The 144,179-nt window shown below is 37.3% G+C and overlaps 1 protein-coding gene and 1 pseudogene across 9 annotated transcripts; both read left to right on the top strand.

Annotated features, from left to right (window-relative positions):
• The first annotated feature begins 33,725 nt into the window (after positions 1–33,725).
• On the top strand, positions 33,726–44,670 carry LOC101281997 (ATP synthase F(0) complex subunit C3, mitochondrial-like; annotated as a pseudogene).
• Positions 44,671–59,658: 14,988 nt separating this feature from the next.
• ZNF638 (zinc finger protein 638) lies at positions 59,659–143,803 on the top strand. 9 transcript variants are annotated; one of them, XM_033400453.2, is made up of 28 exons: positions 59,659–59,784; positions 70,883–72,395; positions 77,046–77,107; positions 83,204–83,242; positions 83,988–84,280; positions 85,415–85,689; positions 87,070–87,216; positions 88,139–88,261; positions 104,029–104,087; positions 104,315–104,367; positions 112,346–112,396; positions 114,276–114,347; positions 115,375–115,461; positions 115,738–115,806; positions 116,220–116,260; positions 118,012–118,143; positions 120,030–120,158; positions 122,060–122,101; positions 122,606–122,740; positions 123,889–124,014; positions 128,336–128,373; positions 133,049–134,273; positions 134,864–134,929; positions 136,793–137,747; positions 138,561–138,665; positions 141,019–141,120; positions 141,862–141,980; positions 143,485–143,803. In XM_033400453.2, the coding sequence occupies exons 2-28, from the start codon at positions 71,085–71,087 to the stop codon at positions 143,548–143,550; spliced, it is 5,922 nt and encodes a 1,973-aa protein (XP_033256344.1). In that variant the 5' UTR covers positions 59,659–59,784; positions 70,883–71,084; the 3' UTR covers positions 143,551–143,803. The 9 variants fall into 9 exon arrangements, with proteins under 9 accessions (XP_033256344.1, XP_033256345.1, XP_033256343.1 ...); XM_033400454.2 differs by having other exon boundaries at positions 59,666–59,794; positions 116,223–116,260; XM_033400452.2 differs by having other exon boundaries at positions 59,666–59,794.
• The last annotated feature ends 376 nt before the right edge of the window (positions 143,804–144,179 follow it).

Raw genomic sequence — 144,179 nt, 5'->3', positions numbered from 1 at the left:
GATCTGAGTCCTGTCCCTCTTTTTCTTGATGAGTCTGGTTAATGGTTTATCAATTTTGTTTATCTTCTCAAAGAACCAGCTTTTAGTTTTATTGATCTTTGCTCTTGTTTTCTTTGTTTCTATTTCATTTTATTTCTGCTCTGATCTTTATGATTTCTTTCCTTCTGCTAACTTTGGGTTTTGTTTGTTCTTCTTTCTTTAGTTCCTTTAGGTGTAAGTTTAGATTGTTTATTTGAGATTTTTGTTGTTTCTTGAGGTAGGCTTGTATAGCTATAAACTTCCCTCTTAGAACTGCATTTGCTGCATCCCATAGGTTTTGGATCATCATGTTTTCATTGTCATTTGTCTCTAGGTATTTTTTGATTTCCCCTTTGATTTCTTCAGTGATCTCTTGGTTATTTAGTAATGTATTGTTTAGCCTCTATGTGTTTGTGTTTTTTACGTTTTTTTCCCTGTAATTGATTGCTAATCTCATAGCGTTGTGGTCAGAAAAGATGCTTGATATAATTTCAATTTTCTTAAATTTACTGAGGCTTGATTTGTGACCCCAAGATGTGACCTATCCTGAGAGTGTTCTGTGCGCACTTGAGAAGAAAGTGTAATGTACTGTTTTTGGATGGAATGTCCTATAAATATCAATTAAATCTGTCTAGTCTTTTGTGTCATTTAAAGCTTGTGTTTCCTTATTTATTTTCATTTTGGGTGCTCTGTCTATTGGTGTAAGTGAGGTGTTAAAGTCCCCCACTATTATTGTATTATTGTCGATTTCCTCTTTTATAGCTGTTAGCAGTTGCCTTATGTATTGAGGTGCCCCTATGTTAGGTGCATATATATTTATAATTGTTATATCTTCTTCTTGGATTGATCCCTTGATCATTATGTAGTGTCCTTCCTTGTCTCTTGTAACATTCTTTCTTTTAAAGTCTCTTTTATCTGTTATGAGTATTGCTGCTCCAGCTTTCTTTTGATTTCCATTTGCACGGAATATCTTCTTCCATCCCCTCACTTTCAGTCTGTATGTGTCCCTAGGTCTGAAGTGGGTCTCTTGTAGACAGCATATATATGGGTCTTGTTTTTGTATCCATTCAGCAAGCCTGTGTCTTTTGGTTGGAGCATTTAATCCATTCACGTTTAAGGTAGTTAGCAATATGTATGTTCCTATGACCATTTTCTTAATTGTTTTGGATGTGTTTTTGTAGGTCCTTTTCTTCTCTTGTTTCTCCCACTTAGAGAAGATCCTTTAGCATTTGTTGTAGAGCTGGTTTGGTGGTGCTGAATTCTCTTAGCTTTTGCTTGTCTGTAAAGCTTTTGATTTCTCTGTTGAATCTGAATGAGATCCTTGCTGGGTAAAGTAATCTTGGTTGTAGGTTCTTCCTTTTCATCACTTTAAGTATATCATGCCACTGCCTTCTGGCTTGTAGAGTTTCTGCTGAGAAATCAGCTCTTATCCTTATGGGAGTTCCCTTGTATGTTATTTGTCATTTTTCCCTTGCTGCTTTCAATAATTTTTCTTTGTGTTTGATTTTTGCCAATTTGATCACTATGTGTCTTGGCATGTTTCTCCTTGGGTTTATCCTGTATGGGACTTGCTGCACTTCCTGGACTTGGGTGGCTACTTCCTTTCCCATGTTAGGGAAGTTTTCGACTATAATCTCTTCAAATATTTTCTCAGGTCCTTTCTCTCTCTCTTCTCCTTCTGGGACCCCTATAATGCGAATGTTGTTGTGTGTAATGTTGTCCCAGAGGGCTCTTAACCTATCTTCATTTCTTTTCATTCTTTTTTCTTTATTCTGTTCCACAGCAGCGAATTCCATCATTCTGTCTTCCAGGTCACTGATCCATTTTTCTGCCTCAGTTATTCTGCTATTGATTCCTTCTAGTGTAGTTTTCATTTCAGTTATTGTATTGTTCATCTCTGTTTGTTTGTTCTTTAATTCTTGGTTTTTTGTTAAACATTTCTTGCATCTTCTCGATCTTTGCCTCCATTCTTTTTCCGAGGTCCTGGATCATCTTCACTATCATCCTGAATTCTTTTTCTGGAAGGTTGCCTGTCTCTACTTCATTTAGTTGTTTTTCTGGGGTTTTGTCTTGTTCCTTCATCTGGTACATAGCCCTCTGCCTTTTCATCTTGTCTATCTTTCTGTGAATGTGGTTTTGGTTCCACAGGCTGCAGGATTGTAGTTCTTCTTGCTTCTGCTGTCTGCCCTCTGGTGGATGAGGCTATCTAAGAGGCTTGTGCAAGTTTCCTGATGGGAGGGACGGGTGGTGGGTAGAGCTTACTGTTGCTCTGGTGGGCAGAGCTCAGTAAAACTTTAATCTGCTTGACTGCTGATGGGTGGGGCTGCGTTCCCTCCCTGTTGGTTGTTTGGCCTGAGGCAACCCAACACTGGAGCCTACCTGGGCTCTTTGGTGGGGCTAATGGTGGACTCTGGGAGGTCTAACGCCAAGGAGCACTTCCCACAACCTCTGCTACCAGTGTCCTTGTCCTCACGGTGAGCCACAGCCACCCCCCGCCTCAGCAGGAGACCCTCCAACACTAGCAGGTAGGTCTGATTCAGTCTCCCCCGGGGGCACTGCTCCTTCCCCTGGGTCCCGATGCGCACATTACTTTGTGTGTGCCCTCCAAGAGTGGAGTCTCTGTTTCCCCCAGTCCTGTCGAAGTCCTGCAATCAAATCGCGCTAGCCTTCAAAGTCTTGATTCTCTAGGAATTCCTCCTCCTGTTGCCGGACCCCCAGGTTCGGAAGCCTGACGTGGGGCTCAGATCCTTCACTCCAGTGGGTGGACTTCTGTGGTATGAGTGTTCTCCAGTCTGTGAATCACCCACCCAGCAGTTATGGGATTTGATTTTACCGTGATTGCGCCCCTCCTACCGTCTCATTGTGGCTTCTCCTTTGTCTTGGATGTGGGGTATCATTTTTGGTGAGTTCCAGTGTCTTCCTGTCGATGATTGTCCGGCAGCTAGTTGTGATTCTGGTGTTCTCGCAAGAGGGAGTGAGAGCACATCCTTCTACTCCGCCATCTTGGTTCAGGACTCTAAAAGTGTTTTTCTAAAAAATGATCAGAACAGAAAGGGAGAATAAAGACAGAAAATGGACCTTGATCAAAACTTCTTTTTGTTTTGTGTTTTTTGGTTAACAATGTTCATTTATTTAATTAATTTATTTATTTAGGCTGCTCCGGGTCTTAGTTGCGGCATGCGGGATCTTCGTTGCAGCACGCAGGCTCATAATTGCTGCATGCAGCCTACTTAGTTGAGGCGTGTGGACTTCTTAGTTGTGACATGCAGACTCCTTAGCTGTGGCACACATGTGGGATCTAGTTCCCCAACGAGGAATCAAACCTGGGCCCCCTGCATTGAGAGCATGGAGTCTTACCAACTGGACCACCAGGGAAGTCCCACCTCGATCAAAAAATTGAAAAAACAGTTAAAAGAAGAGTTTTCTTCATGGTTGTTGGGGTATTGAGTACAAGACTCCCTTGCTTAGTGAAGAGGAAATCGCTCTGAGTACTGATGTAAGGAATTGTAAAACCTTCCAGTTTAGTTAGCCAATAAATTATTTTTTAAATGTTACTTCAACATTGAAGTAATAATATACATCATTGAAAAAATAAATCGATTCTTAAAATTTTACTACAGAAATGTGGGACACATTCCTCTTGAGTGCTTGTTTATTTCCTGGGAGGCAACTACTTTCAACTCTTGCAAGTTTTCCTAGTAGTATTTACCTCGCTGTCTTTCTAAAAAGTATACTTTGTAACTACTTCTTGATTTAAATGATTTAATGGCTTTTTTGATAAATTGAGAACTAATAAATGAAGATGAGGATTTAGCTCCTTTTCTCTGTATTCTATTTTGACTTCTTCCATCCTCTCAATTGAGATTTTTATCTCAATATTTAGTTAAATCAGTAGTGAGGTTTTATATTATTATGACTAAGATAAACTAAGATTGTTTCTTTCACTTACTTAATTTTTTATTAATGTATGGTTGATTTTTTCCAGTTACTCAGATAAGTTAAACAAATGCAGAAATCTGTCAATTTCATTTTTTCCTTAAGACTTCCTTTCTCTAGACCTCATTCTTTTTTTCCTGTTTTTTATTTATTTAGCAGATTACATTCCATTATAGCTTATTACAAACTGTTGGGTATAATTCCTATGCTATGCAGTAAATCCTTGTTTTTATATATTTTATGTATAGTAGTTTGTATCTGTTAATCCCATACGCATAAATTTGTTTTCTATGTCTGTGAGTCTGTTTCTGTTTTGTATATAGATTCATTTGTATTACTTCCACATATAAGTGATAACATATAGTATTTGTGTTTCTCTGTCTGACTTATTTCCCTAAGCATAATATTCTCTAGGTCCATCCATATTGCTGCAAATGGCAAAATTTCATTCTGTTTTATGGCTGAATAATACTCATATATATATATCTCACATCTTCTTAAGCCAATAGGCTGTTGATGGGCACTTAGGTTGCTTCCATATCTTGGCTACTGTGAACATTGGGTGCATGTATCTTTTTGAGTTAGAGTGTTCACTTTTTTTTTTTCCAGATACATACCCAGGAGTGAAACTGCTGGATCTTATGGTAGTTCTATTTTTAGGTTTTAAAGGACCTCCGTACCGTTTTCCATAGTGGCTACACTAATTTACATTCCCATGAACAGTATGCAAGTGTTCCCTTTTCTCCACATTCTCTTTGGCATTTTTTTGTAGACTTTTTGATGGTAGTCATTTTGACCCATGTGAGGTGATACCTCATTGTGGTTTTGATTTTCATTTCTCTAATAATTAGCAATGTTGAGCATCTTTTCATGTGCCTGTCAGCCATCTGTATATCTTTTTTGGAAAAATGTCTATTTAGGTCTTCTGCCCATTTTTTTATTGGATTGTTTGGGTTTTTTTGATATTGAGCTATATGAGGTGTTTATGTATTTTGGATATTAACCCCTTGTTAGGTGCATCATTTGCAAATATTTTCTCCCATTCCGTAGTTTATCTTTTCATTTTGTTAATGGTTTCTTTTGCTGTGCAAAAGCTTTTAAGTTTGATTAGGTCCAATTTTTTTTATTTTTTATTTTATTTCTTTTGCCTTGGGAGACTATATAGATACATTTCATATAATCTATGAAAATACTGCTGTGATTTATGTCAAAGAATGTTTCACCTATGTTCTCTTCTAGGAGTTTAATGGTGTCATGTCTTACATTTAGGTCTTTAAATCATTCTGAGTTTATTTTTGTATATGAGAATATGTTCTAATTTCATTGTTTTACATATAGCTGTACAGCTTTCCCAGCACCACTTGTTAAAGAGACTCTCTTTTCTCCATTGTATATTCTTGCCTTAGTTGTCATGGATTAATTGAGGATGGGCTTATTTCTTGGCTCTCTATTCTGTTCCATTGATTTATGTTTCTGTTTTTGTACCAGTACCATACTGTTTTGATTACTGTAGCTTTGTTGTGTGTAGTCTGAGGTCTGGAAGGGTTATGCCTCCAACTTTTTTCTTTTTTCTCAGGTTTGCTTTGGCAATTCTCGGTATTTTGTTATTCCATATAAATTTTTAAATATAAATTTATTTATTTATGGCTGCATTGGATCTCTGTTGTGGCACACGGGCTTTCTCTAGTTGCGACGAGTGGGGGGCTACTTTTCATTGAGGTGCATGGGCTTCTCATTGCAGTGGCTTCTCTTGTTGAGAAGCATGGCTCTAAGTGTACGGGCTTCAGTAGTTGTGGGCTCACAGTAGCATGCGGGCTCAGTAGTTGTGGCTTATGGGCTTAGTTGCTCCACGGCATGTGGGATCTTCCTGGACCAGGGCTCAAAACTGTGTCCCCTGCATTGGCAGGCAGATTCTAAACCACTGTGCCACCAGGGAAGTCCCCATATAAATTTTAGGATTATTTATTCTAGTTCTGTGGAAAATGTCATGGGTATTTTGATAGGGATTGCATTAAATTTGTAGATTTCTTTGGATTATATGGCCATTTTAACAATATTAATTCTTTCAATTCAAAAGCATGAGATATTTTTCCATTTCTTTGAATCATCTTCAAATTCTTTTATCAGTGTTTTGTAGTTTTCAGTGTATAGGTCTTTTACCTCCTTGGTTAAGTTTATTCCTAGGGGTTTTTTTTTTTGATGTGATTTTAATTAATTAATTAATTAATTATTTTAACATCTTTATTGGAGTATAATTGCTTTACAATGGTGTGTTAATTTCTTCTTTATAACAAAGTGAATCAGCTATACATATACATATATCCCTGTATCTCTTCCCTTGATGTGATTTTAAGTGGGATTGTTTTTTACTTTCTCCTGATATTTTATCACTGGTGTATAGAAATGCAACAGATTTCTGTATATTAATCTTGTATCCTGTTACCTTGCTGAAATCATTTATTAGTTCTAGTAGTTTTTGTGTGGAGACTTTAGAGTTCTCTACAGAGTATCATGTCATCTGAAGATAGTGAGTTTTACCTCTTCTCTTACAATTTGGATACGTTTTATTTCTTTTTTTTTTTTCTGTCTGATGGCCATAGCTGGGACTTCCAATACTTTGTTAAATAAAAGCGGTGAGAGTGGGCATCTTTATTTTGTTCTTGAATTCAGCAGGGAGACTTTCAGCTCTTCAGCATTGAGTATTTTGCTGGCTGTGAGTTTGTCATAAATGACCTTTATGATGTTGAGATATGTTCCCTCTATACCCACTTTGATGAGAGTTTTTATCATGAATGGATGTTGAATTTTGTCAAACGTGTTTTCTGTGTCTATTGAGATGATCATGTGGTTTTTGCCTTTACTTTTGTTAGATCTCATTCTTCATACTCTGATCTGGTCTGGTTCTAGGTTTGCACCAACCTAAAGAGTAGGATCTTTAAAGAGATAAGAAAGGAGATTGCACCCATGAAATAAGAATTGGATACTATGGAAAGGAACAATCAGAGAAGGGGAAAGTGCTCTATAAAATTAAAAATATGATAGCCAAGATGGAATTTTGAACTGAAGGGAGAAGATAAAGTTCTCTCAATTTGGTGCATAGCTGGGACTTTCCTTCACGTCTCTCCTAGTTTGGATCCTTTATTTGGATCCTGGTTTGGTTTACTCAGTCACTTTGGTGAAGCACTTAGTCCAGTTACTTTCTAAGAAAGGATAAATTTTCTAAGTCCTTGTGTGTCTCAGAAATGTCTTTATTCTACCCTTACACTTGATTTCTCTGGCATGCTTTTTCTGGTACACTCCTCTCTGGTATTCTGAAATTTTATGGTTATGTGACCTTACTGTGGTTCTTTTTTTCCATTTATTGTGTTTTGGCTCTTTCAACCTGAGGCCTGTTTTTTCCTAGTCTGGTGAAATTTATTTCAATAAGTTTTTTCCTTTCCATTTAAAATGTTCTCTCTCTCTCTCTCTTTTTAAAAATAAATTTATTTATTTTATTTTTGGCTCCATTGGGTCTTTGTTGCTGCGTGCGGGCTTTCTCTAGTTGCAGTGAGTGGGGGCTACTCTTCGTTTTGGTGCATGGACTTCTCATTGCAGTGGCTTCTTCTGTTGTGGAGCACAAACTCTAGGTGCACAGGCTTCAGTAGTTGTGGCTCGCGGGTTCTAGAGCGCAGGCTCAGTAGTTGTGGCATACAGGCTTAGTTGCTCTGCGGCATGTGGGATCTTCCCGGACCAGGGCTCAAACCCGTGTCCCCTGCATTGACAGGCGGATTCTTAACCACTGCACCACCAGGGAAGCCCTCTCTCTTTTTTTTCCTGTTCTTTTTGTTTGTTTGTTTGTTTTTGTTTTTGTTTTGCCACACCACGTGGCTTGCGTGATCTGGAAAAGGGATTGAATTGGGGCCATAGCAGTGAAAGCCCAGAAATAACCACTAGGCCACCAGAGAACTCCCGTTCTTTTTCTTTAGTTAAGTATTTTAGACCTCCTGGATTGATCCTTTAGTTTTCTTCTCTCTTCTGTTTTTTATCCTTCTCCTTTTTTTTTTTAAACTTCTCAAGGCAATTTTTTTTCAACTCTATCTTCTAGCACTTCCACTTCTATTCAGTATTTATTTTTGATTATCATATTTAAAATTTTAACCTTTCTTGTTCTCTGATTGCTTCTTTGCATTTTATAGATGCAATATATTTTCTTATCTTTTTTTTTTTTTTTTTTTTGCCTGCGCCGTGTGGCATGTGGGATGTGGGATCTTAGTTCCCTGACCAGGGATCAAACCCATGTCCCGTGCACTGGGAGCGCGGAGTCTTATCCGCTGGACCACCAGGGAAGTCCCTCTTATCTTTTTAAAGATATAAATTGTAGTTTTATTTTTGGAGTTTTGCTTTTTTCATTGTTTCTGCCCTTTGTGGTCCTTTTTCCTGTTTGTTTGGCTTTTCAGTTTCTTCAGGGAGAAGCCTCCCGTCCTCTGTATTGTGGGATATAACCCTAGGTGTTGACATTCTGGGAGCAGGGCCAATGAAGTGGAATATGTCGAGATTACCTAAGACTACCCCCAAGTTCAGTGATTCACTAAGAGGACCCACAGGACTTGGCATGTAGTCATACTCACAGCTATGATTTAATACAGTGAAAGGATACAACACAAAATTAGCAAAGGAAAAATGTAGGTGGGGCAAAGTCCAGAGGAAAGCAGGCACCAGCTTCCAGAGTCCTCTCCCACTGGAGTCACACAGGCTGTGCTGAATTTTATGCACCAAAATCCTAGACTCCCAGAAGGAAAGCAGGTGTTCGGCACAAACCACATTGTTTGTGTTTAGGCACATTAAACCGCTTCTGTCAGTTAGGGAATGGTGGGAACCTTCTTGAAATCAGAGTCTCCAGGTACCAGCCAAAGGCTAGCCTTGCAAACAGGCCTTTCAAAGAATAGCAGTCTTAGGCCTGCTATGTGAATTCTTTCCTGAATAGGAACTGAGGGCCCCACAGTTTAATATACAGTTGACACTTGAACAATACGGGTTTGAACTGCGCAGGTCCACTTGTACACGTGTTTTTTTCAATAAATATATTGGAAAAATTTTTGGAGATTTATGACAATTTGAAAAACTTGCAGACAAACTCTGTAGACTAGAAACATGGAAAAAGTTAAGAAAAATGTATGTTATGTATGCATAAAATATATGTAGCTACTAGGCATAAGGTGATTGATATTTAATATAAAATTAATAATGTGTTAGTTTTCTTACTGTTTTATAACTTTGATTTCAAAGAATTACATTACCATACAGTATGCCTCTCTTTCTTCCTCTCTCCTAATTGGAGAAATTGTGTATCAGCCTATCATCACAGGTAAGTGGTTTCTTTAAAAAGGTAACAATGTTTCCAGTACTGTATTATGAATATGACTGTATTACTGTATGCCATAAAAATTTTATAGTGACTTATTTATTAGTGTATAGACTAGGCTTACCATGAAATAATCACATTGATTACACTAGGCTACCATAAAACAATCATGTTGCTGCTTCATTATCAATGCATGAATCGTTATACCTGTAAATAAATATAAATTTCTTTTTCACATTATCTTTTCATTTTTGATGTCTGGTGTTAGTAACACATATAATATCTACAGTGTTTTGTATCTTATAAGACAATATGATGTAGATACTTATAAACAGTTGTAAACTTACAGTATCAGTAAATACAGTCCAGTACTGTAAATGTATTTTCCCTCCCTTATAATTTTCTTAATAACGTTTTCTTTTCTCTAGGTACTTTATTGTAAAAATACAGTATATAATACATATAACATACAAAATATGTGTTAATTGACTGTGTTATTGGTAAGGCTTCTAGTCAACAGTAGGCTAGTAGTATTGATTGTTAAGTTTTGGGGGAGTCAAAAGTTATAGGTTGATTTTCTGCTGCATCAGGGAGGTTGGTGCCCCTAACCCCACATTGTTCAAGGGTCAACTGTATAGGCTCTCTCTTAACCTCCTTATCTTTGCCTGGTGCCCTATCCTTGCCCTCTACTGGTAACCTGGTGGCCAGAGCCTTTCACCTGCTGTAGGTGACAAAGTCACCTGTTTGCAGCAGGGTAAGAGAGTGGCCCTGGGTGAGTGAATATCCAACATTTTGCTGTTTACTTGTCCTATAACTATGTGACTGGTTCTCAAAGTGTGGTCTCGGGGGGCTCTTGAGACCCTTTTCATAATAATACTTACATGATGTTTGCTTTTTTCTTATAAGCATACAATGGAGTTTTCTAGAGGCTATAGAGTGTTACAGTAGACTGAATGCAGAATTATAAGCAATGCCACTCTTCTAACTAATTTATTTTTTGTTTTGGAAAATATGGGTTTTTTTCATAAAAATCATTAGCTTATTATTTTTAAATGGAGTAAAAATTTAAAATAATTTGAATTTCTCAGTTTTTCTTAAGATAATAAATCTAGATAGATATAACCCACATAAACAAAAGTTCTTTGGAGTCTCAATGCTTTTTAAATACGTAGATCCTTGGACCCAAAAGCTTGAGAAACCTACATTTCCCATTCTTCTGAGTCTAGCAATTTGTCCTTTTACTCGTTGTCTATCTGTACCTGTGTGTCCAGTATGGTAGCCATTAGCCACATGTAGCTATTTAAATATAAGTTAATTAAAATGAAATAAAATAAAAAATTCAGTTTCTCAGTCATACTAACCAAATTTCAAGTGTTCAGTAACCACATGTGGGTAGTGGCTACTGTATTGGGCAGCACCAATCTAGACCATTTTCATCATTGCAAAAAGTTCTGTTGGACAGTGCTGATCAAAGCTATTAACATTTAGAAGCTGTTCTTATCTCTTCCCCTTATTCTTTTCTACCCTCATGCTCTGCTTACATTATGATAGCTGAGCCCATATACATATATTATTGGTTCATAAAACATTTCATCACCACCAAGGCAAAGCGACAGGACAGTCTTTCCTAGTGCACACACCCATGCATACTTGTGAAGTGGAGGTGGTGTTGCCATATATGCAGTGCAGACCTGTGCAAAGCACTATGCAGTGAAGCACATTCACAAAAACTGCAATGTGAATGGCTCCCACTGGAGGTACGCAGTGCAGGGGCCCTGAGTGCCTCAAAGAGCCAGGATTTGAATCCAGGTTTGTGTAATTCTACAGTCTGTGTTTTTTAAAAACTTTGGTTAAGATCACGCAATCAATCCCTCTTGTCCTAAATATATGTGGTCTTGGAGGGAAACTTTCAAAAATGGGTAAAATCGGGCTTCCCTGGTGGCGCAGTGGTTGGGAGTCCGCCTGCCGATGCAGGGGACGCGGGTTCGTGCCCCGGTCTGGGAAGATCCCACATGCCGCGGAGCGCCTGGGCCCGTGAGCCATGGCCACTGAGCCTGCGCGTCCGGAGCCTGTGCTCCGCAACGGGAGAGGCCACAACAGTGAAAGGCCCGCGTACCGGAAAAAAAAAAAAAAAAAAAAGGGTAAAATCATGGTTTTTATACAGATATAAAAGAACAAGTGTTAAACATTTTATTTAACTCACTGATTAAATGAGGGAACCAGTAAGATGTTACAGCCAGTTCAAAGGGAGAGTTCAAAGGGAGAGTCCAAAGAACGGACACGTTTATAGATCAGGACTATTGAAATGAATGTGCCGAGAAGGCAGAACTGGCCTCTTCCATTGTAGAGGGAAGTCAGTTGAACCTCCACCAGACAGAATTCACACGCCTAAAGGCAAGAATTATTTTGCATCGCTATCAGTTTTCTTCCGTAGAAACTAATAAAGTAAAATAGCTCAACAGCAATCAGAGGCTAGAATCAGATAACCTGGGAGGGCGTGATCTAAATGCAGCATAGTTTTCCACTGAAGCACACATCTGTTACAAAACTCATCCAGCAAATTTTGGTTTTTAATTTGCCTGCCCTTGTAAAATTATCTAAATGAGAATTCTGGTTAACAGAGAAGTTACATCTGGCGTTGAATTGAATAAATTTGTGTTCTGGGTTCCTTTTGTTTGCTAGGTTACTTGCTCGTTTTAAGCAAGTTGTTTAGGTTTCTAAGGCAAATCAGTGATGAGCTGAATAGATAATTTAGAAGGTTTCTCGCTTTGGTCCCAGATAGGTTTCCTTACTGATACAGTACTGAGAGTGACTAGCAGGTTTTTTTTAAGTTCAACACTGCCTGGAGCTTGGGGGGGCATCAAACTTAGTAAGTCTCAGTCCTATAGTTTCATTGGAGAGACGGCCATATACATAGCAAACCATTGTACAGTGTGGTAGGTACTGCACCAGAAGTGGGAATAGTGTGATAGAATTACGAACAAGGAAGCAATGAAATCTGGCTAGGGAGTCAACATTTTGTCAGGGCCTCGGAGGACAACTAGAATTTAACCAGAATGATTTTTCCACTCATACATATATGAGAACTTCCAATTGTACTTCCAAATAAAAAGCCCATCTCCTAGATGATCCCCAGACCTGGCCTCGGGGTAGTCGCAGCCTGTGTGGACTCCTTCAGCATTGTATCAGGATTGCTTTGTATACTTACATACATAGTGGTGGAAGTGGCAGCGTATGGATTCCAAGACTTGGTCATAAAATCCATTGCTGCTTCCATCATGGTCTCTTTTTTTTACATCTTTATTAGCGTATCTCTTGGCTTTCTTGCTCTGAGCGTAACCAACTGTCACGTTGTGGGAACACTTAAGCAGTCCTATGAAGAGGCTCCTATGGGTAGAAACCAAGTTTACCCTCGGCCAACAGCTACCCAGCCAAAGAGTATTTCCTAGCTTCCCTGGAATCTAGTTTTATCTTTGTGACTAAGTTCTTGGGAGCAGAAGAGAGGTGTGCAACTTCTGTTACTTGCCTTTAAAACATAGTTTTGCAATGTTTTTCATTATCACTTCCATAAGGAGCCGCCTTAGACTTTTTTCCCCTAATGGCCCCCATGAAATTTTAATACCACAGATGTGTATCTATTTATGCACTGTATGTAAATATCTGTGCGTTAGCCATAAAAAGACTAAAGATTTTTTGCCCTTCCACTGCCGTGAACCAGATTTTGCCCCTTGGGGGCAATATGTCCTTTCTGAGAATGCATGCTTTAATGGGCTGGGTTTGTTCTCCCCTTCTTCTCTTTCTTCCTTCTCATGGGCAGAATTGTGCAGTGAGCTAACTTCAACTAGGCAGACAAAAAGAGAATGCAAGCAACAAGATAGAAGGAACCTGGATGCTTAGACATCGTCACAGAACAAAGCTGCTAGCCTATGTCTAGACAGTTAACTGAGAAAGAAACCTACCCTGATCTCATTTGACCCATTTTATTTGGGGGCCTTTATTACAGCAACTTAGTCTGTATACTAACAAAAATGCCCCCCATTTTTTCAAAATTGTTTTAGAAATTTAAAAAATGTCTCTTCTATTAGTCCATGTCACCCAGATCTGCTTACCCATGATACAGAAACATTATTAACCCTTCTGCCATTTGCAAGCACCTTATGATTACCAGTGCTGCAAATTATATACATATTAACATTATTTTATTCAAAATTTGGGCCCCTCTAAGTGATATCTCATAATCATTAAACCAAGGTGTTACCATGCTTTATCTCATAGCATATATTACTAATTTGCTGTAGTTTTGTTTTGCTCGTGTTTTTTTTTGTTTTGTTTTGTGGTACGCGGGCCTCTCACTGTTGTGGGCTCTCCTGTTGCAGAGCACAGGCACAGGCTCCAGACGCACAGGCTCAGTGGCCATGGCTCACGGCCCCAGCCGCTCCGCGGCATGTGGGATCTTCCCGGACCGGGGCACGAACCCATGTCCCCTGCATCGGCAGGCGGACTCTCAACCACTGCGCCACCAGGGAAGCCCTGCTGGGTTTTTTTAACCATTAGTTTTGAAGCAGTAGAGTGTACTTGGAGCATGTTACAGGATCTTCATGAACATTTTAAGGTACATTTCAGAAACTTGAAAAGATAGTATTTGAGAATTTAATTCCCCAAACTTCAATAAAACGATAATAGAAGGGAATAAAAAAGGCAAAAGAGAGGGGAACATGAGACCACAGTAATTTCAAGCATCTTTTAGGGCAGTGATCCCCAAAGTGTGGCCCCTGGGGCAGCAACATCAGTATCATCTGGGAACTTACTGGAAATGCAAATCCTGGGGCCTCATCTCAGACTTACTAAATCAGAAACCCTAAGGATGGGGCCCAATAATCTGTTTTAACAAGCTCTCTAAGTGATTCTGATGTGTGTTCAAGTTTGAGCAGTACTTCCTTCAGAGAATGGAGATTCCCTTGAAAAGTAAGCCAGTTGACCACTGTCCTTCCCTCACCCTCCATGCTCAGTATTTGTTGGCACCAGGGGCCACAGAAGATGGGAATGAGATGTGTAAGCAAGGGTATCCTTTCATCTTGAGGCGGCCACCATTAACATTCTGGTTATCATCCTTTCATGCATCTCTGTATGTATATACATGTGCATATGTTTAATTTTACACATATGAAATCATATTGATATTTTTTAATAGTCACTTTTTGGTTAATCTTTCCCTTCTTACGTTCCACATCTTAGCAATGTAATCTTATATTAGCAAAATAATATGTATATTTCAGCAATGTATATATTTTGTATATAGCTACACTTTTCTTTATGCTCGTATATATATCATACATAGACACAAGTTTTTCTCTTTTTTTTTTTTTTTTTTTGTGGTACGCGGGCCTCTCACTGTTGTGGCCTCTCCCGTTGCGGAGCACAGGCTCCGGACGCGCAGGCTCAGCGGCCATGGCTCACGGGCCCAGCCGCTCCGCGGCATGTGGGATCTTCCCGGACCGGGGCACGAACCCGTGTCCCCTGCATCGGCAGGCGGACTCTCAACCACTGCGCCACCAGGGAAGCCCAGCAGGTGGATTCTTAACCACTGTGCCACCAGGGAAGCCCAGTAAAAAAGATTTTTTAAACTCATAAATATTTGAAAATTAACAAACATACTAGTAAATAATGTTTCGATCAAAGAAATCAGAAGTGAAATTTCAAACCATTTTGAAGATGATGAAAAGGAGAAAAATTTAGACCCATGAGATACCACTCTAGGAACTAAAACAGTCCTCAGAGGAAATTTTAGAGCCTTAAATGCCTTCATCATTAAATAAGGTTTTTAAAAAATGTAAGGAAATTATTATGCAAAGTAAGGAAAGAGGATAAAAAGCAGAATACAGTAGGAAGAAAGAATTGATACAGATAAAGCTAAGAGTAAATTTTAAAAAATAGCAAGGATATATAAATCCAAAAGCTTGTTCTTTGGAAGAAAGAAAACCAAAAACCTGATTTCAGTAAATAGTGGGGAAGAGGGGGAGGGCTGAACGAAAATGCATAGGACCAGAAAGAAGACGTAAAAGAGCTTAAAATAAACAGCAAGAAAATATCATGTGCAACTCCATGACGACAAATCTGAAAACCAAAAGAAAACAAATGACTTCTCAGCAAAATATAAATTATAAAAATTGACTCATGAAATAATAGAAAATTTGATTAGATGAATTACTTCAAAAGAGAAAAACTGGGCTTCCCTGGTGGCGCAGTGGGAGAGGCCACAACAGTGAGAGGCCCGCATACCGCAAAAAAAAAAAAAAAAAAGTATCCGCCTGCTAATGCAGGGGACACAAGTTCGAGCCCTGGTCCGGGAAGATCCCACATGCCACGGAGCAACTAAGCCCATGCGCCACAACTACTGAGCCTGTGCTCTAGAGCCGGCAAGCCACAACTACTGATCCTGCGTGCCACAACTACTGAAGCCTGTGTGCCTAGAGCCTCTGCTCCGCAACAAGAGAAGCCACCACAATGAGAAGTCCACGCTCCGCAACGAAGAGTAGCGCCCACTCACCCTAACTAGAGAAAGCCTGCATGCAGCAATGAAGACCCAAAACAGCCAAAAATAAAATAAAATAAATAAATTTATAAAAAAGAAAAAAAACCCACACATTAAAAAGGAAATTTAATGTAAATGGGTAAAAATATATTAACTTGATTACAGGTAGTGCTCCTGGAATAGTGAATAGTTGGGGTTAATACTGGACCATGTTGGAAAGAGGAGTCATAGATTTAATAATTTGTTTATTGCAGATTTTACTAGGAATAATTTTAGACCAAAAGCTTAAAAATGCAACCAATATAGTAATTATCACCATAAATTGGATATTGATTCCTGAACTTAAGATATTTCAAGACTTTGCAGGATTTATGGTATGCACAGCTCTAGTTTCCAATATGTAGTTTAGAACTCATAGTGCTTTTTTAACTGTTATAAGAAATCAATCTGGGGACTTCCCAGTGGTCCAGTGATTAACACTCTGCGCTCTCAACGCAGGGGGCACCAGTTCGATCCCTGGCCAGGGAGATAAGATCCCACATCCCGCATGCAGCACAGTGCAGCCAAATAATAATAAAAAATAAAATAAAATGCAAGGATGAAAAAGGATAAAAAACAAAGAAATCAATCTGTACTTGTCATTCAAGGGAAAATCTTTGCCCTCAGTTTACCAGTGATGAATGGCTCAATGATTTGGCTCGTTTGGTTGACGTTACAGCTCATCTAACTACCGCAAATACAGGGGCATTCACAAGGAGTGCAGCATTTATATGGTTCAGTTCTCCCCTATGTAGTACATATATATGCCTTTTTGGCAACCTTTTTTTTTTTTTGGCTGCTCTGCGCAGCACGTGGGATCTTAGTTCCCCCACCAGGGGTCGAACCCGCACCTCCTGCAGTGGTTGTGCGGAGTCTTATCTACTGGGCCACCAGGGAAGTCCCTGGCAAACAGTTTTTTAAGGAACAATCTGGATCACTTTCATATGCTGAAGTTGGTTTCCAGAAATGAAAATTATGGCCTTAACTTCATTCCCCAAATTATGGAATTTAAGACTGAATTCCAAGCAGGCTTTTTGATTTTACACTTTATGAAAACGAACGTTTTTCAATTAATAGCAATAAGGTGAATGGATAGCTACAAATGAAAGTATTAACAACTAAATATGATAACATCGGAGCACAGAACTCTGCAAATAGCTTTGAATTATCCTAAATTTAAAGAACTATGCAAGAACTTCATCTTTGTTTGAAAGTACCTGTGTTTAAGAAGAGTTTTTTTCTCTTATGAAACTCAGTTTTAAAAAACATACTGCTCTTAGTTCAAGGATTCAGGGCTGAATTCTATATTATACATTGCATGCTAACTACATTGACATCTTGCTACAGTTTTATATCAAAAATATATGAGCTACAAGAAAAATTTAATAATTAAGTTCCTATTTTTTAACTTGTATTTTTTGAGTTTCAAATTTATGATCTCTTATATCATAAATGCTTGCATTATGTTACATGCCTAAATCATAGTTCATTAAAAATAATGTTTGATTCTATTTCTGGCATTGAATTTTCTGTTATCTTGATCACTTCAATTATTTATGTTACTAGCTTGTCCCCTGTAGGTATTTGAGTTTGTGACCTTTGTCATAGTTGAAAGGTAAAATCTTAGCTGTGTCCTTGGGGAAGATGCCTGTGAAAATATGGTGATCACATCATTCTAATTAATTTTACACTGTTACCACTTTTCCTTAACTTAGGCATTAAATGTATTTTCATGGTGGTTTGTTTCATGGTGTCAGTTTTAGGAACTGAAAATTGAGCATTTATGCTTATTTATTTCAACATTGTAAGTACATATTAGACAACTCAGTATCATGGGACAAGAGCTTTTCCCTTCACCCTTCTCTCACCCCCTGTAGAATCTTCAGGGAAAATTCCCTGTGAAAACTTCTGGGCAAAGCATTGAAAAATAACACCCGTAAGCTGTGATAGGATCAGAGACTCCACCCAGACTGTTTAGATGGGTAATTCTGTTCAGGTGAGGAACCAGAGGCTGTGCTACGTTTTGTAATAACTCCCGAGTTTCTGTCGTTGCCTGATTGAAATTCTTTGGTTTGGGATCAGTCGTATGCCGTCTGTGAGAAGCTGCCTGGTACTCCTCTCTCCCTGGCAGCACTATCCTTGCCTTGGCTCCAATGCAGCTATGGCTCTGCCTTCTCAATTGCTTGCTGTGTGTTGCCTTTTCATAGAATTATAGACTTTAAAGAGTGTAGTAAAACTTTTGACCACAGAAGAAAAAGGTTTTGTCTAGTTTCTAAACTGGTCCAATGAAAACAGAAAAAGAGGACGATGGAAAAAGTTTTTCTAAATCTTATGTAATTTGTAGGTACTGAATTGTCACTATTCATATTTCCTTTGTTCTTCCCTAAAGTTCAGTGTCTATTTGGGTGTTTAAATTTTAACTTTGCTGACTGATTAGAAAAAATACGTTTATTTAAAGAAATGACAATATCAAGGGGTAAAATGACAGCTCTCCGCTCTTCACATTTCTCCTCGCTCCCTTTTGATCTTCTTTGGGGTCAGATAGGTATAACAGGAGTTATGTTTCTGAATCTGTTCTTCAGTGGTTCTCAAGTGTGGTCCCTGTGCGAATACTAACTGAAAATGCAAAATCTTGGGGGCCATCCCAAACCTACTGAATGAAAAACTGTTGGGGTGTATGTGGGCAGCAATGTGTGGTGATTGTGGCTTACACTAAAGTTTGAGAAGCACCGTGCTATATGACTTGAATTATACCTCTCTTAGCTTTGTACATGGAAACCTAGAAAAGTTTTCAAACTTCTTTAGTGTCTTTGTGCTTTCCTCTCATTGCTTTGGGAGTCTGAGATAAAGTATATATATTGTGGTAAGCCGGGGACCTTTATCCTAGCTGGCTGGGACTTTGTGGTCCCTGCATTCAGTGAACTGCCTTGAATGATAAAACTGATTGGTGAGGTAGTGGATGAGACAGAGATGCCATGGGTACTTCCAGAAGTCAGTTAGGTCTGGCATCCCAGGAACTATTGATCAGAAGGGAACCTAGTTTTGAGACATGGCCAAGACCAATTATTCTCATCTTGATTAGTTAGTGTATGTAATTCACTAGAGAAAAAAGAAAGTCTGAGTATATGACTTTGCATTCAAAATCGTGTGTTTAAATTCTTTTTTTTTTTTTTGCAGTACGCGAGCGTCTCACTGCTGTGCCTCTCCCGTTGCGGAGCACAGGCTCTGGACGCGCAGGCTCAGCGGCCGTGGCTCACGGGCCCAGCCGCTCAGCGGCATGTGGGATCCTCCCGGACCAGGGCACGAACCCGTGTCCCCTGCATCAGCAGGCGGACTCTCAACCACTGTGCCACCAGGGAAGCCTAATTTCTTTTTATTGTGGTAAAATATACATAACATGAAATTTACCATTTTAATCATTTTTAAGTGTGCAGTTCAGTGGCATTAAGCACATTCACATTGTTGTGCACCTATCGTCACTATCTATCTCCAGGACTTTTCCATCATCCCAAACCGAAATTCAGTACCTATTAAGCAATAACTACACATTCCTCCCTCCCTGGAGCCCCAGGTAACCACTATTCTACTTTCTTTCCTATGAATTTCACTATTCTAAGTTCCTTATATAAGGGGAATCGTACAATTTTTGTACTTTTGTGTCGGGCTTATTTCACTTAGCATAATGTCTCCAAGGTTCTTTCATGTACAGTAGCATGTCTGAATTTCATACTTTTTAAAGACTGAATTCCATTGTGTGTATATACCACATTGTGTTTATCCATTCACCTGTGGGTAAACATTTGGGTTGTTTCTACCTTTTGGCTCTTGTGAATAATGCTGCTATGAAAATTGGTGTACAAATACCTGTTCAAGCCCCTGCTTTCGGTTCTTTTGAGTATTTACCTAGAAGTGGAACTGTTAGATAATATGGTAATTCTATGTTTAGTTTTTGAGGGACTCACATTGTTCTCCATAGTGACTGCACTATTTTACATTCCCACCAGCAAGGCACAAAGGTTCCAGTTTTTCCAAATCTTTTCTTTTTTCTTTTTTTTATAATGGCCCCCCTAATGTGTGTGAAGTGGTACCTTATTGTGGTTTGGATTGTATTTCCCTAATGATTAGTAATATTGATTTCGTGTGCTTATTGGTCATCTGGATATCTTCTATGGAGAAATGTTTCTTCAAGTCTTTTGCCCATTATTTTAATTAGGTTATTTTTTTGTTCATTTGTTTTTGAGTCGTAGGAGTTCTTTATGTATTCTGGATATTAATACTTTATCAGATATACATTTTGCAAATATTTTCTTCCATCCTGTCGGTTGCCTTTTTACTTTTTATACTGTCCTTTGATGCACAAAAGTTTTAATTTTGATGAAGTCCAGTTTATATGTTTTTATCTTTTATTACCTGTGCATCGAATGTGTAGATTCCTTTGGATATTATTGAGATTTTAACAATTTTAATTCTTCCAATACATTTATTTGTTGAGTATTTTTATCGTGAAAGGATGCTGAATTTTGTCAAGTGCTTTTTCTGTGTCAATTGAGATGATCATGTGGTTTTTCCCCCTCGAATTCATTTTATGAAGCTAGTATTACCCTGGTATCAAAACTAGACAAAGAATTTTTTAAAAAGTACAGACCAACATCCCTCGTGATATTGAAGATGCAAAATTCTTAGCAAAATATTAGCATTAGAATTCAACAAGATATAAAAAGAATTATACACCATGATCAAGTAGAGTTTATTCTAGGGATGCAAGGATGGTTTAACACCTGAAAATTAATCAATGTAATCAATCATATTAACAAGTTAAGAAGAAAAATCACATGATCATATTAATCGATGTAGAAAAAGCATTTGACAAAATGTAAAATACATTCATGATAAACACTCTCAAAAAATAGGAAGAGAGGAGAACTTTCTCAACTTCGTAAAGAGAATCTACAAAAAGCCTACAGCAAAAATCATATCAATACTTAATGGCGAAAGACTGAATGCTTCCTCTTTAAGATTGGGAACAAGAGTGGTCTGGGAGTTATAGCAGAGAATAAAAGACATACAGATCAGAGAGGAAGAAATAAAACTGTCTCTATTTGCAGATGACATAATTGTCTTCATAGAAAACCCCAAGGAATCAAAAGAAAAACTAGAACAATATCTGAGTTCAGCAAGGTTGCAGGATACAAGAAAAACATACAAAACTCGATTGTATTTCTAAATGCCAGCAGTGAACACGTGGACACCAAAATTAAAAATATAGTGCCATTTACAATTGCTCCAAAAATCTGAAATACTTAGGTGTAAATCTACCCAAAAATGTACAGGACTTGTTTGCCAAAAACTATACAACACTGATGAAAGAAATCAAAAGTGATCTAAATACTTCTTTGGAAAGAAATACTGTGGATTGGAAGACTCTACGTAGTGAAGATGTTGATTCTCCCCAAATTGATATACAGGTTTAATGCAATTCCTATAAAAATATCAGCAGCTTTTTTTTTTTGAAAATCTAGATAAGTTTATTCTAAAGTTTATATGGAAAGGCAAAGAACCTAGAATAACTACAATTTTGAAGAATAAGAATAAAATGGGAGAAGTCAGGCTACCTGACTTCAAGACTTACTATCTTTAGCTACAGTAAGCAAGACTGTTGGTATTGATGGTAGGAGAAACACATAGATTAATGGCACAGAATAGAGAACCCAGTTATAGACCTACACAAATATGTCTAACTGATTTTTGACAAGATGCAAAAGCAATTTAATGGGGGAGATAGCTTTTTCAGCAAATAGTGCTACTGCAAGTAGATATCCACAGGCAAAAATATGGACTTTGACCCAAATTTCACATCTTATGCAAAAATTAACTCAAAATGGATTACTGACTTAAATGTAAAACTCTGAAACTTTTAGGAAAAGAAAAACAGAGTAGAAAATGTCAAGATCCAGGGCTAGACAAAAAGTTCTTAGAATTAATACCAAAAGCACAGTCTAGAAAAGGAAACATTGATAAATTGGAATCCATCAAAATTAAAAACTTCTGCTCGACAGAGGACCTTGTTAGGGGATGAAAACGAGCTACAGAGTGGGAGAAAACATTTGCAAACCACATGTCTGACAAAGGACTAGTATTTAGAATATATAAAGAACTCTCAAAACTCAATAGTTAAACAAAAATCAGTCAAATTAGAAAATGGGTAAAGGACATGAGGAGACATTTCAACAAAGAGGATATGCAGATGGCAAGTAAGAACATGAAAAAGATGTTCAACATCATTAGCCATTAGGGAAGTGCAAATTAAAACCACAGAGAGATATCACTATACAATTATTAGAATGGCTGAAATAAAAAATAGTGAAAACACCAAATTCTAGCAAGGATGCCAAGAAACTGGATCACTCATGCTTTGCTGGTGAGAATATAAAATGGTACACTCATTCTGGAAAACAATTTGCCAATTTCTTATAAAACCAACCATGAAATTACCATACAACCCAGCAGTAGCACTTGGGCATTTACTTATCCTAGAGAACTGAAAACTTTTGTTTACACACAATCCTGTACACCAATGTTCCTAGCAGCTGTATTCATAATAAACAAAGATTGGAATCGACCTAGATGTTCTTTGAAGGGTAAATATTTAAATTATGGTACATCCATACTATGGAAAACTATTGGGCAATAAAAAGGACTGAATTAGTGATATGTGCAACAATAGATCTCCAGGCAATGATGCTAAATGGAAAAATCCAATCCCAAAAAGTTACACACCATATGACTGCATTTATATAACATTCTTTTTTTAATTTTTATTTATTTTTTAATTAATTAATTAATTTATTTTTGCCTGCATGGGTCTTCGTTGCTGCGCGCGGGCTTTCTCTAGTTGCGGTGAGCGGGGGCTACTCCTCGCTGCGGTGCGCAGGCCTCTCATTGCAGTGGATTCTCTTGTTGCAGAGCACGGGCTCTAGGCGCACAGGCTTCAGTAGTTGTGGCACACAGGCTCAGTAGTTGTGGCTCGCAGGCTCTAGAGCGCAGGCTCAGCAGTTGTGGCGCATGGGCTCAGCTGCTCTGCAGCATGTGGGATCCTCCTGGGCCAGGGCTCGAACCCGTGTCCCCTGCACTGGCAGGCGGACTCCCAACCACTGCGCCACCAGGGAGGCCCCTATATCACATTCTTGAATACAAGAATGGTGAACAAATTAGTGATTGTCCCTTACATGGAAGAAGGTGATTGTGAGAGGGAAGTAGATGTGGGTATAAAAGGGCAATAAGAGGGATCCTCGTGATGGACGTGCTCTGTATCTAGGCTCTATCAATGTCAGTATCCTGGCTGTGATATTGTACTATAGTTCTACAAGGTGTTACCTTAGGGAAAATGAAATAAAGGATACAAAGCACCTCTCAGTATTATTTCTTACAACTGCATATGCATCTACAATTATGAAAAGTTTAATTTAAAAATTGTATGTAGACAAATTCAGCAAAGTACCAGGTTCCAAAGTCAACACACAAAAATCAGTTGCATTTCTACACGCAAACAATAAACAATCTGAAAAGGAAATTTCAAAAACAATTCCATTTACAAAAGCATCAAAAAGAATAAAATACTTAGGAGTTAACTTAACCAAGGAGGCAAAAGACTTGTACAATGAAAACTATAAAACATTACTGAAAGAAATTAAAGAAGATATAAATAAATGAGTACATATTCCATGTTCATGGGTTGGAAGACTTACTATTTTAAAAATGTCAATGCTACCCAAAATGATCTACACATTCAATGCAATTCATATCAAAATGCCAATGACTTTTTTTTTTTTTGCAGAAATAGATAAACCCATTCTAAAATTCATATAGACTCTCAAGGGAACCCCAAATAGCCAAAATAATTTTGAAAAAGAAGAACAAAACTGGAGGATTCAGACTTCCTGATTTCAAAATTTAGTACAAAGCTACAGTAATCAAAAGTGTGATATTGGCATAAAGCCAAACATATAGACCAATGGAATAGAATAGAGAACTCAGAAATAAACCCTTGCATATATGATCAAATGATTTTTGCTAAGGGTGCCACGACCATTCAATGGAGAAAGGATAGTTTTTTCAACAAATGGTGTCAGGAAAACTAGATATCCACATTGCAAAAGAATGAAGTTGGACCTTTACCAAACATCATATAAAAAAATAACTCAAGTCCGCCTGCCGATGCAGGGGACACGGGTTTGTGCCCCGGTCTGGGAAGATCCCACATACCGCGGAGCTGCTGGTCCCATGAGCCATGGCCGCTGAGCCTGTGCGTCCGGAGCCTGTGCTCTGCAACGGGAGAGGCCACAACAGTAAGAGGCCCACATACAGCAAAAAAAAAAAAAAAAGAAAAAAAAAACTCAAAATGGATAAAGGATCTAAATGTAAGACCTAAAGCAATAAAACTCTTAGAAGAAAGCATATGGCAAAATCTTCACGACATTGAATTTGGCGATGATTTCTTGAATATGACACCAAAAGCATAGGTAACAAAAGAAAAAAATAGACAAATGGACTTGATGAAAATTTAAGAATTCTGTGCATCAAAAGACACTATCAGCAGAGTAAAAATGTAACCCACAGAATGTAAGAAAATATTTACAGATTATATATTTGATAAGGTATTAATATCCAGAAACTATACAGAACTAAACTCAACAACAAAAATGGCCCAATTCAAAACTGGGCAAAGGACTTCCCTGGCGGTGCAGTGGTTAAGAATCTGCCTGCCAATGCAGGGGACATGGGTTTGAGCCTTGGTCCAGGAAGATCCCACATGCAGCGGAGCAACTAAGCCGGTGCGCCACAACTACTGAGCCTGCACTCTAGAGCCCGTGAGCCACAACTACTGAGCCCCTGCGCCACAACTGCTGAAGCCTGCGTGCCCTAGAGCCTGTGCTCTGCAACAAGAAAAGCCACCACAATGAGCGTAGCCCCCGCTCGCTGCAACTAGAGAAAGCCTGCGTGCAGCAACAAAGACCCCACGCAGCCAAAAGTAAAATAAATAAATTTTAAAAAGCAGGGTCTCAAAGATATATTTGTAAACACGTGTTCATAGCAGAATTATGCACAATAGCTAAAATGTGGAAGCAACCCTATTGTTCATCAACGGATGAAGGGATAAACAAAATGTGATATGTACATACAGTGAAATATTATTTAGCCTTAAAAAGGAAGGAAATGCTGCAATATGCTACTCAAAGATATGAGTCTCAAAGAAGTGACCAGAGCAAGAGGAAGCTTTTATACATTTAGACAAAGAAACAGTACATTTGTGAAGAATTGACAAGGCAGAGGTTTGGGCTAGGGACAGTAAATGGTGAAGAAGTAAGGTTTCTGCAGCCTTCTGGTCCCTATATTCCTTGACTCTGGTTGACAGGGATTTCTCCCTTCCTCCTGGTACAGGGAGGATACCTTTCACATAAAAAGATTTATCTCTTGCTTTCAGGGAAGAAGGGCAGGGGTGGGGGCTGAGGGGGTGGTCAGAGTGATCTTGCTTCTGCCATCTTCTCAAACTCCTTCAGCTTAAGATCCACATTTTGGGGTGGCATGTCCTGAACCCCATCATGTGTAAATTGGTAGAAAGTACTTTGGAAAAACTATTTGGCATTATCTACTAAAGTAGACCAAGAATTTTTACTCCCTTGGTTTATATTAGGGTAATCAACCATCCCAGTTTGCCTGGGATGAAAGGAAATGTTCCCTGGACATAAGACTTTCAGTGCTAAAACTGTGAGAGTTCTAGGCCCCCCAGGACATTTGGTCTCCTAGTGTATAATCAAGAGATATGCATACACATGTGCACCAGGAAGCATTCAAAGGATGTTCATAGTATCATTATTTAGAATAGTTCCAAACTGCAAACAAACTGTTCAAAAACAAAATTCAAATGAGTAAATTTTAAAAACCTTATTGATTTTATTCGATGATTCATGAATCGGGCAGCATCCCATCCAGCAGATAGAAATGAGCTCCGAGAAGCTGTACAAAATGAAAGATTTTTATAGGCAGAAGAGAGCAGGACAAGGAACTTCTAGCAAAAAGTGGATTGACTGTGTCAAGGTTGCTTTCCTTTAGGGGATGGTGGGGGTCTCTGTGACAGATTACCTCACTAGCCTTGACCAGGTAATTCCAGATTGACCGGTTTAAGATTCTGTTTCCGGAAAAACTGAAAGTATAATCAAGCATTGGTTTGGTGATGTGGGGCTTAGCGTAAGTAACTCCATTTTGAGCCTGTTGTCTTGTTTTTAACAAACCCAAATGCCCTCCAACAGTGGAACAGTTAAGTTATAATATGTTCAAATAATGAGATATTATGCAGCAATAAAAATGAACAATGAAAATGTAACCATATAGGTGAAATTCACAAACATAACATTGAGTGAAAGAAGCTATATACAAGAGAATACATGCTGCATGATTGTAATTATATAAAGTTTAAAAATAAAGAAATGAAATTAAAATGTTTAGGAATGCAAGATTAGGTGGCAAAACTATAATGAAAAGCAAGGAAGTGATTATCATAATTGCCAGGCCCATAACAGTGGGCCTCTGAAGGGGAGGGAAGGGATATTATTGAGAAGGGGCAAGGACCATCTTTGCAATGTTTAATTTCTTGACCTTGGTAACAGTTATATGGGTATTTACTTTGTCATGAATTATTAAGTTATACATTTCTGTTTTGTCTTTTGTTCGTGTATATATGTCACATTTCTCAAAGAGCCCCCCTCCCTCCTTTCCTCCCTCCCTCCCTCCCTCCCTCCCTCCCTTCCTCCCTTCCTCCCTTCCTCCCTCCCTTCCTTCCTTCCTTCCTTCCTTCCAAGGTTTAGCCTTGCTGGGGAAATATTAGAGAGCAAAAATAAAAAGAAATCATTGCTCACCAGGAATATGATGGTAGTATCCTCTCACAGGTATTGTCACATAAACTATTGCAAACCTTCAAACCATTCTCCACACTGAATGATATCTGGCATTTATCAGTCAGAATAATGACCGTTTCAAAATAGACATCTGATTATGCTCTTTGGCTTAAAATCCTTCCACAAAGACTGGTTAAGTATATTCTAGGATACCTCCATAAAATGAAATACTCTGCAGTCATTAAAAAGGATGAGGTAGAGCCCTTTGTATTAATATAGAATAATTTCAAAGAATTAAGTCAGGGGCTTCCCTGGTGGCGCAGTGGTTGAGAGTCTGCCTGCCGATGCAGGGGACGTGGGTTCGTGCCCCGGTCTGGGAGGATCCCACGTGCTGCAGAGCGGCTGGGCCCATGGGCCATGGCTGCTGAGCCTGTGCATCCGGAGCCTGTGCTCCGCAATGGGAGAGGCCACAACAGTGAGAGGCCCGCGTACCGCCAAAAAAAAAAAAAAAAAAAAAAAAGAATTAAGTCAAAAAGAAGGTGCAGAACAGTGTTTAAAAATGGGTTGATACAGTGGAATTTCATCAAAATTCATTTAAGTTACTCAAAATCAACCAATTCATGGAGGTGAAAGAAAAATAATATATTATTAGAGAGGGCCAAGGGGACTGCCGTTGCCTTTTTCCCACTTTTTGAATATATAGTCCACTCTATAACAGTCTCTGGAAATAGTGTGTGAATAATTTTAAGGGTTTTACTAACCATTTATAAAGAAGAGTTATGCATGATTTGAGAGGCCAGACAAATGAACGGTAGTGGTTTCCTTAACTATCGTGCCGGATTATTAATTTTAAGAGAGTGTCTCGCCCGTTGCAGGATTTTTATTTATTTTTTTAAATTGAAGTATAGTTGATTTACAATGTTGTGTTAATTTCTGCTGTTCAGCAAAGTGATTCAGTTATACATATATATATATACATTCTTTCATTGCAGGATTTTTAGTACATCTGACCCTCAACCATTAAGTGCCAGTAGTTCCTGAGTTATTGGGTCAAAGAACCACCCTTACAGATCTTCAAACATTAGTGGGTAGGGCAGGGGTTAGGAGCATACTGTCTCAGGTTGAGAACACTAGAAGAACAAAAGAAGAAAGAATATAAGGTCATAGAGAAAGAAAGCTGAGTGAAGAAGAATTAGAGGAACTGACCACCTGGTCTTTAGCATTGGTTGCACAAAACTGTGAATGCTGTATTTGAATAAGCAATTTTCAAAGATTATTTCGACCATAAGCAAGGCAGAAAAGCAGGTAAGGTGGGTTCATTCAAGTTCTCTCTGGGGCTTAAGTTGGGCTCTCAGTTGCCAACACCAGGGAGCTGCCAGGAAATGGACTTGTGCCTAAGGGACTCATCAGTCTTCCCTCCTGACCCTCACTCAGAAGTGTTCCCCTGAGACCTGCACTTGCCTTGTCTCCCCAGTGCCAGCCGGTCCCTCCTCCCTCCCAGAGGAAGGGAAGGGGAAATACCCTTGAGGGGGAGACTAATTTAAGATTTCTAATTTGATACAATGTGTTACTCGTGTTAACTAAGGAAACCCCGAATGAATTCTGCATAAAGAACTGTCTTGAGACTCTTAAAACTGTGAAAAGTCACACAGACTTCCCCTCAGAAGGGGCTTGGTGGGACTTCCCTTTATGGTTTTGGGCATGGCAATCCTTCATCTAGCACTTCAGTGATAGACTGAATTATGCCCAGTTTTGGTTTCTACACTTTTAAAATGATGTAGATAAATTCAGGAGCTGGTGGAAAGGTGATCAGAGCCCAGCCCAAAGGTTTAAAGTTTTCAGTAGTGATACTATAAAAGACCACAAGATGGCAACAAAAGAACTCTAACATGCCACTTTTTTTTTTTTTAAAGCTAGATTTGGGAGAGGCGATTATCAGATCAGATGTTCCTTGATGAAAACAAGAAAAAGAGTTTAAGAATGTCTATATTTTAGGTGGTATACACTGATGTGTATAAAACTGATGACGAATAAGAACCTGCTGTATAAAAAACTAAATAAAATTAAATTTAAAAAAAAAGAATGTCTATATTTTAAAACTTATGAAATGATCAAAATACTTGCTGTGGTAAATTTTTGCAATGCTTGCTTATTGTTTAGGCGAAGGATTTCATACATGTTAAAGAACAATATTGTGGTATCACTTATATATGAATCTAAAAAAACACCTCAAACTCATAGAAACAGAGAGTAGAAAAGTAGTTTCCAGGGACTGGGGGGTGAGGGAAATAGGGAGAGGCTGGTAAAAGGGTACAAACTTTTAGCTATAAGAGGAATAAGTTCTAAGGATTTAATATAAAACATAACTATAGTTGATAACACTGTATTGTATAATTGAAATTTACCAAGAGTGAAACAAATATTCTCATAATATATATGTGTGTGAATCTAGTATATATATCATTTATATAGATATATACAATATATAGAGTTAATTAATATATCCATCACTATATAGAGTATAATATATATAATATATATAAGAATATATATACATAAGGATCTTAGTAAAAAATATATATGTAAAGCCACATGTTGAGATGGCAGTGTCACAAGAAGATGGAACCATTTCTTGGTTCCATGGACATGGACACTGTGCGACTACTTGGAACAGAACCCTCTACCAAACCGCATTGGACAGGTAGCACAAGCAAAAAATAAACTTTGTTGTGTTAATTTAAATAGATCAATATATATGTATATATACACACACATATATGATGATGGATGTTATATGGTGATGGACACTGTTAATTAACTAGGTGGGAGGAAGCCTCACAATTATATCTATGTCAGATCATCATGATGTACACTTTAAAAGTCTTACACAATTTTATTCGTCAAGTTACCTCAACAAAGCTGAGAAAAAAAAAGCAATATTGTTAAATGAGTTAGAGATTTGTTTCTCAGACTTTAACAGGTGTCAGTATTGCCTCCTTAGCTTTCTGCCCTCTTTTTCTCTCTTTTCTGACCTCTGACCCTTTCTCTGCTTCCACCAAGACGTTACCAGAGGAAAACAATATAACAAAGTGGTGAAGGGCATGGGTTATGGAGCCCTACTGCTTGAGTTCAATTAGAGACCACCAGTTACTAACTGTGTGACATTCAGCAAATTGCTTAACTCTGTGCCTTGGTTCCTTTGTCTGTAAAATAGGGATAATAATAGTGCCCACTTCATTGGCTTATTCTCAGGATTAAATGAATTGATATGTGTAAAAGCACTTAAAACAATGCCTGGCATAGAAAAATGTTAAATCTTTATGGAATTAAGGTTTCAAATTTTTCTACTCATTTATAGAGTTACATTGTTTTAATTTATTAAGCAGGTGAGTTAACTGTTTGAGGATTCTCTCATTAAAAACAAAAAACAAAAAAACTTTTAGGGAATTCCCTGGTGGTCCAGTGGTTAGCACTCTACACTTCCACTTCAGGAGGCATCGGTTGGATCCCTGATCGGGGAACTAACATCCTGCAAGCCACGTGGTGCAGCAAAAACAAAAACACACCAAAAACCAAACTTTTAAATCAAATAGTTGCTTTTGGTGTAGGTGGCATTTAATATTTATATGGGAGGCTTTTATTAAAGGGTTTAGGGTTGTTATATTCCAGAAAGTGAAACAAGAAAATAAAAAGACAGATTAAAGCAGAATAGATTTTTATTTTATAGATATTTGCTATTTGTATAGAGGAAAGACATTTTCAATAATCCAGAAGGTTTTTTTTTTTTAACGGATACTATGCTTACTTATTTAACTTATTTACTTTTTCAGGGTTTTTAAAAATTGAAATACATAGTGATTTAAAATTTTTATAGATTATACTCCACTTATAGTTGTTATAAAATATTGGCTATATTCCCTATGCTGTACAATATATCCTTGTAGCTTATTTATTTTATTTTACTTTTTTTAAAACTTATTTTTGGCTGCGTTGGGTCTTTGTTACTGTGTGCGGGCTTTCTCTGGTTGCAGTGAGCGGAGGCTACTCTTCGTTGCAGTAAGCAGGCTTCTCATCGCGGTGGCTTCTCTTGTTGCAGAGCACGGGCTCTAGGCGCGCGGGCTTCAGTAGTTGTGGCACGCGGGCTCACTAGTTGTGGCTCACGGGCTCTAGAGCGCAGGCTCAGTAGTTGTGGCACACGGGCTTAGTTGCTCCGTGTTATGTGGGATCTTCCCGGACCAGGGCTCAAACATAGATTCTTAACCACTGTGCCACCAGGGAAGTCCCCTTATTTTATACAGAGTAGTTTGTACCTCTTAATCCCATACCCCTATCTTGCCCCTTCCCCTTCCCTCTCCCCTCTGGTAACCACTAGTTTGTTTTCTATATCTGTGAATCTGTTTCTTTTTTGTTAAATTCATTTGTTTGTTTTCTTCTTTAGATTCCACATATAAGTGAAAACATCCAGTATTTGTCTTTCTCTGACTCATTTTACTAAACATACCTTCCAGGTCCATCCATGTTGTTGCAAATGGCAAAATTTCATTCTTTTTTATGGCTGTGTAGCATACCATTGCGTACATATATATCTTCTTTATCCATTCATCTATTGATGGACACTTAGGTTGCTTCCTTGTCTTGACTATTGCTAATAATGCGCTGTGGGACAGGAATAAAGACGCAGATGTAGAGAATGGACTTGAGGACACAGGGAGTGAGAAGTGTAAGCTGGGACGAAGTGAGAGAGTGGCGTGGACATATATACACTACCAAATGTAAAATAGATAGCTAGTGAGAAGCAGTCGCATAGCACAGGCAGATCAGCTCGGTGCTTTGTGACCACCTAGAGGGGTGGGATAGGGAGGGTGGGAGGAAGACACAAGAGGGAGGAGATATGGGGATATATGTATATGTATAGCTGAGTCACTTTGTTATACAGCAGAAACTAACACAGCATTGTAAAGCAATTATACTCCAATACAGATGTTAAAAAAAATAATGCTGCTGTGAACATTGGGGTACATGTATCTTTTCAAATTAATGTCTTTGTTTTCTTCAGATACATACCTTGGAGTGGAATTGCTGGATCATATGGTAGTTCTATTTTTAGTTTTTTGAAGAACCTCCATACTGTTTCCCACAGTTGCTGCACCAATTTACATTCCCACCAACAGTATACAGTGGTTCCCTTTTCTCCAAATCCTCACCAACATTTGTTATTGTGATCTTTTTGATGATAGCCTTTCTGACAGGTATGAGGTGCTATCTCATTGTGGATTTGCATTTTCTGATGATTAGTGATGTTGAGCATCTTTTCATGCGCGTGTTGGTCGTCTGTTTGTGTTCTTTGGAAAAATGTCTATTCAGTTCTTCTGTCCTTTTTTTTTTTTTTTTTTTGCTGTACGCGGGCCTGTCATTGTTGTGGCCTCTCCCGTTGCGGAGCACAGGCTCCGGATGCGCAGGCTCAGCGGCCATGGCTCAAGGGCCCAGCCGCTCCGCGGCATGTGGGATCTTCCCGGACCGGGGCATGAACCCACGTCCGCTGCATCGGCAGGTGGACTCCCAACCACTGCGCCACCAGGGAAGCCCTCTTCTGCCCATTTTTAAATCAAGTTGTTTGGTTGTTTTTTTTTTTTTTTTTTTAATATTGAGTTGTATGAGCTGTTTATATATTTTGGATATTAACCCTTTATCAGTCATATCATCTGCAAATATCTTCTCCCATTCAATAGGTTGTCTTTTCATTTTGTCAATGGTTCTTTTGCTGTGCAAAAGCTTTTAAGTTTAAATAGGTCCCATTTGTTTATTTTTGTTTTCTTTGCCTCAGGAGAGAGATCCAAAAAAAAAAAAATTGCTACGATTTATACTGTTTTTTTTTTTCTTGTCTTACCTCATTAGCTAGGACCTGCAATGTAATGCTAAAAAAAAGCAGGGAAAATGGGTATAGTGATTGAACGGCATTCCTCAAAATTCGTGTCTGCCTGGAAGCTTAGAATGTGAATTCATTTGGAGATTGAGTCTTTGAGGCTGTAACCAAGGATCCAGATGAGATAATTGGGATTAGAGTGGGCCCAAATTCCAATGAAAGCATTCTGATAAGGGCAGAAAGGACACACACAGCCACAAAGAAAAGAAGGTGATGTGAAGATGAAGACAGAGGTTGTAGTGATGTATTTACAAGTCAAGGATTGCCAGCGACCACAGGAAGTTAGGAAAGAGGGTCATGTCCCTGTTTCTCCCTCAGAGCTTTCAGGAGTAACCAACCCTGCCAATACCTTGCTTTTCGATTTCTGGTCTCCTGAAGTGTGAGAATACATTTCTGTGTTTTAAGCCACCCATTTTGTGATTTATTATTACAGCCCAGGAAACTAGTGCAATGGGCATCTTTATCTTTTTTCTGGCATTACTACTGTATTTATTTATTTAATTTCTGTGTGTGTGTGTGTGTGTGTGTGTGTGTGTTAGCTTTAAATCTGAGAGAACTTTTAAAAATTACATTCTTTTAAAAAATTATTTTGAATAGGCAATGTATTTAAAAGTTTCAAATTTAAAAGGTATAAAAGGCTATACTCCAGCCACCCACTGCACACACTGTTCTGCCTCTTATTTTTTGCTTGTCACTAAATATAGCTCAGTGATTATTCTTGATTATTCTACAGATTCCTTGGTCATTTCTACAATTTCACAGTATTTTTATTTGTTGAATGTACCGTAGTTTTTAAACTAATTCCTTACTGGTGGATATTTAGGATGTTCTCGGTTTTTTTGCAATTACAACTATTGCTCAGTGAATAATCTTATATGTTTGTACAATTATGAGTACATCTCCAGGATAAATTCCTAGTAGTAGAATTCCTAGTAATTCCTAGGAATTGTTGTTTCAAAGAGCATGTGCTTTTGTAATTTTGATAGATATCGCCAAATTGTCCTCCATAGAGATCACAACAGTTTACACTCCAAATAGAAATATATGGGGGTGCTGTTCTCGGCCTTAGCGCCATCTTCTGATAAACCTCCGCACCATAGGACCGGAGTGGAGGAAGATGCGAATGCGCATGCCGAAGCGCAAAAGAAAGATGAAGCGGATGTCAGAGTAAACTCTTACACCCATGGAAGCCACAGGAGCAGAAACAAGGGAAGCCAGAGGCCAGGGACGCTGGTACAAATTGTTGGACTGCATGCCTACTGTCTAGAACTTGTCTCAATGGATCTGAAACATCTATGGCCATTCTGATGGCCTTGACCACCTTTGAGAGTCCCACCTTGCTCTTATCAAAACAGCCTCTTTTGGTCCTCTGCCCTGGACCTGGGACATTCTGGACTAGTTCTGTTCTCAGTTGTGACTGAATGTAACATGTGTACAATAAATTCTCTGTCTTGCTATCTTAGCTGAAGAAAAAATATATATATATGGGGGTGCTGATCACCCACATTCTAACCAACGTAAGTCATCCTTTTTGATCTATGCTAATCTGATAACAATAGCAATGAGTTATTTTTTCCTTTTTGATTTATAGGTGCTGTGTTGGGAAACTAGTCCTTTGTTCGAAATATGCTTTACAAATATTTTCCTTGATAATTTACTCTTTAATAACGTTTTCCACACTTTCTGATTTTGTGAATTTTTTTGTAAATTGTTTTTTTTCCCTTGGTGCTAGTATGTAGTTGTGATAGGTGTCAAGCCAGAAAAAAATAGAAATTTAGCCTGCCTGAGAGATTGTATTTTCAAAGAATCCTTATGTGACTTCGGCAATCTTTAGTTAAAACTTGAGGGCTCTTATTCTGTGTTTCAGGTAAAATTTTAAATCTGAGAACTGTATCTTGATGGACACATAAGTTTTGCAGTGTTTGCTTTGGCACGAGGGAAAAACTGTTGTCATTGTTAAAAAAAAAAAAGTAGAAATAAAAATAAGCAGGAAAAAAACTCTCTCAATCTCTTCCACTGTTAACACCAGGCTTTTTATGACATATACTTTTGGATATATAATTGCATATATATTTTGTTGTTTAAAAATGGGAACATACTATAGATACTTTAAACTTTTTCAGCTAATCGTACAAATCTAAGAAATGTAATAGGTTAATAATATTCTATTATATGAATATAAAACAGTTATGCGGTCTGTCCTCAATTATTGCTGCATGCTCATCCTTTTCTTCATAGTTATTCATTATTGCCTGTTCTCAACACTTGGCCTTGGCCATCTGCTCTTCTCACTCAATATTATCTCCCCAGGTAATCTCATCCATGGTTTTCAGCTTCAATTATTAGATACATGCCAGTGACTTCCAAATTTACATCTCCTAAGCCTCTTCTGAGCCCCAGCCTAGATATCTAACTGCCTATTTAGCACTTCTAATTGTGTCAAAGACACCTCAAACTCTGCGTATCCAAGCTAGACAGAACTAATGAATCCCCTCTCCCCCAAACCTGGCAGTCTTCCAGTGTTCCCTGTCTAAGTGAATAGCAAGATCATCTGTCCCACTGAATAAGGCATAAACTTAGGAATCACCATTGCTGCATATTTCACCTCTCCCCTCTATCTGCTTTATTACCAAACCATACCAATTTTTCCTCTTAAATATCTCAAGTCTTTCTTGTCTTACTGTTTTCAATGCCAGCGTCTCAGTCTCTGCTATGATCTTTGGCCAGACCAGCTGGTTTCCTGGACCCAATCAGGTATTTTTTGTAAGATACAATAAAAATAAGTTACTGGAGAAAATGAAATAATTAACAAAGATATACAAAGTACAAGCCTCACATTTTATTAGATTTAACAGACATAAAACTGCTCTGTCAAATTGGTATAAAAGTTTCTGAACACTCTTGATGTTTGCACGTAACTTGATGTGTTGCATCCCCAGTGCTTAGCACAATGCCTGGCATATAGAAGACATATAGAATAAGTAAATTAATAAGTATTTGTGAAACTAAAGATATAACTTCGGCAATTTGGGGACATTTGAGTTGTTTCCAGTGATTGGCCATTTTGAATACTATGAGAATGTTCTCATAGTATAGTTAAGTCTTCATTTCTTTTTAATTGAAGTATAGTTGATTTACAATGTTGTGTTAGTTTCTGGTGTACAGCAAAGTGATTCAGTTATACATATATATATATATATATATATACATATATATATTCTTTTTCATATTCTTTTCCATTATGGTTTATTACAGGATACTGAATGTATTTCCCATTCTATCTATAGTAGTTTGCATCTGCTAGTCCCAAACTCCCAATCCAACCCTCCCCCGACTCCCTTCCCCCTTGGCAACCACAGGTCTGTTCTATATCTGTGAATCTGTTTCTGTTTCGTAGATAAGTTCATTTGTGTCATATTTTAGATTCCACATATAAGTGATATCATATGGTATTTGTCTTTCTCTTTCTGACTTACTTGGTAAATTGGGAGCTTGGGACTGACATATATTGTACACATTACTGTATATAAAATAGGTAACTTATAAGGACCTACTGTAGAGCATAGGGAACTCTACTCAATTCTCTGTAATGACCTATATGGAAAAAGAATCTAAAAAAGAGTGGATATACGTATATGTATAATTGATTCACTTTGCTGTACCCCTGAAACTAACACAACATTGTAAATCAACTATACTCCAATAAAAATAAAATAAAATAAAAAATACGGGTGTTCCCTGGCTGTCCAGTGGTTAGGACTCTATGTTTCCACTGCAGGGGGCCTGGGTTCAATCCCTGGTGGGGAATTAAGATCCCTCAGGCCACACGGCACAGCCAAAATAAATAAATAAATAAACTTAAAAAAATAATAATAATAACCCTGGCAACCATAAGTTTGTTTTCTCCATCTGTGACTCTATTTCTGTTTTGTAAATAAGTTCATTTGTACCATATTTTAGATTCCACATATAAGCGATATCATATATTTGTCTTTCTGTGTCTTACTTACTTCACTCAGTATGACAATCTGTAGGTCCATCCATGTTGCTGCAAATGGCATTATTTCACTCTCTTTTATGACTGAGTAATATTGCATTGTACATATGTACCACATCTTCTTTATCCATTCATCTGTCGATGGACACTTAGGTTGCTTCCATGTCTTGGCTATTGTAAATAGTGCTGCAATGAATATTGGGGTGCATGTATCTTTTCGAATTATGGTTTTCTCTGGATATATGCACAGGATTAGAATTGCTGGATCATATGGGAGCTCTATTTTCAGGGTTGTTGTTGTTTTTTTTTTTTGCAGTACACAGGCCTCTCACTGTTGTGGCCTCTCCCGTTGCGGAACACAGGCTCCGGACGCGCAGGCTCAGCGGCCATGGCTCACGGGCCCAGCCGCTCCGCGGCATGTGGGATCCTCCCGGACCGGGGCACGAACCCGTGTCCCCTGCATCGGCAGGCAGACTCCCAACCACTGCGCCACCAGGAAATCCCCTATTTTCAGTTTTTTAAGGAACCTCCATACTGTTCTCCATAGTGGCTACACCAATGTACATTCCCACCAACAGGGTAGGAGGGTTCCCTTTTCTCCACACCCTCTCCAGCATTTGTTATTTATAAGTCTTCATTTCTTTAGGATCAATTCCTATATATAAAATTGCTATATCCAGGGTGGATACATTTTTAAAAAAATTTTATTGGGGTATAATTGCTTTGCAATGGTGTGTTAGTTTCTGCTTTATAACAAAGTGAATCAGTTATACATATACATATATCCCCATATCTCCTCTCTCTTGCGTCTCCCTCCCACCCTCCCTATCCCACCCCTCTAGGTGGTCACAAATCACCGAGCTGATCTCCCTGTGCTATGCAGCTGCTTCCCACTAGCTATCTGTTTTACATTTGGTAGTGTATATATGTCCATGCTACTCTCTCACTTCGTCCCAGCCTACCCTTCCCCCTCCCCGTGTCCTCAAGTCCATTCTCTACGTCTGCGTCTTTATTCCTGTCCTGCTCCTAGGTTCTTCAGAACCTTTTTTTTTTTTTTTAGATTCCATATATATGTGTTACCATATGGTATTTGTTTTTCTCTTTCTGACTTACTTCACTCTGTATCATAGACTCTAGGTCCAAGGGGTGGATACATTTTTTAAAAAGGTTTTTTTTTTTGGAAATTCCCTGGTGGTCCAGTGGTTAGAACTCAGTGCTTTTACTTTGGGGGCCCGGGTTCCATTCCTGGTTGGGGAACTAAAATCCCTCAAGACACGAGGCGTGGCCACAATATTTATTTATTTATTTATTTTTTTGCGGTACGCGGGCCTCTCACTGTTGCGGCCTCTCCCGTTGCGGAGCACAGGCTCCGGACGCGCAGGCTCAGCGGCCATGGCTCACGGGCCCAGCCGCTCCGCGGCATGTGGGATCTTCCCGGACTGGGGCACGAACCCGTGTCCCCTGCATCGGCAAGCGGGCTCTCAAACACTGTGCCACCAGGGAAGCGCCACAATATTTTTTTAAAAAAGGTTTTTGTTAAGCTAAATTGCCTTCTAAAAAGACTGCATCCCCATCGAGATTGAATGGGAAAGCTCATTTCTGTTCCTTAGGAATAGGCCTCTTTCTCTGTTAGGCTCTTTCAATCAATTTGACTGTTTCGGTCTTGGCCTCTGTCTTCAGGCAGCTTTGACGTGGGGAGGCACAGCTTATCTTCCACTTGTCCCCAGTCTGCATCCCAGAGACTGGCTCACCTATGTGGTATTTACCTTCGTCCCACCTAGAGCCCTTTGGGGTGGGCTGGAGGAGGCAGGAAGGGCCTTGGCCCTTCAGCTGTCCTGGCTCTTTGGCTCTTCCTGGATCCTGGTCAGATCTCCCACTCTGTCTCCTTCTTTACTTTGGCATGCAGTAGAAGTTTTCGCTTTTGCACCCTAGCAGGGTTATTATATCTGACTCACACCATTTTGGGATATCTGTCTAGGCAATTAAGGTACCTCTTTGCAGGGCTATCTATCGTATTTCCTATTTTCTTTCAGATGGACCAGTTTGACTGAAGCTTGTTCTTTCCTGCAAGAATTATATGCCAGAAGTTGCCAATTATATGACTTAGAATAGTTTTTGACTTTGAGATACAGAAAAGAACAATTCAAACAAATTTATTGTCTTATGTAACCGAAAGTTCTCAGCAGTAGGGTGGGCTTCAAACTGCTAAACGTCAGCAATGGCTCATTTATGTCATTATAGACCCAGGTTTATTCCTCTCTTCATCTGCTATTATCAGTCGAGGCTTCATCCTACAGTAGAGGCTTCATCCTAAGACTGGCTTCTTGTGGTGGCAGGGAAGCTGCCAGTAACTGTGGAGAGCACCAGAGACTTCCTTGGTGATTTCTTGGAATAGAGGCAGGGAGGGTCTTTCAACTAAAATGAAAGAAATCTTTTCCCTTAGTCTGATTGGAACAACCTAAGTCACGTGTTCACATCTAAAATTTTCTAAAATCCTCTAAAGCTTTAGGTGTGATAGGCACAAAGTCAGTGTTCCAAGTTACAGCAGTTTTAACGAGCTCCTTTGTAACCACAGAATAAGACTTGTTACTTCCCAGCCAGGAATACAAGAATCTTCATGGCATTCCATACTGTAAGGCCTATCATTGCCACCCCTCCCCTTTTCCATATCAATTTATATATTAGTTAGGACTCTGGTTTGCAAGTGACAAATACCCAACTCAAACTGGCTTAAAGAAAATGGGAATTTATTTACACATGGAACTGACAGGGCTGTGGAATAGACTGGATTTGGGCATGCCTGGATATAAGGGCTCAAGTGATGTCATCTACGTCCTCCTTTTCTCTCTAATAGGTTTTCTCCATTTGGTAGTCATGAGAGCCACCAGAAGCTCAAGACTCACATGTTATCAGCTTAGCAACCTTGGCAGAAAGAGAGCATCTTCTCTGATAAGTCTGGCAGAAAAATCCCAGAGAAGATTCTGATTGGCTATGTCCTCATTCCTGAATCAACTACTGTGACCATGGGAATGGAATATTCTGACTGGTCATGTGTCTACTATGGTCAGGGAGGCAGATCAGCCACACCTAAACTATTTAGAAGTGGTTCCCTTCTGGAAAAAGGTTTGGTTACTGGAAGAAGGCAGGATGAATGCTGGGAAGGCAAAAATAACAGCTTCTCACTATAATGGTATTTTAGCAATTCGAAGGAGGTCAATTTGGCTAGAGCATTGGCTCTCAAATTGTGATCCCCAGACTTACTGAATCAGAAACTCAGCAATCTGTGTTTAATAAACCCACCAGTTGATTCTGATACAGGATAAAGTTTGAGATCCAGTGATAAAGAGGTTTTCCTCAGGGGCTATGGAAGTGCAATGGAGCTACCAATTAATTCTGGGTATGGGGGGATTTCTTAGGGGAGGTGGAATCTATTTGGGTCCTAAAGTAGGAGGTGGACCTCATGTGTGAGGAAATTTCCATTTCGTACTCTCTAACTTCCTACTTTTCTTTTTCACTGAAGCCTGGCTGATGCCAATTTACCATATTTATCCTGCCTCTTTGAGCCACTGTGACTCATCTTTTCTTTCTCCTAGAATATCCTTCTTTTTCTCTTCACTGATTCAAACCCTAGCCATCCTTGAAGGTTCAGCTCAAACTTTCATCTTTTCCAGGAAATCTTACCTGATAATCTCTATTTTCACATGCTTAATGCTTCCTTATATACCAGGTACTGGTATATAAGGTGTACTCTTTTTTTTTTTTTTTTTTGCATTTTAACACATGTAGATTTATGTAACTACCACCATAATCAGAATAAAGAATGGTTTCCTTATATACCAGGTAAGTACCATGGTAAGTACTGGAATTGCTTAAATGAATTATACTCCCTGGTTTAAAGGCTATATGCATATTTTTAAAAATTATTTATTTATTTATTTATTTATTTATTTTTGGCTGTGTGGGTCTTCGTTTCTATGCGAGGGCTTTCTCTACTTGCAGCAAGCGGGGGCCACTCTTCGTCGCGGTGCGCGGGCCTCTCACTGTCGCGGCCTCTCTTGTTGCGGAGCACAGGCTCCAGACGCGCAGGCTCAGTAGTTGTGGCTCACGGGCCCAGTTGCTCCGTGGCATGTGGGATCTTCCCAGACCAGGGCTCGAACCTGTGTCCCTGCATTGGCAGGCAGATTCTCAACCACTGCGCCACCAGGGAAACCCGCATATTTTTAAAGATGCCATCAGAATGCCCTCTAAAAACGGCTCTACCAGTTTACATATTCACCAGCATGTGAGGCTGCTTAGTTCCCCACATGCTCATCACCACTATAGACACTATCAATCTTTCTCATTTTTGCCAGTCTGAAAAATGTACAATACCTTGCTGCTGTTTTAATTTGCATTCCTTTGACTTTTAATACACCTGAACATCTTTTCTTTGTTGGCTATTTGCATTTCTTCTATATCTTGCTTGTTAATACCCGTCTTAGTTTGGGCTTTGGCAGAATATCATAGAATGAGTGGCTTATAAACAGCAAAAATTTATTTCTCACAGTTCTGGAGTCTGGAAGTCCAAGATCAGGGTGCCAGCGTAGTCGGGTCTAGTGGGAACCATCTTCTAGGTTGTATCTTCCTGTTGTATCTTCACACGGCAGAAAAAGAGCTATAGAGCTCTCTGGGGTCTCTTTTCTATGGGCACTAATCCCATTCATGAGGGCTCCACGCTCATGACCTAATTACCTCTCAAAAGCCCCACCTTCTGATACCATCACATTTGGGATTAGGATTTAAATTTATGAAATTTTGGTGGGAGGAAAGCGTAAACATTCAGTCCATAACAATATTCTAAGCCCATTAGTTTTTAGTTTTTTTAATTTACTATATAGAAAAATTGATTTTTTTCTTTTGGTGTACTCTTTTTTTTTTTTTTTTGCATTTTAACATGTGTAGATTTATGTAACTACCACCATAATCAGAATAAAGAACGGTTTCATCATTCCAAAAATCTCCCTTGTGCTAACCCTTTGTAGTCATACTTTCCCTCGACCCATAACTTCTGACAACTACTGATCTACTCTCCGTAACTATAGTTTTGTAATTTTGAGGATGTCAAATAAATGAAATTGCATAGTGTGTAACCTCGTAAGGCTGGACTCTTTCACCCAGCGTAATGTTTTGAGATTCTTTCAAGTTGTTGCATGTATCAGTAATTTGTTCCTTTTTATTGCTGAGTAGTGTTAACTGTATAGATGTACCACAATTTCTTTATCCATTCACCCTTTGAAGGACATTTGGGTTGTTTTCAGTTTGGGACCATTATAAATAAATCTGCTATGGACATTTGTGTACAATTTTTGTGTGAACATAAGATTTTATTCCTCTAGGGTAGATACTCAGGAGTGGGATTACTGGGTTATAGAGTAAATGCATTTAGCATTACAAGAAAAGAGTAAACCATTTCCTAGAGTGGCTGTATCATTTTGCATTCCCACCAGCAATGTATCATATTACCTACTGCCCTAGCCACAGCTAATTAAATCAGGGGTAATTGCCTTAGCTAAAAGGTATATTACATTAGCCAGACCAGTGACTTATGAGTGGACTAGCATGAGAACTCTGCAGAAAAGGGGACAAGAATATCCGAAAAAATTGAATCTGAGACTCTCAAAAAGAAGAGAGGCGGGCTTCCCTGGTGGCACAGTGGTTGAGAGTCCGCCTACCGATGCAGGGGACACGGGTTCGTGCCCCGGTCCGGGAAGATCCCACATGCTGCGGAGCGGCTGGGCCCGTGAGCCATGGCCGCTGAGCCTGCGCGTCCGAAGCCTGTGCTCCGCAACGGGAGAGGCCACAACAGTGAGGCCCGCGTACCGAAAAAAAAAAAAAAAAAAAAGGAAGAGAGGCAAAAGCCAAGATTAGAAGTGAAGGAGAAATCTAGAAATACTGAGTCACCTGTGTGGTAGACTTATTAAAGTAAGGGACAACAGTTGCCTGTTTCAGAGGGAATGAAAAGAGAAGTCAGCAGAGCTGCTGTCGGATGATGAATGATGAAAAGCTCATAGCCCATTGTTCCTTGAAAACTGGCCTTCCAGTAGCTGAGCTGAAAACTTATACTTTTTTTTCTTTTCTGTGTAGCCTTAAGATAAACTCTCATTAGTTATGAAAGGAACCTTTAATATAAAAGCTTTATTGAGGTATAATTAATATACCATAAAATTCATCCATTGAAAGTATTCATTGTTTTTCAGTATATTTATAGAGCTATACAGCCATAACCACAATCAATATTAGAAACATTTTCATCACTCCAAAAAGAAACTCCATGCCCATAGCCAAACAACCTTTCTTATTATAGGGACCAGGCACAGTTCCTGCTTATCCCTGAGTAACAGATTTCCTTTCATTGCCAGTCTGTGAAAGTATTCAAACAAGACAATCACAACTTACTGCAGGAACCAGGTATCAACCCACCTTCTTGAAATTGCAAAGCCTACCTCCCACATGGGAGTCCTTGAGTACAACTCCCATGGGGTCCTCTGTGGTGTGTGATGTCCTTCTCCCCCAGGCTGTAAGTATATGTGTAACGAACTGCTCTCAATCTCATTTGTCCTGTTTTGGTTGTCATGTGTTCAGGCATGCCGTTAATCCTAGAATGGGTGTCCCACCCTCACTAATGGGTGATTAAGGAGGAAATTAAAACAAAGTGCCCAATAGCTAATTTGATCAACACACTTTAAAATAGTTAATTGAGATTTTCCAGTCTGAGGGGCAGGAAAGAAAAAATAAAAATTTTTAAAAAGAACAAAGCCTAAGAAGTGTGTGGGACATCATCACATGTACCAATGTATTATAGGATTCCTAGAGAGAGAGGAGAGAGAAAATAGGGCAGAAAGACGTTTCGAAGAAATAATATACAAAGACTTCCCAGATCTGGTGAAAGACATGAAATTACATATCCAAAAAGTTTAATGACCTCCAAACAGGATAAATTCAAAGAGATACACATGAAGACACAATATAGCCAAATTGTTAGAAAAGACAAAGGGAGAATCTTGAAAGCAGAACGAGAGAAGGGACCTATCTTGTACAAGGAAGCCTCGGCAACACTGGCAACCAGTTTCTCTTCAGAAACCATGTTGGCTAGCAGGCAATGGGATGACTTAAACTGCTAAAAGAAAAAATTGTCAACCAAGAATTCTATATCTGGTAAAACTATCCTTGAAAAATGAAAGAGAGCCTCACTCCTTCAACTGCCACTGCTGCCACCCCCAGGAAGAGGGAAAGTGGGAGAGGAGCCCATGTCACCTGTCACCCAAGTCCTCCAACTATGTCACCCCAAAGATATAGTTCACCTATGCCAAGCTTGTCTGCACCCCAACTCTGATCCAAGCTGGATCCAGGATTGCATCCAGAGGAATTTCTGCATCATCGATATTCTCTTTGACTGGAGAGAGCTCTACAGTATTTAATGGGATCCAGAATGGTGTCTCAACTAATCCAGTGGGAGTTTCCGACCGGTGCAATCAGCAGAGACATTGATACTGCAGCCAAATTTATTGATGCAGGTGCTGCAACAGTAGGAATACTGGTCTGGTGCTGGTATTGGAACAGTCCTTGGTGACCTTATCATTGGTTATGTCAGAAACCCTTCATGAAACAATAACTGTTCTCATATGCTATTCTTGGATATGCCTTCTCTGAAGCATTGGTTCTCTTTTGTTTGGTGGTTGCTTTCTTGATTTTGTTTGCCTTATAACAAAAACTACTGCTTAAAATGTTGTCATTTGTGGGCTTCCCTGGTGGTGCAGTGGTTGAAAGTCCGCCTGCCAATGCAGGGGACAAAGGTTCGTGCCCCGGTCCGGGAACATCCCACATGCTGCGGAGCATCTAGGCCCGTGAGCCATGGCCGCTGAGCCTGCGCGTCCGGAGCCTGTGCTCCGCAACAGGAGAGGCCACAACAGTGAGAGGCCTGTGTACCGCAAAAAAAAAAAAAAAAAAAAAAATGTTGTCATTTGTATTAATTACAGATGGAATTCTGTGTATCTTACTGTGACTCTGAAAACTATAGTGTTGGTGTCATGGAAATGTATGTTATTTCCAAAGTTATTTTATTGAAGGTTAAAAAAAAAAAAACAAATGAAGGAGAAATGAAGATATTCCCAGATAAACAAAAACCGAGGGAATTAGTTATTAGTAGACCTGCCCCATAAGAAATACTAATGGAAGTCCTTCAGGGTGAAATGAAAGAGCACTAGACAGTAACTTAACGCTATATGAAGAAATAAAGAAAAATAGTAGAAGTATCTACATAGGTGAATGTAAAAGTCAACATTATTGCAAGTTTGGTTTGTAACCTTTCTTCCTATATAATTTAAAAATCAAATATATGGTGTAAAGCAATAACAATAAATCTGTATTAATGGGCACACATTGTATATAGTTGGTGACAGCAGCAACATAAAGAGGGTGGAGCTGTAAACAAGCAGAGTTTTTTAATATAATCAACACTGAATTGGTAGAAAGTCTATTTTATCTAATATTAATATAGCCACCTCATGGGCTTCCCTGGTGGCACAGTGGTTGAGAGTCCACCTGCCGATGCAGGGGACACGGGTTCGTGCCCCGGTCCGGGAGGATCCCACATGCCGCGGAGCGGCTGGGCCCGTGAGCCATGGCTGCTGAGCCTGCGCGTCCGGAGCCTGTGCTCCACAACAGGAGAGGCCACAACAGTGAGAGGCCCACGTACCACAAAAAAAAACCTAAATAAATAAATAAATAAATAAATAAATATATATATATATATATAGCCACTTCAGCTTTTTATTATTGTTATTTGCTTGATATATGTTTTTCCATCCTTTTACTTTCAACCTATTTGTATCTTTGAGTCTAAAGTGTGTGTCCCATAGACAAAATATATTAGGAGATATATTTTTATCTATTTTAATGATCTCTGCCTTTTGATTGGATTCTTTAATCCATTCACATACAATGTTATTATTTATGTGATTGGATTTATGTCTGCTGTTTTACTTTTAATTTTCTGTTAGTCTCATAACTATTTCCCTCCTTTATTGCTTTCTTTTGTATTATGTGGATGTTTTCCTACTGTAATATCTTAATTCTTTTAATAATTTTTTCATTATATAGATATTTTTGAATTATTTTCTTTGTTGTTGCTCTAGGGTTTACCATGTACATTTTAACTTTTCAGAATCCATTCAGATTTATACTGACTTATTTGTAGTGTTATTTAAAAGCATTACTCTTGTGTAGCTCTAGTGCCTCTTCCCCTTTTTGGTGCTTTTAAAATAACATTACTTTATATATGTTACAAACTCCAAAATATATTGTTATAAGTATTATTTTATATAATTTTATGTCTTTTAGGGAAGCTGAGAGAAGAAAGGACAGCAAGCGTATATTTATAGAGTTTGTCATAGTAATCTCCTTATATACCATTTTTGGTTCTCCTCATTTGTTTCTGTGTTTTCAAGTTACCACCTGGTGTCATTACCTTACTGAAATACAAATTTGCTTCCATTCACTTCCTTCTATTATTGTCAAATAGATTACATTTCTATGTGTTGTGGGCCAACAAAACAATTATATACCTGTTGTTTTAAAAGTTGATTTTTAAACCACTTAAGAGAAGAAAGAAGAATAAATAGGCATTTATATTGTCTTTCATAATTACCTTTACTGGTATCTTTGCTTTTTCATAAGGATTTGAATTACTGTCTGCAGTCTCTTGTTTTCCACATTTCGCATTTCTTGTCTCTTGTTTTCCATCATTTCGCATTTCTTGTAAGATAGGTCTTCTTGCAACAAATTCTCAGTTTTTGTTTGTTTGGAATGTCTTTATTTCACTTTCATTTTTGAAAGATTTGCTGGATAGAAGATTCTTGGTTGACAAATTTTTTCCTTTAATACTTTGAATATGTCATTCCAGTGCCTTTTGGCCCCCATTGTTTCTGATGAGAAATCAGTATGAGATGAATTGTTTTTGTACTGCTGCTTTCAAAATTCTTTTTGTCTTTGTCTTTCAACATTTTTACTATGATATGTTTGTGTGTGGATATATTTGTGTTTACATGACTTGGTCGAGCTTCATGTACGTGTAGAATAATGTTTTTCATCAAATTTGGAAAGCACTTGGACATTATGTCTTCAATTTTTTTTTTTTTCCTGCTCTTTTCTCTGTCTCATCTTTCCTCCTCTTCTGGTACTTACATTATGCATATGTTGGTGCAGTTACTGGTATCCAGCATTTCTCTGAAGCTCTGTTAACTTTTCTTCATTCTTTTTTTCCCTCTGTTCTTTGGGTTGCATAATTACCATTGGTCTATCTTCAAGAGAGCTGATTCTTTCTTTTGTTAGTTCAAACCTATTGTTAAGCCCCTCTAGTGAACTTGTCATTTTAGTTATTGTACTTTTTTACCTCCACAATGTTCATGTAGTTCTTTTTAAAAATTACTTCTCTCTCTTTATTGACATTCTCTATTTGTTGCAATGTTGTCATACCTTTGTCTACTTCTAGCATGGTTTTCTTTAGCTCTTTCAATATGTTTATAATGGTTATTATTAAATCTTTGTCTGTTAAATCCAATATCTGGACCCTCTCACAGCCAGTTTCTGTTGCCTATCTATTTTCCTATGTATGAGTCAGTCACACATCCTGTTTCTTTGTATGTCTTGTAATTTTTTGTTGTTGAAAACTGGACACTTAAGGTAATATATTGTAGCAAATCTGATACTGATTATCAGAGGTCCCCTGGGACTTGTTTGTTGTTGTTTATTTATTTGTTTAGTGACTTAACTATTTTAGTGAAGTCTGTTGCCCCTGCAGTGTGCAGACTCTGTACTTGCTCCTTAGAGATTATAGCCTTCAATGTGCACAAGTTGCTCTGGGATGACAGTGTTTTAGCAGTGCTCTCTTTGACTGTCTCTTTCCCTGATCTCTCTGTTAAACTGTCTGCCTCTGTTGGTATCACATCCAGCTTTTAGGCTGATTTCTGTATTGTTTCAGACATAAATTTCTTTATAATCTGGTCCAATTCAATTTGGGCTCCTTGGCTGGTGTACTTTTTGAGACTAGTCTCTGACATGTTTTCTGTCCCCAGGAGGCTATTTTAACTTTTTCTTTCCCTGGTTCTCTCTGTTAAACTCGCTGATCTGCCATTTTAGCTTGCTGATACTATGAAGCTATCAGCCTTCCTCCTAATTTCTTACCCAATTTCTCCATTATTTCTGAGATTGCCAGTGTAGGTTTGAAGTTCCCTACACTGTATTAAATAAAGTCATTTCCTCTGAGGAGAGCTTAAGAGCTCTCTGTTGTTATGACTGCCTTCCTCCCTAGGCAAAATCTCTGAGCCACTGCTCCAGAGCAGGTGTTGGGGACAGTGGCCCACTTCTTTTGGAATGACAACTCTGCTTATGAACAGGACTTTGGGTGGGGACAGTAGCCTCTGGTCTTCTTGGCTTGCCTCTCCTGGAGTAAAATCTCTGTCCTACCAACAGACTGGGACAAGGGCAATTAGGGCCACCGTATTTTTGGCCTGCTTCATCTGGGATTGAGCCTCCAATTTATGAGTGTGTTCTGGGCTTAAGAAGGGAGCCCTAAACCTCTGTGCTGCGCTTGCCTGAAATTTAGCCTCTATAACACAGAGCTGGGAAGGAACAGAAATGTTGGTGGCCCATCCTTCTTGATGGGGGGGATGCCATATCCCTTGGGAGTTAGGGGAAGAGGGAGCCCCATCCTCTTATCAGTAGCAACTGGAGTAGAGCTTCCATCACACTGAGATTGGTGGGAGTGGCAAGTGAGTGGGCCATGGGTAAACTGCCACAAACGCTCACTTCTTATCAAAATTTAGTAGATTTTCTTAAATAAATATTTCTTCATTTGGCGTCTAAACTTAGGACAATTTACAGACACTTTAAATGATTGTTTTTTAAAAATAATTTTCACCAGTATGTTTGGTTCACTGGGGAGTATGTCTATAGAACCCTTCATGCTTCCACTCTTGAAGTGGATCTTTTTCTGGAATTGCTTTTGTAGCTGGTATGTAGACTCTACACAGAATGTATAGGGGTAAGGAATTCATAAGATGAGAATCCTGAAGGGAAAGGATTATTCTTATTTTATGCTTGTGGAAACTATTATTATCACTTAAATTAGAGTTCAAGTCAAAATTCTATTGTTTCTAAATCCCAGGTCTTTGTTCACTGATTGATATATCATGCTTTTGATTTGTATTTTTAATGAATTGAGACCCTAATCTTCAGATAACAAATGCATTAGTTATGTACAGCTACATAAAAAATTACCCTAAAACCTAATGGCGCAAAACAAAAATATACTTTTTAAAAACTATTTTATTTATTTATTTATTTATTTTTGGCTGCCTGGGTCTTCGTTGCAGCACGCAGGATCTTAGTTGCAGCATGCAGGCTTCTTAGTTGTGGCATGTGTTGCGACATGTGGACTTCTTAGTTGCGGCATGCGAACTCTTAGTTGCGGCATACATATGGGATCTAGTTCTCTGACCAGGGATCAACCCGGGGATCCCTGCATAGGGAGCTTTTAGTCTTACCTGCTGGACCATCAGGGAAGTCCCCAAACTATACTTTTTTATCCTTACCATTTCCATGGATAAGGAATTCATAACTGGATAGTTCCTCCTTAGAGTCCGTCATGAGATTGCTTTCAGGATGTTGATTTAAGCTGCAGTCATTTATGCTTCACTGAGGCTGGAGGTTCTGTCTCCCAAGTGGCTCAATGAAATGGCTGCCAATTTCATGGTAGTTGTTGGCTGGAGGCTTTAATTTCTCTCCTTATGGGCTTCTCAAAGGCTGTTTGGATGTCCTCATGACATAGCAGCTGGCGTTCCCTGGTGTGAGTAATCCAAGGGAGAGAAGGGAGGGTCAGTCAGACGCTACCCTTTTCATGACCTAGCCTTGGAAGTCACATAGCATCACTTGCACCACATTGTATTCGTTAGAAACAATCTGCTAAGTCTGACCTACATTCAGAGGAAGTGGAATTAGGCTCCACCTTGTGAAGTGAAATGTATCAAAGAATTTGTGGACAGGTTTAGAAACCACCTTAACAAGAAGAGGCAAACAGATTTCTGGTCACCATTGCACTAGCTTTGACAAAAACTCAGAAAAATAACTGCTTGTTTATTTTTTAATATTTATTTATTTGGTTGCACCAGGTCTTAGTTGTGGCAGGAGGGCTCCTTAGTTGCGGCTCGCCAGCTCCTTTGTTGCAGCATGCATGTGGGATCTAGTTCCCTGACCAGGGATTTGAACCCAGGCCCCCTGCATTGGGAGCACGGAGTCTTATCCAATGTGCCATCAGGGAAGTCTCAACTGCTTGTTTTCTTGAGTTAGTTTCTAAAATTCTATATATGTTACACCTGGGTACACACCTTATAGTCTGGCATGAATGCTGCAAAATTCAAGTATCAGAACTAAGTGTTCTCGATGTTTATGTTCTATTGCAGGACATGAAATGTTGTGGGATTTCTCAAACTTTCATCATGGCCCTGTGTCTATCCAGTCATTAGATTTGGATTCTAAAGACAGAAGGAAGGCAATGGTTGCCCCCAAATCCTGTTTATTAGGACAGTTGCAATTGAGATGAAATGGTGATGAGATTCTTTATGTCATTGAAACAAAGCCCCATTTATGTTAACAAATCACAGGAAACAGTTTGTGATGACTATTCTTTTTCTAATACGTTCAGGCATTGAGCTGTGGCTATGCTGAACAGGCAGAAGCTGAGCTTTGGATAGAGCTGCTCAGGACTTGTCTGGCCAATCAGAAAACAGAGTGGGTAAAAGTAGAGGATGGGGAATTGTAAAATAGAGTAATGGTGAGAAGATGTGGAGTAGGATACATTTTTTTCTGTTAAGAATATTGACATTTTTAGATGGGAATGAGAAATTCTGTAAGTGGTCCAAAGAGACTAGATGACATAAAAGCTTGGCATAAAAGCATGAATACAGTAGACTCTAAGGGTAAAAATATATTTTGCTTTGGAATGCCATGAATATTGGTGAGCATCTTTCAGTTTACAGATTTCCAGGCTCACATCTTATAGGCAAGCTAATCTAGTCCCCTCCCTTATAAGAAGTTGAAATCCAGTGAGATTAGTATCAGAGCAGGGACTAGAAAGGTAACTCTTTTGATTCCTAATCTAGGGTTTTATTCAGTGTTCTATATTGCCGTAAGGGGTTTATAAGCCTTTGCATTATCGGGTTCCTTGCTAGCTCAACTTGTCCTTTCTTTACACCACTTCACCTCAGCTGAGCTGGCATTCATGTTATTCCTCAAACACACCCACCATGCTCTGGTCCCAGGGCTTTGCACTTGATGTGTCCTCTATTGGAAAGCTCTTCTTCCAGATCTCTGTGTGACTTTCCTCCTCCCTTCCTTTATATCTCTGCTTAGCTGTCACCTCACCAGGGAGGACTTCTCTGATTACCTTATTGAAAGCATTACCCAGCCCCTGCTTCATCATTTTCCCTTACTTCCTTTATTTTCCTTTAAAGAAGTGATTACAGTTAAATGAGATCATATGGGTGGGCCCTAATCCAATATGACTGGTGTCCTTATAAGAAGAGGGAGAGACACCTGGGATGTGTAGGCATACAGAAAAGCCCACATGAGGTCGCGGCAAGAAGGTGGCCAGCTGCCAAGGAGAGAAGGCTGAGGAGAAACCAAACCTGTCCACACCTTGATTTGGACTTTCAGCCCCCAAAACTGTAAGAAAATAAGTTCCTGTGGTTTAAGCCACCCAGCCAGTGGTATTTTGTTATGGCAGCTCAAGCTGACTAATACAACCTGTAAGTATTCCCTGTTCCCCTCCACTTACCTCCTCTGTCTCCTCTTACTCATGCTGTTGCAGCCTTACTGGCTTTCTTGCTGTTTCTCAAATATGCCAAGCTGGCGTTCACCTCAGTGCTTTTGTGTTTTACATTTACTCTGCCTGTAATACCCTTCCTCCTGGATATCTCTACTGCTTATTCCCACACTTCATTCAGATTTCTGCTCACATGCTGCCTTCTTAGTGATGCCTTTCTTGACCATCCTATTTATTTATTTACTGGTTTTTATTTATTTTTTTAACATCTTTATTGGAGTATAATTGCTTTACAATGGTGTGTTAGTTTCTGCTTTACAACAAAATGAATCAGTTATATATATACATATGTTCCCATATCTCTTCCCTCTTGCGTCTCCCTCCCTCCCACCCTCCCTATCCCACCCCTCCAGGCGGTCACAAAGCACCGAGCTGATCTCCCTGTTCTATGCGGCTGCTTCCCACTAGCTATCTACCTTACGTTTGGTAGTGTATATATGTCCATTCCTCTCTCGCGCTTTGTCACAGCTTACCCTTCCCCCTCCCCATATCCTCAAGTCCATTCTCTAGTAGGTCTGTGTCTTTACTCCTGTTTTACCCCTAGGTTCTTCATGACATTTTTTTTTCTTAAATTCCATATATATGTGTTAGCATACAGTATTTGTCTCTCTCTTTCTGACTTACTTCACTCTGACAGACTCTAGGTCTATCCACCTCATTACAAATAGCTCAGTTTCGTTTCTTTTTATGGCTGAGTAATATTCCATTGTATATATGTGCCACATCTTCTTTATCCATTCATCCAATGATGGACACTTAGGTTGTTTCCATCTCCGGGCTATTGTAAATAGAGCTACAATGAACATTTTGGTACGTGACTCTTTTTGAATTATGGTTTTCTCAGGGTATATGCCCAGTAGTGGGATTGCTGGGTTATATGGTAGTTCTATTTTTAGTTTTTTAAGGAACCTCCATACTGTTCTCCAGAGTGGCTGTATCAATTTACATTCCCACCAACAGTGCAAGAGGGTTCCCTTTTCTCCACACCCTCTCCAGCATTTATTGTTTCTGAATTTTTTGATGATGGCCATTCTGACTGGTGTGAGATGATATCTCATTGTAGTTTTGACTTGTATTTCTCTAATGATTAGTGATGTTGAGCATTCTTTCATGTGTTTGTTGGCAGTCTGTATACCTTCTTTGGAGAAATGTCTATTTAGGTCTTCTGCCCATTTTTGGATTGGGTTGTTTGTGTTTTTGTTATTAAGATGCATGAGCTGCTTATAAATTTTGGAGATTAATCCTTTGTCAGTTGCTTCATTTACAAATATTTTCTCCCATTCTGAGGGTTGTCTTTTGGTCTTGTTTATGGTTTCCTTTGCTGTGCAAAAGCTTTGAAGTTTCATTAGGTCCCATTTGTTTATTTATGTTTTTATTTCCATTTCTCTAAGAGGTGGGTCAAAAAGGATCTTGCTGTGATTTATGTCATAGAGTGTCCTGCCTATGTTTTCCTCTAAGAGTTTGATAGTTTCTGGCCTTACATTTAGGTCTTTAATCCATTTTAAGCTTATTTTTGTGTATGGTGTTAGGGAGTGATCTAATCTCATACTTTTATGTGTACCTGTCCAGTTTTCCCAGCACCACTTATTGAAGAGGCTGTCCTTTCTCCACTGTACATTCCTGCCTCTTTTATCAAAGATAAGGTGACCATATGTGCGTGGGTTTATCTCTGGGCTTTCTATCCTGTTCCATTGATCTACCTTTCTGTTTTTGTGCCAGTACCATACTGTCTTGATTACTGTAGCTTTGTAGTATAGTCTGAAGTCAGGGAGCCTGATTCCTCCGGCTCCATTTTTCGTTCTCAAGATTGCTTTGGCTATTCAGGGTCTTTTGTGTTTCCATACAAATGGTGAAATTTTTTGTTCTAGTTCTGTGAAAACTGCCAATGGTAGTTTGATAGGGATTGCATTGAATCTGTAGATTGCTTTGGGTAGTAGAGTCATTTTCACAATGTTGATTCTTCCAATCCAAGAACATGGTATATCTCTCCATCTATTTGTATCATCTTTAATTTCTTTCATCAGTGTCTTATAATTTTCTGCATACAGGTCTTTTGTCTCCTTAGGTAGGTTTATTCCTAGATATTTTATTCTTTTTATTGCAGTGGTAAATGGGAGTGTTTTCTTGATTTCACTTTCAGATTTTTCATCATTAGTGTATAGGAATGCCAGAGATTTCTGTGCATTAATTTTGTATCCTGCTGCTTTACCAAATTCATTGATTAGCCCTAGTAGTTTTCTGGTAGCATCTTTAGGATTCTCCATGTATAGTATCATGTCATCTGCAAACAGTGACAGCTTTACTTCTTCTTTTCTGATTTGGATTCCTTTTATTTCCTTTTCTTCTCTGATTGCTGTGGCTAAAACTTCCAAAACTATGTTGAATAAGAGTGGTGAGAGTGGGCAACCTTGTCTTGTTCCTGATCTTAGTGGAAATGCTTTCAGTTTTTCACCATTGAGGACGATGTTGGCTGTGGGTTTGTCATATATGGCCTTTATTATGTTGAGGAAAGTTCCCTCTATGCCTACTTTCTGCAGCGTTTTTATCATAAATGGGTGTTGAAATTTGTCGAAAGCTTTCTCTGCATCTATTGAGATGATCATATGCTTTTTCTCCTTCAATTTGTTAATATGGTATATCACGTTGATTGATTTGCGTATATTGAAGAATCCTTGCATTCTTGGAATAAACCCCACTTGATCATGGTGTATGATCCGTTTAATGTGCTGTTGGATTCTGTTTGCTGGTATTTTGTTGAGGATTTTTGCATCTATGTTCATCAGTGATATTGGCCTGTAGTTTTCTTTCTTTGTGACATCCTTGTCTGGTTTTGGTATCAGGGTACTGGTGGCCTCGTAGAATGAGTTTGGGAGTGTTCCTCCGTCTGCTATATTTTGGAAGAGTTTGAGAAGAATAGGTGTTAGCTCTTCTCTAAATGTTTGATAGAATTCGCCTGTGAAGCCATCTGGTCCTGGGCTTTTGTTTGTTGGAAGATTTTTAATCACAGTTTCAATTTCAGTGTTTGTGATTGGTGTGTTCATATTTTCTTTTTTTTTTTTTTGCAGTACGCAGGCCTCTCACTGTTGTGTTCTCCCGTTGCGGAGCACAGGCTCCGGATGCGCAGGCTCAGCGGCCATGGCTCACAGGCCCAGCCGCTCCGCAGCATGTGGGATCTTGCCGGACCGGGGCACGAACCTGTGTCCCCTGCATTGGCAGGCGGACTCTCAACCACTGCGCCACCAGGGAAGCCCTGTTCATATTTTCTATTTCTTCCTGATTCAGTCTTGGCAGGTTGTGCCTTTCTAAGAATTTGTCCATTTCTTCCAGGTTGTCCATTTATTGGACAACTTTATTGGCATAAAGTTGCTTATAGTAATCTCTCATGATCTTTTGTATTTCTGCAGTGTTAGATGTTACTTCTCCTTTTTCATTTCTAATTCTATTGATTTGAGTCTTCTCCCTTTTTTTTTGATGCGTCTGGCTAATGGTTTATCAATTTTGTTTATCTTCTCAAAGAACCAGCTTTTAGTTTTATTGATCTTTGCTATCATTTCCTTCATTTCTTTTTCATTTATTTCTGATCTGATTTTTATGATTTCTTTCTTTCTGCTAACTTTGGGGGTTTTTTGTTCTTCTTTCTCTAATTGCTTTAGGTGCAAGGTTAGGCTGTAAAGTAAAATAAAGTGGGATAAAATATAATAAAGTTATTAAAATAAAAAAATTATTATTAAGAGAAAAGAAATGGACGGATAGAACCCTCGGACAAATGGTGGAAGCAAAGCTATACAGACAAAATCTCACACAGAAGCATACACATACACACAAAAAGAGGAAAAGGGGAAAAAAATCATAAATCTTGCTCTCAAAGTCCACCTCCTTAATTTGGGATGATTGGTTGTCTATTCATGTATTCCACAGATGCAGGGTACATCAAGTTGATTGTGGAGCTTTAATCCACTGCTCCTGAGGCTGCTGGGAGAGATTTCCCTTTTTCTTCTTTGTTCTCACAGCTCCCGGGGGCTCAGCTTTGGATTTGGCCCCGCCACTGCGTGTAGGTCGCAGGAGGGCGTCTGTTCTTCGCTCAGACAGGACGGGGTTAAAGGAGCCGCTGATTCGGGGGCTCTGGCTCACTCAGGCCAGGGGCAGGGAGGGGCACGGAGTGCGGGGCGGGCCTGCGGCGGCAGAAGCCGGCATGACGTTGCACCACTCTGAGGCGCCCCGTGCGTTCTCCAGGGGGAGTTGTCCCTGGGTCCCGGGACCCAGGCAGTGGCGGGCTGCACAAGCTCCCCGGAAGGGGGGTGTGGATAGTGACCTGTGCTCGCACACAGGCTTCTTGGTGGCGGCAGCAGCAGCCTTAGCGTCTCATGCCGCCATGTTAGCCGCGGCTCGCGCCCTTCTCTGGAGCTCCTTTAAGCAGCGCTCTTAATCCCCTCTCCTCGCGCACCAGGAAACAAAGAGGGAAGAAGTCTCTTGCCTCTTCAGCAGGTCCGGACTCCCTCCCGGCCAGCCGTGGCGCACTAACCCACTGCAGGCTGTGTTTACGCCGCCAACCGCAGCCCTCTCCCTGCGCTCCGACCGAAGCCCAAGCCTCAGCTCCCAGCCCCGCCCGCACCGGCGGGGGAGCAGACAAGCCTCTCGGGCTGGTTAGTGCCGGTTGGCAGCGATCCTCTGCGGGAATCTCCGCGCTTTGTCCTCCGCACCGCTGTTGCTGTGCTCTCCTCTGCGGCGCCGAAGCTTTCCCCCTCCGCCACCCGCAGTCTCCGCCCGCGAAGGGGCTTCCTAGTGTGTGGAAACCTTTCCTTCTTCACAGCTCCCTCCCACTGGTGCAGGTCCCGTCCCTATCCTTTTGTCTCTGTTTATTCTTTTTTCTTTTCCCCTACCCAGGTACGTGGGGGGTTTCTTGCCTTTTGGGAGGTCTGAGGTCTTCTGCCAGTGTTCAGTAGGTGTTCTGTAGGAGTTGTTCCACGTGTAGGTGTATTTCTGGTGTACCTGTGGGGGGGAAGGTGATCTCCGCGTCTTACTCTTCTGCCATCTTCCCGGAAGTCCTCCTTGAACATCCTATTTAAATTATAGCTTCTGTCGCCTCCTGGTTCCCTATGTCCTGATCCCTATGCTTGTTTTTATCCATAGCACTTAACACCATCTGACATACTACATACTTACTTGTTTATTGTCTGTCACCCCAATCAAGGCTGTAGGTGTCATGAGGGCAGGAGTTAGCGTTGCTGTCTGGTTTGCCACTGACCGTTTGGTACCCAGAAGGGTTTCTGGCATAGAGTAGGCCCTCGAGTTATATTTGTTGGATCAGTTAATGAATGAACAAATGGTACTGGCCCATAGGTAGACAAATATATTGGTAGGATAGACTAGAGAGTCCATAAATCCATTTTTTTAAATTCATTTTTATATACAGGAATTTAATAATTTGTGGTTGTTTTTTAAGGGCAAGGAGCATTTCAGTGAAGGGGGAAAATGGTGGTTTGTTTATTTAATATCTGGAAGCTTCATGATGGATCTAATACATTTGGAAGAAAACAAAGTTAGGTTGCTACTTCATGTCACAAAAAGAATACATCTTAAATTAATTGAATATCTAACTGTAAAAAATAAAGTTATAAAATTGTAAGCAAAAATATACAAATTGTAGAAGAATTTTTGTATAATTTCCAGGTGTATATGCTTCTGGAGGGGGTGAGATGAGCCTTCTTAGACCAGAAACAAACAAAACAAAAACCCACACCATTTAGAAGTCATAAAGGAATAGATGACAAGTTTGATTGCATTTAAATTTTATAATGGCAAAAGACACTCAGAAACAAAATATCAATGTGGAGAAACCAATTGCAACATATTTGACAAAGGGTTATATTCCTTATATACAAGCACCATCTCCTGATAAAAAAAGAGACAATCAGCTCATTAGAAATACCAGCAAAGAATATTAAAGGTTTTTTTTTTTTACCCATCAGGGTCATTCACCCTTTCATCAAATATACACTGATTTTCTACTGTGTGCCAGGTATCGTTCTAGGTATTAGAGATAAAGCAGTGAAGAAAACAGACAAATACCCCTAACATAGAGCTCATGTTCTAGTGGAGGGAGCTAGATAAGAAATAATAAGAGATAAACTATATGGTATGTTAGAAGGTGATATGTGCTATAGAAATAAAGCCATGTAAGGGGGAAGCATAAAGGAAATGAATTAGTTTGCCCAACTCTAGGGAAATGAATTAGAAAACCTAGGTGAAATGGATGCTTTTCTGGGGGAATGTAAATTATAGGAATGATTGTGGAGGAGAGAGAAAAATTGTAATCAAATTATATATCATAAAATATCTAGAGAGGGCTTCCCTGGTGGCGCAGTGGTTGAGAGTCCTCCTGCCGATGCAGGGGACACGGGTTCGTGCCCCGGTCCGGGAAGATCCAACATGCCGCGGAGCGGCTGGGCCCGTGAGCCATGGCCGCTGAGCCTGCGCGTCCGGAGCCTGTGCTCCGCAACGGTAGAGGCCACAACAGTGAGAGGCCCACGTACCGCAAAAAAAAAAAAAAAAAAAAATCTAGAGAAAGTTGTTCAAGAACAGCCCCTAGAGAAAGCACCAGAAGAGATATTTCAAAGATGAATTCTACCAAACTTAGAAAGCAGACAGGTCATTGATTTTTAAACTACGTCAGTTTAGAAAAAGAAGTAAGGTTGTGGAGAAATGGTCATTCTTTTACATATTTAGTGACAGTGGGAATTTGTATAAGCTTTTTGGAAAGTATTCTGTCAATATCTAGTAAAATTAAATATCTGTCTATCCATGTCCTTTAATCTAGCTGTCTCACTTGCCTTTGGAAATAAAAATATTAGTTGGTAAGGCTGTTTGTATAAAACAATGTTTGTAAGTATCAAAAAGACTGAAAACAACTTTAGTGTTCAGCAGGTTGAATAATTGATGATAGAGTCATACTGTGAGTCTTATGCAACTATTAAAAAAAGAGGATTTATATGATTTACTTGGAGAAATGTCAGTAATCAGGAAAGTAAATAGCAGGCCAATGTGTAAATCTTTGGGAAAAAAAGAATGAAGAACATTTCCCATTACATCCAATTAACACGTTTGGGTATGTTTGTATGAATATAAAGAAATATATGGAAGGAAATAATCACACTTTAACATTGGTTATTTGGAGTTTGGGGAGAGCTTCTTGGCTTTTTCTTTGTTGTTTTTGGCTTGTTGCCTCTATCAGGACTTTAAGTTTGAAAAGAAAATCCGGTAAGATTATTTTATAAAAGACTTTTCTTTCAGCCTTTTCTATGCTTAATGTGAATAAAAGAAATGTATCTACTTGTGTTGCATCACAACTAGCAGTTGCTCGCAGGTGATGTGAATTGCATGGTATCCAAGGGGCAGGACTTGTGAATTCTACCAGATTTTGCCCAATGATTGAATTTTTTTGTTGGTGTAGTAGAGGTACTTTGAGAAGTTACTCAAAGTCTCTTAACTCGAGGTTTTTAATCGGTAAAATAAAGGTAAAACATATCTACCTCATTAGGTAGGTATTTTTATTATGAAACGACTCAAAGGATTTTCCAGGTGTTAAGCTTTTAGCTCAATTAGCTTTAATTGAATTCAAATTTCTTGACGTTTTCAGTGGCTATGATATACCTCGCATCATTGTAAATTTATATCTATTGATTTGATATTGAAATATTAAGTATTTCTATATCTATGTTTAAAGGATAAAGGCAGGTGAAATCTTAATCATACAAAGCATTACGATATCCAATGCCAGATGAATACCATGTATTTTAATGTATTATTGAAGGCAAAAATGATCAGGGAAGACTTCATGGAGGTGAGACAATGCAGGTCTCACATATGCGCATGATTTGAACAGGACAATAGAGGACAGGCACATAACAGGCGGAGGCACCGATATTGGTGCCTGAGTTTTGCCGGGGAGGCCTGGAACGCCACACGAGAGAGCGCCCCCTTCCGGAACCGAGTTCCTCCTGCCCCTTTCTCGTGCCTCCGGGCGAGCGCGGTGCCGGCGGTACGCAGGCGCCGCGAGCAGCTGAGGGCTCGCAAAGGCTCGACCGGCGCGCATGCGTGCGGCTCTTTGGAGGCGGTAGCTTCTTCGGCGTCGAGACTGGAGGCTGAGTCTAAACTGTGTGGGGCACAAATGGGATCCGGCTGTTAGTCGGGTAGGCATAGGTAGGACGGCTGCCTTGTGGGGAGCAGGGGGCTGGAAGGCGGGAGTCCGTAGCGTGGGGGTCCTGAGCCTTTCCTTTGCAATCCGGGCCGACTATTGTATCTGTGTCGCAGCGGCTGCGCACAAAATGGCGGCGGGCTGACGGCGGGGGCGGGAGGAGGTTGGGGGACCCCCGGGATGGGAAGGGAGCTCGGCTGCCTCTCCACCGCGTCGTTTCACCGCACTGCCCCCGGAGGGCCGGGTCGGGGCCCGTGCTAGGACCCTACTTCAGGAAGAGCCGCCTGACGCCGTTTGCACTGGGCGGAGGAACGAAAACAGCCCTTTGGCAAGGCCGTGGCGGCCCCTTCCCCATCCGCGGAGGGCCTGCCGAGAGCGCACCAGGCCTGACAGCCGGAGGAAGCGGTGGTGAGGGAGCGTCGCGGAGGGAGTAACCATTCCCGTCGGGCCTGGAAGAGAGGCGGTGGAGCTCGAGCTGAGCCCTTTGGCGAGCAATATTGTGCAAGAAGCGTGGAGAGAAGAGCGTGTTTGTGTTTGGGGCTGGGGAAGGGGAGTTGGGGTGAAGAGAGAACCTACGATCCAGCGGCTTTTGCTGGTCGGGGTTTTCTCTCCCTGCCTTGTGCGGGCCTGAAAGCAAAGAGAGTGTCACCTCTGTGCGGGATACCGAGGGCTCGTGAACTGCTCTGATACTTAATTCCAAATTACTCAGAGGAATCCAGAATGCGGATCGTTAGTGATTTAGGTTTGCGTGATTCCTAGCTTGGGCCCCGTTCTGTTCAAGGTGGGGGGAGAATGTGTACCACACACAAGAATCCTGGAGGACATCTGAAACAGATCTTTTGTTGTTTGGGATAACTGTGAATAAGGGAGACATATTATTACAAGATCTTTAGTTGAAGTAGACAACGAAGGCTTCCTCAAGCTGTTTTCTCTTAATTTTAAAATTTGCTCTGAGGCAAAATTTGGGGGGAAAGTAATATTTTAATCTGGAGGAGTTCTGAAGAAAAATTTGTTAGCAGGATCCGGCGACTTCTGTTGATTCAGATTCTTTTTCTAACCAGCTTTGGAATTGTGCACAAAATTTTTTTTTTCTTTATTTGTTATAAAGGGTTAACTCATTTTTCAAGGATGTTTCCTGGCTCAGATTTGCAATTAAAATTGGTACTGAAAAACAATTTACAAAAAAAGTGAGTTTAATGAAGTTTATACAGAATAATGAACACATAATTTACATTATTTCAACATAGCTTTAAATATTGTTGATGATTAGGTATTCTAGACTTAGTGGGCTTATGTTGCATTCTTTTTCCATTTGACAGCATTTCATATACACTATATTCTCATACTCGGTAATATACACTTAAATAATCATGTGAAATTAACATGTTAATACACAGAAATAATGCTGGGCCTTCTTGATTGTGTTGAAACCAAGTGAGGGTAAAGATAAAACAGTTGGAAGAAACCACAGAATCTCGTTCGTTTTTATTAACTAGTTTTCATGTCACACATATTTATTACCTTGAGTAGTGGTTGTATTTTAGTTTTGTAATCTCTTGTATTTTGTTATGGAGGGCGTATACAGCATATACTCAGGTTTAAAAAATACTTCTTACAATCAGGGATCACTTTGTACTTCATGGCTGTCTTAAAATTTTTCTCTTGGGTGCTCTTAGGAAGGTGATCTCTGGAAATTTTTTTTATGTAGTGAAAGAAAATGAGAGACAAATAGTTTAGTGGAAAGAGAATATAGGCTTTGGAATCAGAAGATCTGGCTTCGAATCCCTGTTTTCCTCTTAACTGTATGAGTGAGATTTGGGGTAAGTTATTTTAGTCTTTCTGAACTTTTGTTTCCGTATCTGTAAAATGGTGGTACCACTACTTCCTGCTTGGGATTATTGTGAGGATTAAGTTAGAAAAGGTATAAAAAGCCCCTATCCTTTGGCACATAGTAGGTACTTAATAAATGTTAGCTGTTACTATTGTTGCAAATTTTTCAGTGCTTAGGCAGCATCTTTTAATAGAAAATTGCAACCTGTGGATACTACCTCTTAATTAAAAAGAAGAGGCTTAAAGGAATTTAGGTTAAATTGATAGAATTTTGGAGCTGAAAGATCATATAATCTTTCATTAAAATATTTTGTTCATCTATTGATATAAACTTATCAAAATAATATTGTATCCATTTATTTATATGATTATTATGTTGATCTTTGTATCTGTCCCAGTGCCTGGTATGTATTAGATGCTCCTACGTTGAGTGAATGAACTCAGGTGGTGGTTGCCAGAGTCTGGATAAGAACACAGGCCCTTGGGAGTGCAAATCGTGCTCTTTCTACTGTGACTTAATGTATACTGGTCAAGGTTTGGAAAATATCTGTCCAAATAATTAATAAAATGCGTTATATACTGAGAAACAGTGCTTCCAGTATGGGTACCCAGTAATATATTTTGGGCTGTTGTGCAAGGAAACAAGCTACTGAATGTTGAAATGTGGTTTTAGAGATCCTCCAAACTGAAAGTAATTATACTTGTGGCTAAAGCCAATAAGCCTTCTTTGTATCCAACTTTACTTACTCTTTCATTGCTTCAACTTTATTTACTGTAGTCTGAAATTTGTGATTGAAATGAAAATGGAAGGAAGATAGGTATATGGAAAATAAGAGAATAATGGAAAGGAAGAAATAATGGTAGGGAAAAGGTGAGGTACAGAAATAAAACACAGCTCTTATGATCAGTGAGGATCAAGAGTAACGGGCTTTGTATTGAAAAGAGAAATGTTCAGGGAGTATAGGAGAAGGGGTTTTAAGGTGCATATATTTTGATGTTTTCTTAGTGCTTACCTTGGGGTACGTACATTTTGGATTATTTTTCTACTCTTTTGAGCCCCTTAAATAACAAAGTATATTTATTGTTACAGTCATTCTTAAGTTTTCATACTTTTTTCTTGCCTTACTTCCACAGTCTTCATTTTATTAACCTTGCAACTGATTTCCCTGTTGTTCTTGCTAATGAGTGAATGTTGCCAACTTTCTATTCTTTTGAATTTCTTCACTTGTTTCAAAAAAATTTTTTTTTATTAGGGAAAATTTTAAAGATACGCAAAAGCAGAGAGTATTTTATAATGATTCACCTATCACCCAGCTTCAACAATTATAAGCTAATGGTCAGTCTTGTCTCTACCCTCCATCCTGTTATTTTTAAGCAAATCCCATAACATATCATTCATCAATTTATAGTTTAGAATTTTTCTCCAAAATATTTAGAAAAGAACATGCATATCACACCTAAAGTAATAATAGTTCCTTAATATCAGAGATTCAGTCAGTATTCAAATCTCCCTGATTGTTTCTTATACACCACACACGTGTCTGTGTATACATGTATTAATTTAATTTCTATTTCTACTACCATATTGAAATTTTCAGAAATTACCCATGTCTTAATAAAAGGAACAAACAACTACCTGCTTCTTAGGTAAAGCATTTTGTTTACTGTCTTAACATTTTTTGAGCATCTGTTGCATGTCATGGGGTATAATTTTAATCATTCTTCACATCAGCATTCTGTGCTGTTATACTGAGTCTTGGGTTAATCAGCTTGCTGAGGCTCACATTTTTAGCAAGCAACAGGATCAGAATTAAAGCACTGAGTCCAGGGTCTAAGTTCTTAAAAAACGCTATGCTATGTTAGTGTTAAATTTTACTTATGGGAGTTACCCAATTTTGCATGAAGTCACTTGCTGGCACTCCTTGTAGCAGGGTGGATATCTTCAGATAAGTGGAAATTTCCCCAAAAATGAGATAATTATGGATTGCATAATGGGCTAACAGTCAATAGTTAGGGAGTGAACATGTTGCAGAAGAATAGCCAAATCCAAAAATGTGCTTAGGACTGATGCTCTTTATCATTGCCAGCTTTCTGCCTGTTGCCATACTTCTTTATAGTCCCCTTTTGACCTAGTACTAAGGTGTTAGATAGCCTGGTATTGGGTCATTTACTATTTGAATGAATTAGACTGCTGGCTTACAGGGGAATTCCGTATGTCCCTTCCCTTTATCTATCGTTTTGCGTGCTTGCATGCACCCTTATTTTTTTCCTAAACTATCTTGAGAGTAAGTTTCATGTATTGTGTTCCTTTACCCTTTATTAGTTTATTAATTAGCATAATAGTTTATTTCCTAAGAATAGGATGTTTTTTTTTGTAGTCATAGTGCCGTTATCAATCTCAGTAAATTTAATATTGATAATATTTTTTACCATATTCTGATTTTGTCAGTTGGCCTAATAATGTTTCTTATAGCAGTTTTTTCTCCCCTCCAGTACAGGATCAGTCTAGGATTAGGTAATTGCATTTAGTTGTCGTGTTTCTTTAGTCTTCCTTGCTTTGGAATATTTCTGTAGTCTTTTAATCTTTTTGTGAAATTGCCATTTTCGAAGAATACTATTTGCTTTCTTTTTTTTTGCTAGAACATTTTTCATTTTGGATTTTTTTGGTGTTTCCTCTTGAATAGATTCAGGTTATGCATCCCTGGAGAGAAAAATCAAATTGCTTTGTTCCCCCATGGTATCAGATCTGGAGGTGCAGGAAGTCCATCTGCCCCTCATGGATAATATGATGTTTGATCACATGTTTGGTCAAAATGTTTGAGGTTTTTTCTCCCTTGAACTAATTGATCTGTGGAGAGATATTTTAAGACCATGGAAATGCCCTGTTCCTCATCAGAATTTCACTCAGGATTTAACATGCACGGATGATTCTTGCCTGAACCAATCTTTACATTACTGTGATGGTTATAAAATGATTTTCCAACTTAGCATTTTCTCCACATTTACAGTGATTGATTGGTATGGTGTTACGGACTCCTGGCTTTCTCAGTGGTTACTGCCCAGTCCTTTCTTGCTTTATCTTATTCCATGTATATATCTTGTTTTCCACAGTGAGAACCCTGGTCCCCAGCACTATCAAAACATTTACTTATATGCTCAGTCCCATGATATAGCTAAAGTAATTTAAGAATTGTTTCATCCATACCACTGCAAAAAAAAAAAAGCAAAAGACAAAACAAACTAGTAAAAAGAGTAAGGATTTGTTTGTAGTTCTCAGTTTTCTCCTAGCTCCACCAAAACAGAGCGTATAAATCAAATAGTGGGTTCATAAATTACTTGTTTTTAGTTTAGTTTTCTTTTTCCCCTTCAGTGAGTTATGGTATTCATTTGAAAAATGGATTAGTTTGCTTTCAGTTTTAGCTTTTTTCCTTCTTCCCATCCTTGATTTAATTTTTTTAAAACTTTAGTTTGTTGACATGCTTCTGAAAGTCAAAATTATATAGTAAGACATACTCCATGAAATATGGTTCCCATTTATTTCTTTTCAGTCCTGTTTTCTGTGTTATCCTACCTATATTTCTTTTTGTAACCATAAGCAGATACATGTGTTTTCTCATTTCCATTTTTTATATAAAGTAACATTATATATGCTCTTTTGTACTTTGTAAAGACTTTAAGGCATTTGGCATTTTAAGTCATTTGGCCAGATAATTTTGGTACACTTAATTGAAGATTTTGGAAAACCATTTTAGGCAGATGGGAACATTTTCTGGCTCATGCACTTCATGAAAGAAGTGAACAACCAAATGGCAGGAAGGGTAGGAATGCAGTCTGACTTCAAGAACAGTTGGAACTGGTAGTCTTCAGTACTATATTTACCTCTTGGTCCTGCTTACCTATTTTACTGGCTTTCCTTTTTTCAGTTTTCGTGCTTTCTCACTAAGGCAGTGAGTATGCCGTCAACAGCATTTTGACAACAGAGTTTTATCAGTATTCACCATTTTTCTCATTTCTAGTTTAAAAAAAAATCTCAGAAAAGATTTCTTTATTCCAAGTTGGATCTAGTGGTTTCTCTTGGACTAATGTGTTCTGTTTGTTGAGGGTGGCAAAGTAATAAGCAGGACCACCAGTGAACATCTCAGGGGGGCATCATTTACTGTGGGAATACAGTGTTGTCTGTAGAGACCCATTTATGTATGCAGTATACATATTCCTGAAAAAGAAAAAAGCATCTGATTATACTCACATATCCTGTTTATCAAAAAAGTTGTCTTCCTGGAAATAATAACTATTAAATCATTGCTGTATAAGGTTGTTAATGGTGATCTGTTCCTGGTATTGTGCATTATTAGCAAGTTGATCTTCCGTTTTCTTTCAGATCTGAAATCATGATGGTTACCAATCCTTCCAGGTAGCAGTGAAGTTTGATGATGCCCTTCATGATAAAAACAATGTTGCTAGTTTTCTGCTTATTTTTTTCTTTCTGTTTCTTTGACGGTTTCATTGAGGTGTACCACGTTTTGGCATTTTTAACATCCAGCATGGTACTCGTGGCACCTTCAGAATTATGACTTGTGTACCTTTTGTGAGACATGACGGGACAAAACTAAAGGTAGAAAAGAGTTGGCTGAGTGGATCTACCTATATACTAGAGGAGATTAGAAGATTGAGTACCAGTCAAACTGAGAAAAGCACGGAATGACATGTACTCTTGTATTAACTGGCCAGTGTAATACTTGCATTCTTAGGTGTGAAAGTAAATTTTATATATTTTGAGACAAACAGTTGCTCTAACACAGGGTATCAAACGAAGTATGTGGGTATATACCTAGAAAATAATGTTAATTGTAGTTTTCCCTTCATGGTAAGATTATAGAAGACTTTTAATTCTTTTCTGCTTGTCAAGGGGATGATCTTTCTTTTGAGGGAGGGTGTTAATGAACATGTATTGCCTTTTTTAATAATTAGAAAAAACAAAGCTATAAAATTTAAATTTTATATATCTAGAATACAGCATGGAAAGAACACCGAGAGGAGTCACAGGTTCTGTTTGTGACCTTGCCACTTAGTTCTAAGGCTTTACTTAACCTGTAAACTTGGATTCACTTGCTCACTGGGTTGTTGTAAGGCTCAGATGAGATAACGGATATCAAATTGCTTTTTAAACAGTGAAGTGCTATAAAGTTCAAGTATGGGGTTTGATAAGTCTTTTCATTATGAATCTAATGGAGCCATTATGATCTGGCTGACTAATTTTCGATGATGCTTTTATATTTTTAGATTTCAGATTTCTTTATGAATATCTGTAAAGAAAATTAAGGATCCCCTTCCATCTGAAAGACTGTATCAAAATAGGTAGTGGACATCACAGAAATATCTCATGGGATATCAGGGTGATTTTTAAAAAATCTGTTAAGCCATTTCTTCATGTCTGCCTCAAGAACTCAGTTTCTACTAGATGCTTCTAAAAGAATTTGTATGGTTGACATTTTGTTGAATATTTCATTTCTTTTCAGAGTGGCATATTTTAGTTCTTGATAGGACATAGAAAAGAGTTTTTAACTGCTACTTATCAAAATAATAATCCTTCAGGAGTTGAGAATGTTTTGTGACCATTAAATATCCTGTTTTTGAAAACCATTAAATTTAGGAAAATAAAATGTTGATTGAAAATAGCCAATAGTGTAGTTCATACGATAAAGTTTGGTGTACCCTCTTCCCCTTCCCATCCATGTATGTATGCACATACACAAAACTAGAAGAAATTACATCAGAATATTAGTTCAGTGTTGGTAATGGTTTTACTGGTAAGCATTTCATTTACTACTTTTCATTGTTTAACAAACATCTGTTATATCATCAGGAATAAAAATTTATTTTAAAGGGTAAGTATTATTTAATTGCAGTTGTGTTCAGTGGAGTTAATAATCAAGAACTCAGATCTCAACTCAGATTTTTCCAAGTTAGTTTTATGATTTGATGTGTTGGCTCTCTGTAAATTCCATTAGGTGAATGAACCTCTTTATGGCCGGAACTCCTAGAGTTAAGTGAAGAAGGCTTTATAATTGTTGTCTTTATTTGTTCAGTTGTTTTCCAGGTGTTAATGCCAAATTTACCCTTGTCTTCCTGGTTCTTGTTTCTTATCACATTGTTTTTAGGTTATATCAGTTTCATTCTCAAAAGACTGAGGGTTTATTTTCTTTGGTGTGGCATAACCTAATTCTTAATCAGGGGTTTCATATCAGTAGTCCTTTGCTTGTTTTGCTTAATTTTACTTTTTTCATCTCACAAATAGTTTTTTTTCCACACAGAGAAAGAGTGAAATATGAAACTGTTTAATAACTAATAAGTCAGTTGAGTCAGGTGGGAAGGAATGATGTAGGAGAGAATGAACTAAAATGAGATTTTAGACTTAAATCTGCATGTTATTTATACATTGCCTGTTAATCATAGCAAATCAGCTGATTTTGGCTTTTGTTAGACTTTGGTGTGATAATATTAGATTAGATTGAGAAGTATGAAATTACGTTGGTTTTATACTCTCCCACCCTCCTTTTTTGTTTTGTTAAAAATGTCATACTTAATATTTAGCACTTTAATTTTTTATTTTGGTAATGTTCAAACATGTAAAAAAGTAGAGAGGAAAGGTGATAAATCCTTTTGGACCCGTCACTCAGCTTCCACAACAGATATTTTTGCCAGTTGTGCTTCATCTAACTTCTCACTCACCAAACCCCACCCCTCACTCCCGCCGACATGCACCCTTTGTTTCCTAGATTATTTTAATGAAAATCCCAAATTCATCATTTCACTTGCTAGATACTTGAGTCAACATTTGATTCTTTAAATGCCAGTGCCTCAACAAATCTATGTGGATAACTGTAGATTTTCAGTTTATAACAGCCAAGGAAAAAGTGTTAACTTTAGACTGGAGCATACTATTGTGTAGCTGGGAAGCTTGCCTTTTTCTGATCTTTTTGCATTTTGAGTTTTTTTTTTTTTTTAAGACATTGACATTAGCAGGAATTAATTGCTTCAAAATACTTTTATAAAGCACAGCTGACTTTTTGGATTGCTTTTACTTTTGGGCTTACAGAGCATCTATTATATTGTAGTTCTTCCAGGATAGGTTTTGTGTTCAAGAGATTTAACTCTAATTCTTCTGAATCTGTTAAGATAGAAAGAGGTTGTATGTGAATAGAGATAGAAATTATTTTTATGATTTCTGCTTTTACTCATCTCTTACCCTTTTTGCCCCCCTAAATTTAGCTACCCTCTGCTTTGCAGAGGCAGAGATTAAAAGATATTGATGCTTAGGAGTGAGATTTGTCTGCCTGAAAGACCCCTGCTCAGTGGAATGAGGGGAGGGAGAGTGAAACTGACAGTTAGTGGGCAGCTCATTTGTTAGACACTGTACATATTTGTATTTCATCTTAGTCCTTAACAATAATCTGTAGAGGAAGATACTTTCCTTTTTTACAGATGAGGAAACTGATGCTCTGGAGATTAAGTAGCTTGCCCAAAATCTTAATAGTAAATGGTGAATCTGGTAGAATTCAAACCCTTCTCATCTGACATACAGAGATACATTACTAGCTTAGAAATGAATTTGAACATGGCATGTATTACTGCATTTATTAGATTAACAGCTTAATGTGTGCCATAGGAGATGATCAAAGAGATTCTTGTGGGGTGGGACTTGGAAACAATCTTGAAGATTGAGTTTGATTCAGAGACCTAGGAGTATTCTAGGTAGTGAGGTATGAATAAAGTATGGAATGTGTTGAAAGTGGTCAGGAGATTGCAAATAGACCAATTTGGCTGTAGCAAAAATTTTTCATTAAGTATAGGCTAGGAAAGTGTGAAAGGTAGATTGGGATTAGGTTATATACTAAATGCCAGGTTGACAAGTTTGGACACTATCTTACGAGAAGCAGTAAAAGTGGTGAAGATTTTTATGTAGAGGAGTGATAATAAAAAGTGTTTTAGGGATATTAATCAGTAACGACAGAATGAATTGGGGTGGAGGCCAGCTGTGGTATAGAGTGATGAGAGCTTGCAGTAGGGTAATGGTGGTGGTGAAAGGAAAAAGGAAAGTATATGTTAGAGACATTGACAGGAATACGTAGAATTTTATGTTTAGTTAGAAATGGAGAATAAAATGTTTTTGAGCCTCATTGACTAAAGGAATTGGTGTAGAGAACAGAGGGTTGAAAATGGATAGTTTTGGGAGAAAGTTCCAAAGTTAGTAAAAACAGTAGCTAAAAGTTGGCATAAGGGAGAGAGGTTCTTGGCAATTTTTATTTTTTCTGTCTTCATAGATAATTTTATTAAATAGTCCTGGGGTTAATGAAGAATCACGTGTCTTAACTGAAACTATATTTTGTCTTGGTCCAGAATTTTATAGCTTTGTCAGAAACACGCAGTTAATAAGTTTAATTAGTTTAAAAATTTTAAATCATCCCAGCAAGCTGTTTCATCTTATTACAGTGTTTTGTTCAGAAGCTTTAACCTAGGCTATTCTACATTTTAAAAAATTTGATAAACACATGTTCAGTAAGACCTTGTTACCTGAAATCTCTCTTATCCCAGTTCCCTCAAAACTCTAGAAGATACTCATAAAACTCAACTCAAGCATTCATGACCTCTTCCAGAAATAAATCCTTTTATGATGCTTTTTAGCATTGTTGTAATAATGAAAAACTCTATTTTGTTTTTCTTGTTAGATTGCTTGCACTTTGGCAGGAATCATGTTTTATTTGGCTTGAAAACTCCATAATGACTGTCACATTAGACAAAAAATGTTTAATAAATTGAATGATTCTGTACTCATTCCTTTCCACTAAAATCAAAAAGAAGGGGGAAAAAGATCTATGATGATAAAGAAACAACTTCTGAGAACTTACTGACCACAGCAACTGAATGTATATTCTCACCCCATCCCCCAATGGCATGCAGGATTTGGACACTTCTAAGAAGTTTTAAAAGGAGTTGTAATTACCGCTCAGCACCTAGGACAGCACCCAGTGCAACACAGTGTACATGAACTCTGGCTTGAGGTTTGGGGTTTGTGTTCTGGATTCGGGAAAGAAAAGAAGAGAAAGTTTTGGGGAAAGTTTAATATCCTCGTAAACACCCTAAAAGTGTATGAAATGCAGAATGGTTTCATGGCTTTGTTTCAAAATGTTTTACACTGGCTGTAGAACCCACTTCATGAAGTAGTTTGAGTTAAAATGATCTAATATTTGTGTTTTAACTTTCAGCTTTGTGTTATTCTTGGAAAATTTCGCACCACTTGTGAATTCCTTGAACCTGGGCATTGCAAACCCACTTCTGTTGGGCCCATCTCCTTTGCACTTTGCTCAGATTAAGACTCAGTTGGCGCTTCAGCAGCTGAATGCCGTTGCCTCACATAGTTCAACACCACCTTATACTTTATTAAATCAGGCTTTCTTGAAAATAGCCATGTCGAGACCCAGGTTTAATCCTCGAGGAAACTTTCCACTTCAGAGGCCACGAGCACCTAACCCTTCTGGGATGAGGCCTCCAGGACCATTTATGAGGCCTGGATCTATGGGTCTTCCAAGATTTTACCCAGCAGGGAGAGCCCGTGGGATACCACACAGATTTGCTGGCCATGAATCTTACCAGAACATGGGACCACAGAGAATGAATGTTCAGGTAACTCAGCACCGAACTGATCCAAGATTGACCAAAGAAAAATTGGATTTTCATGAAGCACAACAAAAGAAGGGGAAGCCTCATGGTAGCCGGTGGGATGATGAGCCTCATATGTCTGCATCAGTGGGAGTGAAACAGAGTTCTGTAACGCAGGTTACAGAGCAGAGTCCTAAAGTACAGAGCCGCTATACGAAAGAGAGTGCCTCAAGTATCTTAGCAAGTTTTGGATTATCTAATGAAGACTTAGAAGAGCTCAGTCGCTATCCTGATGAACAACTAACTCCTGAAAATATGCCATTAATTTTGAGGGATATAAGAATGCGAAAAATGGGGCGCCGATTACCTAATTTACCTTCTCAGAGCAGAAATAAAGAAACACTTGGTAGTGAGGCAGTTTCGAGTAATGTGATTGATTATGGGCATGCAAGCAAATATGGCTACACAGAAGATCCACTTGAAGTACGTATTTACGATCCTGAAATTCCAACTGATGAGGTCAAGAACGAATTTCGGTCACAGCCAAGCATTTCTGCATCTGTTCCCGCTCCAAATGTGATATGTAATTCTATGTTTCCTGTTGAAGATGTGTTTCGACAGATGGACTTCCCCAGTGAGTCCTCCAATAATCAGTCCTTTTTCCCAGTTGAGAGTGGAAGCAAGATGTCAGGCTTACACATTTCAGGAGGACAGTCAGTCCTTGAACCTGTAAAATCTGTCAGCCAATCCATTAGCCAGCCAGTTAACCAGACAATGAGTCAGTCTCTGATTCCTCCTATGAACCAGCAACCGTTTTCATCGGAATTAATTTCAGCTGTAAGCCAACAAGATCGGATCCCGCGTGAACCTGTCATTAATTCATCTAATGTACATGGATCGGGAGGAAGTAAAAAGAATTACCAGTCAGAGGCGGACATCCCCATTCAGTCTCCCTTTGGGATTGTGAAAGCATCATGGCTACCAAAGTTTTCACATGCTGATGCCCAGAAGATGAAGAGACTTCCAACTCCTTCTATGATGAATGATTATTATGCAGCGTCTCCAAGAATATTTCCACATTTGTGTTCTCTGTGTAACGTAGAATGTAGTCATTTGAAGGTGAGTGTTTTTAAAGATCACTGTATCATGATACTCAGCGCCCAAGTTTCCTCTAAATTCTCATGTATGCTGGTGTTAACTAGTCATTAAGGAAAAGGCAGAAATTTTGATTGCAACATCAACACTTAGTTGTAATCTTAAGTAGCCTGGCCTGAGTACTGAATTGGGTGTTAGGCTTTCTGTATTCCTGTGACTGGGCACACCACATGGGTCTGTCCATTTATTTTGAGCTTCTGAGAAGTTATCCCAGAAAATGCAACATAAAATTGATATGACGTGAACCGTACTTAGAAGACAATGTCACATGAGTTACCTTTATCTAAATAAGAGAATCTGTTAGTATAAAAATAAAAACTTGGAATAAAACATTTGTACTGCACACTTTTAAGAGACAGTCTATTGTAGCCTTGCATGTATCTATCGGTCTTGAGCTAAAGACAATGTTGATTTAAATATTTTCTGATTCTGTCTGAAATAGGATTTTTAGCATTTCATGAGAAGGAGCTTCCTAAAATAACTTAATCCATAGCAAAGTTCAGTCAGGATGAATTATTCGGACCAGCTGTGGGCTCAGAGCATAGATTATAGAATGATAGAACTTTAGAGAGAAGAGTCTTTAAAAAACAAAGAAGCCTTAGGTGTCTTCATGGTTAGTATAGTTAGAATGAAGTGTTTTACAGAGGTGCCGAAGAGGAATGTAGACTATACTGTTTGATAGTAGTCATTGGTGGATTTGAGTAGGAATTTCCAAGTATGTTTTATTTACTTACATATGTTTGGAAACCACTGTTTCTTCTATTTACTAATGTGATTTGAAGATGTATATTATTCAATACAAGTGGTCAGGAAGGAATGTACTTCCCATGGGAAAAAGGCCCATGATTGGCCTTTGATTCAAGGCCATAGCATTGGTTGTATACTTTGAATAGGCCTAAAAGTCTTTTGGTGTTAATTCTCTTGTTTTTTCTCCTTTTTCTCCTTCTCCTTTCTTTTTCTCCTGCCCTTTTATTGTCTTTCTATTACCCACTCACCAGGTTTCAGCCAACAAGAATCTGATACCTAAAACTGATGCTTTTGTCATAAAGGTTAATGCCAGCAAACGAAATCAGCATTCTACCTCATTTTAGCCATATTTGCTGAGTTCTGATAAAATAATAATTGCCTTGCCCTATCACAGGGGATAGCAATAGCAAAGTCTTGAAAAATCTCAGAATAATTCATAACACTTAGTTAAAATCTGTAAGTAGTCCTGGGCTAAGTAGTGAATTGAGTGTTAGGTCCCCTGTATTCCATTTATTTTGAACTTTCAGTTAGTCATGATAAACCCAAGAAAAATATCTTAAATGTTTTAATTTTTTACCTGGTGAATAGAAAAGGTATACATTTATTCAGTAACTATTTACTGATTACTGATTTTGTACATGGCTATATTAGGTGCTGGGATGGAAATAAAGAACTATATAAAGTTTACATGTTGTTCCTAAGCAGTTTTTACAGTCTCACTGAGGAGAAAAATTATACACCTAAAGAATTTTTTAAAAATTGGAGGGTAACAAATGGTTCATAATTAACTTGTTTAGATATGCTGTAGGGGGAGAGATGTTTAATATTTCTATCTTGATTGCAGACTTATATCAGTTCAGGCTAGCATTATCAATTTACTGACACTTGTGTATTTAGCAGTATGTAATTAGAAAGTATAATATACTTTCTGACATCAGAAGACTTCTGTATTCTAGTTAAAGAAGACTAATTGAGTGACTACTGCGCTAAGTCTGTCTGGATTAGAGTGGTCTGGGAGGGAAAACTTCATGGAGTAGGTTGAAGATGGGTCTTGAAGGATGAGTAGGCTTAGATATACCCAGGGGAGGAGGGGTGACATTTCAGATAGGAGCAACAACAGTAAGTTTGAGGGGCCTTGAAAAGCTAGCCTAAGGAGTTTAGACTTGAGGTTGAGAGGCATTAGGAAGCTAATTAAGGTTCTTGATATGTGAAGTAACACATTAAAAATGTATTTCAGGGAGATAAGTCTGACTGACGTGTACAAGATGAATAGAAATGAGAAGAGATAGGGTAGGGCACCTAATTCGAGGTTCCCTAGTTATTCAAGTATAAGTTGGTGAAAGTATGGATTACTATGATAAAAGTAAAAGTTAGAGAGGAAAAATCATTTAATGATTATTAGAATTCACAGAGATTGATTGCCATTTTAAATGAACAGATACCTTTTAATAGTCAGAACAACACAATGGACCTAACTAATGAATTCTTCACTACTGGATGACAAATCATAGGGATTTGTGAACATGGACTTAGGTAGTACAAACTACCTCTCTTGTTTCTGTGATGTATCTTGCTGCCTTGTAAGTGTGCATGTATTTGACATTATAAATATGTAACCAATAAATATAAATTACCAACTGCAAATTTTTTCTTGCTAAGTAATATCTGACAGTATGTTCCCCATCTCTGAGTCTTTAAAACTATAGCCTGAAAAAGACCACAAGAAAATGTGAAATTATGTTTTTTCTAAATTGGGTTTCAGACAGAGGAGGAGCCGACCTTAGTTTAGAAGTTACGTCTTTTTGACTGTCACAGTGGGTTTAGAAACCATGTCTTTTTGTTTTGTTTTGTTTTTTTGTGGTACGTGGGCCTCTCACTGATGTGGCTTCTCCCGTTGCGGAGCACGGGCTCCGGACGCGCAGGCTCAGCGGCCATGGCTCACGGGCTCAGCCGCTCCGCAGCATGTGGGATCTTCCTGGACCGGGGCACGAACCCGTGTCCCCTGCATCAGCAGGCGGACTCTCAACCGCTGTGCCACCAGGGAAACCTCAGCCATGTCTTTTTGACTGAAATAATTCAGTTTGAGAAAATACTGACAAAAGATTTTTGGAATAGTTGGTGGATAGTGAGCTCTGATAGGGGTAGGTATTTTCACAGTTTGATTCTGGGCCCACTCAAGTCTACAGTCCTTGTAGCATCTCCTGCTTAGTAGATAATTATCACTTTTTCTCTGGAGAGGAGTACTGCTCTTGGACCCTTGTCTTACTGGAGAGTCTAGAAATTGGGGTGGTGTACATATATTTACTAAGCTTAAAAACGAGTGATGTCAGTGAGTAAAGCGGGCCTGTTAAAAGGGTGTGTGTGTGTGTGTGTATGTGTGTGTGTGTGTGTGTGTGTAGAACTGGAGAGAGTATACGTTAAGTAAGTTAGCTGTCAGCATCACCTGATGGTTGCTATATCAAATACATGTCTAGTATTAATTACATCTTCATATTTTTTCAAGAAAAGCTGGAAATCTCTGGATTTTTAAATATCGGCAACTTATTCAAATAAAACACTTTATGGTCCAAATAAATCATGCCCAACTTGATACCTGCCAGTGTGTCTGATGTAAACAATATCCAGTTAATGTCAAAGACATGGGTTTAACAGTACTAAAGACTCTTAACTGCCAATCTCTTCTAGCTTTCTAAATATTTGTATCACTGAGCAGGATATACAGACATTTCTTTTTTGCAATCCATAATGAGTTTCATGGCTTAATGAAATAATTTAGGGTTTGTCATAACCTGCTGCTGAGCATTGCAAATAGCATGCACTTATTTTCAAATAGTTCTCGACAAGGCAGATTCCAAAATTAGTGTCAACTGTTGTTTTTAACTCTGGATATTTCTAGTTCGTCTTTGGCAATGACAAACTAAAATGTTTTTGAAATGGAAATGAATAACATTTTCCTCAAGGAAAGCGTTAAAATATGGAACTGTTCAGTAAGTTTTCTGCCTTTCCAAATGTTGGAGAAACAATAAAACATTGAGTAATATGCACATTGCTTTTAAATAACTGTTTCATTTGGGGGACTGTATCTTTGAAAACTGTATTGCCTTTAAAAAAAAAAAATCAGATGTATCTTCCAGGAGCTTTTTATGGATACGGAATGTAATTTTAGGGCAGCTTTGTGACACATGAAGTTATGTATAAGAAAGCATTTTGTTCATTGTAAAGCTCTATATGTAAGGGATATTATGTCTTTGAAATGATGTTACTTTCCATTATATCCTGAAAATAAATTAGATTTGATCAGCAGCATTTTTTCTTATTTTTACTAATCTTATCCTTTGCCAATACATAGTGAGTACCTTGTTTGGAATAGTATTGGCCTAAGAGGTAGGATTTTTTGTTGTTAATGTTGTTAGCTTGAATTTTAGAGTTGTAAGGCATTGAGACTGTAGTTTAGAGACTGTATTTTAGACTATATTTTATAGAATGATACCATTCTATTTATAGAGTTTTTGGTGTTCTCTGTAGTAGTGTTGTATATTTGAGATGAGTTATTTCTGATCCATGCTTTTATTTTCTCCAAGTTTACATGTATATTTGACTTCAAAACGAGTATCCATGGGTATGATTTTTAAAATGTTTTCTATACTAAAATGTTTTAAAATGGTATCAGTGAGTTGGTATTAAGTGCTTTTATTTGGAGGGCTTTTATTTTTGTTTGTGAAAATTTTGTTGTAGCCAAATGGTATTTATAACTAGATTTGGTTAATTTTTGATAAAACAAAGTATGCTGTGTCATGTTAAAAAGCCTAATTTCATTAGTCAAATAAGGAATGTTCTAATTTGTGCACTTTTCTCCTTTTACAATAGGATTGGATTCAGCATCAAAATACATCTACTCATATTGAGAGCTGCCGACAGTTACGTCAACAGTAAGAACAATTTTTTCCTTTTTTATAAGTAGCAAATTTACAAAATAATGTTTCAGGTATGACTGCTTAATACCTTTAGTGTGGTACTTTGGAGAAAAATATTTTTTTAGAAAGCTATTGTCTATTTGAAATATTTATATACAAATATATTTAATCTTTTTCCCAAAGGAGAGAATTAAATATGATCCTTTCTTCTGACTCCTTCCTAATTTAATCCCAGTAGGTAACTTTAGTATCATTGGTTCATTCCTGCTGGCTTAACCTTCCCTTGGGATGCTTTATCTTTTTCAGAGCACATAGTCTACCCTTCTCCTATACTTCTTCCCCCTCATCCCCACCCCTTTCCCAAAGGATAAAAAACTAAAAACCACCCAAACCAAACAGTAGTCTTTAATTTCAGATCTAAACCTCTCCAGGTTTAGAACCTATATTCAGAAAAAACCTTAAGTGGGAGATGAACAAGCTAGATATGGTGCTTCCTCAACATTGGTTCTTCAATTCTCTGACCTTTTCCTTCTTCAAGACAGGGCACCTATGAAGGTGAAAAGTGTGATATTAACAGTATTCTCTAATATCACCTGGAGTTACATAAAATTTAATTGTGTTCCTTTTAACATCATTAAATATGCTGATATAGTTGTGTGTCAAATTCCCGGTCACTATACTGATGATAATAACATGTTCTTGAGCAAATGGATTTGTGGCAGATGTTTTGGTTTTTTCTTGTTGTTCTTTATGAAAATACCAACAAAATTTTTTTGAGAATATTCAGAACTCTTCTAGTCATATGTGATAAACCTAACTCAGACCAATTTTTTAAAGTAAGGAAATTTATTAGCTCATTTAACTGGGAAGCTTAAGGAGTGTGAACAGCTGAATTAGATGCTCAAACAAAAATCAGAGTGTCAGAAATATTTTCGTTTCTTGGCTGTTCTCTTCTGCTTTAGCCTCATGAGAAAGGCACACCTTTCTCCACAAAGCAGCGACCCCCTTAGTTCCAGAGTTAAGTGATATGTATAGCTAGCAATTCCAGGAGTTAAAAAATAAATAAAAACACTTCTTTCCTCATAAATTCTGCAGAAGTCCTTGGTTTGACTCTTTTGGTTCACTGTGGGTTAGTTGTCCATCTCTAAACCAGTTATAATGGTTGCAGGAATAGGATACTGTACCTCGGTTGGTGTCATGTGTTGAGTGTGATATAAGTCCTACCTTAATTGTATAGACTAATAATAGAGTTGCTTACCTGTATAGATGTGTGCACACAAACATTGGTTATCATGCGGAGATAATTTGTTACTTGAATTGGATAGGCCTTACTGCCACTGTAAGTGGAAAATCTCTCCTAAGCCACAAATTTTCCCACAGATACCCAGTGGGATGTCTCATTTTTATGAAGGTAAGGGATTTAGGTGGGAGTTAGTTAGTTGCTGTAGGTAGGCATTAATGCTAGTAAGAGGATTCTAGCTACATGCACTGCCATTAATTTACTACATCACATGGCATTTATGCCTATTTAAAGACTTTTGTGTAGATAAGCCTTTTTTTTTTAATGCACACAGGACCCTGATTTTTTAATATACATATATTTATTTTTATTTTTGGCTGCATTGGGTCTTTGTTGCGTGTGGGCTTTCTCTAGTTGTGGCGAGCAGGGGCTGCTCTTCGTGGCGGTGCATGGGCTTCTCATTGTGCTGGCTTCTTTTGCTGCGGAGCACGGGGTCTATGCATGTGGGCTTCAGTAGTTGTGGCTCATGGGCTCTAGAGCGCAGGCTCAGTAGTTGTGGCCCATGGGCTCTAGAGCACAGGCTCAGTAGTTGTGGCACACGAGCTTAGTTGCTCCGCGGCATGTGGGATCTTCCTGGACCATGACTCGAACCCGTGTCTCCTGCATTAGCAGGCGGATTCTTAACCACTGCCAGGGAAGTCTCCAGGACGCTGATTTTAAAGCATGTGCTTTCCATGCCTGCTACTTCATTGCTTGTTTTACATTTTTATCTTTTTCAGGTTATATGCTCTTGAATAGTTTCTTTATGGCTTTCTCTCTATTGCAAAAAAAAATTTAACAAATATGTTAGATTTGATTAGGTGCTTTGGATCTTTCCATGGCAAAATATATGCTACTTCATTTTTTTTTTTTTTTAAGCTGCGTTGTGTTTCTAAACCTTAATCTGTTTAGTCATTCCTCTGCTGATGTATATTTAGGTTCTTACTCCTTTTCGTAAGGCTGATTATCTCTTCTCTCTCTTTGTCTTGGATCTTTCTGAATTATGACATAAGAGTAGTTGGTTAACTTGAGAAAAGATACAGTGCATTAAAGTTTTAGTATTAAAAATAATAAATAATAAGAGCTGTATGCTTATTGTGTGCTGGGCGTTCTTCTAAGTGCTTTACACAGTGTCTTTAATCTTCAAAGCAACCCTATGAGATATATGTATAATGATTATTTGTGATTTTACCAGTGGGGAAACCGAGAGGCAACTTCCCTACTATAACACAGCCAATAATTGGCACAACTAATCTAACTCATGGATCTTTGCTCTTTTTTTTCTCTCAGCATTTTATTTTGAAAAGTTTCTAAGCCGCAAAAAAGTTGAATGGATAATAAACATTCATAGAGTCTTTGTCTTTATTAACCAATTATTAACATTTGACATATCTATTATATCTTTATATGCACATTTTTAATATTATAGTTTTTGAAAACTACTTGAAAATAAATTAGACATTATGACACTTTACTCCTTAATTCAACATCTGTCTCTTAAGAATAAGGAAATTTTTCTACAGTGGTTATCTGTTATAACCACAGTATAACACAGTGATTAACAATGATTTCATAATGCCTTCCAATACATAGGCCAAGTTCAAATTTTCCCATTTGTTTCCAAAATGCCTTTATAACTATCTTTGCCTACCCCGCCCCTACACTTTTTTTTTAGCATTAATTTTTTTTTATTGGAGTATAGTTGCTTTACAATATTGTGTTAGTTTCTACTGTACAGCAAAGTGAATCAGCTGTATGTATACACATATCCCCTCTTTTTTGGATTTCCTTCTCATTTAGGTGACCACAGAGCATTGAGTAGAGTTCCCTGTGCTATACAGTAGGTTCTCACTAGTTATCTGTTTTATACATTGTATCAATAGTGTATGTATGTCAATCCCAGTATCATTTTGAGGAGGATATTTTCACAATGGTTGACTTCTGAAATGTCCACAAAAGTTGTCTTGTAGAATATTCCACATTCTGCACCTTTCTGGTTTTTGTCCTCTTCATTAAATTCAGGTTGAACATTTTTGTCACAAAAACTTTATAGGTGATGTGTATACTTACTGCATCACTTTGGGATACAGATAATGTCGTTTACTTAGGTCCTTGTTCATAGCCATTATGTTTATATTGCTTATGTATCATGCTTCTGAAACACATTTAAAAAAACTCGTTAGTACCAAACGTAAAATAGATAGCTAGTGGGAAGCAGCCGCATAGCACAGGGAGATCAGCTCGGTGCTTTGTGACCACCTAGAGGGGTGGGATAGGGAGGGTAGGAGGGAGCGAGACGCAGGAGGGAAGAAATATGAGGATATATATATATATATATATATATAAAACTGATGGACTTAGTTATAAAGCAGAAACTAACACACTGTTGTAAAGCAATTACACTCCAATAAAGATGTTTAAAAAACCCACAAAAACTAGTTAGGCAATATACAGGCAGTCCAAACTCTATTTGCAGAATAGTATGTATGCTTTATCTTTCTGCTCTGGGCAGCAGAGACAAGAATATGTATTCTAGCAGTTAACCTAGATCTGAAACATCATTTCACATCTGAAACATTGTTACCCACTCTTGAACTGGAAAGATCTGGAAATTTAATAACTTCTGTGTGTCGACAACCAGCTGTATTTCCAGCATTGTACATAAGAGAAAGCTAAGCCTTACTCATAGTAAGTAACTGGCTTTCAGATACATGGTCATTAAGTGGCAGTACCTACACTTATACACCCAGCTGTGTTTGATTCCAAAGGTCTTGCTTTAGTTTTTTTTTTTTTCTCTTTTGGCCGCACCACTTGGCTTGTGGGATCTCAGTTCCCCGACCAGGGATTGAACCCAGGCCCCAGCAGTGAAAGTGCCAAATCTTAACCAGGAGACCACCAGGGAACTCTCAAAGGTCTTGCTTTTAAACACAGTAACGTAAGACCGGAAATGTATCTTCTTACATGGTACAGAGTAACAAAAGTTTTAAAAAATGTAGTAGTAGATGAAACAAAATTGTTCATGTTTTAACAATTGTTGATGCTGGGTGATAGATACATTGGATTGAAAGTTAAGTTTTTTTGCCTTCATAGTTTGTCACATTGTAGTTATAAGATGCATCATGTCTGCTCTTAAAGCAGGAAGAAGTGGGCAGAAGCTTTCTCAGAAGTCTGCCAGTGGTTTTGTACCTGTGTCTGTCTCATTGGTTTGAATCTATCACTGGCTATCTTCTAAGGAGGCTGAGAAAGCAAATATTTAGCTTTTTTAAGCCTTTGTTGTGGAGGCAGGCATGGGAAAAGAGAGTTGAGAATTGCTTTTGAGTTAACCTGCTAATGATGTCTGAGACAAATATCAACAAATAAAAACCACTTTACTTTTAGTAAGGTTTTGACCTCACTTTATTTTCCTGCCAGGTGACTTGTTGAGTCTGCTGCCTTCATTTCCTTACCTGGCTCTCCTCTTGGTTACTGAAATTGTATTTTTGAACATCAGTGATTCAATAATTTAATTTAATCACCATTTCCAGTTAACTTTTAAGAGTCCAGAAAATCTAGAAAAGATGAGGATAAAGATGTCTTTTTTTTAGGCTTCTATGATGTTACTGTTCCTCCTACTTTTTCTTTCTGTAATTAACCCTTAATCTCTTTCATTGGTGTATCTTTGTTTGCTTTACTGTTAAGTGTTAGTGTGCATAAGATTCTGTCCTCAGCCCTCTTTTTTCCCCACAAACTCTATTCTCTGTTTATCTCACTCATTCTTAGTAGTATAGCTGATGCCTGATTTCTAAATATCCCAGCCCTCATCTTTTTCTCTAATCCAGATATTTATTTCCAGTTGTTCTGAAAACATTCCTATGTTCCCTTCATTTCAGAAATGTTTATTGTTCCCTGTTGCCTTTTAATTATGTGCAGCCTCCTTAACCTGATTTCAAGGACGTTCATAGTTTGTCTCTGAGCTGCCTTTCCAGGTTTTCCCCCTCATAATTGCTTTTCATCACTTCCATGCTGCAGCCATACCGGTTCCTGGAATAGAACACATGTTTTGCCTCCAGTGCTTCTTTTATGTATCACCACTGTATGAAACCTAACCTGATCCATGCCTATTAACAGACCTTTCGCCACATGGCTTGTGGGATCTTAGTTCCCCTGAAAAGCAACCTTTTTCTTTGAATTCTCCCCTGAATCCTCCCACTAGATCCTCTCTTGAGGAGCACTTGGTACAGTGTAAGGGGCACTATTCATGTCTTATTCTGTAGAGTGGTGTCCCCTGGAGTTCTGCAAAGTGGGAGAACTGTCTTTAACCCCAACCTAAGCTTGTGTTTTATACCTCTTCTATACATCTCAACACTTCTATATGTACTGCTTGTTTTACCTAAATAAACGTTGAGGCCTTTGAAGTATAGGGAATGTGTTTCTTTTCCCTGAATTGCCTAATACCTTATTTATTGAATTAGACACTCAAAATATTTTACTTTGAAGAAAATATTCATATTTTAATATACTAATAAATCACTGTGTTAACTTTGTTTTTTATCCTTTTTTAATCTTTTTAAAAATACTTTTTAAATTTTTAAAAATTTTTTAAAATTTTTTTGTTTTTTAAATTTTTAAAATTTTTATTTATTTGTTGCGCCACATGGCTTGTGGGATCTTAGTTCCCCAGTGAGGGACTGAACCCGTGCCCTTAGCAGTGAAGCACGGAGTCCTAACCACTGGTCCATCAGGGAATTCCCTTAACTTTGGTTTTGAACAGTCCTCTTGATATATTGCAGGGAAAGATTGAGCCTTATAATCTTATTTTAACTGTTCATTAATATTGTTTATTCTCAAAATAGGTATCCCGATTGGAATCCTGAGATCCTCCCATCAAGAAGGTAGTTATTTTTTTAATAGTGGTATTATTGAAATTTGATTTTCTTTTAAAAGTAAACAAGTACTTTTTTTTTTTTTTAAAGGTACTGTTTTGAATAGAGTCCTGTTTTGACCATTTTTACTTTTAAACAATAGGCAAATGGAACCAGCTCAATGAATCTTTCTTTAGTTACCCCAGTTTAAGTGTGATAGCTCCCATCTGTGAACTTTTTTTTTTTTTAAGTCTGTTCTGAAAATACTTTGTACTTTTATTATTATTTTATGCTTGTGGGATCTTAGATTTGAAGGCTGGGAATGGGGTTCCCGGTTCAATGTGTAGGTACACAAGTACAACAGTCAAAGAAATATTTGTGGATGGCATAATGTTTCAGGAAAAATTGTTGAAAAACATTTGTTTATGTAAGTCATTTCCTAAATTCTTCATGTAATATAATACTTTCAAAACATAATTGGATATAATAGTGGTATAGGAAAAATGCAAGAAATGGATGATAATATTCTTTTGTAAATTAACAAAACAGAGGAATCTAAGCAATGAGAGAGGTGATCATCTGCTCTGATTGTTTCTTACTCATCTACAAGGCTGAATTGCATCATGTCAAACAGGTTTTTGCTTTATGTAAATACATGGTATCAGAATTTGGCATTGTTAATAGTCTGTTTTTAAGAAGATCAATCTGTCATTTAGTATAGATTTAAATTTTTGTTAAATTGATGAATCTTGTGGTTTTTTCCTGCACTTTGTAGAAATGAAGGCAATAGAAAAGAAAACGAAACTCCAAGAAGACGATCTCATTCTCCCAGTCCTAGACATTCTAGGAGATCAAGCTCAAGTCACAGATTCCGTCGATCCCGAAGCCCAATACGTTATATGTACAGACCAAGAAGTCGAAGTCCAAGAATTTGCCATCGTTTCATTCCTAGATACAGATCCAGATCGCGTTCACCGTATCGAATGAGAAATCCATTTAGAGCTAGTCCAAAATGCTATCGATCAGTTAGCCCCGAAAGGACATCAAGGAGATCAGTGAGATCATCAGGTACACTTATGGTTGTGAATAATAAGTACTTATTTTGACTAAATTTTTTTAGCTTTTTTGTTTGTTTGAATTTTTTATTTCTATTAAGCTTGAAATGGTGACTTATATATTACTGTCAAGATATTTTTAAATGTTGACATTTTGAGGTATTTGGCTCAGCTCTTTTTAAAACTTTCAAGGTTTTTAAGAAATGGAATGTTCTACTTTATTAAATTTTAGAATTTCTATATGAAATCCAACCCACATCCCAACCTATTTCATTCTTCTTCCCTTTATTATGTATCAGAAGAAGTGTGGGAGACTGTATCTATCCACCCAACATCAAACTTAAAAACCAAGGATATACAAACATCTTAGTTTGCTTTAGTAATTGATTATAGACTTGTCTTCGGTGAATTAATTTAAAACATTAAAAAATTATTCGTATTTTCAACCTGTGTCTTTGTATTGGTTTAGTGACCTTTCTGGAAATAGCTCTTATGTAATTCTTTTCTGAGATCTTTGCAGAGGTCTGTGAGGTCTTTCCTTTTCCAACTACATGTCTTTGTGAAGCTGGATTTTTCTTTAAATGTTTCAGCTGAAATAATGTATCCAGCAGATTGGATGCAGAAGCAGATACGAGAATTCAGACTTTTTTTAAGCCCAACATTAAAGCGTTTGGAAAATATACAGTGGTGCTACTCATCTAATTTTTGTTTTGAAATTAAAGTTTTTTATAAAAATATATTATTTATATTAACATAGGAGTTTATTATTAAATGAATTAATATTTTAAAAATTCTATTTTAGTTTCTTATATGGTAAACATTGATAAATTGAACAAAAGCTCTTTGGAGTCCTCAATTTTTAATAGTGTAAAGGGATACTGAAACCAAAGTTTGAGTACCACTGGTAGAAGAGAAGCTCACTGAATAAGGGATCTTCATGTTTTTACATCTTCACTTTTGAGTGAAGAATTAAAGAATAATAATTTTGTGTGTGTGTGTGTTTGCCACCTGTTTGGCCGAACAGTAGCTCAATGTGGTAAATATTTGGACAGTTGAGAGATGATTCTTTTTTTTTTTATAATGTGATGAGATGTTTCCTACCTTAAGTTCTTTTCAGTTGAAGTAGTATTTATGTCCTTTTTACTAGACAGAAAAAAAGCATTAGAAGATGTAGTACAACGGTCTGGGCATGGATCAGAATTCAGTAAACAGAAACATCTTGAAGCAGTTGATAAAGGACACTCACCAGCACAAAAACTTAAAACTGTCAGTGGAGCAAGGCCATCAGTTAAATCTACGAGCTCTACAAAGAGTGATTCAAATATAGGACATTGTACTCGTTACAAGTCAAAGAATCTTGAAGATGACACCTCACCAGAAAGTAAACAGGTGTCTGATAAAGCTGTTTCTCTACAACGTAAGGTCAGTATTTCTTTGTTACTGGAAGTGTGTGCATACATTTGTTAATATGACAAAGAGAAAACAAAGTTTTCAGAATTTTTAATTTTCATATTTCCAAAAGTTTGAAATCGTGACTTGTTATGTTGATATGGAATATTCATTGGTTTCTCTTCTGAATATAATAAAAGTCCAATAATTAAAGTCCTGTAGATTACAAATCCTAGAAGTTTGGCATTTGATATATCAAAAGTGAGAACATTTTGACAGTTTGGTGTTTTTGGCTAACCATACAAACAGATCCTTGTGATAAGTTTTGCTCCCTTATTGGGGAAATGGATGTAATCAGCAGCATTAATGAGGTTTTATAATCTTTGTTAGTAAGTTATTAGTGAGTCTCTGCTGAGAATTGGTCATTTTTAATCTGTTTTATACTTTTTGCAGTACAGTTCATAAGTTAAATCATTATCCAGTGTAGAATACTAGTCTCTTTTCTGGGTACTAACTTATTGGTGTATTTTGATGGTATTGCTTTATTGTATATGTTAATGAAATTACTATTATAGCAGATAATACATAAAGAGACTATCAGAGTAACTCCTGATAGGCCAGATTTTCAAATGTTTATTATATTGTAATAATAACAAGTCTTCAAGTATTTAGGTATACATTTCTCTTAACATTGTCTTAACTTTCAACAACTACAGTTCCCTGCCCCAGAGAGCTTATATTTAGAAGGATAAACTTAAAATAATCAACCTGCAATTACAGGATTTTGAAGAGCATTAATTAGGAAGAAATGTTGAGTACAGGGAATTAATCTCAAAGAGGCTTAATTATTCTGTAACGTTCTTTCATTTTGTTTCTAGACTTCTAGATGGTGGCAGTGGAACTTTTTAAAAAGTTTTTTTTTTTTTTTTGAGTCAATTTTTAACATAGGTGGCAAATTTGATAAAATATATTCAAATTGTATGTAGTATAAATCTTTAAAAATATTATGCCTATCTAGATAACATTTTTAATTATTAGAACACAGAGTAAATAAAGCTATAATTTCAGCTTCACTAGTGATGTGCCATGCAGATTCATATAGAAAAATACTGTTTTATAGTTTTGGACCATTTCATTTCATAGGTCTTGTTTGTTACAAAATGCTTCTAAACAGAAAAGAGCATCTGTGATTGGTTACCCATAAACTGACCACTGTTGGGTTTGAGTGGTAAAATGTAAAACATATTTCTTACTACTTTTCTTTGGCCTTTAAAATTTTTTTAAATATGCTAAAATATGTTGAAAAGACTGCTTAAAGGACTAAGATTAATGGTAGAAGAAATTATATTGGGAATTATTATTACTGTACTTTGTCACTTAATTTGGTTTAATTTTCTTTCATCCCAAAAAAAGCTTCGGAAAGATCAGTCTTCACATTATGGTCCCGTTCTTCTTATATCTGAATTACCAGAGGATGGCTGTACTGAAGAAGATATTAGAAAAATATTTCAGCCATTTGGAAAAGTTAATGATGTCCTGATTGTTCCATATAGAAAGGAAGTGAGTTATTTAGTCTGTTCTAAAATTCATACAAAGTCATTATTTTATAAAGACTGTTGTTGGATCTTTTAGCTGCTTTTCCTGCATACACAATTGTTAATTGAATTATGTAAATGTTTGGATTTGAATGAACAGTGTCCCTAAATACTGCTTTATATCGTTTGAAACAGCACACTGTTTTCTTAGAAGAGCACACTTTTTCCGTGAAGGGCCAGATAATATTTTAGGCGTTGCATGTTATAGGATTTCAGCTATTCAACTCTGCTATACAACTCTATTGTTGTACAAACACAGTCTTAGATAATATATAAATGAATGAGCATGGCTGTGTTCAAAAAAGCTATTTACAAAAACAGGTGGCAGGCCATAGTTTGCCATTCATTGCTTTAGTACACCAGTAAGGTTATATTAAAAAAATGATTTTATCTGTACAGTATTTTTTTACATATGAGTTGTATTCCTATAACTCACATAGTAGAGTTCACCAGAACTACAAACCCTAGGTTAAGCAGAACGTAAAAAATTGTGAGGTAAGACAAAGGAACATAGTTGGTATTATTTTCTTTGTTGCAAGAACCCTTAAAAAGGTCAGACTTACAGCAGCTAGACCAGATCCTGCCTTCTCTTCGATTGCTCAGTGAGCCCTCCTTCCCATTTCTTATTGTTCCATGATCCTGCCATGGACCCATGCTTCCTTCTTACCTTGGTAATGGTATAGAAATTCTATAAGGTTAAGTGTCCATTTCATGTGTGAAAACATCCTAAACATCACATTACACTTCAGCAAAACAAAAAGAGGTGAAAGCAACCAGGACTTGAGGTAATTTCAGTTTTATATTCCACAAAGAAGTATTATATTAGGTCATACAGAGAAATTTAAGGTAGATTTTTTTGACTAAAAGTGGAATACATTTCATTTTAGGCTTACTTGGAAATGGAATTTAAAGAGGCAATTACTGCAGTCATGAAGTACATTGAAACAACACCACTTCTGATAAATGGGAAAAGTGTGAAAGTATGTGTTCCAGGAAAGAAAAAGTCACAGGTAAACTGAATTAAGTTCTTATGTGATTCATTGTTGATTAATTTTTTGTTTAAGTATGGCACATACAGAAAAAGGCATAAAACAAAAATGTTCACTCCACAGATTAGGTATAAATTCAAATACATTGAACTTAGCAACATCTTTATGCATACATATATATATCACACTTTAAACAGTATTGAATGATAAGCAATAGACTAGGGGAAAATACTTAACAGAATTAGCAAAAGTCTGTGAAACCTCTACCTAAGTCACAAACTACAACACTAACAACACCCTGGAAGCACCTTGCATACTTCTTTTGAATACTTACTCTGGGGCAGAAGGGAGTGTGTAACCCCACCGTGGTTTCTAATACCGTACTTGAGTTTTGCCTGTTTTGAAGTTTCTGTAAACAGAATCATAGTGTATATATTCTTCTGGGCCTTTTGCTTCCTTAGAAGTATCAACGTTTAGGAGTTTAGTCTTTGTAGATCATTTTCTTTGCTTTAGTTTATATATCCATAGATAATGTCTATAGAAGTACTTTAAAATATCCAGTAAGTTTTGCTTTGTGTATATGTGTTCTTTTATTTTCTTATTTACTGAAGAATGCCTGCGTTGGAGCACACATTTTTCAATTACTAATTTGATTTGGAGATCAAACCATGTTAGTACGTTATAGATTTTCCTTATTCTTTTAAGGTTATATGTGGTGTTACTTCCTATGAATATACCACAGTTATTTCACCAGTTCCTTATGGATTGCTATTTAGGTTATTTCTAGTTTACTATAAATTGCTATAAATAGGACTTCAGTTAACTTCCTTGTATATGGCTTTCACAGGCCTTTCTTAATGCATTTATGATAGTGTTTTTTAAGGTGATATCTACAGTGGAATTGCTGGGTTATAGGGTATACAGTAATAAATAATATTAGATTGCCTGTTAAATGACTAATAATTTATAGTCTAATAATTTATGTGAGTACTGGTGTTTCTCTATTATCAGTGACATCCTAATATTTGCAGTTTTAAAATCCAGTATGTAAAAAATGGTATCTAGTTTTGATGATCATCTTTAGTTTTGATTTGGGTGGTTTTTTCTTTTTTGTGTGTGTATCTATGGTAGTGTTTGGGTTTGCTGTTCCCATGAGGTTTTGATATAGCAGTCTATATATGTACAAGGTTGTTTTAAGTTGCTGGTCTCTTTCCCGCTTGAGAAGTTCCTTTAGCATTTGTTGCAAAGCTGGTCTGGTGGTGCCGAATTCTCTTAGCTTTTGTTTGTCTGTTAAGCTTTTGATTTCTCCATCAAATCTGAATGAGAGCCTTGCTGGGTAGAGTGTTCTTGGTTATAGGTTCTTCCCTTTCATCACTTTAAATATATCATGCCACTCCCTTCTGGCCTGCAGACCTTCTGCAGAGAAATCATCTGATAATCTTATGGGTGTTCCCTTGTTTTAATATTTTTTCTTTGTCTTTAATTTTTGTCCATTTGATTACTATTTGTCTCAGCTTTCCTCCTTGGGTTTATCCTGCCTGGGACTATCTGCGCTTCCTGGACTTGGGTGACTGTTTCCTTTCCCACGTTAGGGAATTTTTCAGCTATTATCTCTTCAAACATTTTCTCAGGTCCTTTCTGTCTCTCTTCTCCTACTGGGACCCCTATAATGTGAATGTTGGTGCATTTAATGTTGTCTTCATTTCATTTTATTCTTTATTCTGTTCTGTGGCAGCGATTTCCACCATTCTTTCTTTCAGGTCATTTATGATTTCTTCTGCCACTGATTCCTTCTAGTGTATTTTTAATTTCAGTTATTGTGTTGTTCATCTCTGTTTGTTTGTTCCTTAGTTCTTCTAGGTCTTTGTTAAACATTTCTTGCATCTTCTTGATCCTTGCCTCCATTCTTTTTCCGAGATCTTGGATCATCTTCACTATCATTATTCTGAATTCTTTTTCTAGTAGGTTGGCTATCTCCACTTCACCTAGTTGTTCTTCTGGGGTTTCATCTTGTTCCTTCATCTGGGACATATTCCTCTTCCGTCTCATTTTTTCTAACTTTCTGTGATTGCGGTTTCCGTTCTGCAGGCTGCAGGATTGTAGTTCTTGCTTCTGCTCTCCTCTGGTGGATGAGGCTATCTAAGAGGTTTGTGCAGGCTTTCTGATGGGAGGGGCTGGTTCCTGCTTAGTGGTGGGTAGACCTGGGTCTTGTCTCTCTGTTGGGCAGGGCCGTGTTCAGGGAGACTTGTCTGCTGATGGGTGGGGCTGTGTTCTCGCACTGTTGGTTGTTTGGCCTGAGGCGACCCAGCACTGGAGCCTACAGGATGTTTGGTGGAGCTAATGGTGGCCTCTGGGAGGGCTCATGCCAGTGTGTACTTCCCAGAATTGCTGCTGCCAGAGTCTTTGTTCCCGCAATGAGCCACAGCTGCCCCCTGCCTCCGCAGGAGATCCTATAATACTAGGCAGGTAGGTCTGACCCAGTCTTTTATAGAGTCACTGCTTTTTTCCCCTGGGTCCTGGTGTACACATGACTTTGTGTGCACCCTCCAAGAGTGGAGTTTCTGCTTCCCCCAGCCCTGTGGAATTCCTGTGATCAAACCCTGCTGGCCTTCAAAGCCAGTTTCTCTGGGGACTCCTCCTCCTGTTGCTGGACCCCCAGGCTGGGAAGCCTGACATGGGGCTCAGGTTCCAGTTTGTGGGTCTCCCACCCAGTGGGTATGGGATTTGATTTTATCGCGATTGCACCCATCCTGCCCCCTCGTTGTGGCTTCTTCTCAGTCTCTGGATGTTGGGTATCTTTTTTGGTAGCTTCCAACATTTTTTTGACGATCGTTGTCCAGCAGTTAGCTATGAACAAAGTGGTGCATGTATCTTTTTGAATTACAGTTTTATCTGGATATATGCCCAGGAGTTGGATTGCTGGATCATATGGTAATTCTATTTTTAGTTTTCTGCGGAACCTCCATACTGTTTTCCACAGTGGCTGCACCAAATTACATTCCCACCAACAGTATAGGAAGGTTCCCTTTTCTCCACACCCTCTCCAGCATTTATTATTTGTAGACTTTTTAATGATGGCCATTCTGACCAGTGTGAGGTGGTACCTCATTGTAGTTTTGATTTGCATTTCTCTAATAATTAGCAGTGTTGAGCATCTTTTCATGTGCCCATTGGCCATTTGTATGTCATCTTTGGAGAAATGTCTATTTAGGTTTTCTGCCCATTTTTCAGTTAGTTTTTTTGTTGTTGAGATGTATGACCTGTTTGTATATTTTGCAAATGAAGCCCTTGTCGGTCGAATCATTTGCAAATATTTTCTCCTATTCTGTAGGTTGTCTTTTCATTTTGTTTCTGGTTTCCTTTGCTGTGGAAAAGCTTGTAAGTTTGATTAGGTCCCATTTGTTTATTTTTGTTTTTATTCTGTTGCCTTTGGAGACTGACCTAAGAAAACATTGGTATGACTTATGTCAGAGAATGTTTTGCTTGTGCTCTCTTCTAGGAGTTTTATGGTGTCACGTCTTATGTTTAAGTCTTTAAGCCATTTGAGTTTATTTTTGTCCACGGTGTGAGGGTGTATTCTAACTTCATTGATTTACATGCAGCTGTCCAACTTCCCAACACCACTTGCTGAAGAGACTGTCTTTTTCCCATTGTATATTCTTGCCTCCTTTGTTGAAGATTAATTGACTGTATGTGTGTGGGTTTATTTCTGGGCTCTCTATTCTGTTCCATTGATCCATATGCCTGTTTTTGTACCAGTACCACACTGTTTTGATTACTGTAGCTTTGTAGTATTGTCTGAGTCTGGGAGAGTTATGCCTCCTGCTTTCTTTTTTTCCCTTAGGATTGCTCTGGCAATTCTGGCTCTTTTATGGTTCCATATAAATTTTTGGATTATTTGTTCTAGTTCTGTGAAAAATGTTATGGGTAGTTTGATAGGGATTGCATTAAATCTGTAGATTGCTTTGGGTAGTATTGCCATTTTAACAGTATTAATTCTTCCATTCCAAGAGCATGGTATATCTTTCCATTTCTTTGAATCCTCTTTTATTTCCTTTATTAATGTTTTATGGTTCTCAGCATGTAAGTGTTTCACCTTGGTCAGGTTTATTCCTAGGTATTTTATTTTTTGTGTGCAATTTTTAAAAGGTATTTTTTTTTTACATTCCTTTTCTGATATTTCATTGTTAGTGTAAAGGAATGCAACCGATTTCTGAATGTTAATCTTGTATCTTGCTACTTTGCTGAATTCACTTATTAGATCTAGTAGTTTTTGTGTAGCGTCCTTAGGGTTTTCTATATATAGTATCATGTCATCTGCATGTAGTGACAATTTTACCTCTTCCCTTCCAATTCAGATATGTTTTATTTCTTTTTCTAGTCCGATTGCTGTGTCTAGGACTTCCAGTACGATGTTGAAGAGAGAGTGAGAGTGGGCATCCTTGTCTTGTTCCAGATTTAGCAGGAAGGCTTTCAGCTTTTCACTGCTGAGCATTATATTGGCTGTGGGTTTGTCATAAATGACTTTTATTATATTGAGATATGTTCCCTCTATTCCCACTTCGGTAAGAGTTTTTATCATGAATGGATATTGAATTTTGTCAGATGCTTTTTCTGCGTCTATTGAGATGATCATGTGGTTTCTGACTTGTCTTTTGTTAATGTGGTGTATTACATTGATTGATTTGCATATGTTGAACCATCCTTGTGAACCTGGGATGAATCCCACTTGGTTGTTGTGTATGATCTTTTTTATGTGTTGTTGAATTTGGTTTCCTGATATTTTGTTGAGAATTTTTACATCTACATTCATCAAAGATATTGGCCTGTAATTTTCTTTTTTGGTGGTGTCTGTCTGGTTTTGGTATCAGGGTGATGGTGGCTTCTTAGAATGTCTTTGGGAGTGTTCCCTCCTCTTCAGTCTTTTGGAAGAGTTTGAGAAGAATTGGTATAAGTTCCTTACATGTTTGGTAGAATTCACCTGTGAAGCCATCTCGTCCTGGACTTTTGTTTGTAGGCAGTTTTTTTGTTACAGATTCTATTTCAGTTATAGTGATCGGTCTGTTCAAATTATCTATTTCTTCTTGATTCAGTTTTGGTGGGCTGTATGTTTCTAGAAAGTTGTCCATTTCTTCTTAGGTTGTCAGATATGTTGGCATATAGTTGTTCATAGTATTCTCTTATGGTTTTTTGTATTTATGCGGTATCAGTTGAGATTTCTCCTTTTTCATTTCTTTTTTTGTTTATTTGGGTTCTTGCTCTTTTCTTTTTGGTGAGCCTGGCCAGAGGTTTGTCAATTTTGTTTACCCTTTCAGAGAACCAGCTCTTGTTTTTGTTGATTTTTTTTTTAATCTCTATTTTATTTATTTACTCCCTGATCTTTATTATTTCCTTCCTTCAGTTGACTTTAGGTTTTGTTTCTTGTTCTTTTTCTAATGCTGTCAGGTGGTAGGTTAGGTTGTTTACTTCAGATTTTTCTTGTTTTTGGTGAAGGCCTGTATCGCTATGAACTTCCCTCTAAGAACTGCTTTTGCTGTGTCCCATAGATTTTGTATGGTTGTGTTTTCTGTCCATTGTTGTTTGTCTCACGGCATTTTTTAATTTCCATTTTGATTTCCTTGTTGACTGATTGGTTTTTTACTAGCATGTTATTTAGTCTCCACGTAATAGTTTTTTTCTCGTTTCTTTTCCTGTGGTTGATTTCTAGTTTCATGCCACTGTGGTCAGAGAAGATTCTCAAAATAATTTCCGTACTCTTAAATTCGTTGAGGTTAGTTTTGTGACCTAGGATGTGGTCAATCCTAGAGAATGTTCCGTGTGCACTTGAAAGGAATATATATTCTGGTTTTTTTGGATGTAGTGACCTGAAAATATCAATTAAGTCTAACTGTTCTGTTGTATCATTTAGTGCCTTTGTTGCCTTATTGATCCTGTCTTGAAGATCTGTCCATTGATGCGAGTGGGTGTTAAAATCTCCTAGTATTATTGTATTCCTATTGGTTTCTCCCTTTATGTCTGTTAGTATTTGTTTTATGTATTTGGGTACTTCTATATTAGGTCCATATTGTTGATGTGTAAAATCCTCTTCCTGTATTGATCCTTTTATCATTATATAAGTGTCCTTTATCTTTCTTTCTAGCCTTTGCTTTAAAGTCTATGTTGTCTGATATGAGTATCTCAACTCCCGCTTTCTTGTCATTTCTGTTTGCATGAAATATCTTTTTTCATCCCCTCACCTTCAATCTATGTGTGTCTTTTGCCCTAAGGTGGGTCTCTCGAAGGCAGCATATTGTAGGCTCTTGTTTTTTTATCCAGTCTGCCACTCTATGTCTTTTGATCAGAGCATTCAGTCCACTGACATTTAAGGTAATTATTGATACATATGTATTTATTGCCATTACAAATGGTGTTTTTCAGTTGATTCTTTGTTTCTACTCTGTTCCTTTCTTTTTCTTTTTGTGGTTTGATGATTTCCTTTTATTTTATGCTTGTGTTCTCTTCTTTTAGGTTTTTGTGAATCTATTGTATGTTTTTAATTTGTGGTTGCCCTGTTTTTCAAGTATGTTAACCCCCTCCTATGTCTGCTTGCTTTAGACTGATAGTCAGATAGGCTCAAACACATTGTAAAAAAAAAAGAAATCTGCATTTTCTTACTCTCCTTCCCCACATTTTATGATTTTATGTCCCTTTTTACATCTTCATGTTTATCCTTTTGCTGTTCCTTGTGTTTATCATTGCTTTCACAAATGGGGTGTTTTGTTTTGTTTTGTTTTTTTCTTTTTGATCTGTATACTGGCTAATTTAAGTGATTTACCTTCCAATTGTGATTTCCTCCCTCCTATTTCTTCTTGCCTCTTTTCCATTTAGAGATGACCTTTCAATATTCTTTTAGCATAGGTTTAGTATTGCTGTATTCTTTTAGTTTTTGCTTGTCTGAGAAATTCTTTATTTCTCCTCCTATTCTAAATGATAGTCTTGCTGGGTAGAGTATTTTAGGTTGCAGATTTTTCTCTTTCAAGACTTCGAATGTATTTTGCCACTCCCTTCTGGCCTGCAGTGTTTCTGAGAGAAATCAGCTCATAGCCTTATGTGGGGGTTCCCTTGTAATGAACTCTTTGTTTTTGTCTTGCTGCCTTTAGAATCCTCTCTTTAACTTTTGCCACTTTTATTATGTCTTGGAGTAGGTCTCTGTGGGTTCATATTGTTTGGGACCCTCGGTGTTTCCTGTATCTGGATATGTGTTTCCTCCTTTAAGTTTGGGAAATTTTCAGCCATAATTTCTTCAAATACATTTGCAATTCCTTTTCTCTTTCTTCTCCTTCTGGAATCCCTATTGTGTGTAGATTGACCCGCTTTATGTTATCCCTTAGGTCTCGTATATTGCTTTCATTCTTTTTCCTTTGGCTTTCTGTCTGCTGTTTTGGTTGTGTAATTTCTGTTAGTCTTTTTTCCAGGTCACTTACTCTTTCTTCTGCATTATTCATTCTGCTATTCATTGCCTTGAGCTCAGCTTTTGTCTTAGCAAATGAAGTTTCTAATTTTTCTTGGCTCCTCCGTATAGTTTCATTCGTTTTCACAGTAATATGCATTTCTGTCAATAGCCTTTCTTAACTCTTTCAGTGTTTTCATTACCTCCTTTTTGAACTTAGTATCTATTAGACTGAAGTGGTCTGTTTCGTTGTTGGTTCCTTCAGGGGAATTTTCTTGGTCTTTTAACTGAGAGTGTTTCCTCTGCTTCTTCATTTTGTTTATGTATCTCTTAGTTTGTGAGTGTAGGGGAAACAATTATCTACTCTAGTCTTGGGGAGCTATTTATAAGTGGGAGTGTCCCTGTGTAGCTGGTGTGGGTTTAATATTTTTTTGGCATGAGGGCTGTTTTTGGTTTGGATGCTTGCTGTCTCTTTCCTTAGCATGTGCTGGCTGTTATCCCCTTGATAGGGGTTGCACAGGTGCACAGCTCCTGCAGGCTCCCAGGAAGGCAGGGACAGTGGTTGGCTCCCAGTTGTGGGTCACTCCACAGTGGTAGTGGTGGTTTTCACACCCCCGGGGAGGTGGGGGCAGTGGTTGGCACTGGGTCGTGAGACCCTCAGCAGCAATGGCGGGCCATGCACGCTCCCAGGGCAGTTGGCCCCGATCATGGGACCCTCAGCAGTGGTGGGCTGTGCCTGCTCCTGGGAAGGTGGGGGCAGTAACCTGCACCCACTCACAGGGCCCTTGGCATCAGCAGCGGCTTGCACACCCGCCCCTGGAGCTTGTGTAGGCAGTGTCCTGCCGCCTGCGAGTGCACAGAGAAAGAAGCTCCTATGGTGGGCCAGCCTCCTCCTTGCGTACCCCCCAACAACAGTGGTGCCTTGCCTCTCTGGTGGGCCCAGCTTTCTTCCTGGACTTCCTCAGTTGTGGTGCATTACACCGTAGCCCCCTCAGGGCTGTCTTCACTCAGCCAACCCCAGTACTCTCCCCAGAGTCTGACCTCTGAAGCCCAAGTCTCAGTACCTAGCCCCCACCCATCCCAGCAGGTGAGCGAGCAGACAAGCGTCTCGGGCTGGGGAGTGCCAGTCGGTATGAGCCTCTGTGCAGGTCTCTCCGCACTTTGCACTCCACACACCTGTTGCTGTGCTTTCCTCTGAAGCCTACCCATCTGAAAGATGTACTTGCCAGCGAGGGGACTTCACAGTGTGTGGAAACCTTTTCTTTCACAGCTCCCTCCCAGAGGCACAGGTCCTGTCCCGATTTCCTTTCTTTCTTTCTTTCCTTTTTTTAAAATTTTTATTTATTTGTTTGTTTATTTATGGCTGCATTGGGTCTCCGTTGCTGCGTGCGGGCTTTCTCTAGTAGCAGCGAGCGGGGGCTGCTCTTCGTTGCAGTACACGGGCTTCTCATTGCGGTGGCTTCTCTCGTTGCAGAGCATGGGCTCTAGGTGCGCAGGCTTCAGTAGTTGTGGCACACGGGCTTAGTTGCTCCGCAGCATGTGGGATCTTCCCAGACCAGGGCTTGAACCCTTGTCACCTGCATTGGCAGGCAGATTCTTCCTTTCTTTCTCTTCTATTTTCATTTGCCCTACCCAGTTACCTGGAGATTTTCTTGCCCTTTTGGAAGTCAGAGGTCTTCTGTCAGTGTTCAGTAGATGTTCTGTGAGAGCTGTTCCACATGTAGATGTTTTTTGGTTTTTGGTTTTTGGGGTTTTTTTTGCGGTACGCGGGCCTCACTGCTATGGCCTCCCCCACTGCAGAGCACAGGCTCCGGACACGCAGGCCCAGCGGCCATGGCTCACGGGCCCAGCTGCTCCGCGGCATGCGGGATCCTCCCGGACCGGGGCACAAACCCGTGTCCCTTGCATCGGCAGGCGGACTCTCAACCACTGCGCCACCAGGGAAGCCCTATAGTAGATGTATTTTTGATGTACCTGTGGGAATTCCACGTCTTAACTCCTCCACCATTTGATCCCATCTGGTATCTAGTTTTAAGTTGCATTTTCCTGATTGTTATTGAACTTCAACATCTTTTAATATAATTACTAGCTCTCTCTATTACTTGTTGTATATATCTTCTCACATTGTTCTGTTAGGTTGTCTTTTGTTTTGTTTTGTTTTTAGGTTATTTGTCTTTTAAAAAAATTTCCTCTGAAGATGTTCATTATCCTAGACACTAACTTTGTTTTATAAATGAGAAGTATTTTCTTTTAGACTATTGCTTGTATGTATACATATATAAAGTTTTAAGTAATTTCAGTGTACTAAAGTTTATTACCTTTTTTCCTCTTAATGGCTTTTGCTTTCTTTCATCTTGTTTTAGAAGACCTTTGTACCAGTGCCAAAAAGATATGCTTCCATTATGTTTTAAATCTGTGATTTGTGGTATAATGTGTGAATAGTATCAATATTGTTTCCAAAATGGGTAACCAATTAACTGAACACCATTTATGCCTGATTTGTCTTTCCTCATTGATTTGGAAAGCTGTCTTTATGTGTATAAATTATCCTATACGCACAGATCTGTTTCAGTCTGTTTATTTTTTACAAATACTGTATGGTTTCAATTATAACAACTGTAACTTTATAATATTTGCTTAGTTTTCTAATAGAATCCTTTTTCTTTGTTCTTTATTTAAATTTATTTTGGTTAATCTTAAACATTTACTCCTCAGTATTTGTTTCAGAATCAGTTTAAGTTCTCTGAACAATCTTATTGAGAGTTTAAATGATACTATATTGAATTTGTATTGATGTCTTTACAATACTAAATCTTTCTGTCAGAAACATGGTTTATCTCTCCATTTATTTAGGTTTCATCTAGTGTCCCTCAGCAAGTTTTACATGTTTTTTAAATAAATTTATTTATATTTGGCTGCATTGGGTCTTCATCGCTGTGCGCGGGCTTTCTCTAGTTGTGGTGAGCAGTGGCTACTCTTCGTTGTGGTGCACGGGCTTCTCCTTTCAGTGGCTTCTCTTGTTGCAGAGCATGGCTCTATGTGCGTGGTCTTCAGTAGCTGTGGCACGAGGGCTCAGTAGTTGTGGCTCGTGGGTTCTAGAGGGCAGGCTCGGTAGTTGTGGTGCACAGACTTAGTTGCTCCACGGCATGTGGGATCTTCCTGGATCGAACCTGTGTCCCCTGCATTGGCAGGTGGGTTCTTAACCACTGCACCACAAGGGAAGTCCCACATTGTTTTCCATGACATTCTTTTGTAGTGTTTCCATAACGTACATTTTGGAGGAAGTGTTAAATTTAACTTTTATTTATATTTATTTATATACATCATAAATATTATTTCAATTGCTATTAGATAAAAGAGTTTTTATTTATTTTTTTCTCTTATGTTTTCTGGTTAGTTACTACCAGAGTAACACATCGTCCTAGTTTACTAACACCCGCTATATACATGCCCATTCCATTGTCCCATTGTCCTGATTTGAATAATGAATTACATGGTGACCCTAGTTATTACCAATTTAGAATTTCTTTCATTTTCAATTAACAGAAAACTTCACCATTGTTTTATTAAACAAATCCGAGGTTTATTTATCTCATAACAGGAAATCTGCAGGCAGGCGGTCCATGGCTGGTGCAGCAGCTCCATACTATCTTCAGGAACCCAGCCTTTTTGGTTTTCTCCTCCACTATCGTTAGCGTGTACCTTTCATTCTTGTTTGTAAGATGGTTGCTGTACCTTCTGGTATTGTTTCTGTCTTCCAAGCAGAAAGAAAGGAATAAAAATCAAGAGCAGAATGGATTTTTATCCCCCCCGCCAACCCCTCCAGGAAGAGCAAGTTCCCCAGCAACTTTAACCTACATTTGATTTACCAGAACTGTGACACGTGGCCATGTCTAGTTGCAGAGGATAATAAGGGGAATCAAGAATTGAATGCATAATTTAAAAATTTAAACTTTATCCTGTAGACAGTTAAATGTTACTCAAGGTTTTCAGCAGTGCTATGACATAATGAAATGGATGGATTAGAAAGGTTCATCAGGAAGTGATCTGCAGAATGAATTAGTTGGGCAAATGACTCTGAAGGCAAAGAAAGCTTAGCAAATTGATTAAAGGAAAGAAGAGAAAAGATCACTGATCCAGTTAGAGTGCTCATCTAGCCAACCAGACTGTTATTAATAATAGTAACGGTTTGGGGTAGATAGTAACCTTGAGAATAGAAAGGAGAAGTAGCTTATACCAGTGACTCTCAAGCAAGACTGGCTGATCATTAAATTTGGAGAACTGGGGAGATCAGTCTTCTTTAATTCTAAAACGTTTAATCTGGGAAAATGGGTGACTAAGGATACATTTAGGGTATTAGAGTGACTTATTGATAAGTTTGGTAAGGCAGCAGTGCAAGTCAGATAGCCCAATCATATTGATTTATTTTTGGCTGCTTTGGGTCTGTTGTTGTGCACGTGCTTTCTCTAGTTGTGGAGAGCAGGGGCTACTCTTAGTTGCAGTGCGTGGATATCTCATTGTGGTGGCTTCTCTTTGTTGCAGAGTACGGGCTCTAGGCATGCAGGCTTCAGTAGTTGTGGCTCGCGGGCTGTAGAGCACAGGCTCGGTAGTTGCGGTGCACAGGCTTACTTGCTCTGCGGCATGTGAGATCTTCCCCGAACAGGGCTCAAACCGGTGTCCCCTGCATCGGCAGGCAGATTCTTAACCACTGCGCTATCAGGGAAGTCCCCATATTTTACTGTTTTGATTTTCATGGTAATGAATGGGCTAAGTATCAGCACTAGAAACTAGAAAACATGCCATCTACCTGTCAAAAACGTTGATGTTCTTCAATTAAATATGGTTTGGATGGTGCTGAACTGAAGCCTTAGAATGCTAACTCCTGACTTCTGTGTTGTGACTGACCAGAGGGGATCCCCAACAGAACTCTGGTTATGGCTTCTTCAGATTAGAAGTATATGGGACAATCTTTCTGGCCTGTTATCACAGGGGAAGACATTAAGTTTTCCTAATAGAGCAAGCCCAAAATAGGCTTGAAACTCAAACTAGAAAAGAAAGGGCAGCCCTAAAGTTTTCTTGATCCACATCTTAATTTTGTCATGAACAGTCAAAACTACGATGAAACTTTTCTGCCCACGTTTGATATTTCATGTTAGGATAGCCTTGGACTCTGGCTGTGATTCATAGAACATTCTCTTCATTTTGCTACTTCTTGGAGTCAATAATGAAATGTTAGAGAAAAGGTTAAAATTTTCTACATCCCTGTATTTAAGCCTGAAAGATTAAAATATGGGTCTGCACAACTCTGCCAAACTCAGTAACCTTGTTTTTAATCATAAGCCAGCATAGACCTCAATCCTTAACAATGATTCTTAACCAATCTCCTGAAAGCAAGCATTCTTCTTTTCCAGAGAAATGGACACATGTTGATACTGAAAATTTTCCTTAAAGGAGCAGGAGCCCTTGATAAAAAAGTAGAATCAGATTTTCCAACAAACAGTACCCTTGTAATTGTAAAATAGTGCTGCAGGTCAACCCTTTGCAAAAACAAAACAAACAAGACTTTAAAATTTTTAATTTACTGTTTTCAGCAAGATTCACGGGGACATTACATCTAAAACCTAGAGCAAGCAGCCAGCTTAGATTTAAGAAGACTGAATGGAAACAAAAGCAGTGCTGGGAAGCAGTGAACAGTGGTTTGAGTGTTATGGAAAATCTGATGAATAACAGAGATAAAACTGCAGAGATACAAGCAATTCAGAAGAGAGTTTAGTTTTACTTTAATTCAGAAACTATTTCTTGAACATCTGTTATGTGTCCGGCATTATGGTACATGCAGAAGATGCAGTGATGAACGAGGCAGATGTGCTTCCATTCTTCTTAGAACTTATTGTCTATTAAGGAAGGTTAAAAAGTCTAAAATGATTAAGAGGAAAGGCATGGTGGATACATCTAGGAGACCCCATCTGCATATAACTGGAATTTCAGAAAGAGAACATCACTTAAAAACTGGTAAAGATGTTAATTTTCATAGTTATAAAGGTACAAGCTATAGTGATCCAGGCAGAAACAGTATAAACGTAAAAAGTAGACTAGCCTTAGGTAGCCAAGCAACACATTCTCAAGGTTGAGTGGAAAAAAAGATTGATTGTAATGCAGTACATGCATTTCAAGTCAAATCCCAAGTTGTATGTTAGGACCGTATTCTCAGACATGTATGGGCTCGAAGAACGTTTTATCAGTCTATCTTTCCGAGAATATTGCTATCAAAATGAACAACTTAAGAAATGGAGAAGTTATGATATAAAATGATTGGTGATGAGTAATGAAACCATTTAAGTGTAGAGTAAGATCCAAATAGTCGTTCGTATCTTTATAAAATAACATAAATTGTAAAAAAAAAAATTACTTAAAATTAAAAACAATAATAATTTTGGTCTAAAATATGTCATCAGAAATTGGCATGGGGACTTCCCTGGTGGTGCATTGGTTAAGAATCCTCCTGCCAATGCAGGGGACACGGGTTCAAGCCCTGGTCCAGGAAGATCCCACATGCCACGGAGCAACTAAGCCCACGTGCCACAACTACTGAGCCTGCGCTCTAGAGCCCGCAAGCCACAACTACTGAAACCCGTGCGCCTGGAGCCTGTGCTTCACAACAAAAGAAGTCACTGCAATGAGAAGCCTGCACACCGCAACAAAGTGTAGCCCCTGCTCGCCACAACTAGAGAAGGCCCACGCGCAGCAACAAAGACCCCACGCAGCCTAAAATAAATAAATAAAATTTTTTTTAAGTGGCATGTAAGCCAAGATGTAAGGGCTTTTAAATTTATACAGAAGAAATCAGGGGATTCACATTTCTTTTAACACTGAGGATACCCATTAGTAGAATAAAAGTAAGAGGATGATTATCTTCTAAACCATTGGGGTGAGGAAGATGTTTGGGATAAAATCCCATATAGAACAAAAGGAAATGGCAAGGTTGCCCCAAAAGAACAGAAAACATAAAATAACATGACAACAATTTTTGTTAAGTTCAGATCAGTTTAACACATTTATTGAATGTTCACTAATTGCCAAGCATGATTTTAGGCACCAGTGATAGTGAAGAGGAGAAAGACCACAAGGAAATTAAACATATATATATATATACTATGTCTATTAACAGCAAGTGCTGTGGAGAAAAGTAACAGAAAAGGGAAATAGAAGTGCTCTTTTTGGGGCATGAGGAGCTGTGCAACTTTCCATAAGGTAGTTATAGAAGCTCTCATTGAATAGGTGATATTTGAACAGACACCTAAAGGAGGTGAAGGAGCAAACTGTTCCTTGGATTGAGGGCATTCCAGAGAGAAGGAACAGAAACTGCAAAAGGCTTCTCAGGTCCATGCCTATGTAGTTTGTTTTGTTTGAGAAGTATAAAGGATGCTTTAGGATTGGAAGTAGAGGATGGGGAGAAGTATGTGGTAGTTTGGGGGTAGAGAGTGCATGGAATGTGTGGTGTAAACGCTTAAGTATTAGCTTTTTCTCTGAGTGTGATGAAAGGTTTTGAGTTTAGGAATGGCAAGATCAATCTGGTTCTATGTTTAAAATGGAGTGAGGGTGGGTGAAAAGGCAAAGACAGAAGCAGAGACCATTATGAGTCTATTACGGTAATTAAAGGAAAAGATTGGACCAGAGTGATAGCAGTTAGACATCAGAAATATTATAGCACTGTTTGTTTTTTGTGTTTTTTTTATACCCCCTCCCCCCCAATAATAAGACTATAATTCCTCATTAAATATGACAGCCAGAATCCCGGCTTCTGTTCACAAAAATGCCGTGTATTTAGCCTATGCTAGGCACCAGACCGCGGACGCTCAGTACTGGCAAAAAAGGAAATGCCCTGCCCTCATGGCACTGCCATTTTTTTTTTTTTTTTACATCTTTATTGGAGTATAATTGCTTTACAATGGTGTGTTAGTTTCTGCTTTATAACAAAGTGAATCAGTTATACATATACATATGTCCCCATATCTCTTTCCCTCTTGCATCTCCCACCCTCCCTATCCCACCCCTCCAGGCGGTCACAAAGCGCCGAGCTGATCTCCCTGTATAGCACTATTTGAAATAATGTTTTTGAAAGGTAGTGATAAGAAAATGTAGATAAGTGATAAAAGGCAGGATGTAAAATTACACTGTATGATCACAAATTGAAGAATTTCTATCTATAAATAGAAAACGGTGATTAACATTTATACTTTAGGGTAGGAATATTTTAGATTTATGTACGTGTGTGTTTCTTATGCTTTTGTGTATTTTCTAAATGGTTTTTTATAATTGGGGAAGAAACTAAATTTTTCAAAATATTTTTCTTTCATAGAACAAAGAGGTGAAGAAAAAGATATCAGATTCAAAGAAAACATCTGCATCTACTTTAAAGTAAGTAATTCCATCATCTCCTATGTGAGAATGACTATGCATATGAATTAAAATTTTTAAATTTTACAACGACATTTTTAATATATTTCATCATCCTGACTCCAGTTTAAATGGGGCATCATTCAAACTGAATTATTTTAAACTTTTTTAGATTTAAGCTTTGCATCTTTAGAAGTTTTAGAAGTTAGAATTTTATCCTTTGCTAAATTTTTTTCTCCTTTTAATAGAAAAGATACAGATGCTTCCAAGGCTGTTGAAACTGTGACTTCAGCTTCTGCTAGTAAGTTGTTACTTTCAGTACTCCTCCAAATGAGTATGTTTTGTCAGATGACTAGAAACTTCTTGTAAGATGATGCTAGGAAAACATTATTCATTGTGCTTTAGGAGAAGGGGGACCCACACTGGCTCCTGTATTAAGCTAATGGTTAATGTTAAGTGTTTAATTATGAAATCTCTTGTGGAATAAATATAAGGACTCAATGAGATAATGTATGCAAAGTACCTATCATAGTTCCATAGTTAATAGCTATTTAGGTTAATTTTGCAGTGTCTGTCTCCATTCCCTCCCAGTAAACTGGTAAGACAAAACATAAAGGTATGTTAAGATTGCTTGTGTGGTCCCCTTTGATTTTGAAAGTCTGCTAAGAACCAAAAAGTAAACAAAAAAGACTAAACAGAAATAGATGATATTACACTCATGTGTTATTTCTTACACACAGGCAAATACTTCAGGTCTTTATTATGAATCTAGCTAAATGAATTTTGCATACAATTTTAAACCCAGTTTATTTATTTTTTTCTCAGTCCATTTAGGATCGGAAATGTCGAGAGAAAAAAGTTATTGCCAAAACATACACTCTTAAATCTAGTAAACAGTGTGATAGTGAAGGACAAGACATAAACAATATATTAGGAAACTTAAATTGTGTTTTGTATGTTATCTTTTTGAAAGGTAGGTAGTTTATGGATTTATATTCAGAATAGATAAAAGAGTTTTTGGTATTAGAACTAATATTCAAGTGACTGGAAAATTGGATTGTGTAGAATATCTCAATTTTCCATAATGTTTAGTTGGATAGTGTCCTGAAGTTATTGGAAGTTAGTGGAGGTGACTATGAGTGGCTTCTGGAAGGCAATAAATTTTTACTAAAGTTTTAAATGTGAACGTGTAAACGGATAATATTTAGAGGCAGAAGATTACTTCAGTTAGGCAGATGACATAAGAAAGGTAACAGAAAGGCCTTGAAGATTAGTGCTGGGGTGTTTTTTAATTTGACCCCATTAACAGCATTTCTCAAAATGTGTTGCGTGAAAGACTTATTCATAGAACATGTTTTGGATCAGGTGAAGGTTAGGATATGTATTATACCTTTTTTTTTCCTTTAAAAAATAATCCACAAACCCATTCACTTTATGAAATCCTGCAGGAAAGAAACCTATTTAACTTTGTTTAACCCACTGTTTCCAAAGCTTGGATAAGTGCACCCCATTTTTTCTGTGTAAGACCTAGTAACAATTGGTACAAACTGGGAAATTTCCTTAGAGAATAAAGAACCACTAGTTGTTTAGGATTCTCATGTAGATTGGATACATGGAGTGATTGAAAAATCCTATTGAGAAAACATTTGGGATTCACTTTCAGGTAATTAGGACCTGATATTAAAAGGTTAATTAAAATGATCTGGGATGCTAAAATCTGAATTTTTATTATACAGAATTTTTTAGTGGATAATATATAAAAATTTTAAAAATAATTTAAAAATTTCAAGGTTTCAGGCCGGATGGAGTTTTCTAAACGAATGTAGTAATGTTGATTATAATAAAATTTAGCTGCGGTGATTTCTTTGAACTGGGGGAGAACATTGCTAAGTATCAGGTATCAAGGAATATCTATGGGAGATATCATTTAGTCAATCACATGGCATTGAAAGTGGGATACTTAGGAAAATTTTTTGTTAAGTTTAAGGTTTGAATTTTGGGAATGGCCCTAACATAATAAAAGTAATGCGTAGGGGGAGAAGTGCTTCAAGTTAAGTACTTCCTCCCTTCTAATATAAATGTAGAAAGAAAGAGAGGAGCCCAAGGCTGAGAAAGTGTCAGGTGAGAAAGATAAGATAGCTTTTTGAGATCAGCAATGTCAGATTGAAGAGGGATAGGAAGTCAGGGTAGTTTTAAGGAGAACTTTGGGGGCTTCCCTGGGGGCTTCCCTGGTGGCGCAGTGGTTGGGGATCCGCTTGCCAGTGCGGGGGACACCGGTTCGAGCCCTGGTGCAGGAGGATCCCACATGCCGCGGAGCAGCTAGGCCCGTGCGCCACGGCTGCTGAGCCTGCACTCTGGCGCCTGCGAGCCACAGCTGCTGAAGCCCGTGTGCCATGGCAGCTGAGGCCCGTGTACCTGGAGCCTGTGCTCTGCAGCGGGAGAGGCCACTGCGGTAAGGGGCCTGTGCCCCGCAGCGGGGAGTGGCCCCCGCTCATTGCAACTAGAGAGGGCCCGCGTGCACCAGCGAAGACCCAATGCAGCCAAAAATTAAATAAATGAATAAATAAATAAATTTACTTTTAAAAAACAAAGAGAACTTTGGTTATAAGCACAAATCTAAAAGGATGTAGGAAAGTACAGGGAGGGAGCAAAAGCCTAATTTTATCAGAAAGGGAAACTTTAGAACTTTTACCCAGTGCTAATTACTTACTTAGCACTCGGCTATATGCCCATAATTAGATGTGTTTTATAAAGTGGTTAGGATACATCAGAGAGTTATTTCTAAGTAGTTTATAGTTTAACTTGTGCCAGAAGACAGAAAACAAGGGAAAGAAACTTGCCATGGTTACACTATTTATAGTAGGCAATTTGTTATTTCACTTAATATTTCAGACCACCGTATGAGTATAGTTCATACTGTTCTCCTTTGATGAGGAAACAGATTCAGAGAGGTTAAATGACTTACTCAGGGTCACATGGAAGTGTTAGTATTCAAACCCAAAACTGTATGCTTCCCAGGCTTTTCACCTATACTAAAGTACCTCTCTGAGAATGAAAACTTGTTCTATATCTCCTTTGATCGCTCTTCTTTTATCTTCCCTTCATTGTTTCCCTGAATGTCTGTTCCTCTTCTCATGTCCTACTTTTCTTGCTGGTTGATTTCTTTCCTTTCCATATCTTTAAGGACCAGTGACATCTCCCATACATACATAAACCTCTTCTGCCCCCTCAAGTTTATGCCTCATTTTCTTATATTGTCTAACACCGCCACTAGTTATCCAGTGTAGGAATCTATTAGTAATCCTTTACCCTGTCTTGTCTTCTTTTTTGTCCCACCCAGTTCAAACTTAAATAACATCCTTCCTCTTCTCATCCAATAGGTGGCTGATTCAAATTAGTTCTCTCTTGAATATACCTCGAATTATCTCACCTTTACTCCATCACAGCTGTAAATGTTTTAGTTTAGACTCACATTTGAATTTTTGAAGATAGCCTCCCGACTGGCGATTTTTATTCTACTCTGCTCCGGTATTAACACTCTTGCCCTGAGGTCACTTTAAAGCAGATCTGATCGTTCCACTCCTAGTGACCCACAGGGGAAAACCCAAATTCTTCATAACGACCCCTTCCCCTTTGGCCCAGATGACTTTTTCAATCTCTTGTCACGCAACTGTATATTATGTTTAAGCTACTCAGAATGGTTTATTTTCCAGCTGTGCTATTTCATTTCTCGGGTCTTTATGCTATCCATTTGTGTGGAATCATTGTCTAAATTCCAGTTAACTTCACTTAGTAAGCGCTTATGAAGTAGCTATTTAGTAGGTGCCAGGCCTCGTGCAAGGTATTGAAAATACAAAGTCAATTAAGACTCCTTTTGGAGGGTCGAGGTGGGGCAAATTCTAATTTATCTTTTAAGGCCCATCTCAGATGAAGCTTCTTTGTGATACCTTCCCTGACTCCTAGGCAGTTAAATGCTCCCAACTCCCTCCTAGAAATACTGTATTGTGTACATTAAATCACTTGGTATTAATAGGTTGTTAATAAGTCTGTCTCTTTCACTTGGCTGGGTAAGGGAATATTTGTAGTTTTATTTTTCTGTACCCTAATATCTAATGTGGTGTAAGGGTTAATGAATAAATATTTGCTGGAGGAAGAGTATAGGGATACTCAAGTCACATTTGTATTAGTGTCATAACTGAACCCATGGAAGGCAACTAGAGATTATCATACTAAGTGAAGTAAGTCAGAAAGAGAAAAATAAATACCATATGATATCATTTATGTGGAGTCAAAAATATGACACAAATGAACCTATTTATTAAACAGAATCACGACATAGAGAATATGTGGTTGCCAGGGGGGAGGGGGGCAGGAGAGGGATGGATTGGGAGTTTGGGATTAGCAGATGCAAACTGGTATACATAGAATGGATAAACAACAAGTTCCTACTGTATGGCACAGGAAACTGTATTCAGTATCCTGTGATAAACCATAATGGAAAAGAATATGAAAAAGAATGTATATATTTGTATAACTGAGTCACTTTGCTATATAGCGGTAATTAACACATTGTAAATCAGCTATACTTCAATAAAAAAAAAAAAACTGAACCCTTGGAAAAACACATAGTGAACCAAAATTTTCTGATTTGTCATTCTTGAATTAATGATTTTTTTCTTCTCTAAGATTTTATTGGTTTCCTTTTTCTTTTTTGCGATACGTGGGCCTCTCACTGTTGTGGCCTTTCCCGTTGCAGAGCACAGGCTCTGGACGCGCAGGCTCAGCGGCCATGGCTCACAGGCCCAGCCGCTCCATGGCATGTGGGATCTTCCCGGACCGGGACACGAACCCGTGTCCCCTGCATCGGCAGGCGGACTTTTTTTTTTTTAAGTGCATGTCTTTTTATCTTTTCAACTCCCAGATGAAAATGACTTTTTTTGTTTAAGTCAGTTATTTCCCCAGTAAAAGCACTCTGCCCAAATAGTTCCCACATGTGAGTTCCAGCAAACCTTAAAGGAAGTAATAACTCTAGTTCTGATTTCAACTATTCCATAGCATGCAGAGGAAAGGAAAACATTCTTTAAAAGGGAGTATGGAGGGGGAGGGGAAACAGGAAGGAAAAAACAGGCTAATACCAACATCGAATGCTGACAAAGACACTGCACACTTAGCACAATGGCTAAAATAAGAAAATAGTAATACCAAATGCTATTGAAGATGTGGAGAAACTTGAACATTGCTGGTGGGAATGTAAAATAGTATGGCCATTCTCGAAAAAAGTATTGTAGTTTTTTAGCAAAACTAAACATGTGCTCACCATAAGACCCAGCAGTTACACTCTTGGGCATTTATTTCAGGCAAGTGAATTACATTTCACACAAAACCTGTTCACACAAAACCAGTACACAAATATTTATAGCCTCTATTAATAGCCAAAAGCCGGGAGCAACCCTAATGTCCTTCAGTAGGTGAATGGCTGACTAAACAAACCGTGTTATGTCTGTAGCATGGAATACCTACCACTTAGCAATTAAAAGGAATGAATTATTGATACATGCAACAACTTGGATGGATTACAGAGGAATTGTGCTGATTTTTAAAACTCAATCTAAAAAAATTATGTATTGTAAGCTTCTATTTACATAACATTCCTGAAATGATAAAATTAAAGAGATAGAGAACAGATTAGTGGTTGTCAGGGATTCTAGGGGAGGGAGGAGATGGCTCTTTCTATAATGGGTAGTAGGAAAGATACTTGTGGTGGAACTCCTCTTTGTTTTGACTGATGGTCACCATAATCTACACGTATATGATAGAATTTCATAGAACTAAATATACGTTATGCGCATGCAATCTGGGGAAATTGGAATGTTTGTAAATTACATCAATGTCAGTTTCCTGTTTATGATATAATACTTAGTTATGCAAAATATTACCATTAGAGAAAAGTCCGTGAAGGGTATATGGGATCTCTCCCTATTATTTCTTACAACTCCATGTGAATATACAGTAATCTCAAAATTAAAAGTTAGAGAAATGTTTTAAAATGCTGATAAAGCTATCATACTAAATTGGAATTATAGAACAGTTTCACTTCTGAATATTTAATGTAAAGTTTTTAAGTAAAATTTTAGTGTCTGGAAGTATATTAAATGAATAACATAGTATGCCCAAGAGGGGGATGAGGGTCATGTCAGAAGTATAAAGATGGTTCAAAATTAGGAAATCTGTCAATTCCATTTACTATATTAAATAGAGGGAGATAAATGCTGAGAAACTCTTAAAGTAGGTGACTACTTCCTTAATGTGATAGTGTGTTTGTGTATACATACTTTATTTATTTATATGCATAACAAATACGCATATATCAAGTCAAAAGCCAGCATATGCTTAAGAGTTAAACAGTAGAAGCATTCCCATTAAAGTTGGGACCAAAACAAGGGATACTCATCATCACTTCTATGAGTTAAAATAAATATTGTTCTAAAACTAATAGCCATTAGCTGGTGCACTACAAGTCAAGAGGCATAAAAATTGGAACGTATGATAAAACATTATTGTTTGCAAATATATACGTATGATGGAAAACCCAATAGAATCTATTGAAATGCTATTAAATAATTAGCCATCTTAATTCTCTAAATTACTATAAAGTTTTAATTGCTTTATTACATAAAAAAGAACCATTCATACTAATATACTAATAAAATATTAATATACTAATAAAATATTCCATTTATAATAATAAAAAAGGTAGAAGCTATGAAAACTTTTAAATACTAAGAGGCATAAAATAAGGCTTAAATGAGAAAACAGCTCATTTTTGGATAGAAAGCCTTTCACCATTATAATATGCCTTTTTTTCTTATATTAAAAGATAAATATTAGGAACCTAATACCAGTAAAGATTTTTTGAATCTATATAAGCTGATAATAAAGTTTATACATAGAATAGACAAGAAAATTCTGCAAAGGAAGAGTAATTAGGACAGAACAGCACTAACAGATATTAAAATATATTACAAAGTTAAAAGATTTATATAGTTTCATATAATTGCATAAATAGACAAAAGATCAGTAGGACAGAATAGATTCCACGAATACTCCCCCAAGCATATGGAGTATCAGTAAATCATTATGGTAATATTTCAGATTAGCAGGGAAAAGATGAATTATTCATTAAATTGACTAGCCTCTTTGTAAAGTATATAGTTTATAGTACCAAAATAAATTACAGGGACTTCCCTGGTGGCGCAGTGGTTAAGAATCTGCCTGCCACTGCAGGGCACACGAGTTCGAGCCCTGCTCTGGGAAGATCCCACATTGCAGTGGAGCAACTAAGCCCGTGCGCCACAACTGCTGAGCCTGCGCTCTGCAGCCCGCATGCCACAACTACTGAAGCCCACACGCTTAGAGCCTGTGCTCCGCAACAAGAGAAGCCACCGTAATGAGAAGCCTACGCACCTCAACGAAGAGCAGCCCCCACTCGCCACGACTAGAGAAAGCCTGCGCACAGCAACGAAGACCCAGCGCAGCCAAATAAATAAATAAATTAAAAAAATAAACAAATAAATTACAGCTGGAGCAGAGATTTAACATGATACATAGACAGTAGTTAAAAGTATTGAAAGAAAATGTGGAGGGTTTTTTGGTTTGTTTTTAATTTCAGAATGAGAAAGTCCTCCCCTATCAGGAAGACATTGATTACACGAAAATATTTTTGTATAAGTATTTCTCATAACTTTTTAAAAGGTTGTTACCTATATGATACAAATTAATTTTAATGTATAAAGAACTCTAATAAGAAAATCCTCAAAACCCAAAAGATAAATTGGCATATATTAAGAATAGACAGATCACAAAGAAATAGAGATAAATTTACACATATGAAAATTGACACAGCTTTACTTAAAATTTAAGAAACAAAGATTAAATCATACTAGTTTCTAGCTCAGATTGGAGTGATTAATAACTTCTTTTACATACTGTGTTTGTGTGGAAATGGGAAGCCCCACTCTTGTATACTATTGATGAATATTAATTGGTACAACCTTTCTGGAGGACAGTTTCATGTTTGTTAAAATTTAAATCTATCCCTTTGTCTCAGCAAGTCCATGGCTAAGAATTTGCCTATAGTTATAGTTCCATGGGCATACAAAGATGAGTATAAGGATGTTTCTTGCAGTGTTTTTACCAAAATTATGCTAAGTTAGCTCTTTCCTAAATCTAAGTGATGTTTTTTGTAATGTGATACTGATATATTTTTCTTGTTATTTTAGCCAAACCTGGACAAACCAAGACATCTGCAGCCAAAGTAAATAAATCTTCAGGTATGTTTTCTATATTAGGATCCTAAACATGTTAACTTTAAATTATTTAAGCAGTCTTTCAGTAGTCTTGGATCTCATGTGGCACAGTGTGTGCTGAGTATATACCAATCTGAAATTTATAGTCATCTAGAAGTTTTGAGAAAGCAGGTTTAGTAGATAATGCTCTTTCCTTGCAGTGATTATCAAAATAAAATAATTTAACTGGCAAACTGTTTCTCATGATGAATATTGGCAATATTTCCGTCTTTCTCTTTTATTGAGGTCTTCTCTGTTTACTTTCTTTTATAAACAAACTTACAGCAAATTATGTTCTCTTTGCATTTTTATGGGCTATAGTGGATTTTAAAGTAATTATTAATTTTTTTCTCCTTCCTCTAGCATTATCCCCATTTCTGTTTTTCCTCCCATTTCTGCGAAATGCCGGTTAATTCAGAGTCATCTTTTTAAGAGGATAGAGATCAATGTATTACATTGTCTTTATAATGGTAGGAAGGAAAGGAAGCGGTCTTGAACCACTGTTGGTGGCAGATCCATAATTATCATATAGTAGTTTCTTAGAAGCAGTAATCTGAGGGAGTCAGGTGTGGCTAGAAAACATGTTTTGAAGATGCACTTATTTAGCAAACAGTTTGATATTACTTTAATAGTAAGTTTATAGGAGTCATTGGTGGAAATCTGGGGAAGTGGGTGCTAAAACCAGTAGCTTCCCCCTTGAGTGTTGGAAATTAATTCTAGATATTTTTTTCCTTAAGTTCTGGTACCCAACTAGAAGTAGTAAAGTGAATCGACTTGTGGTAGTAACACAGGATAGTGAAAGAAACACCTTAAGAGCTCATGGGGCTAAGGTTACTGCAGTGTGACAAAACTTGGGAATTACTAAGAAATGACTGGTTGAGTGACAATCTATAAAGATTGGTATTTCTCTTTATGAGCAGTAATTAAGGTCTGTCTTTGGATATAAAGTGTGGATTTGTAAACTATTCTGATTAAATTTTGCAGATGTTGGTAATTCTTTTTGTTTGTTTAGTAACTTCAAAAGCATGGTCATATTCTCACAGAAGGTCCTGTTAGGTAGTTAAGGCAGTTACCACCCTGGTTTATAAATGGGGAAACGTGCACAGAAATCAGTAAATTCCCCCAGGCTTCACACCTTGACTTGGAATTCAACTTGAATTCACTGACTTGTGATCCTGGGCTTTTTCCTTATACTACCTTGCTCATTGGGCATTCTAATTTTCAGAGCTAAACCTCCTGTTGCTCTCTGAATGCCGAGGTTTTTGACTCTGGTAATCTTTTTAGTGACACTTAGATGATCACAGTCTTTATAAACAGCATCATTTTGGAATATAAGCAATAGTAATATACATATGTAGAAAGAAGGGTCAGACAGTTTAAATAATCCTGTTCAGATAGGGCCCATTAGGAATGAGTCAAAATAGTCTTTATGTGGCCTGACAATGATGTAGGTATTCTTAAGTGCTTTTTAATCAACTGGGAGCCAAGGAAGCATGAGCTGGGAGGTCCTCAATATAACTGCTTTTGGAGCCATTAAAGGCATCATGGGATTGTGTTTATATCCTTGAGGTTAGTAATTTTGCTTCTAATTACTAAGTTGATACACACATTTAGAGATCTGTGTAACTTGCCTGAACGCTGTTTTTAAGTACCCCAAAGGGGAGGTGAATTCTTATTTCAATGATATTTTTCTTCCTAAAGAAATTATCATTTCTAATTTAGCAAATGACCTGTGTCCCTAAAGATGATAGCATTTTGTTTTGAATAAAATATAGTTTGTTGCTCTTATATTCTTTGTGAGGTTCTTTGGGAATTGTTGATACTAGTTAAATAAATCAGTTTTGACTAAGCTTTTGTGATTTAGGGAAATCAGCGGGTTCTGTAAAATCTGTGGTAACAGTAGCTGCTAAAGGTAATAAAGCTTCAATCAAAACAGGTAAGACTGTTGGAAAAGAGGTTATATTAAGTTTATTCTTAATTCTGCGTTAAAGAATGTAATAAATATGGTATCAAAAGCAAGTTTTAATTTGTAGTATGTAATAACATCTTGAAAAGTTTAGTAAATAATTCTTTGATATTTAGAACCTGACACACATAGGACTTGTGTTTTTTTTTTGTTTTTTTTTTTTTTTTTTTGCGGTACGCGGGCCTCTCACTGTTGCGGCCTCTCCCGTTGCGGAGCACAGGCTCCGGACGCGCAGGCTCAGCGGCCATGGCTCACGGGCCCAGCCGCTCCGCGGCATGTGGGATCTTCCCGGACCGGGGCACGAACCCGTGTCCCCTGCATCGGCAGGCGGACTCTCAACCACTGCGCCACCAGGGAAGCCCAGGACTTGTGTTTTTTGATGCTTTGGTCTTTGACAGTATCTGCCATTGCAGTTACATTTTTGTTTAGGAAACATTTCTGACAGCCATATAATCATAGATTGCTCTGCCACTTTCCCCCCGTTTAATCTTTTTTTTACTCATTTTTTTAGAGCTGTCATTTCATATTACCTTCCCCAGCTTGTAAAATTCCTCTGATACTTGTTACTTTAAAGATTTTTTTCCATGTTACAAGGATGTATCCTCCATAAAGAAATGGAACACTAAATTGTAACATGTTGAAAATAACATGATCCGTTTATTAATATATTTTTCCAATTGACTAATGTAATTTTAAAGAATCTTTGTGGAAGTTATAAAATAATGATTTTTATGTGTGTGATTATGGTGTACTTTTGCCACATGAGGATTTCATAATTTGTGAATCATTAATAGCCCTCAACAAAAGTTGTGTCTCAGTTTAAATTTGCTTTTAATCTTACTGGTAAACAGATACTGAAAATAAATGGAAATAAATATGTGGAAAAGAGCTGCTTTTATAATGAAGTTGAACTACTTATTTACTAATATATTAGTATGAAACATGCTAAATGACTGAATAGACCCTTAGAATAATGGTTCAACTCTACTTTTAAAAGCAAAATCTAGTGGAAAGAAGTCTCTAGAAGTCAAAAAGGCTGGAATTGTCAAATACAAAGACGCCAATAAACCTGTGATTGTACCAGGTAAGCTTGAAATGCTGTCATGCAGTGCTTTCTTTTCATTAAATCCTATTGGTATACACTCTAGGTATATTTTGAAATAAAATTTTTTGCTTAAAAACCTTCAAAAGGATTATTTGGTGTTTCAAAGGAAAACTTGTATTAGCTTTGTCTTAAATCAGGTCAGCCTAAGGAGACTTGAAGTAACAAAATAAACTAGCTTAAGTTCCTCTTTAGATTCATTAGTTTAATTATATTAGTGTATTTTTCTAGACTATTAAAGCAGACTATTTCATGCAGAAAACTCTGAAATAAAGACGAGTGTGGAAGTCAAAGCCACTGAAAATGGTGCTAAAGAAACTATTTCAGGTAGGTTAATAGAAATTTTATTTTGTTCTTTTATGTTTAAAGATAGAAAATTAAATTTTAGGAAAATAATTTTGTGTCTCATATATATATGTGTGTGTGTGTATATATATATATATACACACATATATATTTCAATACCAGAGTCATACCTAAGTGAAATTAGGAATATTATGATTCACATCTTCACCTTGTCTCTTGATTAGTCTGAAATTTTGCTCTCAGAAAGAATAAAGCTGAATGTATTATTGAAAAGCCAGTGTTACTTATGTAGCTATATCCTACTTAAATTCTCTAGTCTTCTGCCCACTGTATACATTTTCATGTAGCTACTATTTAATCCATTGTGGAATAAAGTGGGATCTTGATAAATAAAGTATATCTGCATGAATTCTTATTTTATTTTGTATCTTAAGAAGCTGCTTTGGAGGCCACAGAAAATGAACCAGTTAACAAGGTCAGCTTTTATATTTTACTTATTTTTATAAAGCTTAAGAAATTTTGACACAATGTATTTTTCTTACTATAAACCTAGGTAAAAAATACACAGATTTGGTATGGTGAAAAATCCTGGTCATTGGAGACTTCTAAAATATGGTTTGAGTTAAAAAAAATCTTGAGTTACAAAAATTTACGTGCAGATTATCAATAAATGTACGTGTTATTGAGGATTACTTTTCACTGAGAAGAAAATGTTAGGCCAGTTGGGTTTTTGAATAGATAACAGGTTGTCAAATTAGAACCAATGGAATTTTGTGAAATTTCTTTTTCCTTAGAAGCAAATTGGAGATATGTTACTATTTAGATATGTTAGTATTTAGAATACCATTTATTTTTTGTGTTTTTAGAGGAGCAAGTGGAGTTTGCAGTTCTATTTGAAGGGCATAAAGTTCACTTTATTGTTTTCATGTGCTTATATCTGTTATTATGAATATGTTAAGATTTCATTAATTTAGACTTTACTGGTTAAGATCTTGAGATCCTTCAGGTGCTCAGGGTAAGTTTATTTTAGACTGGTTGCTCCATTCTTCAAGTAGTAACTAAGTAAGTAGTATGTGTTAACTTACTGTTTTGTTTTAAGAAGAATATTGTAAAACACCAGTAGAGTATCTTAGATTTACTTACTGCACTTTAGAAAGAATCTTTTTTTTATACATATATAAATTTATTCGTCTTATTTATTATTTTATTTTTGGCTACGTTGGGTCTTCATGTTGCACGCGGGCTTTCTCTAGCTGTGGCGAGCGGGGGCTACTCTTTGTCGCAATGCACAGGCTTCTCATTGCGGTGGCTTCTCTTGTTGCAGAGCACGGGCTCTAGGCACACAGGCTTCAGTAGTTGTGGCACACAACCTCAGTAGTTGTGGCGCACAGGCTTAGTAGTTGTGGCACACGGGCTTAGTTGCTCCGCGGCATGTGGGATCTTCCTGGACCAGGGCTCGAACCCGTGTACCCTGCATTGGTAGGCGGATTCTTAACCATTGTGCCACCAGTGAAGCCCAGGAATCATTTTTGAACACAGTTTACTTGCTAGTTAAAAGTCATTCTCAACTAGCTTATGAAAATTATAATTTCCCACCTTCCCCCACCAAAAGAAAAGTTGCAAGTTGCCACATTTATGCCTTTGGGGATTTCGCCAACATCCACTAAAGGAAAAGTTGGCATTTATGAGAGTGATCTTGAAGAATAAAATAGATCTGAGAGAAGAGAAGGCAGAAATGAAAGTATTTACTTTGTAGTGGGGATTGGGTTATGGGGTAAGGATCCTAAGAGACTAGGTAAGCTTTTTTATATTGCCAGCAAGGGATTATTTTACTCAGTAAGATAAAAGAATATGCACCAATTTGGAGCACGGGGATCTTAGCATCACAAGGCACAGGAATGGCAACAGTACATGAAAGGAAGGAGCTGTAGTCAGAGACAGGCAAACCTGTGTTCTTAAATTTATTTTTAAGCAGTGGTTGCAGAAGAGAACTGAAGACCTTGACTAGATGACAGACGGTATGACTGAATTATTCTGTGTACTTGAAGAGTGGAAAAGTGCATTTTGTTTTGTTTTTAATTTGTGGTTTAGACCAGCCTTCTGAATTAATCAGATTTAGTATTAAATACAATTTAAATACTAACATAACATATGATCTGCAGTATAAATTTAAGTAAATATAACAGCAGTTAAGTTTTAATGTCAATTCTTAAATTGGTTTTGAAGGAAACAGAAGAAATGTGTGTGGTACTTATTTCTGATTTGCCTAATAAAGGATATTCTATTGAAGAAGTTTACAACCTAGTAAAACCATTTGGTGGTTTAAAGGATATTTTGATTTTATCATCTCATAAAAAGGTAAGAGTTGAAAATAGTTGTGAATTCATGTTGTCCGCAAGCACATTTTGAAAAACATTAACTTCACAAAACTAGGACGAAAGGGTTTAAGAGCAGCACCTCAGAATAAGCTGTCTCAAGTTAAGGCATTTTTAAAATATAAGACACAGATAATCCTTTATTTTAAAAATACATTATTCTAATCAGATGTAGTTTTACGTTGGGAAGGATGGATTTCCCCATTGAAGTTTTGCTCAAACGTTTAGTTTAACAGAAAATACTTTACGTCTGTAATATGTTAATACAAAGTTTTTTAAACAACTTATAAAATTTTGTTGAGCACTCTTTACTAGTATTTCTGTTTGTTTTTTTTACCCGTTATACTCAAATGGGAAATAACCATTTTCAGACTCAGACTAGTGAAGTCATCAGTATTTAGAACAACCTAGATTTATCTGTATGTCTTCAGTTTTCTATAATGAGTATATATTGCTTTTGTAATTTAAAAACAAAACAAAATATTGTTAATAATGAACAACTTTTGGAAGGTATTTTATAGGAAGTGAATTTCAGGGAAGTTTAAATAATGGAAACAACACCGTTAGAGTGGTGGGGAGTAGTGTTCTTACTATAGGAAGGAGTGGAGTTAATGATCACTAGAGATTTTTGAGAGTCAAGCAAGTGTGCTTAAGAAAACAAAGTAGGAGGGGAGAGTAAGTGTAAGTAGTCATATGCAGTTTTACCTTATGTTAAAAGTAGATTATTTGAATGGTTGCACAACTCTATAAATGTATTAAAACCCATTAAATTGTACACTTAAACAGGTGAATTTTATGATATGTAAACTGTATTTCAATAAAGTTGTTTTCTAAAAAGCACATTATTTGTAATGTTTAGAGATGGACAAGAATAAGAATACATTTTTTAATGTAAGAATTTTATGTGATGATACATTAAAATAGGAGGAAATTGTGGGAACCTGGGAATGAATAATTCAGATTCATACTTTGCATCATATACCAAAGTGGATGTGTATGTAGATAAATATAGAATCCAAATACAGAAAATCTAGATTATTTGTGCCCAGTTTTGATTAGAGTTGAGTAGAATTATTTGGAAATTTAATTTAATTATTTGGAGATTTAATATTTTTCTAGATATTATATGGAAAAATATCAGATTCAGTCATATAAACATTTGTGAAACTAAAATTAACATAAAGCAAAATGGAAATTAAAAATTTAAAATATTTATGTAAAATGAGAAACACGGTTCATATAAACATGCTATAAAATATTAAAAGTTTAATAAATAAATTGGCAAATGACATAAAGAGAATTTATTTTTAAAAATTACAACTATAAATAAAAATATGGACTATTTCCACCTCATTAACTATCAGACATATGGAAGAATGTTCAATCTCTTTACTTACCCAGGTATGAAAATTAAAACCAAAACGTATGGAGTTACAATTTGACACTTATGAAAACAACAAAATAAAAAATAACTTGCTAACCATTACATGTTTCTTTGATTCTTTCATTCCTCATATTTCTCATATTTTGTCAATCATTAAATTTATTTACTCAGTAAATGTTCATTAAATGTTTGCTACATGCTAGATACTGCTCTAGGTACAAAGGGTATAGTGATGAATAAGATAAATAAGATTTCCCTAGTGTCATTTACTACAATGTCCCTTCTTATTTCTCTTTAGTATTGCCTTATGAGTTCAGTCATTCATTATTTCTTGGTTATGGTCGTAATGTTCTAAGGAATGCTTTTTTTATCTTAAAAACATTTACTAAGTTATTCAATTCATTTGACTCTTTAAGTATTAAATTTTTTTAAGAAAAAGTAACTTAAGATTTATTTTTTCATTCTTATAATTTGTATTTTAAAAGGCATTTATAGAAATAAACAGAAAATCTGCAGATTCTATGGTAAAATTTTATACCTGCTTCCCAATATCACTGGATGGGAATCAACTCTCAATAAGTATGGCTCCTGACAACATGAATTTAAAAGACGAGGTAAATAATGGACTTACCATCTTATTCACTAGAGTATTATTAAATTTTTAAAACAGATTTATTATAGTCCATTATGTTTTCTAGTTTTCTTCTTTGGGTCACATATTTTCTCTCAAACACTGAGAAAGCATCTTCCTATATTTCTCCATAGTTGTCCATCTCATTGTTTGAGAGTTACCTCCATATTGAGGGAATCCAATCCCTCATGTATGTTGGAATGGAAAAAAAAAGTTGAAAACGGTAGTCTGTAAAGAACCCTATTCTTATCTCACTGCCATTATCTGTCATCCAAACTGGAATTCCAGAGGTTACCTTTATAATTTTTTCCTCTCATTTCTCATAACCAGCTGGTCACTAGGTCTGGTCTGTTTTAACTCCTGAATATTTCTGGAATTTGTTCCCTCTTCATCCCATTCACCATTGCCTCACCTCTTTAAAATGCCGGCTAAAATAGTTATTCTTTATATCCTCTACCTTCAGTTTTATCTCCCTCAAAACCTTTTTCCCAAAGTCATGAGACTGGCATACAATTCAAACCTCTTCAAATTAAACTGATTTAGAAACCCTTCATTGTTTCTGTGTGGCCTACAAACATTTACTGCTAAGAGGCATGAAACAGAGATGCTAGAATCTCTAGAGGAAGGTGGAAATGCATGTATTTTTTAAAATTAATACTTATTGGAGTATAGTTGCTTTACCATATTGTGTTAGTTTCTGCTGTACTGCAAAGTGAATTAGTTATACATATACATATATCCACTCTTTTTTAGATTTCCTTCCCACTTAGGTCACCACAAAGCATTGAGTAGAGTTCACTGTGATACACAGTAGGTTCTCATTAGGTATCTGTTTTATACATAGTAGTGTATATATGTCAATCCCAGTCTCGCAGTACGTCCCACCCCACCACCTCTGCTTGGTAACTATGTTTGTTCTCTACATCTGTGACTCTGTTTCTGCTTTGCAAATAAGTTCATCTGTACAATTTTTCTAGATTCCACATATAAGTGATATTATATGATATTTGTTTTTCTCTTTTTGACTTACTTCACTCTGTATAACAATCTCTAGGTCATCCTCATCTCTGCAAATGTCACTATTTCGTTCCTTTTTATGGCTGAGTAATATTTCATTTTATACATGTACCACATCTTCTTTATCCATTCCTCTGTCGATGGACAATTTAGGTTGCTTCCATGTCCTGGCTATTGTAAATAGTGCTGTAATGAACATTGAAAATGCATGTATTTTGAAAAAGCCTTCCACTGAGAATCATTCTAATGTGATGTAATTGCTGGGGTGGTCTTATATACAGTAGTGTCGAAGAGAAAAAAAAATTTAAGAACCATAGTCTCATAAGATAAAGTTCCTTTTCTAAACATTTAAGCCTTTTATCAGCTAGCTTCTCCAGCTTTGACATCCCTGTGTTGTGCCAGTCTTGGCCTCTTTATATAATTCAGCAGCACCAAATCACTATACACTTAATACCCTGTGATGTTTTTTTTTACTAGCCTACATCTCTGTTCTTCCTCATCCCCTATTTTGCTTAGCTGACTTTTTGTTGTGTAATTTGAATTCTCTTACTGTCTGCTAAATTAAATCTCTTATTCCTTGTATATGAATTTGAGTGTCTTCCCCTAAATGGTACCACCTTATTAGTCTTTAATGTACTTAGGGGATTAGGAAGAATTAAAGTCTGTGGGTAGGGTGGGACTTAGATAACTTGTTTTAGGAAGAGGGAAAGATTGTTGGAAGGAACAGAAATTTTGCTTACTTCTCATTTTATGAAATAGTTCTTAATGCTTATTCATATAGATTATTATATCAGTAAATCTTGACAAATTAAATATACAAATAAGAAAGAGCTTACACCTTCAATCTTCCTCTGTTTGCCTTTCTAGGAAGCTATATTTACAACCTTGATTAGAGAAAATGACCCAGAGGTGAGTTTTGCATTTAAATGCTTTTGTACACTTGTTTAACTGATAGAAACATTGGTTGTTTTATTGTTCACCTGTCAGGAATTGAAGAAAATCTTAGCACTAGTTTTAAAATATTGAGGTGATGGAGATGTCAGATGAGTCTTCTCTTGGTAAAAATAAGAAACAGAGGGTAAAGGAGTCCTAATGTGCAATATTTTTTAGATTCTGGAGCCATATTAACTGACTTGGGTAAATATTCGGTATATTAAGTGTTTTGGGTACATATTATGTTGATAGAAGAAAGATTATACTTCCTTTTTTAGTATATTGTTTCACTGATTATTCACATCTAGTACTAAGACCTCACTATCTTTACCTATATGGTCATTTTCTTACTCTTGGGAGAGGACATTACCTGACCTCTGAAAAATAAATTGTTAATCTGTGTTTTACACTTTGATACTTTAGCTGTTTTTCTCTTTTTCTGTGCTGTCTCTTTAAAAAAAACAAAAACAAAAACTACAGGCAAACGTAGATAAAATTTACGATCGATTTGTACATCTTGATAACTTACCAGAAGATGGACTTCAGTGTGTACTTTGTGTTGGACTTCAGTTTGGAAAAGTGGATCACCACGTATACATGAGTAATAAAAACAAGGTAACAAGGTCCCTTCTATTTTCGCTGTATGTTCTGTAAAGAATATATAATTGAACCCTATATTCTTATGGTCTGTAACTTTTAATTCAGCTTCTGAACTGAAGCACCTATAAACATTATTCAGCCTCTTAGCAGAATTATGATATACCATCATATTTTCTCCTGGGCTTTGGCAGGAAGAAGAACTCTTACTTTGAAGGGGAAATAAAAACTTGCACAAGGGAGAAGGGTAATACGTGCAAAGAGCATTATCTTTTGGGGAAGTGCAGACTTGTGTTCATCTAGCCTTAACTACCTTTGTGACCTTAGCTAAGTTGGTTTACACTTTTAGTTCTTATTTATAAAATGAAAGGATGTCAGCCAGGTATTTCTAAAGTCCCTTTACGTTTTCTGTGCCCTCTATCTTCTCTATTTAATTCAGTCGTGTCCATGAAAATTAGATTTTGGTCAACCATGTATTACCTAGAAAGGTAGAAAGGGTCTTATAGCAAAGTTGACAGTATTTGCTTCATAAAAAATACCTAATTGACCAAGTAGTAGATACTAATTTCTTTGACATGTTTAAGAAATTTCTTTAACCATGTTTAAGTGTCAGTTCAGTGGCATTTAAATATATTCATGTTGTTGTGCAGCCATCACCACTATCCATCTCCAGAACTTTTTCATTTTCACAAACTAAAACTCCCTGTCCATTAAACAACAGCTCTCCATCCCCCCTTTTCCTAGCCCCTGGCAACCACCGTTCTAGAACTTAAATTTCTGTCTCTGTATTTAACTACTTTAGAAACCTCATATAAGTGGAATCATACAATTTTTGTCCTTTTGTGTCTGGCTTATTTCACTTAGCATGTCTTCCAGCATGTGTTGTAGCATATGTCAGAATTTTCCTTCTTGAGGCTGAATAATATTCCATTGTATGCATGTACCACATGTGTTTATCTACTCGTCTGTTGATCGACACTTGGGTTGCTTCTACCTTTTGACTGTGAATAATACTGGTATGAATATGGGTGTACAAATACTTGTTCCAGTTCTGGCTTTCAATTCTTTTAGTATATACTAAAAAATGAAATTGCTGGATCTTATGGTAATTCTACTTTTAATTTTTTTAGGAACTAGTAATTAATACTTTTCTGTCTTTTCCAAAGGCAATTCTTCAGTTAGATAGTCCTGAATCTGCTCAGTCAATGTACAGCTTTCTGAAGCAAAATCCACAGAACATAGGTAACCATGTATTGATCTGCACATTATCTCCAAAGCTAGACTCATCAGAGGTAAGATTATTTTGTATCAACTTCTGTGCTTTTAGAATATGAGGAAAGCATAAAGATCATTCTCCCAAAGCTAGAAGATACACTCTGAAGCTGATTTCGAGAATTATTCTTGGACAGTAGTCAAACTCATTCTGAGTTTAGATACTGTTTCTTTTAAAAATTTATTTTGCAATCATTATTCCAATTTTCATGGTTTATGGAACAGTATAAATTTGTATAAATGAGAATAAATTGAGGTAATTTTAGAAAATGTAGCATATTCATTCTGATGCTTGCTATGGACATATGTGCAGAGTGATGCCATATACATAGCATGGTTATCTCCAGAATGCAGCTCTAGATTGAATCCATTTTGACTTCCTCCTGTTAAAAGTTTGGTTTTTTTCTTTTACTTGTTTAAATTATTATACTCTCTTCTTTTATAAGAAAGAAGATTTTACAGGTTCTTGGCTTGCACAGTAATAATCTTTGAAAACTATGAATAGTTTACCTTTGAAAGAATTAAATTGAAACTCAGATGTTTTCTCTTTCTAATAGTTTCATTGTATCTCAATAGCAAGAGGTAAATAGGGCCTTATATTTGGTGTCTGCAGGTTTTTGTTAATCTGCCAAACTCTTGAGCTAGCTCAAGAAAGAGAAAATTCCGCCATCTAAATCCAAATTAAATAGATCACCTATAAGTAAATGAATGCATCATGATACTGATTTAAGCACAAATTTATTTTTTAAAATAAATTTATTTATTTGTTTTTGGCTACATTGGGTCTTCGTTGCTGCGTGCAGGCTTTCTCTAGTTGCAGCGAGCGGGGGCTACTCTTCGTTATGGTATGCGGGCTTCTCATTGTGGTGGCTTCTCTTGTTGCAGAGCACAGGCTCTAGGCACACAGGCTTCAGTAGTTGTGGCACACGGGCTCCGTAGTTGTGGCTCGCAGGCTGTAGAGCGCAGGCTCAGTAGTTGTGGTACACAGGCTTAGTTGCTCTGTGGCATGTGGGATCTTCCCAGACCAGGGCTCGAACCTGTGTCCCCTGCATTGGCAGGCGGATTCTTAACCACTGGGCCACCAGGGAAGTCCTTAAGCACAAATTTGTGTGCCTTGTTTAACCTGATTTCAGAAGAAAATTTTTTGAAGTTTTTAACTTTTTTTTTTTCTTAACAGAACATTATATTTTTAAAACTTTGTGTTGTGGTATGTTTCAAGTTATGACTTTCAACTATGTTCAGAATTACAGTAAACACAGACTACACAGAAATTTTTCTTCCAGAATTGTGGTCCCAAATTCTTAGACTTAAAGAAAATGAAACAAGTGGAAATTATATGAAACTTCTGCCTAAATTAATGCTTTATTTCGCACATCCTAACTCAACCTCATTCTTGAAGAGCACATTTAACTTATTGTAAAAGACTTACTAGCTCAACCACTGATAAGCTAGCCTTGTAATCTTGAGCATGTCACATAATGTCCATTATATCCATTTAACAAATCATAAATTGGATAGTAGAGGCAGGTGGACTAATTTCAAGGTGTTGTAATAGTCTATATGAGAGGTAATGAAAGCCTAAGCTAGACTATGAGGTGGAAATAAATCCTGCCCCCAGATTTTTTTAATAACAGTTTTTAATTTACCATGTTTATAATGAGTTAATTAGTATCCTATGTTACCCTCTGTTCAATATCCTCCCCCCATATTTGTTACCTGTAATGTTACTTCCACATGTAATACGTTACAACCTTTAATTCTATAACTATAGTTACCTTGCATACAGAGTATGAAGGCATAATTCTAAGTACTGAAACCCAGTACCTGCATTTTTGATATCTTGATTATGAAGATATTTACTGCAGAATTTAGTAATGAGAGTGGTTCTGTAAAGAAAGAAATACGTGTAATTTGCACACTTGGAAGTGACTCTCCTATACTCGCAGTCTTTTCTCAAAATGATGCTGTGTTTTTGTTCAGTATTTGGGTTATGGCTTTCCTGTACAGTTAAGGAGTTGTTTTTTGTTGTCGAAAGGAAAAAAGAAGACTGTCTTCATGTTACTCGGGTCACATAACTTAATTACTATTTGTTGAATAGAATATGCTCTCTTCTTAGAGCTATCCTTCTGACACCCTCTTCTAAATTTATGGCCATTTGCTTTGTAAAGCATCTATATACCTTTGATTTTCTTTTTATTGCTCTTCTGAGTTACTTCTGTTATTTCTTAGACTCTGTATCTCCTACTCTCTTGGATTACTTTCTGTTTGCCAGAATATATTGTCAAATAATTTTCCCAGAAAGTATGTATGGCCAGTAAACTTTCTAAATCCCTGCATATTTAGAAATGACTTTATTTTTCTCTTACATGTTTCATTGATGGTGTGTCCAGGTGGAGAATTCTGTGCTCAGATTGTTCTTGCTTTTATTGTTTTGTTTTTCTTAACCAGTGTTGTTAAGGAGAAGGCTGATTCCAATCCTACCTCTATGTAATTTTTTTTTCTCTTTGAAACCTTTTAGCATTTATTCCTAATTCGTTTAGCAAATTGTTATCTAATTCCTTCTCTATGCCAGCACTGTTTTAGACTTTGGAATACATTGGTAAACAGAGGAGTCAATGGCCCAGTCTTCAAGGAGCTTATTTTTTTTATATATATATATATATATATATATACACACACACACACACACACACACACACACACACGTAGTGTGAGGTGGTAAAAAGTGCTATGAAGTGCTGTGGAGAAAAATCAAGAAAAAATGGTAGAGTGTGCTGGGTGGCGGGGTGTACAGGGGGTATGTGTATTTTAGAGTGGTCAGGCCCCTCTGAGAAAGAGTTATTTGAGAGACCTGAAAGAAAGAAGTAAGAGAGCGAACTCTACTAACGTATCAAAGAGAAGAGGTTTTTAGAGAGAACAAGAGCTAAGGCCTTAAGGACATATTTGGTGGTTCGGGAATTCCAAGGAGGATCAGTATGGCTACTACAGTGAGCAAGGTTTTAACTTGGTTTGGGACTTACTTCCTATATCCTGCTTAGATCATTCATTGAATTTATGAAATCTAAAAATTAGTGTTTCTTCACCTGAGGAAAATTTTCCTCTTATATCTTTGAATATTTCTTCTCTTCAAATTTTAATGTTCTGTCTTTCTGGAAGTAGCACCTGTACTGATATTATGGATGCTATATCCTATTGAATTTTTTTTTAGAAAAATTTTTTAGAGAGTATTCTTTAGAGTTGTTTTTAAAGCAGTTCTCTGAAATATCTTGAGTCAGTTTTGTATCCTTAATTTGTTCTCTCTTGTGCATTTGTTTTTCTCTTCTATTAATTTATGAATAAAGAAGCAAGTTAGCTAATACAGGTATCTGGTATAGATTTTCTCTACTATCATATAGGTTGGTTTCGGTTTCAGTTTCCTCTAACAAGTTTCTCCCGTGAATGAGAAGACCGCTTGTAAGCACTGTGGATGGGACTTATCAACTGCCATCTTTAATTTTCTTTACATACCATTACAGTGTAGACTGGATACCTTATCAGATACCCTAGTAAAGAAGGTCTTTACTCTGGGACTCCAGCACCCCACCGGGAACCTCTCTAGAAATATTATTCAGTTTCTATACAATATAATTCTCGGCTTTTAATCTGAGAAAATCTAGAGAAAGATAATTCTCAACTCAGCACACGATTCCCCACAGAAAAAGCCTTCAGCTAGTATATGTAAGTTCTAAAGGGCAGATATTTTTGCTGTTTGTCCAGTGATGTATCCTAAGTACCTGGATCAGTGCTTGGTACATAAGCACTGAATTTTAATTCCTCCTTTCATTTTGGGCCCCAGGACATTGCTTTCTTGGTGGTTCAGGTTCATGTTTAAAAGGATTATTGTTAAATTTTGTCCAGCACTTCTATGTGTTTTGAGTAGAAAGCTTTCTAAGTCAACTAGTCTGTCATAAATAGAAGTCTTTTAAAATAATAATTGCACAAAAAATATGTTGATATTTCAGGTTGATTGTTTTTATTCTTAGCAAAAGGTGGTATTTCCAGGCTTTTAAAGTTAAAATTTTCTTATTTATTATAAACATTATGGAAACTTATTTTTCTCATTAATTTCTGTGTGTCATTTATTCTGTATAATCTTATTTAGAGATCTTTATCTAAAAATGGGAAAAAAATTCTAGAAGCTGATGGTTATGTGGACACTGAAAACTATCTGTTTTGATATATTTTTAAGGTATGGGTTTTTTTTTTAGCTTAGATTTTAAGAACTGAAAACACTGCATTGATGAGTTAAATATTTTAAATCCAGTAGAATAACCTCTAATAAAATGTGGAATTATATTACAGGCTGAAGCTGAGAAAGACCCAGAACTAGGGAAAAAAAGGTATGTTGCTTTAAGTTTGCTAACAGTTTTTATAGTACGTAGTTAATTACTGAATATTATTTCTGTATTTTATGGTAGTTGTTCACTAGTAACAAAAAGTTTGTATCTTTTATGAGTGTTATGAAGGTGTTTTTTGTTTTGGGGTTTTTGGAGGGCTCTGTTTGACCTAGGGGCTTTTTTTGTTATTATTTTTGGTCTCTTTCAGATATTTACTGATTTTTTTTTTTTAGGAGAAGTGAATGTATACACACAGTTTGAATTAAATATATAAATTTGCCTTCTTTATGAAATGTTTTGCTAAGACTCTTGAACAGCTCAACTCTGTTATCAGTATTATATTCTTGTTAGATTTTTCTATTCCAAAATAGGCACAGTGTAAATTTTAAGTTTGTATAATCCTTTTAAATTTTCATTGAGTTTTTAAAACCAGAAAGATAATATTTAGTGTGTATTTTGGTATAAAACAAAATAATATGTACACTGCTTTATATTTTCAGAGGTTGAAAGGTTGTTCTTCAGAGTCTATACAAACTGGTAACTCACAACTTTTTTTGACCACATACAGTATATCCTGTTCGTAGTGACTTCCTCATCCTGATGAATACCACACTTATCACCACCCTTGTCCCACCAATGAATAACCTCCCTTTTACTGTTCTTCATTGGGAATCACTGATAGAGAATTCTTTCTCTCTTTCATACTAAGTGGTTTACCCTTATTTCTTAGTCAGTGGAGTAAGAGCTTATCAGTTTGAAAGAGGAGTTTGAGTGTTTAAATATGGAAAGTTTATTTTATTTGATACACTGCCTAATTATAAGATGCCTGAAAAACAGGATGTCTTATAGATTTTTCTTCTCAGTAATTAATTTTTATAAAATGAGACTTTTAAATGATAAAGATGATTATGAGTACATTAAAATATATCGGTAACTTTAAGCAATAGGTTGGCTATATGTATCCACACAGACTTTTTTTTTTTTTTTTTTTTGCGGTACACAGGCCTCTCACTGTTGTGGCCTCTCCCGTTGCGGAGCACAGGCTCCGGACGCGCAGGCTCAGCGGCCATGGCTCACGGGCCCGGCCCAGCCGCTCCGCTCCGCGGCATGTGGGATCTTCCCAGACCGGGGCATGAACCCATGTCCCCTGCATCGGTAGGCGGACTCTCAACCACTGTGCCACCAGGGAAGCCCCGCACACAGACTTTTTTAAGTTGCACATCAGCATACCAATTATATTTACATGCCTAAGAAGTAATAACAGCAAGCAGTGTTTGCTACAAAAGCCCGCAAAGGGCTGAATAAGTAACAGTGCTGCATGTAGTAGTATAGATAGACCTGCAGTTTGCCTGTAGTAACTCTGGCTGGTAATTAAGCAGGCTCTTCCAAAAATCCATTTTATATGTTTCATTTGACAGTTTCTTTCACGGCCAAAAGAATAGTTATTGTGTGCGTTTGGTCATTTTCTCTTTCATTGTTTTCACTTATCTTTTAAAATCAGATATGTCTTAATGAATTTACAAGTAGTTGTCTAATCTTATTAATTTTTAAAGTTCTAGCACTAATAATTTCTTAATTCCCACTTTGCAGTTTTTTTCTGACTTGTATGACATTAGAGAAAAAAGACATGGGATGTGGCTGAATACGTCACATTTCTTTATTAGAGTAAGCTGATCCTGAGAAAATACTGGTCCTTGTTTTTTTTTTTTAAGCACTTGTGGATGCTAATTCGTTAACATGATCCTCTTGTTTATAGTTAATGTAGAGTATTTGTTTCCTTTTTAAAAGAAATCTCACATGGATATATTAATAATTTAATAAAATTCCACATTTTCCCTGTTTTAACCAACCCCATGTGAACATTATTTATTTATCATATGATTAAGGCTCCAAATAAGGGTGCAAGAGGAAATGTTCACCAGTTCATTAATAATGTTGGGCAGTAGTACTCAGTGGCCCTCTGAAATAAATACTGATCTTCAGTGTTATGTCTCAGTCTAAAGTTTCTTAGAAAGTGTATGGTATGGTGTTAACCTTTGTTCTCATGGCCAGCTTTTACTATATACCTTCTCTGAAGATTTTGAAACCCTGGTTTTATGGAGGGGTGGGGTAGGACAGGGGAGTGGGAAATTAGATACCCCTATCCTGAACCCAGCCTTCCTGGAATCCTTTTTCGGTCCAGTTTCCAGAATATGATTTTGTTTTCTTTGTTCTTTTAAAAGACTGTTTTTTATATTCTGGTGTTAATAATTTCATTTATTTGACATCTCAAACTGACTTTCCAAGCTAACTTGATGAACACGGAAGGTTTTTACCATATCAGCCAGAAAACTAGGTACTAAGTTTTGGAAAATAAATCCTATGAAGAAAGCACTATAATTTTAAAAGACTGGCACACAAGAACAAATATGGAATTAAACCATTTTCCTAAGTAGGTTCATGCTGTCTGTTTCAAGTGTGAAACTGCATAGTGATTCATTTTATATAAAAGATAACAGCTTTTTAAATTTACTGACAAACTTTAAATGTGGTAAAGGGGGAGGACTTGCTATATCCTAGAGCCAGGAATCAAAATCTCCATTGTTCTCCTTCTAAAGCCCAGTAAATTGGTGTTTTTGTATAGCTCTAGTTTGTAAAGCCTTTAGGGTTAATATGCAGTTCTGTACTGAGGCAGGAGTTTGAATTTAATGTTCATTATTGGAAATGAGTCTTGTAACTTAAAAATGAAAGCTTATTTCTTGAGAAATAATATTTACATAACTGCTTTAACTGAATATCACAACTTTTTCTTTGTCATACTTGTACTTGGCTGCAAGTTTTTTTTTTTACTTTTCCTAAGAATTTGGAACACCAAAAATCAGCCATTGGTTTTTTTTGTTTGTTTGTTTGCGGTACACGGGCCTCTCACTGTTGTGGCCTCTCCCGTTGTGGAGCACAGGCTCCAGACACGCAGGCCCAGCGGCCATGGCTCACGGGCCCAGCCGCTCTGCGGCATGTGGGATCTTCCTGGACCGGGGCACGAACCCGTGTCCCCTGCATCGGCAGGCGGACCCTCAACCACTGTGCCACCAGGGAAGCCCCCATTGGTATTTTTTAATAGAAGGGATGTGAATCATTTCAAGTACAAACCTTTAAACCCTTTCAGCATACAAAGGATAGCTTATACAGTTGACTAGAATATTATTTGATAAAGGTCTATGGTTACTGACTTTTTAACTTAAATAAATTCCTCAAACTCTTTGCCTTAATGGCTTTTCTTTAAGAGGTGTTTCTCTGATCTCTTAGAAAAGTTTTCTCCTCTGGAAGTTTAAACTTACCATCATTGGAGGAGGGAGGAATAGTTTATTGGCTCATATGATTAGACCCTGATGTGGTAGCACTTTTTCCAAACTTCTGAAATATTATTAATGTCTCAGGACACGGACACCATCTTGCAGTAACTAAAGAGTATATAGCCACCCTTTGAGAAGCATATCAAAAGGGATGTCTCATCCCCTCCTTCCTTGAAGAGTAGGAGGAAAAAGTCAACACTGAGATATTGATATGGCAGGATCACTTTCTGGAGTCTTTTTCCAAGCTGTACCTTCTAATGTAATTAAGCAGATGTATTTGTTAAACATTATTGTGTTGACAGCGTGCTGGATGTGTCTTCAGAAGCTAAGATTTTCCTTATTACTATTCAGGATAATCTCTTATCTATGGAGCATTAATATAAAAACAGTTTATTCTGTCTCAGTGAAAATAGTTGTATCGCACACTTTTATTTTTATGTTGGATTTGGGAGGACCTTGATGAATTAGATCAGTTGCATGTATTTGCCATGTATTTCCTCCATTTCTTCTAAATAATTTTACTTAAAATTTTAAGCTATGTATTAGAATCTTAAATTAGTCTCTGTAACTGGAAGGATTTCTTTTAACAAATTTCTTCTTGTGATATAGCCAAAGGCACATACTTTATAATAAGAATACGTGTTTATGTTAAGGTGATTGTATCAGCTTTGCCTCTAACTTTAAATCTCCAACAGAGTATTTAAAAGACATTTCCAAAGAAAGTTTTCTTTTAAGTATTACTAATAAATGCAGTTCTTGGGAAATTGAAAACAAATCTGTTTCACATCCAAAAGAAAGAGGTGACGTGGTTAAGATAACTGTGGCCTATCAGTTTCTATTCCTTTTAGGTAAGGCTCACTTATAAAATTGTAAATTTTAATGCAAGGATCATTAGTTTCACGAACCATAAACATATTTTATTATTTCAGTTACCACTGTTGGGGAGATAGGACCTAATAATAATTTGAGATGTCTCAAATTCACATTCAGCCTTCTGGTCTCAGGGGCAACTTGACACAGAAGGAAAAAAAAAATGATTATACCTTATATGAGTAAAATGATTGTATCAATGGTCATAATATTGCCATAATTTCCTTTGAACTAAAAAGAAATCTTTAGTGCAATGGAGGATCTTTTTAAAATTTTATGTTATTTGTATATTTACATCAAAACTTCTTAACCATTATAATGCTGATTGACTGGATTTCCCAATGCTTATTGCTCTTGTATCAGGAAGTCTTAACAATTAGCATCGACAGGACTATTTATGATGGTTGAATTCTCATCATAGTTTGATTTTTGTTTGTGTTTTTGTTTGTGTTCTTTTTGTTTTTAAATACTTTTAGCCCTGACTTGAAAAACCGTCCAGTTGATGAAAGTGAGGTGCAAAGAGCAGCTGATAGTCCCTCTGTTAAACCTAGTGAAGTTGAAGAAGAATCTATTCCCAGCATTCAAATAGAAACTTTTATACAACAGGAAGAGCCTTGTGAGGAAGAACCAGAAAAAGCCCTATGTGTCTCTGACTTTGCTATTGAAACATTTGAAGTTGAAACTCAGGGAGAGGAGGTCAAAGTGGAAATTCCTCTTGTAGCATCCACTCCAGCCAGTATTGACTTATTCACTGAAAATGGAGAGCAGTCTGTTTTAAATCAGCAGGTGTATGCCAGTGACTTTGAGAAGGAAGAGGCAGAAATTATTAACCCTGAAACAGAATTATCATCATCTGATAGTGCATTTATAGAAGAAAGGAACATCAAAGGAATTCTAGAAGACTCTCCATCTGAAGCAGAAGATTTCTTTTCTAAGATTACACAGTCTATGATAGAAGCTGTAGCTGAAGTAGACAAACATGAAACTGTTTCAGAAATAGTACCATCTACTTGTGTTGTGGCCTTAGTACCTGGAATTTCCACTGGGGATGAGCAGGCAGTGAGCACAAAGGGAATTTCTGCAAAAAGTAATATGGATGAAAAGGAGGAGAATGAATTAAATACCAAGGAAACCAGAATGGATCTGCAAATACGAATGGAGAAGGCTGAAAAGAATGATGATAAGATGGTTGCAGAGAAGTTGGAAAAGATTGTGGCTGCAATGAAAGAAAAGCCTGCAGAAAACTCAGTGACCAAGGCATGCCCAAATAAAGGAGTGGTTCAGGCCAATAAGTCTGATGAAACTAGTAAAATTAGTATGCTGCCTGCATCAAATGCATCTAGCAGTAAATCAGGCATCAAGGCTGGTATGGTCTCTTCTCTAAAGGCAAAAGCTACAGCTTCAAAATCTGAAAACCAGAAAAGTTTTCTAAAATCTGTACTCAGAGATCAAATAAATGCTGAAAAGAAACTTTCAGCCAAGGAATTGGGTCTCCTTAAACCTACAAGTGCCAGATCAGGCTTGGCTGAAAACAGCAGTAAATTGAAACCCACTCAGAGCAGTGTCACCAGAGGAGGCAGTGGAAGGATCTCAGCCCTGCAAGGCAAAGATTCTAAACTGGATTACAGGGATATTACGAAACAGTCTCAGGAAACAGAGGCTAAACCTTCTGCCATGAAACGGGATGACAGCAACAATAAGGTGAGGAGGGTAGGAAGAATGTTCAGAGAATCTATGAAGTGATTATCTCTGTTGTAGCTAAGGAGTAGGAGATGTAATCTTGTTTTATGCTTTCATCTCCTCACTCCCTTTGCCCCCAAGCTCCCTTTTCCCTTTCTTAAATGACTCCATTGATTTAAGCCAGTAGACACTTAGAATAATAAGCTCAAGTCTATAATTTATTAACAGGTGTGAAAGCATTATTTGGATAAAGTGTGGTCAGAAATAAAACTTTGTATTTAAAAAAAAATATATTCTGCATTGAATCTCCTGAGGTGATTTAGCACTCTGCTCCTGAAGTGGGAAACAGTTTTCTCTGTTAAATTGAAGCTCCCTTTATCAGCTTACTGATGGCCCAACTTAGACAGTAAAACTGAATTTAACTACAGCTTACGGAGATGATGCCTATACTGTTAAATGATTGTTGACTTAGCTTGGTATACCTGTTAAATATTTGTATAATTGAATGTGTTTGGGTAGTATTTGCTGTTTGAATTCTTTTTGTGTTTTAAAGAACATTAATAACCTAGTTGTAAATTCTGTTTTTCTGTATTTCTTATTTAATATTTCAGACTTTGACTGGGCAAAACACTAAGACTTCTAAAAGCACCACTGGTAGAAGTTCCAAACCCAAAGAGGTAAGAAACAATCTACTAACACAGACCCATCTATTCCATCATTCCATAAAAGAGTTCGTCCACCTTGTAACTTGTGTCTCTCCTGTAATAATTAGTTTGATATAGAGCAAGGGACAGGAATGAGATAGTATATTTTTGACCCCACCACCAGTTCGTTTTCTGACCTTGAGCTAGGCTAAATAGTTTGTTCTTGGTGTGGGGCAAAAAGTTACACAGGGATGGAAAGGGGATTAGAGTAGGAAGACACATCCAGTCTCACATCAGTAGGAATGGGTTGTAACACAGAATAAAATCATCTATGTAAAGGAGGTTGACATTTGACTTGAGTCCTCTCCATTTTGTTATCCTTTTGGTATGGCTCAATTTATCCTAACTAGATGGGCTTTAAGATTTACTTTCTTGGTACTGACTTCTGCTGCCAAATAAACATGTTACAATATATTTGGCTGTTTGGTATTTTAGATTTCTGTTATTCATAGAATATTTTTTCAGTTATTTTACTTTTTTCCCCTGGTAGGGCATAAATTTGGGTCTGTTTTATTAGGGCAAGGAGAAATGTTAGTAGTTTAAGAAGCAGAAGTAAGGATTATGGTTCTTCCATGGCTTAATAAATTGATAGTACAGTTGCTTACAGATTCCCCCTCCTGCCCTAAATTTACTGGGTATGTATTGTAATGCCATTATTATATTTACTAGTAATTGACCATTGATAGTGTACTAAATGTGTAGGAGGCCTGCCAGGAATTTATTTTCTTTAGTAATTGGCACCATTTTTCAAATTACAGATACTATTTTTTTTTCAAGTGCAGTCATATTTGTCATTAAGTCTTAGTAATAAATTTTCCATATAACTTTCTCAAAATATAAATCTTATATAGGCATACCTCAGAGATACTAGAAGTTCTGTTCCAGACCAGAATAGTAAAGTAAATATCTCAATAAAAGTGAGTCACACATATTTTTTGGTTTCCCAGTACATGTAAAAGTTATGTTTATACTATACTGTACTCTATTAAGTGTACGGTAGCATTGTGTCTTTAAAAAAATGTGCATACCTTAATTAAGTACCTTATTGCTAAAAAATGCTAACCATCTTCTGAGTCTTCAGTGAATCATAATCTTTTTGCAGTAGTAACATCAAAGGTCACTGACCAGAGATCACCATAACAAATATAATAATAATGAAGAAGTTTGCATATTGTGAGAATTACTGAAATGTGACACAGAGACATGAAGTTAGCAAGTGCTGTTGGAAAAATGGCGCCATTAGACTTATCACAGGGTTTCCACAAATCTTCAATTTGTAAAAAGTAGTATCTGCAAAGTACAATAAAGCAAAGTGCAATAAAGCAAAATGTGCCTGTATCTTAGTATTACACATCTTAAAATATGTATATAAATTGATTGATGGAACAATCTAGTTAGCTATTAACTTTCTAGTTGCATTTGAGGTGCTTTTAGTAGTCCATGAAGTCTCCAAAACACTTGCTAGATATCATTTAACGTATGGAATAGTAAATTCTTTATATTATATTAATTGTTTGATAAATGCTCTTAATGTAGTATTTTTGTACATCATATTTCCAATTCGCACATCATTTAGGAAATAATTGTAATCTTACTGAAATTAAGTAAAGGTGGAATTAGATTGATATTGTTAGGATTTTACCTTTGGCATTGTTCACTCTTTGGATTTGTTTGTGGGGCTTTGAAAAATAACTAATTTCAGCTTTTGGAAACATCTCTATACTGAAATTCTCACAAATGATAGATATGTCATGCACATTTATTGAGACTGTATGGAATCTAGCCAGTTATCAGTAGTTGTTCACAATTCTGTGAGTTTTTTTACCTTTCCAACAGGAACCCTTATTTCCATTTAATTTGGATGAATTTGTTACTGTGGATGAAGTTATAGAAGAAGTGAATCCTTTTCAAGCCAAGCAGAATCCACTGAAGGGAAAAAGGAAAGAAGCTCTCAAAAATACCCCTTCCTCTGAACTTAACTTGAAGAAGAAGAAGGGGAAAGTCTCTGCTTCTCGTGTTGTTGAGGGAGAATTATCTTTTGTAACATTGGATGAGATTGGGGAAGAAGAAGATGCAGCTACACATATAGCACAAGCTCTAGTCACTGTGGATGAAGTAATTGATGAAGAAGAAATAAATATGGAAGAAATGGTAAAAAATTCAAATTCACTTCTTACATTAGATGAGTTAATTGATCAAGATGATTGCATTTCCCACAGTGAACCTAAAGATGTTACTGTACTGTCAGTGGCTGAAGAACAAGATCTTCTCAAACAGGAACGCTTGGTAACTGTGGATGAAATTGGAGAAGTGGAAGAGCTACCTTTAAATGAGTCAGCAGACATAAGTTTTGCTGCTTTAAATACTAAAGGAGATGAGGAAAATACTGGAAGGGATTCCATTGGGTTCATTTCTTCTCATATGCCTGAAGACCCTTCTGCTTTAGTTACTGTAGATGAAATACAGGATGACAGCAGTGATCTGCATTTAGTGACATTAGATGAAGTAACTGAAGAGGATGAAGACTCTCTGGCAGATTTTAACAACCTTAAAGAAGAGCTTAATTTTGTTACTGTTGATGAAGTTGGAGAGGAGGAAGATGGAGACAATGATTTAAAAGTTGAATTAACACAAAGCAAACATGACCATCCCACCGATAAAAGAGGGGATAGAAAAAAGAGAGCTATGGACACAAAGAAGACAAAACTTGAAGCTTTGTCCCAAGTGGGTCCAGTAAATGAGAATGTTATGGAAGAAGATCTGAAAACCATGATTGAAAGACACTTAGCAGGTAGATATCCAGAAGTGGTAGCTTTTGTTTTATGAGGGGACTACATTAAAAATTTTTTTAAATATATGTTACAGCATTACCAATAATTTCACTGTGTATTGACATAAGAAGCCAACAGATAGTTATGGCCAAGTGATACTTTCCAAAGAAATATGTTCAAGTTTCACAAATTTCTCTTAGTTCAGACCCTACCCCAAGTTACTGTATCTCAAGAAAAGATAACAAAGCCAGAAAGCAAACTAAAATACCCAGATTAGAATTGGAATGAAAATGATATGTTTGTATTTTTGAGAAAATACAGCTTTTGATAAGTAGAAGGCTGTTTATACCAGCCTGCCTCCTAGTTTTTGCTTAGACTTAGGATTTGGGAAAATTTGTGAAGGTACCATTTCACTTTTAAGTAATATTTTGATGGTATAGAATAATAGGTCAGCTCACTTTCAGTACTTTAGGGAGATCAAAATAATTTCAAATACAAAAATCTTGAAAGATTTAACCAAACTAAGAATAAAAAATACTAGCAAGGTCCCACAGTCTTGAACAAAATAGAAAAATGTGTGTAGGCTCCTTGAGAAAAGCAGGTGGGAAGGTGGAGTTTTGATCAGGATAAGTGGGAAAATAAAAGGAGAATGCTTAGACTAGTGCTGAATTTTTAAAAACAGAATTCTTCTATTTTATATTAGAAATAGGTTTCCTTCCCAAATTTGAGTAATATCTATCTTGTTTGCAAAAAAGGTGTTAAAGTTGTTATTCAGAGTTAAAAGCAATTTAAACACTGTTACTGTAGCAATAAATTAGACTTTCTCTTTAAAGCTAAAGTGCCAGCCAAGAGAGTTAGAATTGGGAAAACGCCACCATCAGAAAAAGCTGTTACGGCAGAACCAGCAAAAGATGAAGAGGCCTTCCAAATTAGTGAAGGTAAAGCAGGATCGATAGAAGTGGGGGAGAGTAACACAATATGAGGAGGTGGTTAAAGTTCCAAAGATCTACTGTCTAAGAAGAAAAGTAGAAAAAGAGTCAACAGAGCAGGGATGGGAGTTGAGGGAGTGAGGGAAGGCAGCCCATTAATGATTAGATCTGGATAAAGATTTTTATCTTTGCAATTATAGAGATAATGGAACATAATGGAATGGGATAATAGAGAATAATATGTGATCCTATTATAATAGAATGTGACAAATTTCGTGGAAATGATCTGTGAAAGGTTATTCTGACCATGTTGCAGCATCAAGTAAAAATTATTTATTAACTAGCTTTAATTTGCGTACCAGGTCCCTTGCTTTGTGGATGCTGCCAAGCAGGCAGCCATGAGTTAAATAAGATGTCTTAATAACATTAATACAGTTTATGTTGAAAGAAATAGGGAACAGTGTCTAGAATACTGCAGTTACTTAACAAGTATTTGTCATTGTGTCCATATATTCATAGCAAAATCCTAAATCCCTAGTACCATTCTCCTTCAAAACAGCACCCTCATTGCCCTCCTGCTTTTGTATCCTATGTTCTCTAAGGAAAAACTACCACCTGTGATTCAGTGGAATCTCATTGACCTAGCTCTCAGCTGGGTCCTCAGTGCTGCTCCACAGTTTATTTAGGCCTCCTTCCTTTCCCATTTCCTAACCAGGTGTAATAAAAACCTAAAACCCTTCTGCTTGTTGTCATACTGGATTAAGTTTTTTTCTTCTTAATTTAGTCTTATTTGACTTCTCTGCATCATTTGTTACTGTTGATTATGTACTCTTTCTTGATGCTCTCTCCCTTGGCTAAGTGGGTACTCCTCCTTTGTTTATTGTTCTCCATTAACCTCTCCTTGATACCAAGCCATAGTCAATGGTTTTACTAACTGACAAATGCTTCTAGCATAATTTCATGAGGGCTTTCCCCCCTCGGGATTTCTGTTGTGATAGGGCAACTTCAGCTACCAGCTTGCTTAGAACTGCCTCATCTCAACAGAAGAACAGAAAAAGAATCATTTCTTTACTGCTTTTGTAACCATTTATTTTCATTAATAGACAATATATTTGATGAAAGAACCTAGCTTAAGAAAAAGTCATTTTTTAAATAATTTTAAACTTAAAATATTTGTTTTAATCTCTTAATTATGTAATTATATATAATATGTATTATTGTTGTTGTTATTATTAGATAAAGGTGCCTTTGGCGTGGTAGCAGCAAATGTGTTTGAGAAAGTATTACTCTGTTGACGGTTGTAGCAAGACACTGGAGGCTGTTTTAAGCATCAAGTCAAGAAAAGCGAGACAGCCTTTTTAATCGACTCTTTGGGACTTGATGACTGGTAGAATGCAAGGAGTAAGAGAACAGTAAATAACGATTTCATAGTTTCTAACCATCCCCTCAGATTAGGGAAAGAGTAGCCCAGTTACATGGGGAGAGCACTGAACTTGAAGTCACAAGTCTCTGTCACTTACTGGCTATGCATCCTTGGACATAATCAGTTTCTTACCTCTTTTGGTTTTTTTTTCTCCATCTGTGAAGAAATAGGGATAATAATGATTTGACCTGCCTGTCTCACACGAGATAAAAGCTAAATGAATGATATGTATGTGAGAGAGATTTGTCCGGTGCTTTACAACAGTTAGGTATTTCAGCTGCTGAGGGTAACCAGAATTGCTTGGAACCAGTTTTTGTTTTTGTCTTCCCCCGAGATCCTGTTAGGCATTTTGCTGATAACATTGAGTGCTTCTTACATGTTAATTCACCTTGCTGAGTTTGAATGTTTGTAGTTTCACTTGTGATTCAGTCTAACAAGGGTCTTAGTCCATCAGTTTAGGCTTTGTTTTTCTTGGTTGGAAGGGTTTCAATACAGGACCGCAGAATTATTCTCTGCTCGTGTCCTTTTCTCCTCGATCCACACTCATCTCCCACCCCAGCACTTTTTCATACACACGTTAACTCTTGCCAGTAATATAGAACTTGAAGTTCTTCCATTACCTTTAAAATTTTTCCTGAACAATGTGTAAATAAAATATGCTGCTAAGCTTTAGTCCCATATCCTTGAATCTATTTAATAAGGTTGAACAGATTTACCCATTTATTCCTTATATAAAGACTCTTGGAAGAATAGTCGGGTGGGATTAACCAAGAAAGGTTTACTTAGAGAGATGATCCATAAATTAATCTTTTTTTTCATAGATTAATCTTTGAAGGCAGAGATTATCTGATGTCAGCTTCAGATAACATCACTTAGTATAAAATCTATAAATCTATTTTGAATAACTTTTTTTTTCCTTGAAAAATTTAATGACTTTAGTCGATGAAGAATCTGGATTAATGGATTCAGAACCAGAAAGAAAACGCAAGAAGATTGAGGACTCTTCTTTGGGGAAATCAGTGGCACCTGATGTCCCTGAAGGTAAAGTAAAAATGACATTTTTTCCTTATCCATGTGAAATAAAAATTCAGAACCGTAATAAGTGTTCTGTTGTTTAGATGAGTAATGCAATGACCTTGCTTAGATGATTAGAGTGGAAATTAGCAAGCTTTGCACACTGGCATTTCTGAGAACAGTTTATTAAGCTGTGTTTTTACCTGACAAAGATATTTTTATTGCACTCGTGAAGTCTGGGATATGTACTCTCTTTGTTGCTCTGGTAAGAATTGAGTTATACTTGCCCAGGCAGAAATTCCAGTTGAGTAGGACATGATGGAAAAGCTTAGCTAGCAAACTTTGTTCATGGCCAGCTCAGATGAGCTAAGGGGCACCTTATTTGTTTACCCATTGTATTCCTCAAGCAGACAGTTGACTATCATTTTGCCTCTTCTCCCTGTTTTATTTTAACAGTGGATTCCTAAGAGGTTTATTTCAAAGACTGCCAGATTCTTTTCCAGTGAACTGCTATTCTGAAGGAATTCCCTGCCATTCCTGGAGGCTCTGGAATATTACAGAATTTGTTTAAAAATAAAGACTTCGGTTTTGTGATTAGAGGCTTAATTGCTCTTGATCCCTAGATATATAACAGTGTGTATTATGTTTGTACATAAATGTATACTGTGCTTAGTATGTTTATCATGTTCAGATAAATTAACACAGCTCTAGATAAATTATCGTTAATTTTTTTCCTTCCTCTTCCCCCTCTCTCTTCCTGTCCTCTAGATTTAGACTTTCTTGTACCGAAGGCTGGATTCTTCTGTCCAATTTGTTCCCTCTTCTACTCAGGTGAAAAAGCAATGACAAATCACTGCAGGAGTACACGTCATAAGCAAAATACAGAGGTAGATATTTCTTATTTTTAACTCATCAAATCTTCAGGTGGTGGTATTATAGTCAAACTACTGAAGTGTCCACACAAAATGTACATTCTTTCCTTTTGGAAGAACTTTTTAAGGTTTGTTTATTCCTCTTAAGTTCAAAGTACTATTCATGTCCTTCACTGTATCTTGCCAGTAACTCCTAGTTTTTATTCCTTTTCCTCTGGCAGCGTTTGCCAGAGTAGATTTTGTATATCACTAGTCCCATGTGACACTCCATTAAAGTGTGGGAAACTGTATATTCTGATGCCCTCTTGCAGAGTCATGGACACATAACATGTTAAAGTTTCAGACTTGTATAGCCAAAGAATCCACTTAACTTTATTTAATCCATTTCCTCACTACTACCACCCCTGTTTTTAGTTGTACATGGCTTTGGGACACACTTAGATTAGAACTCTAGAGAATCATCATTAGCCATAATTGAAACAGTGGTTCTGATTCCTCCTGAGTGTTTGAGAGTTGCTTTATATATATCCTCTGTATTGAATTTGTGGCACAGACACTCATCTAACATTCATTGAGCTGTTATTTGCTGGAAGCTTATTCAGTCCCCCAATCAATTTTATGAGGTAGATGCTATCAGTTCCAATTTTGAAGATGAGGAAACAGGATTAAAGAGTACCCAATCCCCAAGATCACATAGCTAGTTAGTGGCAGATTTAGGATTTGAACCTACCTTTGTTTTATTCTAAGCTTATGCCCTTAAACATTGTGCTGTGCTACCTATGCTCTTAACATGTCACTTTTCCACTTGAAATCTTCCACTGGCTTCATATTACACTTGGAATAATATGCAAACTTCTTATTGTGGGTCTGTAAGGCCCTACATGATCTGAATTTTTTCCTGCTTCTCTGACCTCGCTGTTATTGCTCACTGTGTTTCAGCTTTTTTGGCTCTCTTGTTGTTCGTACATGAAAGGCCCCTTTGCTGCCTTTGCACCTTTATATTGCTGTTCCTTTGCCCTCTCCCAGCCCCCCTTGTATAGCTGGTTCTTCCTCATCTTTTAGGTCTCAACTCAAATAACAGCTTCCCTGAAAGGCCTCTGACAAAGAAAGACCTAGCTAAAGTAGAACACTCCTCCCAACCCAAAAAGCAGTCAATCTCATTTGCTTTACAGTCTTTCTTTCCTTTATAATACTTACCACCACCCCCTAAATTATCTTGTTCATTCTTTTATTGTTTCTCTTCCCCTACTAGAATGTCAGCTCCATGAGGTAAGGGGCCTTATCTATCTTCTTGACCACTGAGTCCCCAAGCATCAAGATAATGCATAAGTATATCATAAATATCAGATGATTCACAAATGGAAGGAAGGAATGTTAATGTAAGGCACTGTGTTTCTAATCTTTATTCTGTAGGATCAAGCTCTTTAAATTATAAATACAGTGAAATATATTAGATACATTTGTAACACAGCAAAGCAACATCTAATAAATATTTTATATTATGAATTGCTTTTAACAGAAGTTCATGGCCAAGCAAAGAAAGGAAAAGGAGCAGAATGAGGCTGAAGAAAGAAGCTCTAGGTGATTGGGGGAAAGGGGAAAAAATTCATTAGAAATTCGTTTAGGGTCCAGTTGATTTGTGTATTTTTGTTATCACTTAATTTGTAATTTTTGTTTCAGAAGCAAATATTCATGTTGTACAAATTTTGATTGCCCTTGATGTAGAGAGACTGAAGGGGAAAGTATGATGGGTTTGATTTTTATATCAAATCATCAGGCATGGAGAAATATCTTTTAGAAGTGTTAAAATAAATGTTCCTACTGTATATTTAAAATACCATGTTGTGTTTGTGGCTGATTTATTAAAGACTTGCTGGCCTCTGCAGACAGGCTTCTCTACAACCACTGAGACTTGGGATGTTTGGTGATTCTTCTTGTGTTACTGGAAATCATAGGCGTGACAGTGTTTGACTTTGCTTCAACTGGTACAGGTCAAAGATTTCTTAAAACTCTCAATTTTTCTGGGTAAAATTCAATTACAGCATGTTTGGCTCAGGTAGGTTTGAGTAAAACCTTGCTTGACTTTTTTAATGGCTTAGAAAGACATTTTTTCTGCGTCTGGTAACATCTGCTATTTTTGCCAGGACCCATTTAAGGTAGCTCCTAGCAAGTCATTTAATATTAACTTGAAACTACAAAGACAAAGTAGCCTTT

The sequence above is a fragment of the Orcinus orca genome, chromosome 13 (assembly GCF_937001465.1).
Source record: "Orcinus orca chromosome 13, mOrcOrc1.1, whole genome shotgun sequence".
Taxonomy (NCBI): domain Eukaryota; kingdom Metazoa; phylum Chordata; class Mammalia; order Artiodactyla; family Delphinidae; genus Orcinus; species Orcinus orca.
The sequence above is the reverse complement of the archived record's forward strand: the minus strand, read 5'-3'. Positions and strand labels throughout refer to the sequence as shown.

Excerpts from the sequence above, each read along its gene's own strand:
- ZNF638 (XM_033400453.2), top strand. The coding sequence starts at position 71,085 with ATGTCGAGACCCAGGTTTAATCCTCGAGGAAACTTTCCACTTCAGAGG. Across the intron at positions 72,396-77,045 it reads TAGAATGTAGTCATTTGAAG|GATTGGATTCAGCATCAAAA; the intron begins GTGAGTGTTTTT and ends CTTTTACAATAG. Across the intron at positions 134,930-136,792 it reads GAAGTTCCAAACCCAAAGAG|GAACCCTTATTTCCATTTAA; the intron begins GTAAGAAACAAT and ends CCTTTCCAACAG.